General features: G+C 34.7%; 5 protein-coding genes, 3 long non-coding RNA genes and 1 pseudogene across 9 annotated transcripts; 4 read left to right on the top strand and 5 right to left on the bottom strand.

Annotated features, from left to right (window-relative positions):
* Positions 1-1,433: 1,433 nt before the first annotated feature.
* On the bottom strand, positions 1,434-2,531 carry LOC132281974 (uncharacterized). The gene has a single exon (XM_059783619.1). It carries the CDS (start codon positions 2,529-2,531, stop codon positions 1,434-1,436), a length of 1,098 nt encoding a protein of 365 aa, XP_059639602.1.
* Positions 2,532-3,062: 531 nt separating this feature from the next.
* Positions 3,063-7,717, bottom strand: LOC132283208 (uncharacterized). Its single transcript, XR_009471970.1, has 3 exons — positions 7,487-7,717; positions 6,518-6,650; positions 3,063-3,289 (listed from the first exon to the last, which is right to left on the bottom strand). It is a non-coding gene; the product is annotated as an uncharacterized LOC132283208 (long non-coding RNA).
* Positions 7,718-12,115: 4,398 nt separating this feature from the next.
* On the bottom strand, positions 12,116-14,566 carry LOC132286293 (G-type lectin S-receptor-like serine/threonine-protein kinase LECRK4). Its single transcript, XM_059788609.1, has one exon. It carries the CDS (start codon positions 14,542-14,544, stop codon positions 12,160-12,162), a length of 2,385 nt encoding a protein of 794 aa, XP_059644592.1. The 5' UTR covers positions 14,545-14,566; the 3' UTR covers positions 12,116-12,159.
* A 5,252-nt stretch (positions 14,567-19,818) lies between these two features.
* Positions 19,819-22,165, bottom strand: LOC132281973 (G-type lectin S-receptor-like serine/threonine-protein kinase LECRK1; annotated as a pseudogene).
* Positions 22,166-49,355: 27,190 nt separating this feature from the next.
* On the top strand, positions 49,356-71,547 carry LOC132281972 (carbamoyl-phosphate synthase small chain, chloroplastic-like). The gene is made up of 9 exons (XM_059783618.1): positions 49,356-49,674; positions 50,326-50,387; positions 65,003-65,142; positions 70,204-70,292; positions 70,375-70,438; positions 70,544-70,611; positions 70,738-70,866; positions 70,958-71,067; positions 71,158-71,547. Exons 1-9 carry the CDS (start codon positions 49,356-49,358, stop codon positions 71,530-71,532), a joined length of 1,356 nt encoding a protein of 451 aa, XP_059639601.1. The 3' UTR covers positions 71,533-71,547.
* Positions 71,548-71,937: 390 nt separating this feature from the next.
* Positions 71,938-75,334, top strand: LOC132285496 (uncharacterized). 2 transcript variants are annotated; one of them, XR_009472560.1, is made up of 4 exons: positions 71,938-72,184; positions 73,040-73,096; positions 73,846-74,011; positions 74,898-75,334. It is a non-coding gene; the product is annotated as an uncharacterized LOC132285496 (long non-coding RNA). The 2 variants fall into 2 exon arrangements; XR_009472561.1 differs by lacking the exon at positions 73,040-73,096 and having other exon boundaries at positions 71,939-72,184.
* Positions 75,335-94,536: 19,202 nt separating this feature from the next.
* On the top strand, positions 94,537-97,446 carry LOC132283943 (G-type lectin S-receptor-like serine/threonine-protein kinase LECRK1). Its single transcript, XM_059785991.1, has one exon. It carries the CDS (start codon positions 94,853-94,855, stop codon positions 97,274-97,276), a length of 2,424 nt encoding a protein of 807 aa, XP_059641974.1. The 5' UTR covers positions 94,537-94,852; the 3' UTR covers positions 97,277-97,446.
* Positions 97,447-104,639: 7,193 nt separating this feature from the next.
* On the bottom strand, positions 104,640-105,499 carry LOC132283193 (uncharacterized). Its single transcript, XR_009471965.1, has 2 exons — positions 105,210-105,499; positions 104,640-105,038 (listed from the first exon to the last, which is right to left on the bottom strand). It is a non-coding gene; the product is annotated as an uncharacterized LOC132283193 (long non-coding RNA).
* A 3,401-nt stretch (positions 105,500-108,900) lies between these two features.
* Positions 108,901-111,721, top strand: LOC132283179 (G-type lectin S-receptor-like serine/threonine-protein kinase LECRK1). The gene has a single exon (XM_059785104.1). It carries the CDS (start codon positions 109,085-109,087, stop codon positions 111,512-111,514), a length of 2,430 nt encoding a protein of 809 aa, XP_059641087.1. The 5' UTR covers positions 108,901-109,084; the 3' UTR covers positions 111,515-111,721.
* The last annotated feature ends 32,458 nt before the right edge of the window (positions 111,722-144,179 follow it).

Raw genomic sequence — 144,179 nt, 5'->3', positions numbered from 1 at the left:
GCCCCAAAAACTTCACCTCTTATAGCCAAAACTCACACTTCTCATATTTGACATATAATCGGTGCTCTCGCAAAATCTGCAATACAATACTCAAATGGATCTCGTGCTCCTCCGAAGATCGTGAATACACAAGAATGTCATCCACAAAAACTACCACAAATTAGTCCAAGTAATCGTGAAAGACGCGGTTCATCAAATCCATAAATGCCGCTGACGCATTAGTCAAGCCAAAGGGCATAACAAGGAACTCATAATGTCCATACCGAGTATGGAATGCCGTCTTTGGGATATCCTCATCCCTAACCCGTAACTAATAGTAGCCTGACCTCAAGTCAATTTTTGAAAAATAATTGGCTCCCCTCAACTGATCAAACAAATCATCTATCCTTAGCAAATGATACTTGTTCTTGATAGTATCATGATTCAACTTCCGGTAATCAATGCACAACCTCAAAGAACCATCTTTCTTCTTAGTAAACAAGATCGGTGCGCCCCACGGTGACACACTAGGTCGAATGAAACCTTTCATCCTCAAATCATCAAGTTGTCTTTTCAATTCTTCCAACTCAACTGGTGTTATACGATACGGTGCCATAGAAATCGGCACGGTACCGGGTATCAAATCAATAGTAAACTCCACTTCTCGGTGTGGAGGCAACCTTGTCAAGTCCTCTGGAAAAACATCTAAGAAATCACGAAAATCCTCTTCCACAATTATGAAGACTATTACTTCTTCGGCTAAAAGACTAGCCAAGAAGTAATCACCAAGACTCCGTCCATGAATTCCATACAATTATGAAGGTTGGGAATCACTTCGATCTCCCACGAAAAAGAAGCAATCTCCATCGGGAGTGCAAACTGTAACTCTTCCTCTGAAACAATTGATCGTAGCACGAAATGAAGCTAACCAATCCATCCCGAGAATAACATCAAAGTTAGTCATTTCCAGGAGGATAAGGTCAAACACAAAAGTCCGCCTGGCTATCACGATGGAGCAATCCCTCACAATTCTGCTTAAAGACACTGAAACCCCAACTGGAGTATCAACACATAACGCCCGATCCATGAAACTAACCTCTAAACCCCGATGCAAGTGCAAATGATGATTAAATGAAAGAATAAGATGCACCAGAGTCAAACAAAACACGGGCCCAAGAACCAAACACTGGAAATATACCTCGGAGAACTGATAGACCCAAAGATGTATCGGCTTGAGCAAGTGTAAAGACACATCCCTGTGGTGTCTGTGCCTGAAAACTACCAACCTAAACACCTGACTGCCGCACCGACACAGTAGGAGTATCCCTCCTAGCTGGTCGTGAACCTTGAGAAGACATGGCAGGCTATGGTGGTGGTGGTTTAAAACCTGACTGAATTGTAGCCAACTGTAACGGCCTCTGTTTTGACCCTCTACCATTACCGGTGCCTGCTCCCTAATTCAGACAATCCCGAATCATATGGCCTTGCTGGTTACACCCATAACAAGCTCTAGACAAGTTCATAGGACATTTGGACTTGTAATGTCCAGGCTGCTGACACTGATAACAAATAACCCCACTCTTATCTGACCCAGCTGGCACAGGAGTAGTAGGAGCAGATCGTGCAGACTGCTGCCCCTGAAACTGAGATGAACTACCCCTGTTCCTCTTCCATGAAGGTCTCTCTGAAGATGGTCCTGCATTCCTCTTTTGTTTCCACTGTTCCTTTCCTGCATTTCTGTCTTTAGCTTCCGCCTCAAACATCAATGCCCTTTCAATTGCCTCCAAATAAACTTTGAAGTACTGTGCCATTATCAACGGCCTCATTTTGTAATCAAGATCGAAAATAAACTTTCGAGTCTTATTAACCTCATTTCTCACTAACTCAGGAGCAAAGCAAAAAAGAGAAATGAACTTGTTCTCGTATTCCGTCACTGACATATTGCCTTGGATAAGGCCATTAAACTGTTCCCTTAGCTCCCACCTCTTGGTAACCCAAAAATACTTCTTATAAAATAGCTCTTTAAACATTTCCCAACTCATCTCTTCAATCTTGTGCTGATTAGTGACTGATTTCCACCAAAGCTTAGCATCCTTTGAAAACTTGTAAGTGGCTAGGATGATTTTCAAGTGATCATCCGTCACTTCCATAGAAGTCAAGTGGGTTTCCGCTTGGTCCATGTAGTCGTCCGCTACCATTGGATCTGCACCACCCTCAAACATCACAGGCATCAACTTAGAAAACCCTGTAATCAACTTGAGACGCTTCTGTGCTGGCGTCTCCTTTACCTGAACTACCGCTTGTGGTATCGGTTGCGGAAGAGTAGCAATTGTAGCCCTAAAGGCACTCTGTAGCAAACAGTTCAATGCCAGCTCAGCTGAGCCTTCACCCGCTTCAACAGGTGCTTCAACATTGTCCCTTAGTGTGAAGACACCTTTAGGGGGAATCAAGTCCCTAAGAAATGTATCCTCTTCAACTTGCTCCGCGGGATTGGAGATAGAACTCTCACCAACATCTCCTCCAACTTCCCTTGGTTCCTTTCGCGGTGGCATTGTGCTATAAAGCAAGAAAATGGTTCAATAATGATAACACTAAGGTCTAACCGTGAACAACTCAACACAAAAGGATGTTGCACAACATGCAAGACCGCAATGAATACATTAATATAAGCATATAAGCACATAAGCAAGGAAACAGTTAAACATATTTTTTCATATAGCAAAACACTTTAACAAATAATCACATAAACTATGAAAATGACTTCCCATACAACCTTATGTAGGCCTCTACCCGTCGTCTTAATGGTTTTCGAACCATCGCTCTAATACCAAATTTGTAACGACCCTAAAATGATACCAACTATAAAAAAAAAAAAATCGACATGACCTCTGCGAAAAAGAATCCTACAACAACCTACTTAAATGCAAAAAAATGCAATGGCCTCTCTTGGACCTTCAAAACTTATCTAACCTGTCCCAACACACAATGCAAATAATATAAAATATTCCCAAAACAATAACATCAACAACCTCCTCAAAATAGCCCATCATCATCATCCCATTCATCCAGAACAAAGGAGTACCTATCTTCTACATAGTCCTATGCTCACATACTAGAATTTTACTCTAATTACATCAGCTTACAGTCCATGAAGCAAAATTACAATAACAAGAGTTCACAAGTCTCTATACCGAATATAACAAACTAAGGTTTTACAAAAACATGATGGGACTTAGATACAAAAATAGCAAAATGATCTTCTAATCCAAAAATATTAGAAGAACGTCATCCGCCACTTCTTTCCCGTGTCCTGAAAAATATTAATATAAGGGATGAGCAAATTGCTCAGTAGGTAGTGCTTAAGGCACACCTCTTGAAATCCCGTGAATCCACACCATGAATAGCAATAAAAGAACTGGGATCATACTATGCCAGGAAAATAACCACACAATCACACCAATAAACCAAGTCATGAAAGAAGATGCCATGAAATGAAATGCCATGTCGTGCTATGTCTCTCCCCATTTTCCAAAACCATATCCGTCATCATTTCCAAACCGTTAGTGAAACTCGTCCCATGGTGACCCTTGGCGACACGAGAGGAGGATTGGCTACTGTCCCTGACCCATGGTAACCATGTGGCATCATTTGGGACCCAGATAGCTCAACCACACTAAGAAGAATTTCCCTAGTCCCCTCTAGGCCTCACTAACACCACGGCCCTTTGATAACCCCTAGGCGACCGGATTTTTCATAAAACCGTATTCGAAAACTTCTCCCCGAAAATTCCGTTTCATTTTTTTTTTTTTTCCCTCAAAATATAATTCCCCATTTATTCCCAATAAGGTGCATTAATGCATCATGTCATGTCAATACTCATGACTACACATTTAATTCCATTCAAAATTACATAGCATACAACACATGAAATTTCAAGATATTATGCTCTCATTTAACAACAATATAAGCACAACAAGCATATCATACATACATTGATTTCATATAAGCATGCTTTCTCATAACACTTCCATCAACACATACTCTCACATTTGCATATATATCATTTAAACAATTATTGTAAGAATTCATCCAAAATAGGCATGCTAAAACACAATATGCACAAAATAATTCACAAAATTTCAAGAAAACGTGAAAATTCAATTCAAGGAGCCACCAAAGCTGAAATTGCTTATATCTATGTGAAGATCTCGCCGCGCTCTTTGTTTTGCCGCAAACGGCACCCAAAATTTCCCACAAATGAGTGAGTAATTGTAGTTTGAAGTTGAAGAAAGAAAAAAGAAAAAAGAGAGAAAGAGAGAGAGATGTATACTAGTGGGGAGAGAAGAAAGTTTTGAGGCCAAAATAATGGCCTCTTGGCCTTTAGAAGAGTGAGTGGGGAGTGAACCTCACCACTAAGCATTAAACCCATTTTTTACATTATATATATATATATATATAATTCATAAACATTACAATAGATCTAACCAGATGCTGAAAATGAACAGATTTTATAGGAATTCGAAAGGAAATGTTTTCTTAGTCATCTTCCCCTTATTAAAAGATCGAAATATAATATTTTATCATATTCAAAACTAGCTCCTGGTATAACTAGACTAAAAGGCTCAGTGTGTCCTAAATATTGAAGGGAGACATGGAAATCATTTTTACTGTGATAATAAAATAAGTGGTCAATACTCTTCAACATTCATTTCAGTTTCTAAACATAGAATCATAAAGAATTATGGTGTTTTCAGGCAAAAACCAATGTGAAACAATTACGCCATAGGGCCGGTGGTTAGTTAGATACAATTATTAATCACTTCCCCGTCAATGATCAATTGGTCATCCAATTCATAGAGTACACTTGGCAAAAAGAATAGAAGCACACACATTATTTAAGTTTGTTCACTTCACTTTCACTGGGAATTTCCCAAGTCATTCATCCACATATTTATCTACAACCATGTCCGTCAATTGTTGTCACTCGTGCTGTTCTTAAATGCACCTTTCCAACATTTTATAGTATACATCTTATGTCTGGATATTGTCTCAAAAAGTTTATTCTCTCCTCCCCAAACTCTTCCTACAGAGTTACAATCACCTTTCCTAGTTATTCCTTTCGTAGCCATATATATACATATATGTTACTAATCATTTACTCCGTATACCATTTGAAAAACTTCAAAATTTTCCAATCGAACCAAAATTAAACTTACTCCACATGTTCAGCAAGGGCTTTACTAAATGGAAAATTACATAAAAGGATGACCTGCTGAACAATTAGCTTAGAATTTCAACTACAATGTATTAAATATTTTTGATCAAGTAATATTTTTATTTATAAATATATTATAACAAAATACAAAGGCACGATCTCAAATGTCTCATCAAAAGTGATTCTGTAGCTAATTTATTACATTATTAACCAATATTCATTCTATAAATATGAATAACTCCTTAAAAGTTTTCATGGTCCCGGAATCATTCTAATGTCATAGGTACCCCCTATGCCTTACATGGTAACAGGTGTGAGCCAAGGTTCTTGAGAAGCCCATCTCCAGCCACCAACTGGTTTCCCAAGAATTTGGCATCAACAATATAGGGTTAATGTATAAATGTCATGTCAAGAGCCAATCATGTAACAATTTCAAAACTTGATATATCATACTACGATATGTGAAACAGAAAAAAATAGTTGACATTGAGGCTTCTCCTTTCATTTCTTTGTTCATGAATGACCTGCGGCACCATCTGCTCAGAATTTCATTTACAATATTTTATATATTTCTTGACCAAGTAATCTATGTATGATATAAAGCAAAATGTAATCGAACAATTTTATATAACTATGACAATAAATCCATAACTAGCACACTATTAACCAAATATATATCATAAATGTGAATGATAACCTATTGATTTCAAGGTCAACATATCATTCCAAGAGCTACCCTGGTATATGGGTCAGCCAAGATACAATGCAAATCTAACTCCTACAATAAACCGGCTTTATCAAGTATTTGGCATCAACCATAGAGGCTTCATGTATTATAATCAATTCAAAAGTCAATCTTACCAACTTGAGACATTTGAGCGTCTAACACCTCACTTCCATGTCCTATTGCAATAATCATGCCCAACTCCTCATATCATATGCAACGTGTCACTCTAGCTGTAAGCAATCATGGGTGAAGGTAGGCTCAAGCTCACTCTCGGGTTAAGGGCACAGGAGAAGGATTTGGTAATGACTTAGCCTCACAGATGGTACCATAACTTATTTCAGATCAAAACATTACCACAAATGACTGCTAGATTGTAGAGGCAATTTTCTGGAGGGACCTCAATATATTAATTACATATTCAGAACAAAATATGTCAAGATTGTCTAAAGATCCCAATTAGCACTGCAAGTCAATTGGCAATATCCTAGCTCCGCCCTTTTTGGTGTTACATGGAGAATAGAACACACCATTATGATATGAAGAGAAGAATTTAAGTTCACGAATTACACATATGAAAGAAACTAAAATCATCTCACCCCGTTAAAGATGTATTGAAAACCACTTCACCAACTTGGGTTCCTGAAACACCAAATGACTTTGCCCTCTAAATAGAACCATCTTCCAGGACAAGTCTGGCATCTGCTACCTTCCAAGGTCTTTCTCCCAAGCCTAAGGCTCATCCAGAAAACTTTGCATTACACTCAAAGATATAGAGAGCGCCAAGGAGATCAACAAGTACTGCTATTTCTAGATAATTAATTGACAGCAAGAAGTTTAAAAACAAAAAATTGCCAAAAAGAACATGTATTTGCAAGGAGAAGCAAACATTGCACTTCCCCCCATATCTTATAAGAAAAATAAAGAGACAAAACCAAGAAGTAATGAACAACTAAACTAGTTTTCTCTGAAATGGAGTGGCATAAAGCTGATGAGTAAGGATGCAATTTCCATGCACATCATGCCCAAGCTAATTTGGGGCGGAGGCCACATTTCAGTCCTTAAAGAAAACCCTAATTATAATCAATTATTATCAACTGTCCAAAAGAATGGAGAGGTCATATAGCTGAAATATGCTCTGCTGAACCAAATCACCTGAGTTTGATGAATCAGATAGTACAAGAATTCAATGAACGCAAGACATACAATAGAGCTACGGAAATGTGACTCCCATTAATCTGATTCCAGTGGCACATGAATTTAGTTTTCATCCAAAAGCAATAATATGCAGATTAAAAATCCCTAATCTGTTCTACATAGATCTCAACTATAAAGGCACACACAACAACAAAAAATAACTAACTAGAATTAGAAGTAAGCATTTTTACTGAGAAAATTATGGAGAAAAAATTAATATTTCTTCAAACTATTGCTCTATAAACACAAACAACGACACGAGCGAAGATAAATGGAAAGAGTTGTTATGAAATATAAATTTCAAGACAAGGAGAAAAAAGGTGTCACAAATATATACAGACATTCATAGAAATTAACAAATGTATACATACATTCGTTTACAGGCATATACACGGGTGTGTTACCAAGGGCAGCACCGTCCATGTAGAGAGAAGCAGAGGAGCATCTGACGGTGGAAACCCTAAATTTGGGTGATTTCAAAGCGAAGCCAGTTGATAATGGAAGACTTCTCACACTGTACTCTCTCTCTCTCTCAACTCGGCTTCTGGCGGTTTGGTTTATGAGACGATGGGCTTAACGTTTATACAATTATACATATATAATTATATATATACCGGCTAGGAATGTTAATACACGATCTTGATGGTTCTAATAATAAGGTAAAAGATCACTGACCTTTTCTGAGCTTTGGTGAAATTACAGTGAGCGAAAATTTTTTAGTACAACAAAAAAGTTCAACAACTTATTATCTTATATAACAATTTACCACTTATGGCTGTCAGAGATTAAGATGGAATTACTATTATATATTCTGATTGTTTAGTAATAAAAAGAATGAAGAAATCTGGTATTGTAAAATGAAGTACTTTTTTTAGTTGAATTATAAAATGAAATACTTGCTTATGTATAATTAACACTAGACTCATGGAATATAATAAACATTATTTTAACAATATATATATATATATATATATATATATATGTATAATTAACACTAGACTCATGGAATATAATAAACATTATTTTAACAAATTATATATATATATATATATATATATATATTGTGGTGATGTTAGCTAATTAGAATGACATCTGTGACTATAATTTTTAATTTTTAATTTTTAATTTTTATATCTTCATCATATGACATCGACTCGTTAAGTAATGAGAACGAATGTTGCAAATCAGAGTTTGAGCTTAAATATATTCAGACTTAGCTTATTTATTTGTGGGTTAGGTTTGAGATTGTAACGTGTTCTGACTCATTTTATTTTTTGTGGGTTTGGCTCGGGATCGTAACAAGTTTTGATTTAGCTCGTCATTATTTTAAAAAATTTGATTTAAACTTGTATTCAAGATCGTTTAGCTTGTTCATGAACATAAACAAGCTTATATAAATTTATGTAAGCATATTCGTGAGTTTACTTCCATGAACTTATACAAGTGTTTGTTTATGAACGTATTTACGAACATATAAGAGCCTACACAAGTCGAACCCAATATTGTTTAGAATCGATTTGTTTACTAAACAATTCTAAAAAACGAACTTGAATTTAACTCGTTTGCTTAACAAACCAATCCAAATTAAACTTTAAACCAGCCAAACTTAAAAACTATTAATAAACAACTTGATTCATTTGACTATTTATGAACTTAGGTATAATAAAATATAGTTTAATTTTATTTTATTCTTCTTTTGTCAATTATGAGCCTATATTTTTTAAATGATAATTCATTTGTCCCATTAAAAGTGTTATATTTAAAGGATTCCTTAAACATAACACTTTTATAAGAAAAAAAGTACAAAATAATGTGTGGGGTCAAGTCACATGAAATGCACATGCAAGTTACACTCCAAAGTCAAAACTGCCCAAATGCAGTGTTGCAGTTGTAAACTTGCAAGTTACCATGAAGTGCGCTTTCAGTCACTCTAGAGTTGATGTTAGTTCACACGGAGTATTATTACAGCATTATTATTTATTTTATTTATCTATTTATTTACCCAGATCATTTTATTCACTTTTCAAATGCACTTTTGGGTCCCTCGAGTTGGAGCCTAATGATATTCCTCCACTTTACAAAGTAAAGGATTGGGGTCCAAATCCCCCTAACAAATACTTGTTCAAGTAGGGATGACAATTTCCTTTATTTCGACGGGTTTTTGTCCTGTCTCATTTCTAATGGACAGATTTGATAGTCCTAAAAAAGAATTTAGGATGAATATTGTAAAATAATTAAAAACTCGGAGCGGATTTAGGGTGGGAGCGGATTTGGTGATGACTTCGCCCCGATTATATATGTATCTTTAAATTTTTTTTTTTATATATATATTTAATTATTTTACGAATCTTGTTACTTTGTTGGAAGTATTAGTTAATATATTAATATTTATTGCGTAATAATTTAAAAGTTTGGTTAACTTATTTATAAGTCTAATTTGAGTACATTGGACAAGTTTTTTTTTTAGAAAAAAACATAATAAAAGTGACATAACACATCCCGTAATTAAATGGAATATGCGAGATGGAGTCAGTACTTTGTTTACTAGAGTAGGGGTGGAGATGGTATACCAATTATAAACTCATCCCGAAGTTGGGGTGGAGTTGGTATGACTGATTTTCTAACGGAACGGAGTAGAGTTTAGCCAAACCCGCCTCAACTCTGCCCCGTAGCCATCCCTATGTTTAAGTGTGTTTTTGCCAAAAATAAAAAAACATGCACTTTGTAATTTTATTCATTTGTGAGTGTAACTCAAACTTAAAAAGTAACCAATGAAGCAAATTCTATCCAATCACAGTCCAAATAAAACCATTTTTCATTACCAACACACGAGAAACATACAAACACCACTAATTTGGTCGTTGCTCCGGTAGTTTTTTGTTGACTTGTTTGAGCTGTCGGTGTGTTGGATAGCATTGTTTTATGTCTTCTTTCTTCTTTCTTCATTATTCACACTTGTTACTTGTTGTCTCAATGGCAAATTGGGCATCTATGCTCCAACTAAGGTGGAGTATTGAAGATTTAATAGAAGGAATCAGTGGAGGAAAATGATTAATTAATGTTGTTTCCTATTATGTTTCCTATTATTGAAGATTTGGTATTACTAGAGGAATAGAAAAAAAAAATTCCTTGTTTCCTATTTTCTAATTTTTTCTATTATCATAACTTCTTTTTCGAGTCTTCACCATTATATTGTATATGAATTGAGAGAGTATTATAAAAGTGATGTAGCCCTTAGAATTTTTTATGTCGTGAATGTAGACCCTAATAACTTAATGTTACAAGTGAAACTTGTCCCACATCGGATTTGGATGGGGGTTGAAGTGTGTATAAATGGGTGGGTATGCCGTACTACCCAATAGTTCGAGTTTTTGAGTAAATGGGCAAGCGTCCACCCGTTACAGTTGGTATCAGAGCCAGACCCAGTCCTTAATCCGATGTCACGCTAAGCGCCCGACCCGGAAGGCGTCCAGGTCTGCCTCCGGGTAGGCAGGGTAGTCCGACCGCAACGAGGATGTTACGTGGGTTCGGGTGAGGGAGAATGTTACAAGTGAAACTTGTCCCACATCGGATTTGGATGGGGGTTGAAGTGTGTATAAATGGGTGGGTATGCAGCACTACTCAATAGTTCGAGCTTTTGGATAAATGGGCAAGCGTCCACCCGTTACACTTAACCACTTGTTTAATTTCATTTCGCTTTCATTTTATACTTTACAATTGGGAGAGATGGAGAGACCTTCCGTGTTAGTATTAATATATTGATTTTTTACTGGAACTACAAGAAATATACTCATAATCTGGGAATTCATCCACCCTTATTTCTGTGCGAATAAAGCTCATTGCATATGATTTCGGAATCAAGCATAATATACTATTTCTTGAATCGAACCCCTCCAATATTTAGAGACTGCTTCAACAATTTTTTTTTTTTTTTTTTTTTTTTTCTTTTTAAATTTCCAACAATACCCCCATATCCTATTATAAGTTTATAACATAGTTAACTGGTAATTACCAAGAAAAAAATTGTATGTCAAATTAAATCAGAAGAAATTTAAATATAATGCTACAATTTTCTGTTAAGTTGTCAATATGTTGCCAATTTTCTGTTAAGTCGTCAATTTGTTGCATTAGTTTATAACCAATTAGCATATGACTGAAAGGCTTGCCAGATGTCTTTCTGGCTCTTTAAGAGAGAGAACATATATAAACAGTTGCTTCTACTTGATCTGATTAATAAAACAATTTAGGAAATTTTTAAGTATGAAATATTCTATCAGCTGAGTGTTCCAATAATTTTCATAGAAGCTTAATAATTTAACTGTGGTTTCACTCTAGTGAGAATGAAATAAAACTAAACCAAAGCCCTTAAATCCTACTGTATTTTCGCAGAATCAAATCTAGTTTGGTTCTCGCCTCTATTGGATTGTAGTCAATGTTCAACTTGTATTAGCATTTAAAATTATATGTTGGATTAAGACAACAAATATACCTGTCATATTTTTAAAATCATTTAGTAAGAATAAAAGAACTATGGAAACAATTGACTTAATTGGTTGTCACGGTTGGATTAAAGAAAATTTAGAATAAATATCAATTTGGTACTTCCCGGGAAGGAAGGAAAAAAAAAAAAAAAAAAAAAAAAATCAATTTGTGATTGATTATAATAATTAAATCCATGCTACAGTTTTTATAACTTTTCACACCTATTTGCCCTTATCCCCATAACTCTATCTGTGACGCATAAGATTCGCACCATCCCGCTTCAAACAAGTAAAAAAGCTTGCTAGCTCACTAGTTCTCAAGGATATAGACTTCCCGTGTCAAACTAAAAAAAAGTTTTGATTTCCAACAGATAGTACTAATGCATGCATATACGTCTGTCTGTCCGTATATATATGTGTGTGTGTGTGAGCGAGTCCAGCAAGATGTTTAGTTACAATCATAATAGCACTTGCATTATACGCTTTTATAAGCATTACATGACAGAAGCAAATAACATAAAACAACGGACAACGGCTACAGTGAATTCTGATACTAGTATAAGTTACATGGAGCTATTAGTTGGGCACGGAGGAGTGGCAATGTCAGTAATCCCCTCCAGCATCAGCACTACACTCTTCATTGAAGGACGAAGAACCGGTTCATCCTGAATACACCATAGTCCCACTTTTACCATCTTCTCCAATTTCTTCTTGTCAACTTCTCCACCGCCCACGAGCTTGTTCAATTCCCTATCAACAAAACACTTGTACACCCAATTGGAAAGAACAACCTCCTCTGCTTCTGATACATGGACTTCTATGTTCCTTCTGCAACATACAATTTCTAGCAGCACTATTCCATAGCTGTAGATATCAACCTTCACCGTTATTGGGATGTTCTTTTGCCATTCAGGTGCCAAGTAGCCTCTAGTCCCTCTGACCTGCGTGAAGGTCCTTGTTTGATCTGGCATCAGTAACTTTGCCAACCCGAAATCAGAGATTTTAGCAGTCCAGAAATCATCCATCAAAATGTTGTGAGGCTTTATATCGCAATGCACGGTGGGGGCCTCACACTCTTCATGTAGATAAAGGATCCCTCTAGCAATATTCAGCGCAATCCTCACTCTCTCATTCCAATCCGGGCGCCTTGGAGCCCGAAACAGAAGATCTGCAAGTGACCCGTTGCTCATAAATTCATAAACCAGAAGCCTATTTGATCCCTCTGCGCAGTAGCCAAGCAACCGGACTAGATTCTTGTGGTGAGTTCTCCCAATTGCTCGCATTTCTGCTCTTAACTCCTGTTCGCCCTCTTCCGCAATCTTCTCTAGCCTCTTCACTGCAATTAGTTTCTTACCTTTGTACAGAGCTCCTTTGTAAACTGTTCCAAAAGGGCCTTGGCCCAACTTCTCTCTGAAGCCATTGGTAGCCTTTCGAAGCTCATTGTAAGAATATAAACTCGGGGTGAACAACTCAATTAAGCCAGAACTTCCAGTTTCCAACAACCTTCTATACTTTAAAATGCGGTATTTGAAAAAGAAAAGGCCTGAGAATGCAAGGGCAAAGCATGAATAGGTAACCAAGCTCAAACATAGAACAAGAATTATCATCAGTGCTTTCTTGCTTGTGGTCACCAGACTCACCACCACTTGTGGATTTGGAGGGTTGCTGCTTCTAATGGGTTTTGTAGCAACCATGAAAAATATAGTGCTCGTATCTTCATTACGACTACCTGATTGCCTTCTAATATTTCTCAGTGGAAGAGTGAACTTCATGCAATTACCCGATTGAAACATCGATGCGTCACAAAGACAGTCCTCCAAACAGGACTCGCTGCAGTCGTCCTCGGTCATTTCTGCTTTATTGTAAGGACGGTCATAAGATATAAGATTATCCATAGAAATAATTTCGTAAAATTCATTTCTTTCTCCTTCTTTGCACCTTAATCCTTTGGTAAAATTCCTTTCGCAGTCAGTAGACTTGTGATTGGGATCAAGAAAATCAGCACCCGGAATACAACTGCAGTAAGGTTTATCGTCATTTAAGGTACAGTAGCTGTTGAAACCACAGAAGCTCTTCACATCACATATGCTCATACTGTCAATTGCTTCCCACTCGAACACCGGTTTAGAGTTGGCACTGGGATGAGAATACAATCGGAAATTTCCGTCAGCATCAAGGGTTGCTCGGTGGACAATTGTGTTGTTGACAAGAGATGAATCTTTCAATGTTTTGATTGTGGTGGAATCAGTGGTGCCGTTGATGAGTAGCAGTGAACCACTACTATTTAGATAAAGATGATACTGCGGGTTGTTGGGGCTCCAACTATCCAACTGCCAGTAAGCATCTGACGGTAATAGAACGTTAACACAACTCTTGCCTACCGTAGGCGCTAAATATGCAACCAGATTCCCATCATACTGCATCACGAGACAAAACTTTCCAATGGAGTGGTCTGTTTCAGAGAAACTAGAATACAACTGTTGCCCAGTAGAAAGATCTTGGCCACCTACAACGAAATCCTTGCTGTATAGCACAAAATTTCCAGAGTCGAGCATGGAAGCAAAGGAAGCAGAGTGTGGTGAATTGGCAGTGATTGATCTATCTTCACTTTGGGCAGTACTTCTCAAGAGAAGCTTACCGGTGGTAGTGAATTCCAGTGTAGCATTTGAGGACACTGGTGGATCATCACGATTGGCAGTCCATACCGTAGTATTTTGTGAGCCTGCCCCACCCACCAACCAAATTCCCACTTTAAAGCCACCGCCTTGCTGGTAAAATCCAAATGCAAAACGGCCGGAAGGTGACTGCCATGAATTGGGTTGAGTGACTGGGGTGAGAGAAGTGCCCGGGCTTATCGAATTGGACTGCTTTTGCTGGTCGGCACCAACAACCGCTTCAAAGCATACAAAGATATGGAGTAAGAGAACAGCAGAAGTAAAAGAAGCCATATACGAGAGGGAATATGGAGAAATTGACATTCCTACTAGTTTTTGCTTACTATTATTATTTAAGCTACTTGTATTAAAGAAGTGAGTATATGCATATACAAGAAGCTACCTGTGAAGTAATAATTATCACCGACTTATGTTATCACATGTTTTCTTTTAAAACGCGCTGTTATTTATGTGCACATTTTTCTTCCTTGACTATCAGTTTTTCACGCTCTTGACTTTCACTGCACATACTCTCTTTTTGGCGTGTTAGGGCAATATGGTACATTCAGATACGTGTGGAAATTGTAATATGTTTTCTTATTGGACACGTCCAAAACACTATGGGGGAGACCAAAAATTTAATAGCAATGATAATTAATAATTTAATAGTCCGCGCTCTGCAAATTATACTAATAACTAATAAGCTTTACTATTAAATTATTAATTAGAGGAATGTTAATCACAGTCATTTCATAGTCATTTTTAGGATTGGTTAGTTTTAAATGTATTAATTACTTAAATTTCTATTTTAATGGAACCCTATAAACATTACTTTTTTAAACAAACATACCATTTTCAATTATCTAACATTTTTTCTTCTCTCCCCTTTTAATCTATACATATAGAAATGTGTGCCTGTATATATATATATATATATAATAACTACCGTTGTAAATGAATTCTGAGAAAAAAAAAAAAAAAAAAACTATAGATAGGATAATCCATTTTCAAGAAAAAAAAAAAAAAAAAAGAGCTAGAACAAAATTTGAAAAGAAAAAAAAAATATAATAATAAAAATAAAATAAAAAAGAACGCGAAAAGAATCTATATACATTGTATAAGATAGATTTGAGATTTTTTTGAACACCCCTAATATATAAGATAGATTTGAGATTTTTTTTTAAAAAAAAAAACAAAATTAGTTATATATATATACACATATATATTTCTTTTTACAACTATCTTGGTGAATGAATTATTTGTTTTTTTTTTTTTTTTTTTTAAAATCCGTTTAAACAAGGATAGTTGTAAAAATAAAAAAATAAAAACAAAAATAAACATATATATATAGGGGCTAAAAAAAAAAAAGAGAGAGAGAGAGGAAAGAATTCGTTCACTCAAGGATAATTGTAAGAAGAAATATATAATCGATTTCAGAATCCATCTTCTACGTGGATTCTTTTCTCATTTTTTTCACCTTTCTTTTTATTCTTTTTCAGGATTTTTTTCTAGCTCTTTTTTTTTTGCTTCCTTTTATTTCTATATTTTTTTCAAAATCCATCCATCTCTTATAAATGGATTATATTGTCTATATATATATATTTTTTAACCATTTTCAGTATCCATTCACATAACACTAGTTATTACATATATATATATATATATATATATATATATACACGCGCGCACACACACACATTTTTATATGGATAGATTAAAAGGAGAGAGAAGAAGAAATGTTAGATAATTTAAAATGGTATATTTGTCTAAAAAAGTAATGTTTGTAGAATCCCATTGAATAAAAACTTAAGTAATTAATGCATTTAAAACTAATCAATTCTAAAGCGATTAATGCATTTAAAACTAACCAATTCTAAAGCGACTGTAAAATAACAGTCGCTTGCACGACTGCAATTAACATTTCTCTATTAAATATCATTGACTGATGTCTTTTTCCAACTAATCCTTCTAGATCTCTAGTCAATCAGTTGACTCAAATAATTAAGACGAGATCCTTAAAGCGACTTACAATGATCTTTTAACGGTTATAAGTATTAGTACTAAAAATTTAAGTATTTAGTTGTTCTCCAACTTCAAGCATGTATATACGCGCATATTATACTATAAATTTTCATTGACACATATTCAAGGCCGGATCCAATATTTCTGAACGGGGTGCATTAACTTTGGATTGGGCTAACTTTGGGGTAGCTACCATTACTATTTTTTTTTTGATGGGCTTCAGCCCACCTTCGCCCACCCCTGAATCCGCTTTTGCACATACCCTCTAATTTATTTATTTATTTTTTATTTTTATTCTAAATACCCCTTCCAACCTAAGTCACAAAAAGAGGAAACGAGAGTAAGAGCGAATTCGAGAGTAGGAGCGTGAAAACGGCATAATTAATTCATAAATAATGAGAATTTGAGCCAAAGCGCACACGAAACGTGAGAACGGGGGCATGTTCGGAGCCTAAAAACGACATTCGTTGAGAAATATTGAGAAATATACGGTAAATTACCTTAATCTCCCCTTAAGTTTGTAAAATATTATGGTCAATCTTTCCAAAAGTTTCATTGACTTAACTATGACCAACCCTCAAAACAATCATAAATTCTTAATGCCCAAACTACCCTCATTAATAGCACATTTACTAAATTAATCTTATTAATCAAATGAAATCAATATTAGCACTATTAATAATTGGACCAAACTACCCCCACTAACAGCACTTTAAAAAGATAAATTTAATTTACTTATCATTTGATTATATTTATATAATATATTTATAGAATTGTATAAATAAATAAAAAATTAAAGCTAGTTGATCAATATGTAATGTAAAATATAAATATAATTTTTTAAACTTTAGAATTTAGAATTTACAGAATTTCCAGGTTATATATTAAATATATAAACAAAGATTTTTTTTAATAAATTGGGAATTAAATATATGTATCAAATACATATTACATATCATATATAATATATATATATGTGTGTGTGTGTTGTATACAATCAAAGCCACAGCCACTTGCCTTCGCCACAATCTCCACCGTATTGCGGCATCAACCTCCTTTTTAGGGTACATTTGTCATTTAATTTCATGGCTTATATTAGCAAGAAGACTTTACACTCATATATTAAAAATAGGGATATTTTGGTAGTTGTACATCAAAAAATAATATTCTCAAGGTGTGAGAGTTGTGCAAAACTTTAAACAAAAATCTTAGAGGAGGTCACCAAAGGCCTTTGGCCTAATAGTATAACCTTTTTATTTTTTTTTTAAGAAGAGGGGAAAAGTTCAGAGTCTGGAAAGAAAAAGTAAAAAATAAAAAAATAATAATCTCTGCGGAGGTCGGTAATTTACCCATATATAAATAAATAACTTTTTATTGTATTATTATTATTATTTTTAACTGAATAAAAAAATTTTATATTATTTTTATCATGACAAGAAACAACAAATTCAATACTGGTGTTTTTTTTTTTTTTTTTAATAAAAATTGCTTATTTGGAATCGTCATCGTCACTAGTGACTCAGTTTCTCTCTCTTTTCTCTGCTCAAGGTAGAACAGGTACACTTCTCACTCTTATCTTTGCTCGATTAGGATGTCTCTCCCTCTCCCCTTCTACGTCAAAGTACATTGAATATATATGTATTATATAGATATAGACTGTATATATAAGAATGTGCATGTGTATATATGTGATTATGTTAATAAATATAAAACAAAATATTTTGTTCTTTAAGACCCCTTCAATTAGGCTTTGAAGTTCTTTAAATCAGAAAATATGGAGCGTGTTTCATGTTTCTATCTAATGATCTTGTAATTTGAACAGGAAAAGGGAGAATCATAGAAAGCGGCATGGACACACACATACAGTTGTATGGAACGTGATACATGTTTCTATCTAATGATCTTGTAATTTGAACAAGAAAAGGGAGAATCATAGAAAGCGGCATGGACACACACATACTGTTGTATGGAACGTGTTTCATGTTAACCTAGACAGTTATTTTCTGGGGAAAATTGGATTCCGGCACACTCTTTCCACACACCTCTCTCACACGCACTGGTGTTTGTCACCCATCCTCTCGTTTTCGATTCTTGGGTTTAGTATATTTGGAATATTCAAGGCTTTCAAGTTCCAAGAGCATTGATGAGAATTTTTTTTCTGGAAAAAAAAAGGTTAAATAAAATCTTTGGGCCAAATATGTTAAGATAATTCAATTGGTGTAAATGTTATCTTTGACTAAACTTTTTATTGTTCTTGTCATACTATAGTGCTCTCATCCTGTTCATGAAAATTAGACAATAGCTAGCAGATGGTATAGAATGTGGACATTAAAACCACTCATTGACTTCATATATGGCTTTGAAATGACCTGGGTGTGAGTGGAGTTGGGAGTTTGAGAGGTGGTGGGAGTGCGGTAAGATTTGTGGGTAAGGTTTCAAATTAGTCTAGCCGAGCTTGAATTTGTTTGAATTCGGTGAATTCATTTGTGGACTCGGCTCAGACTCGTAACAAGTCCTTCATTTGCAGCCCGCTTATATATATAATTTATCCCAGTAGCACATGCATCACTAAATTATTGTAGAATGATAGACATCATAATTGACCATTCATTACCGAAAGTGTATTACCTATGAGGACGCTGGATCCATTCCCTCCGTTTATGCCCTTCTCCTTAACCTTCTCTTATCTATTACTCCCACCATCCCAAAAAGAGTTTGGGACGGAAGGAGTACTGCGGATGTCTTTTTTGATAATCCATTACATTGTTGAATAGCTTAACTAGAACTCGAAGAGCATTGGCAAATGATGAATTGGTTTGGTTATGCAATGGTAACCATGCTGATGACCAACTATTTTCCTGCTCTTTCCAAGGAATAGTTTGAACTCTTGGCAATGAGGTCCATTTTGAGTCAAACGGCCTTAAGTAGTTTTGCCTGGTCTATCCCGTAAAGGATGGGAAAAAAAGGAAATTAACATAAAGCTCGATATGCGCAATTTAACATATCTTATTAAGTATATGCATGGTTGAAGTATAAGAACTTGCCCTTTCACATTCCAGGCACACTTCATTCTATTTAATAAAAGTCGTATATCAAACCATCACAAGTTATATGAGGAGGTTGGATCTATTTGGTAATTCATGACATTGCTGCATAGCTTACCTGGAACTAGAAGAAATGATGAACTGGTTTGGGTATGCAATGCTCACTGTGCTAATGGCCGGCTAAGTATTTTCCCGCTTTTTCCTAGCAATAGTTAGAACTCTTGGTGATCAAATCCATTTTTAGCCTAATGGCTAAGTGCTGTGACATTGATCCCAAATCTGTTCAGAAGATACCAGTGGCTTAAGTGGTTTTGCCTAGTCTATCCTGTTAAGAATGCTAGGAAAGAAAAAGAAATGAACATATCTTTATTAACATATCTTAAGCTCGATATGCATCAATTTTAACATATCTTTAATTAAGTACATGGTTCCATTGAAGACCAAGAAACATAAAAACTTTCCCTTAGGACTACACTTTATTCTATGTAATAAAAGTTATACATCAAACCATCACAGGGGAAGGAGTTGGTGATGGAGAGACCGGTATATCCATAGTGCCTTCTAACATGAGGATCACATTCTTCATTGAGGGACGCAGACTTGGATCATCTTGAATACACAGCAATCCAATCTTCACCATCCTTTCCAGGGTCTTCATGTCTACTTCTTCTTCTCCCACAAGCTTTTCCAACTCTCTCGCCACAAAGCAATTATATACCCAGTCAATAAGAAGTATCTCATCTGCTGTAGATACATTAACCTCCATGTTACTTCTGCAACATATGATCTCCAACAGCACAACTCCAAAGCTGTATATGTCTGCCTTCTCTGATATCAGGGTGTTTCTGTGCCATTCGGGTGCCAAATATCCTCTTGTCCCTCTGATCCCTGTGAGGGTTCCAGTTTGATTTGGCCTCAAAAGTTTTGCTAATCCATAATCAGATATCTTAGCTGTCCAAGAATCATCCATGAGTATATTTTGAGGTTTTATGTTGCAGTGGATTATACGGGTCTCACACTCTTCATGTAGATATAAAATCCCTCTTGCTATTTCCATTGCAATTTTAACTCTTTCTTTCCAACTCGGGTGAATTTCAAGCTTGAAGAGAAGATTTGCCAGCGAGCCATTCTTCATGAATTCATAAACAAGAAGCTTTCTAGCACCTTGTATGCAAAAACCAAGCAATCGAACCAAGTTCCTGTGATGAGTCCGCCCAATTGCAGTCATTTCTGCTCTGAACTCCCTTTCGCCTTCTTCCACAACTCTTTCCAGTCTTTTTACAGCAACGATCTTTTTACCCTCGGCATCAGATATAGCTCCTTTGTACACTGCTCCAAAAGAATTCCTACCCAATTCTTCCTTGAACCCATCTGTAGCTTTCACAAGCTCACTATAAGAAAATGATCGCAGAGTAAACTCTCCCTTTAGGCCCAAACTTGCATTTTCGAACAGTCTTTTGTATCTATTAGCTCGACGTCTATAGATAAAAAAAACTATAGATTGCAATGACAGAACACAAGAATGCAAGGCAACCCAAACTCACAGCTAGAATCAGAATAAGTGTTTTCTTTTTTTCAGCCACAACCTTCTGATTCCTTGAATTTGAAGGATGGCTCTGTGGAACTGATGGGTTATAGGCTGCGATTTGGGCAGTTTCACTCTTGATGAAGGCCGTGATTGAGTTATTTGGTTTTGAAACTCCAAATAACAGTGGAAGCTTATGTTTTTTGCAAGTATGATTCAGATACAGAGCTGCCCAACAATTACAATCTTCCAGGCAAGACCGACCACAATCTTCTTCCTTATTTGTCAAGATCGCATGCGAATAAGGATAGCCAACCCACTCCATATGTTTTAAAACAGTGATGTTGTAGATCGATGTTAGGTCTTCCCTTCGGCAACCTTGTTGATCGATGAAGCTCTGGTAGCAGCCCAGGAACTTGTTATCGTGGTCGAGAAAAGTGAAACCAGGAAAGCAAGAACAATTGGCTATGGAGTGATCAGTGCTAAAGCAGAAGCTGTTAATACCACAGATGCCTTTGACATCACATTGGTTTTGCAATGCCGACCACTGTATCAACCCGGTGGAGTTATCACTGATTCCAAAGCTATGTGAGTAGAGCCTTAAAATTCCATCAGCATCAAGCGTTGTGCGGTAAATAATCGTCTTGTTATTGCCAGAGTTTGAGCTGTTAACTAGAGCTGTTAACAATGCATGATAAAAATCTGCATTTGTGCCCCAATAAGAGTATTCAGGTAGATTAGGACTGTTTACAGGGTATGCAAACAGACCGTCAGATTGCATTATGAGATGAAACCGTCCACTTGACCGGTCTGTTGTCGATACACTAGAGAGCAGCAACTCACCGCCAACCTTCAGATATTGACGGCCGCCTAATTTCAATAGAGTATCTGTTGGGTGATTGAAGCTTTGCCAGGTAATGCCAGATTTATTGTTGTAGATCACAAAATTACCAGAATCAAGCATAGAAGCTGCATCCTCTTCAAGATAATCTGTGAAGACTGTGATGGATTTTCCTTCCCTTTTCCGGGTCCAAACGAAAAGTCCATGGTCTCTGGTGAACTCAAGTGTGGTGTCAGAGGAGAGTGGTGGGTCATCTCGATTTGCAGTCCAGACAACAGTGGTTGTAGGCTTACTAGCCAACCATATTCCAACTGCAAAACCTTTGCCTTTTGGGTAGAAACCAAATGCAAAGAGGCCGGAAGGTGAGAGCCATGAGTTGCGCGTAGTGTTGGGAGAGAGTGAAGAACCCAAGCTTATCCTATTGGAGTAATTGTGTTGAGCTCCTCCTAGAGCTGTTGAAAGTAGAAACATCAGTAAGAACATTATTAATGTAGGTACATTGGCCATGAGAGAGAGTGTGCTTGTATTTGTAGAGAGTTCCTATTGTTATAAAAGCCTAGCTATTTCCAAGGACTTTTTTATTTTTTTTGCTGCTTGGTTTTCTCTGTTTCTCGTTTTTGTAGTTTGGAATTTATTGAAGGATTTTTTATAGTACTATAAGGCAAATCAATAGATGTACAAATTGCCCGCGTACTCTACTGTCAATTTCTCAAATATAGGCGGCATAAGGCATGTTATGTTCACACCAAGGATTTAGAGTCTTCACGTTGGGTGAAGAAGAAAATGCGCAGCCCTGCAATAAGTTGCTCTCTCTCTCTCTCTCTCTCTCTCTCTATATATATATATATATATATATGTGTGTGTGTGTGTGTGTGTGTGTGTGTGTGTGTGGGGTATATAACTAGGATAAATTAAGCCAATCTTGACTTAGGGTATGTTTGTTAGGATGGGTGTAACGACCCAAATGGATACCAAAATAATAATAAAAATCTATAAAAATTTCGGCATGACCTCCGCAGAAAATGTCTCTAAACAACCTGCTGAAATACAAAAAAAAATAAATACAGTGGCCTCACTGGGCCTTAAATCTAACATATCATGTCCCAACGCAAAATACGTATATTATATCACATCTCCAAAGTGACTACATACATACAAAATCCCATTCCTCCATCTCATCCAACAAGAAACATACTTTGGTTACATCAAGTTACAGTCCAAAAAGCGTAGTTAGAATTTAAAAGTCCATGGCTTACAATATTATACTAATTAAACTAAAGTTTTACCGAGTTAGTTAATATTACATTTACAAAATATTAGAGAGTTTTAGTACAAAAGATAGCAAAAAAAAATAAAATAAAATAGGTCTCCGTGCTCGTCTAAAATCGTGGTGGATCGTCGTCCGCCACCTCTTTTCCATGTCCTGAAAAATGTTAGAAATAATGGGGTGAGCATAAGCTCAGTAGGAAGTGTCTAAGACACACTTCTTATATCCCCGTGAATCCATACAATGAATAGATAAAAAGTGAAAGGGATCATGCTATAAGGAAACACACACTCTCAAATACAATAACAAGTGTGTAACAAATACCACCCAATCACAAGTTTACCACAATGTCATGAAGTGCAATATGCAAATGTTACTCCCCATTTTCCGAAACATTTCCGTTTCAACTTCCAAAACCGTTATTGTAATCCGACCCAAGGCACCTCCAAGGCGTCACGAATGGAGGGTTGACTAACTATCCACGACCACAAGGCACCTCCAAGGCGTCGCATCCGGCCTAGTTAGCTCAACCATGATCCCTTCTAGACTACACTAACACCACGGACCACTAGGCGCCTCCTAGGCGTCCGATTTTCGCAAACTCCTTTAAAAAAAAATATTTTCCCCAAAATAATTTCGTTTGTTCAAAAAAAACATTTTTTTTTCCCCCTTTCTCTTTCCCAATGAATGCATGAATGCGCATGCTTCAATTTATCAATTCAACTATAGGCTTTCATACATTCTATTTACATCATCATCATAATTTAATAGAAATTTATAAGCATTCATTTCTTTTATTTATTTATTTATTTATTGACCATAGCATCATTTTCTTTCAAAGCAATAAATAAATAAATAATTAAATACATAATCTTAAGACATACAACATGTCAACACCAAACATGCTCAATCACCGTAATAAATCTAGTCATATATATGAATTCAAATAATACATGGAACACATTTAGCATTTTAGTTAAACATGCTTCAATCACAAACTAGATAATCAAAATTAGCATGCTTAGGATCAAATTTAAGGGGCAAAATTCACAAAAAAGAGCTAAGAAGTTGTAGATTAGAACACCCCTACCTCAAATTGATGAAAACCCCCAATTTGAGCCCAAGAACCCTATAATTTTGAACTCCCTAGAGTGCACCAAATGATGATTGGCTCCTATCAAATTAACGGGCTCGACGAACTCAACAACTTTATTTCACAATGGTCTACCAAAATCCAATTGGTAAAGATGAGATCAAAGCTTAAAATTACAAAAAGAGAAAAAGAAAAGAGATGCCGAGAGAAGACCGGAAGCAGAGAGAGAGAGAGAAATATATGTCTGCATAATGGCCTTATGGCCTTTAGTCATGTTTTTAAGTTATTGGTGGGGCCCACCTACTTTTAAAAAAAAAAATCTTAACTTTAATATATATACATACACATATATATAAGCATAACTATTACATTCTCCCTAACTTTAAAAGATTTCGTCCCCGAAATCAAGTCATACCTGAGGAAGAAAACAACTCTGGATACTTGGAGCGAACCTCCTGTTCAAGCTCCCAAGTAGCCTCATCAACTCCATGATGCCTCCAAAGAACCTTTACCAATGGTATCGTCTTTTTCCTCAACACCTTCTGCTGTGTGTCAAGGATCTGAACTGGTCCCTCCTCGTAAGAAACATCCTCATCAATGTCTACATCAACCCAACTCAAAATGTGAGACGGATCCGGCTCGTACTTCCGTAGCATTGATACATAAAAGACATTATGAACTTTGTCCATCTGCGGTGGCAAAGCAAGTCTGTAGGTAACCTCTCCTACACGGTCCAAGATCTCAAAAGGCCCAATGAATCGTGGCGACAACTTGCCACTCTTTCTGAACCTCATCAACCCTTTCCGTGGAGAAACCCGAAGAAAAACATGATCTCCCACCTCAAAGGATAACGGTCGCCTCCGCCTATCTGCATAGCTCTTTTGTCGGCTCTGAGCCGTGAGCAGCCTCTGTCTAATCAACTTAATTTTCTCGGTAGTCTCGAGTACAATGTCGGGTCCTAAGGCGGCTGTCTCGCCCACCTCAGTCCAACAGACAGGAGACCTACAAGGTCTACCATACAACGCCTCAAATGGAGCCATCTGAATACTTGCCTGATAACTGTTGTTGTAGGCAAACTCAATAAGTGGAAGGTGATCCTCCCAACTACCACCCAAATCAAGTACACAGGCCCGAAGCATATCCTCCAAGATCTGGATAGTACGCTCCGACTGGCCGTCCGTCTGTGGATGGAATGCCGTGCTAAGGTGCAACGCTGAGCCAAACGCTGCTTAAAGTCCTTCCTAGAACTTCGAGGTGAACTTGGCATCTCTATCCGACACAATAGTCACTGGAACTCCGTGCAATCTCACAATCTCCTTCACATAAAGTACATCAAGTGCCTCTGCATCATTTGTTGCCTTAATAGGCAAAAAGTGAGCAGTCTTGGTCAACCTATCAATAATGACCCATACGGCTTCATTTCCCCTCCGTGACCTAGAAAGACCTGTCACAAAATCCATGGCAATCTCCTCCCATTTCCACTGCGCTACCGGCAATGGTTGCAATAAACCAGCTGGTCTCTGGTGCTCGGCCTTCACCTGCTGACAGGTAAGGCACTTAGCCACAAATTGTGCAACATCCTTCTTCATTCCACTCCACCAATACTGACGTCTTAGATTGTGATACATTTTGGTACCACCCGGATGAATTGCAAAGCGGGAAGTATGAAACTCCCGTAAGACGTCCTCACGACAAACTGTAGGAACAACTAACAAACCCCTAAACCGTAGACCTCCATCTGCATGTAAGGTCCAATCCTTCACGATCTCGCCACTGGAGATCAAAGTGTAAATGGCATCCAAATCTGAATCCTGCCTCTGTGACTCAATCACCCATCTAACAAGAGTGGGTTGAGCCACGAGACTAAACAAGAATGCTGACTCACTGCCATCATCATCATCATCAAAACAATACAATCCCATTTCAGCCAAATTTTCCAGCATTTTCCATTTCCGAATGGCTAAACTTGCCAAAGTCCTACGAGATTTCCGGCTTAAAGCATCAGCTACCACATTTGCCTTGCCAGGATGATACTGCAAATCAAAGTTATAGTCTTCTAAGAATTCAACCCATCGCCTCTGTCTGTTGTTCAAGTCCTTTTGGGAGAAAAGGTACTTGAGACTCTTGTGGTCCGAGAACACCTCAAATCTCTCACCATACAAATAGTGTCTCCAACACTTCAAAGCAAATACAATTGCCGCTAACTCTAAGTCATGAGTAGGGTAGTTAAGCTCGTGAGTCTTCAACTGTCGAGACTCATAAGCCACTACTCTATCATCTTGCATCAGTACACAACCCAAACCATCACGTGAGGCGTCGCAATAGATCACATAACCCAAGCCACGCTCAGGTATCACCAACACCGGAGCCGTAGTCAACCTTGTTTTCAACTCTTGAAAGGATGACTCACAGGCCTCATTCCATGCAAACTTGATCCCTTTCCTGGTCAATCTGGTCATAGGAGCTGCCAAACGGGAAAAATCCTTCGCAAATCTCCGATAATAACCCGCTAGGCCAAGGAAACTCCGGATCTCAAAGACATTCTTGGGTTACTCCCAACTCAAAACTACCTCTATTTTTGAAGGATCAACTGAAACCCCACCTTCCGAGACAACATGTCCCAAAAATTTCACCTCTTGTAGCCAAAACTCACACTTTTCATACTTGGCGTACAAACGGTGCTCCAGTAGAATCTGCAACACTATACCCAAATGGACCTCGTGCTCTTCCCGAGTCCGTGAATACACAAGAATATCATCCACAAAAACTACCACAAACTGATCCAAGTAATCGTGGAAGACACGGTTCATTAAATCCATGAATGCCGCCGGCGCATTAGTTAAACCAAAAGGCATAACAAGAAACTCGTAATATCCATACCGCGTACGAAACGCGGTCTTTGGAATATCCTCCTCTCTAACTCGTAACTAATAATAGCCTGATCTCAAGTCAATCTTCAAAAAACAACTGGCTCCCCTCAACTGATCAAATAAATCATCTATCCTTGGTAAAGGATACTTGTTCTTGATGGTGGCATGATTCAACTTTCGGTAATCAATGCACAACCTCAAAGAACCATCTTTCTTCTTAGCGAACAAGACTGGTGCACCCCACGGTGACACACTCGGTCGGATAAAGCCTTTCATCCTCAAATCATCAAGTTGCTTCTTCAATTCTTCTAATTCAATCGGTGCCATACGATACGGTGCCATATAGATTGGTGCGGTACCAGGCATCAAATCAATAGCAAATTCCACCTCTCGGTGTGGAGGCAACTTAGTCAAGTCCTCCGGAAACACATCCAGAAAATCACGCACAACTGCTGGATAATCAACCCCATAAAACTCAACGTCATCATCGGCGAAAAGACTAGCCAAGAAGAATGTCTGCCGATCTCGACCCCTAACACCATAAAATGAATGAGTGAGAGGATCACACCGATCTCCCACAAAACAGAAACAATCCCCATCCGGGGTACACACTGAAACTCTGCCCCTGAAACAATCAATGACAGCTCTGAAGGATGACAACCAGTCCATCCCAAGAATGACATCAAATCCCGTCATCTTGAGAAGGATGAGATCGAACTCAAGAACACGTCCGGCAATTGTGATGGAACAACTCCTACAAACTCTACTAAGAGCAACTGAACCCCCGATAGGCGTGTCAACACAAAGTGGTCTGTCTAACTGACTGACCTCTAAACCCAATGCCCGTGCAAATGATGAAGCAATGAATGAATAAGAAGCACCAAAATCAAACAATACACGAGCCCAAGAATGGGATACAAGAAACATACCCCTAACAACTGAAGGACTGGATGGTGACTCGACTGGAGTGAGTGCAAACACGCGACCCTGGGTCCTCTGCCCCTGGGAACTGCCTGCCTGATAGCCAGACTGCTGAGTAGGTGCACTCGAAGAAGCTCCCCTACCAGGTCGAGAACTCTGGGCTGACATAGCTGGCTGAGACGGCTGAGGTGGTGGTGGTGGTCGAAACCCTGACTGAACTGTGGTAGACTGCATCTTCCTCTACTGTGAACCTCCACCTCTGCCCAAACCACTGCCCCGCTGTGGACAATCTTTCACCCTATGGCCCTGCTGGCCACACCCGAAACATCCACCAGACGCCACCTGAATCTGAGTACACTGGGACTTGTGATGCCCTGGCTGCCCACATTTGAAACAAATAATCCAAGCTACCTGTGTCTGAGTGCATTGGGACTTGTAATGTCCCAACTGCCCGCATCTGAAACAAGTAACATTCGGTCTAGAAGACCCCATGGACACTGAAACTGTGGGTGCAGATCTAACTGGCTGTTGTCCCCTGAACCCTGACTGCTCATGTTTCTGCTTCTTACTTGATTGACCTTCGGAGAAAGTACTCATACCCCTGTTGTGCTTGTAGGACTCCCTGATAGCCTTGTTGTCCTTACTCTCAGCCTCAACCACTAAAGCCTTTCGCACTGCTTTTGCATACTCTGTCGGTTCTGAAGCAGCTACAATTGGCCTAATGGTAAGATCAAGGCCATCAACAAATTTCTCTATCTTTCCTTCTTCATCATTAGCAATTCCCGGTGCAAATCTCAAAAGTGATGTAAACTTGTTTTCATACTCTGTAACTGTCATACTTCCTTGCTTTAACCCATCAAACTCCTTCTTTAGTTCCCTCCGCTTAGGCGCTGGAAAGTACTTCTCATAATACAACTTCTTGAATGTAGCATATGTCATAGTATCCAGATTATGGGTGTGAGAAACGGTCTTCCACCAAATCTCAGCATCACCCACAAAATTGTAAGTCGCCAATGTAATCTTCAACTTGTCCGTTGCCAAATTCATGGCATTAATATGCTTCTCCACCCTATCCAGGAAACTGTCCGCAACAAGCAGATCTGAACCACCCTCAAACAAGGTTGGCATCAACTTCACGAAACTGGCAATGTGAGAAAGAGTATCATCTAGCTCATTTGTCTTCGGAGGTGGTGGTGGTAGAGCCGGTGGTGGCACAAACTGTGACGATGACGCACCTGTCGGTCGATATGCATCAAAATTTAGCCTCTTGAATGGCTAACCTAATTTGTTCCCTATTCATCTGAAAAGGTGGATCAACAGTCCCCCTCGCTTGTCCCCCTCTTGGTGGGACCAAATCGCGTAACAAGATATCTTCCTCAACTTGCTCCTGATCCCTTTCCACGGGATTGGAGCTAGAACTTATCCCGGGATCCCTTCGTGTTGCCATGACGCTATAAGAAAAAGGAAACAGATCAAAAACGATGACACTAAAATACGCAAGAGAACGAAGTCCTCACACGAATGACTTGACAAGAATGGAAACACATAAGCACATTTCATAGTCCCAGAATACCCAACTAATGATAAACATGATCATACTAATCATATACAACAACATTAAGCACTTAGCACGTAGTCATATAAGCAGTTAAACGAATAAGCACGTCTTTCAAATAATTAAGCACCTTAACACATAAGCATATAAGCATGCCATCACGTAAACAATTAAGCAAGTAAGCAAATAACTCAACTCCCCATGCAATCCTAGGTAAGCCTCTACCCGTCGTCCTAATGGTATTCGAACCGTGACTCTGATACCAAATTTGTAACGACCCAAATGGATACCAAAATAATAATAAAAATCTATAAAAATTTCGGCATGACCTCCGCAGAAAATGTCTCTAAACAACCTATTGAAATACAAAAAAAATAAATACAGTGCTCTCACTGGGCCTTAAATCTAACATATCCTGTCCCAACGCAATATACATATATTATATCACATCTCCAAAGTGACTACATACATACAAAATCCCATTCCTCTATCTCATCCAACAAGAAACATACTTTGGTTACATCAAGTTGCAGTCCAAAAAGCGTAGTTAGAATTTAAAAGTCCATGGCTTACAACATTATACTAATTAAACTAAAGTTTTACCGAGTTAGTTAATATTACATTTACAAAATATTAGAGAGTTTTAGTACAAAAGATAGCAAAAAAAATAAAATAAAATAGGTCTCCGTGCTCGTCTGAAATCGTGGTGGATCGTCGTCCGCCACCTCTTTTCCATGTCCTGAAAAATGTTAGAAATAATGGGGTGAGCATAAGCTCAGTAGGAAGTGTCTAAGACACACTTCTTATATCCCCGTGAATCCATACAATGAATAGATAAAAAGTGAAAGGGATCATGCTATAAGGAAACACACACTCTCAAATACAATAACAAGTGTGTAACAAATACCACCCAATCACAAGTTTACCACAATGTCATGAAGTGCAATATGCAAATGTTACTCCCCATTTTCCGAAACATTTCCGTTTCAACTTCCAAAACCGTTAGTGTAATCCGACCCAAGGCACCTCCAAGGCGTCACGAATGGAGGGTTGACTAAATATCCACGACCACAAGGCACCTCCAAGGCGTCGCATCCGGCCTAGTTAGCTCAACCATGATCCCTTCTAGACTACACTAACACCACAGACCACTAGGCGCCTCCTAGGCGTCCGGTTTTCGCAAACTCCTTTAAAAAAAAATATTTTCCCCAAAATAATTTCGTTTGTTCAAAAAAAACATTTTTTTCCCCCTTTCTCTTTCCCAATGAATGCATGAATGCGCATGCTTCAATTTATCAATTCAACCATAGGCTTTCATACATTCTATTTACATCATCATCACAATTTAATAGAAATTTATAAGCATTCATTTCTTTTATTTATTTATTTATTTATTGACCATAACATCATTTTCTTTCAAAGCAATAAATAAATAAATAATTAAATACATAATCTTAGGACATACAACATGTCAATACCAAACATGCTCAATCACCGTAATAAATCTAGTCATATATATGAATTCAAATAATACATGGAACACATTTAGCATTTTAGTTAAACATGCTTCAACCACAAACTAGATAATCAAAATTAGCATGCTTAGGATCAAATTTAAGGGGCAAAATTCACAAAAAGAGCTAAGAAGTTGTAGATTAGAACACCCCTACCTCAAATTGATGAAAACCCCCAATTTAAGCCCAAGAACCCTATAATTTTGAACTCCCTAGAGTGCACCAAATGATGATTGGCTCCTATCAAATTAACGGGCTCGACGAACTCAACAACTTTGCTTCACAATGATCTACCAAAATCCAATTGGTGAAGATGAGATCAAAGCTGAAAATTACAAAAAGAGAAAAAGAAAAAAGATGCCAAGAGAAGACCGGAAGCACAGAGAGAGAGAGAAATATATGTCTGCATAATGGCCTTATGGCCTTTAGTCATGTTTTTAAGTTATTGGTGGGGCCCACCTACTTTTTAAAAAAAAATCTTAACTTTAATATATATACATACACATATATATAAGCATAACTATTACAGTGGGTTTGAAGGAGAAGGATAATATTAGTTATGAGGGAAAGAGAAAAGAAGGAAAGGGAAGGATAATTTTATATTCGTATTGTGTTTTGTTGATTAATGAAGGAAAAAAGAAAGGGAAGGGTAATAATCATGTTTGAGAAAAAGAAGGGAAAGAAAGGAAAGAGAATTATTTAATAAATTAACTATTATACCCTTTTATACTTTAACATATATATATATATATATATATATATATATATATAGTCTCCTATGGCCACAAGAAAAGAAAAAAAAAAAATAGGGTAAATCATTTCAGCCTCATCTCGCCTCCATCTCTATTATATATATATAGTTTTATAGTCTCCTATGGCCACGAGAAAAAATAAATAAAAATAAATAATAAAAAAATGGCAAATCATTTCAGCCTCATCTCGCTCCATCTGTATTCTCGTTCTCAACTTAGAACTTGCCCTCTCTCTCTCTCCGCGAAAGCATCAAAAGTTCAAAACCCACATTTGTCTGCAAGAATCAAAAGTTCAAAACCCAGTTCGGGTTCTATCACCGTTGTTCAGAAAATTTCAGATTGTTCAGAAAATCAAAACCTCAAGCTTGCCCCCCTCTCTCTCTGCAACAACTAACTTGTAGGTATGGGTTTTGTGTGTAATCAAGGGCAAATTTGGCATTAGAAATCACTAACCAAGCCTCTCCTTCCCTTTCCTTCCGTTTCCGCTCATTTTTGGAAGGTTAAAAAATCTACTGTTAAAGCCTTGTGTTAACCCTCCAAACCCTTCCCTCTCATTTCCTTTCCTTCTACCAATTTTACCCAAACACAATTTTTTAATCACCCTCCATCACTTTCCCTTCCCTTTCCTCCCATTTCCACTTTACCAAACTGAGCCTTAGGTTTTGGAAAATTACGCACTGATTTAATTTTTGCATTTGATTATACGAACATTTCATATATATATATATATGTGTGTGTGTGATATGATATACGTAGTATATACTATGGGTGGCAAAATGGTTCACAATCCATCAACCTACTCATATTGGTCCGTTTTTTAATGGTTTTGGGTAAATCATATTTAAGATGAGTTAAAAATGAGTTAGGTAATTTTTAACCATTTAATTTAAGGGTCAAGATAAGCTGAATATAGTTACTCATATTCAACTTAAATTTCACCCATCACATAATAGACGCACAATACACATTTATTCTATATTGCACTCAACTCATTTCTCTCTCTAAAATTCTCTCTCACGAAGGGCTGCAAGTTGGGCTAGCCAACCCGCCTAGTCCCAACCCAATCTCAACCAGAAATCGGGTTGGGTTAGACAAAAAGAAATTCTACCCAAAATGGGTTATGTCTATAACCTAGTCCGAATATTTTGAGTAGGTCGGGCGAGTTTCAAGGTTCAATTTATTATTATTTTATTCCCCCAAATATGCAAATTACATTTTCCTTTGTCATGTTTATAAACATTAAAATTTTTAAGAAAATTTTATTTTTAAAACATCAATATTTTGGGTCGGTCGGTCGGGCTTCATGGGTCAATTTTTTTTTTTTAATATGCAAATTACATTTTCCTTTTCCATATTTGTAAACATTAAAATTTTTAAGAAATTTTTATTTTTAAAGATCATTATTTTGGACGGTCGTGGGTTTCACAGGTCATTTTTATTATTATTATTATTTTTTTTTATACACATTAAATTTTCCTTTTCCATGCTTATAAACATCAAAATTTTTAAGAAAATATTATTTTTTAAACTTCAATATTTTGGGCGGGTTTCATGTGTCAATTTTTTTTACACATTACATTTTCCTTTTCCATGTACAAACATCATCAAATTTTTAAGAAAAATTTATTTTTTAAACTTCAATATTTTGGGTGGGTCGGTCGGGTTTCACGGTTCTTTTTTTTTTTTTTTTTTTTTCCAAATATGTAAATTACATTTTTCTTTTCCATGTTCTTAAACATCAAAATTTTTAAGAAAATTTTATTTTTAGAAGATCAATATTTTGGGCGGGTTGTACGGGTTTCACAGGTCAATTTTTTTATTTTTATTTTTCAAATATGCAAATTACATTTTCCTTTTCCATTTTTTTAAAGATCAAAATTTTTAAGAAAATCTTATTTTTAAAAGATCAATATTTTGGGCGGGTGGTGAGGGTTTCAAGTGTCAAAATTTTTTTTTTTTTCAAATATGCAAATTACATTTTCCTTTTCCGTGTTTATAAACATCAAAATTTTTAAGAAAATTTTATTTTTAAAAGATCAATATTTTGGGTTGGTCGGTCAGGTTTTACAGGTCAAATTTTTTTTTTTTAAACATCAATATGGGTCTTAACGGGTTGACCCTATACATTTTTAAAATATAATTTTAAAAAAATAATTAAATATAATAATAATTAATCAATTCACGGGTCATAACAGGTTGACCCTATACCTTTTTTGACCCGTCCATTTTCGACCTGTTTACCTTAGATAAATTAAGCCAACCTTGACTTAGGTTTTGGAACATCACGCACTAATTTAATTTTTGCATGGTTTATATGAACATTTCATATTAGATTTACTGTTACGAGATGGGAGGGTAGGGCTGCAAGTTGGGTTGGCCTAACCCAGCCCAGCCCCAACCCAACTTCAACCTGAATCGGGTTGGGTTAGGCTAGCCCGAATTATACCCAATATGGGTTGTGGTCATAACCCGGACCGAATATTTTCGGGCGAGTTAGGTCGGGTTGACGGGTTGAGTTTTTTTTTTTTATATATAATTTTTTTTCCCAAAAATTTATATATATTATATATATTTAATTATATTATTATTAAAAAACAAATTATATATATATATATGTTATATATTTGATTATTTTTAGGGCAAATCATTTTAGCCTCCCCAATCGCCTCTATCTCTATTCTCTCTTAACTTGCCCCCTCTCTTTCTCTGCAACTGCAATTGTAAACTACAAAATCTACAAGAATCAGAAGTTCAAAACCCATATATTTCAGTTTTATCTATCTGTCTGCAAGAATCAAAAGTTCAAAACCCATATTAGCATATCATTTCAGATTGCTTAAAAAAATCAAAACCTAGATCTTTCAGTTTCCATCGTCCGTTGTTCTAGTTCAGGTTCGCCGTTCGCAAGCTTCAGTCGGTGTCTCTCAACTCTCAAGCTTGCCCCCTTCTCTTTTTCAGCAACTGCTAACTTGTATGTATGGGGACGGCGGCAGAGACAGAGAGAGAAAGGAGAAAAAAAAACATGAATTTTTCTTTTTATTTTTTTTATTTTGGATTTTGGGTTAGATTCGGGTTGAGTTCGAGCCCAACTCGAATATGTCTGGATTTTGACAAAACCCAACCTGAACATGAGCCTGATATGTAAACTTAAAGCCCAAATTTCAAAATTTCGGATTGGGCTTAGGTTAGGCTGGTTAGCCCGCCCAAGTTGTTGTCCTAAGGGAGGGACCCATAAATATATCATAATCAAGAAAGAATAAAGAAAACTAAACAAAAGCACCCCATCTTCATGCCCAGCCACCTACACCAGACACAAGCTCCACCATTAAACTAAGTATAGCACGAGTGCTGATGGTTATGGACCAACGCATGTAGGGGCCGAGCTGGAAATATTGATTTGATGAGCCGTGGTGCAATTAAACTTTTTAAAAAATTATAGATCAATTATTTTCTTCATAATATTAGTCTTTAGGACATATATTAAGCAAAATATAAATCAAAATGTGAGAAAAAGACAATTTAATCAGATAGGGATTTTGGGATATGCACGTAACTTGTGGGACAGTTGCATGTGCTATGAGGTAGATTACTTTCACCGTTAATATGTAGGGGTACTTACTATATGGAAAAATAATAATAATAATAATAAAATATAAAAATAAAAGTAAAAATTAGATAGAGATGGAAAATGGATTTGGGAAAGAAAAAACATAAAGAAGATAAAATGATAAACCACATTATTAAAGAACTAATTTTTCTTTAGTAAGTGTTGTAATTTTTTTTAAAACAAAAAGTCTCAATTTTTTGAAAAAGAAAATTGAGTACTTTGATTCCACTCTTGATGAAAAATTGTACAAATTTAACTAAACAAAATATTCAAGCTATTACAAAACACAATTATCAAGAACAAAATAAAGTACTTTACTACGTTATACAATAAGTAGCTAAAAAAAATATTCATTTATCATGTGGAAACTAAAAGTATTAACACATGTAGTACTATTAAAAACAAATTTGGCATTTTTGTCATCTTAATCTCACAACACTTTTAGTTTTTCATTTTTTCAAATGCTTTCAGGATTCGTCGATATTAACGTATTATTCTAAATATTTTTCTCATAAATATCATCTAACAAGAATGCATTACTAAAAAGGTTCCACGTCAGTGGCATCCCGAATTTGTGTTCAGCGATGCTCATTTTACTACTACTACGTTTTGGATCCAGGTATTGGATCTTCCTGTACAATATTTGACTGAAGAGGTTGCAGAAGAAATTGCTGCTGATGTGCGCAAAGGTTCGAAGGTGGAAATCCGAGATCAAGGGTCAGTTAGGAGACGAATACTCCGACTACGAGTTGAAATTGATACTTCGAAACCATTAAGAAGGGGTATTCCGCTCTACCCACACAATGAACCTACTTTTTGGGCGCCATTAAGGTATGAGAAACTTGCAGATTTTTGTTATAAATGTGGTTGCTTAGGGCATTCCAAACATTCTTGTGCTTCTCAGGCCGGTGACGGTTCGAGAAATGCAATGGTGATTCAATATGGACCATGGTTGCGTGCAGAAGGTGATATAGGGATTGATATTAGTAAAAAATCAAGTGGAAGATTTAGAGGAGTAACATGAGAAAACTTGGTTATCCAATTCGTCTAGATCGGTCGGCGAATCATCTGCATCGGCGACGTCCAAGATGGCCCTAGAATGGTCTCCGACGTCAAGTACACATAGCTCGAGGTCCGTGCAAGGACCGAAGCAGGTGGGAGGTGATGATGATACTGTCCCATCAAATCTCTTAGTTCCAGCAGGTAATCTAAGTACTGATTTGACCCGGTCACGTGCCAAGGGGATAATTTTTAATAAGTGTTTAGAATTTGCCTAAAGGAACAGTTGAGATCCAAGGCCGAGCCCAATGATTTGTAACTGCCTAAAATTTCAGTACGGACCTATGCTGAAAAAGTCTTACCATAACTTGCTGTAAAATTTATAAAAAATATACAATGGTCTCACTTGGATCTTATAATTTATTTATCCTGTCCCACAAAACCCTGTTATATAATATATTCTAATATTTTATTCATTCATTCATTATACCTCAACATAGTTCATTTCTTGATACATCAATTACATACCATCTAATCCAAATACATCATAATTACAGTCCCAAAACATGATTTAGAGTCTTAATATATACTGAGATATTTTACAAGAGTTATTCCATGCTCATCATTATAATTACAAGGTTTCCAAACACAAAATTATACCTAACATAATTACATCATTACAACGTAAAACTTTGGTTACAAAAACTAACAAAATGGTCTTCTAATCCAAACTAAACTTGTGGTGGAATATCGTCTGCCATGTCTTTTCCGTGTCCTAAAAAATATTAAAAATAATGGGGTGAGCATAAGCTTAATAGGAAGTGTCTAAGACACACTTTTTATGACCCCGTGAGTCCACGCAAAGAATAGGAAAAAGTAAACGGAATCATGCCAATTCCGGGAGAAATACAATCATAATATCAATAGCAATAATCCAAGTCACAAATAAGATATGTCATGCTATAGGATGCAATACCATGCAATGTCTCTCTCCAATTCCCAAAACAATTCTGTTTCACCATTCCAAAGTGTTAATGCAACCCGACCCATATCACCTCTATGGCGTCACGGGGTTGGCTAGCAATCCCCGACCACATGTGTGATACCCCTCGACTCCGAGACATGAGTTGATCATGCCCAAGCCAAAATCCGAAGGAATATCAAACAATTAATATATAAACAAGCAGGAATACAAAAAGATTTAAGAAATACAGAATAAAGCTGAAAGAATTAATTAATATAAATCCTCAAACCTTAAAGATTAAAATAATCCAACTCTCCAAAACCTCCAAGAGTACAACTCAGGAATCCATCTAGTGGATCTCTAAACCAAAATCCCAACTGAAAAGTAAACAACTGAAGATAAAAACCAAATCTAAAATGATGAGCACTGAAAAGTGCGTATTTAAGCCCCTTATGTTTAGGTATTTTAGAACCTTTATCTACTTTATTTTACCGTTTTGTATTGATTTTGTGTTATTTCCACTTTCAGGTACTTATTACCAAAATAAGCTAACTCAGCCAAATAAGAGCATAAGTGAAGCAATTCTGGGATTAATCAAAGAAAGGAGCAAAGTAGAGCAAAAGGAAGCAAATGGTGGAATTTTAGCAACTTTGATCGATCTCAAGAAAAGTTCGATCGATCCAACTTTCATCGATCTCAGCACTTCAAGATAGATCTGAGCCATGTTTGTCCCTGTTCAAAGATCTCAAAAGTTTGATCGATCCAACTTCCTTCTTCGATCAATCAAACATTCTTGTCCTTATCCAAATGATTAATCTTATCTAGTTGTACCACCCTACCAACCACTTTTGTCCTTTTCCCAAAAATATCTCCAAAATATCTCAGATTTGTTTTTATCTAAAAAGGCGCCTCCATTGAGGATCGATCCAACTTCAGTTCGATAGATCTCAGCCATGTTCGATCGATCCAAGTCCAAGGTTCGATCGATCGAACTTCCTCCAGTGCGAAAAAGTTCCAGCCCACAAAAATTGTCCTTTATCCAATCATTAGGGAATATTTGTTGTACGACCCCAGTTCATTTTGGGTGTCATTTGACCTACCTATATAAGGATAATGATTACTTTTTGTAACATAGAACATAGAGGATTATATTGTATTAACTCATATCATACCATACTTTAGAGAACTCTTAGGGAGGAAGCAAAGAAGATGAGGAGGTTAGAGACACCATTAGAGACTCTTCATCAACCAAGGAGCAGATTTCTTCCATGGAGCTTGCCCTTGAGGGTTGGAGGACATCATCCATGAGTGGCTAGACATCCTCTTGGGGCTAGAGTTAGCCCTAAGCATGCTTTCTATTTCTTGATTTATGTATTTTTGAGCGGATTTGTATTGTGATTCATGTCTTGACACTTTTATATATATAAATCTTGTTTCTTCAATGATTTATATGGTTTAATGCTTCCAATTAATCATTTCATTCTATCCATATGTCTATGTATGCGAGAATAGATGTTCATGTGTTTGTCTCTATTTCTTGTGTTATTGATGCATGTCTATGTGTGTTGACGCTATTGATCTAGAGATTGTCAAGACTTAGTGCTTAATGTCATATTCTTGTATTTTATTTGATGGTTCATACTCATTTCTTGATAGATTGTGCCTCTCCCTTAGTTTAATTAGTTTAATTTCATGTTAGTAGCTTAGTTGTAGTATAGTTGTTAAATGGGGGACAATCCATGTTTGTTGTTGATGTTCCATACTTATGAAAAGCAAGTAACATATATCTCTAACCTTGTGATGTGTTTGGATTGTGAGCTTAAAGAAATGATTAATGGCTTAATTTGATATGTTGTGCTATCCACCATGTTGTTTAGACAATATATGTCAAATATACATTCTCATGTATCATATTCAAACCTTAATCACATAGCATGCTTAACAAATAAATAAATAAATTCTAATAAAAATCATATCATGCTTTCTAATAACAAGTATTCGGCACTTTAGGCATATAAGACATGGAATAAATTACTTAAACATGCTTGTTCACATAATGTCAACAAAATCCAACACATACATATCACTCACAACATTGAAAATTTATGTTTCATAAAATTGCCACAAATTAAATATGCTATTCAACAAGAATTGAGAAGTAATTTACAAAAATCAAAGAATTTATGCCTTAGAAATCCCCTACCTCAAATGAGAGAAAAAGCCCCAATTTGAGCCCTAAATTTGAAATCCCTAGGCTTGGCCAAATGGTGATTGGCTCCTATCAAATCGAAGGCTTCAACGAGCTCTCCGACTTTTTTTCACAAGGTATTACCAAATTCCAATTGGTGTAAGAAGGATGAAGCCTTGAAAGCTTGATTGGAAGAAAAAGAAAAAGAAAACTAAGGGGGAGAAAGATACTTCCGGGAGTGAGAAGAAGAAAATGAGGCTATGAAATGGCCTCTTGGCCCAAAAAGGAAAGTGAGTAGGGAGTGGGTCCCACCACTAAAAAAAAAATCCAACCTTTTAATTATATATATATATATATATATAATAACTCACAACATTACATGATTATTATCGATGATGTAGGTATGGAAAAAAGCCAAACTGGTGGATCTACTAAAGCTCCTGTTTAATGTAATTTGGGCATTAAGGTAGGCTAGGCCCCAATGGAGGAGGAAAACATTATGTCGGGAAAGTCAAGTCCAAACGAGACTAGAGGGTTCTAAAGATAATGAATTGGGTGGGATAAAGGAAGTAAAAGACACAGAGCCAGTGGTACCAACAATTACTACTAGTGGCCCACAAATACGAAAGTTTCCCCAATGGGCATATGCATCTAAATCAGGCCTAAAAACTAAGTCGTTGCACACAATACGATCCTCGCCTATGGGGAAAAAGCGGAGATCATCTATAACAGAGAAACAAAGTGATATAAAATGTGGCAAGAAGAAATGGGCGGAGGTGATAGTTGATTTTCTTCTATGACAGAACTCTTAGGCTGAGACAGCTGATGACTTGCAGCGACCAATAAGAGAGTTAAAACAAAAGGTTGCAAAAGCGTTGCCCAACAAATCCAACGAAACGGTGCAGGAAGCTAGCCGGAAGTGGCCCCAACCGGATTAATGATGCTTCTTATATGGAATTGTCAGGGTGTGGGAAACCCCCTGACATTCCAATAGCTTGAGAAGCTGGTAAGGCTTCATTCCACAAATGTGGTTGCTCTTATGGAAACAAAAAAATGGTGGTCCAAGAATGAATCAAATTCAGAATGTAATATTTTCAATTTTTTTCATTTTCCATTTTTTAAGATTTTTCATCTTGTCTTGTTTTGCGTGCCGGACACCATAGGGTGTGCAAGGTGTGTTTGGGAGTTAGTTGGAGCATTTCCTTGAGTTAAGGACTCTTGGGAATGCATGGGTTTTCAGTTCGCTATTTTTTTCATTTTTGAGGCGGGGAGGTCCCAGGTGGGACTTGCTACCAGGATTGTTGTGTACGAGGGTTTTATTTCGGGTCCATTACATTATACACATTATTATTTTGTACATATTTACACGGTTATATATTGGTTTGTGTGGTGGTAATTTGAATTGTATGTATATATATATATATATATATATATATATATATATATAATGTTAATTTTTTTTATTATAAACGTGGGACCCACTGTCACATTTAAGTCATTACAAATGACTTATGGACTATCAAACAACCTCACATTCTCTCTTTCACGCTGAAGCTCTTTGTCTTCATAATTTTTTTTTTTTTTTTTCTTTTCATTTCTTCACAATTTCAAGGCTAAATCTCTCTCACTACATATAAAATTTGATCTTGCCACTTAAGACAAAGTTGACGAGCGCGTCGAGATCTTCATTTTGATCAGAGTAAAGTGTTGTTTGGCCACCACTTGGGACTTCAAATTTTGGGTTCAAATTGGGGCTTTTAATCTTTATTGAGGTAAGGGTGCTCTAATCCACATTATCTTTGGTTCTAGTGAAATTTTCCCTCTTGATTTGCCCTTAAGCATGTTTAATTTGGTTATTTAATTGATGTTACTAGAGGTTTTTTGTGATTATGTGGATAATATGAATAGTTGGTTCAATTACATGTTTCTTGTGATGATGTGATGAAGAGTATATTAAATTTATGCCATGGTATATTCTATATGGTAAGTTGTTTATTTGAAAGCATGATGTATAAGTATGTAGTTATTATTTGGTAACTTATGTGAAATTTTATTATTAGCATAATAGTTATGAAGCATGAAGCATTCATGCATTCATTGGGAAAGAAAATGGGAAAAAATATTTTTGAAAAACAAATGAAATTATTTTTGGGAAGGATTTTTGAAAAGTGTTTGAGAAAACCGGACGTCTAGGAGGCACATAGTGGTCCGGGGTGTTAATGTGATCTAGAGGGAGGTTGAACTACCTAAGCCCAGACGACGCCATGGAGGTGCCATGTGGTCGGGGAAAGCTAGCCAATCATTCCCTCGTAGCGCCATAGAGGTGCCGGATTGTATTAACGATTTAGAACCGTATGATGGAATTGTTTTGAAAAATGGAGAGCGACATTGGCATGACATTGCATCTCATTAGTATATTTGGTGTATAGGTGATTAGATGATATTTGGTTATATACTGGTTGTGGTGTTATTGATATATATATATATATATATATATATATATATATATATATATATTCCCTATGGCATGATCCTGTTTGCCTTTACCTATTCTTCGTATGGATTCACGGGGTCAGTAAGAAGTGTGTCTTAGACACTTCCTACGGAACTTATGTGTGATACCTTTCGATTCTAGAGCCACGGGTGATCAAGTCCGAGCACAGATCCGAGGGATACCAAACAATTAATATGTAATTGAATACGGAATACAAACATGAAATAAGAATAAAATAATAAGCTGAAAGAATTCTAAATTAAAAATCCTCAAAATAATATTATTAAAATCCAATAATCCAAAACCTCCATTAATTAAATAACTCGGGAATCCATTTAGTGGACCCCTAATAAAATCCCAACTGAAAAGGAAACAACTGAAACAAAATCTAAAGCTAAACATGGAAAGCAGTTCTACGTAGTCGGAGGAATGAGTGACTGTATCTGCTCTGCACGATCAAGCTCTAACTTTGGAACTGACAAACACTTGAAAAATAAGAGTGGGTCAGGCTCACATGCAAGTTCTATCCTACTACAACCCATACAGAAACTCGATATGCAGATACATCTTAGATAACTCAACAATAACTAGAATAGTTTATATATGTATAAATACACACTATAGGACGCTCACTAGCCCAATAAGTCTATCTCAACTTGAGTAGAGATACCATGCAAATCGCACATAACGTAGTCATGTGTACCTAGACCTACCAGGGAACAACAACTATGTTCAGTTATCCATCCTAGGCAATATACGCACCCTAACCATGATCCTGAGACTCAAACTCATATCACGACACCATAATCATAAATATATAGAGTCCGTATAAGCCTAATATAAAACATCATCCATCTGGCATAGTGGCCTGACATATGTATAAAATCCATCCAGAAACTAAAGTATGTCATTCAATTATTTATTGACCTGACACCGATATGAGTAGGACTTAACCTTTATAGTTAATCCATACCTCAATACAGAATAGGTAGGACTTAATTTTTATAGCTAACCCATCCCTAGTATGCCACCATCCCATACCGGTGCATACAATCCTCCAAATAGTATAATTAATAAAATGATACGAAGTACTCATCAACCATACTCCAAGATATGCATAAATAAAGTTGAATACATATATGATCATATTAGGCATTCATTATAAGACCTAAAAATCACGGTCCAAACCTTTAAATTGCTAAAATAAAGCTAAGCATTTAAATTATCCAAGTCCATAAATTGATACAGCTTACAACAAATTAATTATCAATTTAATCCAATCCAAGCATAGTTAATTGCAGATAATCCACTATACTTACAACAATGTTGAAATATGATTAAACATTATTAAATCATATACAAAAGATTTGCTAAGTTTCAGTAAGCAAATAAATCAACAAAATAATATTCGACATGCAGGCTTTTCTGTAACTTCATGTTGCTCCATCCCTTAATATATTAATATAATAATGCTTCCCAGTATTTTTATAGGTCTATAGTAGTTATTTAAAACAGTTAATGCAATTTAAACAACCTAGGAATACCCTGTACAGCCCAAACAGAGCCCTAAAATCAATTTCTAGACATTTCAGGCGAGAGCAGGCTCTCAAAAGTTGAAAGCCTGCTCCAAACACATGGGAGCAGGCTCCCCACCCTTGGGAGCCAGCTCTAAGGAGTTGGGAGCCGGCTCCACACTCTTGGGAGCCGGCTCCACACTCCTGGAAGCCGGCTCTATCATTGAGGGAGCTGGTTCCCTCATTCAGGAAGCCGTCTCTCTCTCCCTACGAGTCGTTTTACCTATTCTGAACATCTTTTTTGCCTCCGGCAATAACCAAACCCTCTGTACTACTTATATTTATGTAATTAGGGTTCAATCTCAGTCCCAGATTAATCATAAAACATTATTATACATCAATGACATGAATTAAACACAAGCTTTAAACCAACAGCAGCAAGATTTAATTAAAACTTCAATCAACCCCAAACTAGTTTAGTTCAACGAAATCAAATACAGTTTAAACATGCATAAAAGATATGTTTTACCATTAATTCAAACCCTGGAGTCTACCTAGGCATGCACAGAACATAGGTTTAAGAAAAGGAGTTAGAATAGAGACTTGCCTTCAGTTTCAGTTTTGAAACTCTAAACCACCATCTCTGAGTTTTTCAATAACTTCCTAGACTGCCGTTCTACACCTCTGTTACTCTTAGTTTAACCCAGAAGCAATCCGTTCCTTCCTACTTGAACCTCTCTGTAAATCCCTCAAGTCCCTCTCTCTGTTTCTCTCTGCCTCTCACTACGTGAATAGGGTTTTTGTTCTACCCTAGTTTACATAAACAGAAAATATATGTATAGGCATCTCAACCTTAATTCTGATATAACAGTATATATAAACCTTAGATTATAACCTCATTCCAACCCCCAATTAAATTATAAGTCAACGACTACACACAAAATATAAAACCCTACACTGTAAAGATACACAATCAATTATAATCAATTTAATTAAAATGCCACATAGACATAAAAATAAAAAATAAATAGACAACTTAATTAAATAATTACACAAATTAGCAAATAAATAATTAATGAAAAAAAACAACTAATTACACAATCTAAACAATTAGTTCAAATAAATAACCAAGTAAACAATTAAGTCAAAGAAATAAACAATCAAATAAATAAACAATTAAGCAAATAACAAGTAATCAAATAAAATGCAATAAAACCATTAATTTAATATCAAGTCTATCATTTTAAGATTAGGGGTATTACATTATACTCATCCCTTTATTATTAACATTTTTTCAGGATACGGAAGGGAAGTAGCGAATGACGCTCCCCCATAGGGTTTGATGGGTTAGTGGACTGCTTTGACATATTTTGTGGCTATAATCTCATTTTATTGTTATTGCTATTACTATTTGTTTTTAAACCTTAGGATGACACGTATATTATGTATTGACGTAAGAAAGGACAGTAGTGTCCTTAGTTGACCTCGAGTTCGGATAAAGACCCGGTTAATGATTCGAACCTTCGGGTTCGGGTCGTTACACATAGTAAGTTGGGTTTTTCTAATAGTAGTGTGATTGAGGCCCGTGGTCATGTCGGGGGATTTTTTTATGGTGGGTGGATGATATTGCCATACAGGTTATTAACCAAAATGTTTTTTAGATTACAGGGTTGGTTGGTGGTCCTTCTTCTTCTATTTGGGTGCTTACAATAATTTATGCAAGTACGGATGATTGTGTTCGAGCTTAGCAATGGTATTACCTACAACATCACTTATCTTTATTGAATGATAATTGGGTGATCATCGGCGATTTCAACGATATTCTTTAGTCTACAGAGAAAAGAGGTGGTAGGGTAAAACCAGCTTGGGTTTTGAGAAATTTTAAACAATTGGTAGAGAATTGTAATCTTTGGGACCTAGGGTGCATAGTGTCACGGACTTGAACCTTTTCAAGCTCCCGTGCGGCCTTAGACACTTTCAAGCCCCCTTGAAGCGCTAAGTCAGCCTACCAGAGTGTGCTAGCTTAGTGAAGACTAAGGCTAGACAAGTGTTTTGCTTACTTGGGTGTGTAGGAAGAGGTTAGGCAAGTGAGCAAGAGAGTTTGGGAATATATAGAACTTGTATTGCTTGAGAGGAAAGATTACAACTTGGTTGCTTGGTGAGGAGCAAATGAACTCCTACCTCCTATTTATAGGCCTTTGGCCTTACAAGAACATTCCTTCACATAGTCCCGAATCGACCCAACCTGTTTTAGTTTTCGGAGTCTGCCCCTAGCTTCTTCCTCGACATTCTCAGGATAGAAATGCTTCTTAATTTCCCTAGTGAAATCAGCCCAAGTATCAATAGAGACCGTACCTTTGCCTATGTCACCATACTTTTTCCTCCACCAAAGCATGGCATGGTCGGTGAGGTAGTGGGTCGCCGTGCGTATCTTGATGGTCTCATCGGTCATGCCCGTAGCCTCAAAGTATTGCTCCATGCTGAAGAGGAAGTTCTCCAACTCCCTCGCTACCCGGTTCCCACCATAGCACATAGGCTTGGGAATATCAACCCGGGGTGCTACTACCCCCGTAATAGCTGTGCCGGACGCCACTGCCCGTTTGCACAATGTCCAGTTCGCTCGCATTTCCTCCATTTGCTCGCGGAAAGTGCCAAGCTCCTGATCAACGTAACCACGTAGGGTGGCAAACTCCCCCAACATAAGTTCTCGAAGTGCTTGGAGCTCCTGCCGAAAGTCACCACTTAGGGCATTGAGTGACCCTTTGACAGCATTTTGGACCTCAGCATCCTCCGACTCCAGCCCATCCATGCGCTGGTGAGCATCCTCAAGCTGCTCCAACACGTTGGCTATGGACCCCTCCATGTTTGCCATACGTGCCTCTAAGCCCGCCATAATGTCCTTCGACATAGCCCTCGTCCTCACTCCGCCTGGAGGGGGATTTGTTTCCCTTCCACGTAGAGTCTCCTCTTGGGTGCCAGTCACGTCTGATAGCTCCGCCATAGCTTCCTCCACACAAGGTGTGACTCCTCACGACCTTAGCTCTGATACCAACTGTCACGGACTTGAACCTCTTTAAGCTTCCGTGCGGCCTTAGACACTTTCAAGCCCCCTTGAAGCGCTAAGTCAGCCTACCCGAGTGTGCTAGCTTAGTGAAGACTAAGGCTAGACAAGTGTTTTGCTTACTTAGGTGTGTAGGAAGAGGTTAGGCAAGTGAGCAAGAGAGTTTGGGAATATATAGAACTTGTATTGCTTGAGAGGAGAGATTACAACTTGGTTGCTTGGTGAGGAGCAAATGAACTCCCACCTCCTATTTATAGGCCTTTGGCCTTACAAGAACATTCTAGATGTGTACAAATGTGTGGCCTAGATTTAGTATCTAGAATCCTCCAGAAATATCTACACAACTCTAGAACTATCTACTATGTACAAGACAAGTCTAGAGAATTCTAGAGAATTCTATACAACTCTGGACAAGTCTGGAAAAGGCTAGACAACTCCACACTAATCTAGAGAATTCCGGAAAGTTCCATACTTGTGTAGAGAAGTCTAGAAAGCTCCAGTCCATGCAGGCTCCATGTCATCGTCTGCTGGGCGTCTGCGTGGCGCCTGCGTGGCATAGCCTCTTGGTAGCGGGGTGTGACAATAGGCTATCCATTTACCTGGAACAATCAATGTAATGCGGAGGCTAACATTCAGGAACGGCTTGACCGAGCGCTGGTAATAGGATCATGATGTGAAAATTTTTCAAAGGCAATAATATCCAATATCATGGTTGTGGGATTAGATCACTATGTTATTTTGTTGGATACTACTCCGAATATTTCTAAAAGGAAACGTCAATTCCATTTTGATGCAAGATGGATATTGGAGGATGACTGTTAACGAATTATTGCTACCTGTTGGAAAGTCCCAGTTCAACGATCTAAACAATTTATCTGGTCGTCTAAAGTGAAAGCATGTAAGAAGGCTCTTGTTCAATGGGTCAAAACTGAGCTTGTAATTCAAAAAGGAAAATTGAAGAGGCTAAACAAGTGCTTAAATAGGTAAAGGAAAATCAATCATTGTATTGTCGTGATCAGGTGGTGCAAGCTGAGCAAAACCTTCATGATTACTGGTTAGAGGAGTAATTGTTTTGGAAGCAAAAATCTAGAAATCAGTGGTTGCAATTAGGTGATAAAAATACCAAATTTTTCCATGCATCCACAATTAGAAGAAGGGCGATGCATTTTATTGCAGGGGTGGAAGACCTGGAGGAGGTTTGGCAAAAGGGGAGTCTCAGGTGCAAAATATTTTCTTGGATTACTTTTGAAATCTTTTTCAGTCCAAAGATCCTTCAGGTGTGAACCAATTTTTACAGCATGTTCCTTGTAAAGTCTCACTGGAAATGAATGATGAGCTGCTAGTTCCTCCATCTGAAGATCAAATTCATCATGCTGTGTTTAGAAATTCCTTTTCTTTTCAAGTACCTAATTGAACAAGAGGGATTTGTAAGAAAATAGTAATTTAAAAAAAACAATCAAATTTGTAATGTGGCCTATAAAATTATTTCTAAAGTGCTGGCTAGCAGACTTAAAAGGATCGTTATTGTTATTATTAGCGAGTCTCAATGTGCTTTTGTTACAGGACAACATATATCCAATAATATTCTTGTTACACATGAGATCTTGCATTACCTAAAAAATAAAAGGACATGCAAAAAGGCATTCATGGCTTGCAAACTAGATATGAGCAAGGCCTATGATTGGTCTGAGTGGTCTTTCTTGCAAGCTATGCTCTTAAAATTGGGTTTGAACTCTCACTAGGTTAAGCTCATCATGGCTTGTGTTTCCACAGTTTCTTTTTCGGTTGTGGTAAATGGTAAGTGTAACAAGGGTCATTTGTCCCACATCGGAATCGGATGGAAAAGTGATTGGGTATAAATGGATGGGTATGCAGTACTACCCAATAGTTTGAGCTTTTGGGTAGATGGACAAGTGCCCACCTGTTACACTAAGCCAGTAGAGTTTTTTAAACCAACTAGAGGACTGCATCAAGGGGATCCCCTTTCACCTTATCTTTTCATTTTCTGTTCCGAGGCTCTATCGTTAGCCTTGCAAAAAGCAGTGCAAGCCCAACTTTTGACAGGTGTAAAATTTTGCAGAGGAGCTCTTTCCATCTCATATCTTTTTTTCACTGACGATTCTATTTTTTTTTGCCGAGCCAAGGAGAAGGAAGTCAGATTAGTGAAGAGAATTCTCAATAATTATGAACGAGCATCTGGGCAACAGGTTAATTTTACAAAATCTTCAGTGTTTTTCTCTAAAAATGCTCGTTGGGATTTGAGAGAGGTGTTGGCTGCAATCTTGGGTATTAATGAGGAGGGGTTCCAGACGAGGTACTTGGGCCTTCCTGTCATTGTGGGGTGATCCAAAAGATATGTATTTAATTTTATCCTTGAGAAGGTGCAAGGCAGATTAGCTTCATGGAAAAAGGGTTGTCTATCAGTTGGTGGGAAAAAGATTCTAATTAAGGCGGTGTTGCGTGGCATCCCTACCTATGTGATGTCATGTTTTAAGCTCACAAAATCCTTGTGTTTGGAATTAGAAGAAGTTTCGAGCCTTCTGGTGGGGAAAAGCTGGATCGCGAGGTGTTTATTGGAATTCCCGGGACTCCCTTTGTTATGGTAAAAGAAATGGTGGTCTGGGATTTCAAAACCTTGAAGCCTTTAATGATGCATTGTTAGCAAAACATGCTTGGAATTTTTAAGTTGGTCGGGCTGGTTTTGCTTTCAAGTTGTTTAAGGCAAAATATTTTCCACATTGTGCTTATCTTGATGCGGGGCTTGGATTTAATCCGCCCTGGGCATGGAGAAGCATTTGGTCAGTCCAAAAAATTGTTCGGCGAGGTTTGCGGTAGTCAATTGGTGATGGGAAGTCTATAGATATATGGAAGGATATGTGGGTGACAGATTTACCGTATAAGCTGATGCCCAAAGTTAAAGCCCAGGGATTTAAAGTTGTTGCTGATTCATTGAATCATGAAGATGGTACATGGAAATTGGAGGTTCTTGAACAACTTTTCTCACCATCTGAAGTGGCAGCTATACGTAGTTGTTCTTTTAGTCAATATGGGGGAGAAGATAAAGCAATATGGGGCTATGGGTCTTCTAGAATTTTTCTGTCAAATCAGCTTACTATGTGGCGATTTAAGACCATATTGATTTGCCACAATCGAAAGCCGAATCCGGCTCTCATCAAGGTGATGCTGAGCTCTGGTATCTTATTTGGGGTTGTTGCACACTCCCTAAAATTAAACATTTTTTATGGAAATGTTGTTTGGAAGTGCTTCCAACAAACAATGCTCTAAAAATCCGTAGAATTATGGAGTGTGAATTATGTCCTCGTTATGGAATGGAGGAGGAAACGGTGGTGTATCTATTATTTAGGTGCCCATTGGCGATTCAGGTTTGGAAAAATTCTCCCATTCGTTTGGATTTTTGTGGTGTGAATGTTCCATCCTTTGCAGGATGGTGGAAGAGTTTGGCTTCTGGATCGATATCGAAAGAACTGCGTGTTCAATGAATGGGCTTAGCCTCTTTCGGTGCCTGGGCATTGTGGAAAGAGTGTAATTCTTTTTGTTTTGAGCAGAGAAAAAAAATTCCTTTGGCAAGTGGCAGAGATTGCTTGATCCCGCTTTTCAGAATTTATGGAGGCTCAAAATCGGAAAAGACGATTAGATACTGATTTTCAATTTTTGCAACCTCATAAGTTATGGAAGCCTCCGAAAGATGATTGGATCTAGTGTAATGTCGATGTCTGGTTTTGTAAAAGGTCATAGGCCGCGGGTGGTGGAGTTGTGTTCAAGGATTCAGCCGGGTCTATAAGTGATGTGGTTACTTTGAAATCATTTTTTGCTGTATCTGCAGCTTGTGCTGAGGCTCATTGTGTGCATCGGGTTTTATGGTGGGCCAATTATCTGGGTTCCAATGTATTTGGGTGGAATGTGATGCAAAATTGGTGGTTAATGCAATTTTGGGTGTAGTGACTCCTTCGAAAGAGCTCTCAGCTTCGATTTTTGATATCAAAGAAGCACTGAGTTAGTTTAAGGAGTCGAGCTAAATGTTCACATTGGGCTGGCTAGCTATGAAGCTGTAAACTAGCATTTGCCAACCCCATACCATATCATTGATGGCTACGCTGACCCACCAGCTACCAATATGTGCGCCATACCGCTTGTCCTAAGTAAGGGAGAACTGAATGTCCAGCTGTATAAAGATGTTTTTTTATTTTTTTATGGCAAATTAGCAAATTATTGGATCGGGCCTCGAATACAGACACACTCGCTGGAGGAGTTTAATACTCTATCAATTAAACTACTAGATCAAGATACAACACCATTATTTTAAAGAATTTTTTCTGATAAATTATAAGATCGAGGACTTGAACACAGGTTCGTTACACTTGTTCGGGGAGTTAAATGCTCTACAAATTATGCCACTAAGTAGTCCCCCTTATTTTAAGGCTTGAACTAGTGCTATTCCACCTCAATTTCATTTGTTTCAAACAGAACTATTTTGAGGCCTCAAAACTATTATTTCAAGCCAGTTGTGCATGTGCACGGTAATAAAAAAAATTGTACAATAGGCAGGCACGGATTTGTGAAGCGCTCAATGGGAGCATGCGTCCCCACTAAAATTTTTTATTACTACATTTTATACTCAAAAATTTATATTTTTTTGCATTTATATCCAAAAAAAATTTAAAATTGACTCCACTAAAATTTTGAAAAAATTCCTCTATATAAATTTGTTCTCCTTATAGAATTTTTAGATTCATCCCTGATAAGGAGGAATCTAGATCCAATTAAGGAGATTATTATAGAAACGTGCTACGCATTACACGCTTGAAATAATGCACAATTTTTTATTACCGTGCACATACACAACTGGCTTGAAATAATGGTGTTGACAAAAAACAATGTGTTTTGTGCGTATAGCTAATTGCTACGCATTTCACGCTTGCTACACAATAGTGACAGTACACGCCCAAAACAAATATATATGATGATGATGACAGAAAAGTTTCTAATGAGGATGACCTATTGATTAGTGTATTTAGGAAAATCATCGATCGATTCTAACGGGAGAGAATATATTATATATGTAATATATGCCGTAATTGGAGGAAACATATGGGATCCAGGTGGGATTTGAAATCGTGAAAGGTGAAACAGTGTGTGAAAATTTGAAGCGTGAGACTGGGAGAGTAAATTTGAAGTGAAGTATTACTCTTTTGTCCTTATTGCATTATAAAATTTGATTACACCATATAAAAAAAACTATTCTCATGCCATTTCACACTAATATTATAACCGAATATTGAATGTTTGAGTGTAACTTTAATCTCTAGGGAATAATTCAGTCCTCGGGATGTTCTTTCTCCAATCAGGAGTGATTAGAGTTGTTGACTCATTAATTTCCAGCAACACTGATATTTTTAGCACAAATACGTTGGTTTATTTAGTAAATTACAAGTGTGAGTTATATGAATGCAATCAAACCAATCGAGTTAACCTCCATTTTAGCTTAAAGTGGTTTTCCTAATTTTCTTTCTTGGGGCTCCCAACAAGACAAAAGTCATAAAATTGAGAATTTTGTTAGGAATTTCTTAAATTTTTGGTAGCTTTTTGAGTTGTCATGAAATCCACACATTGGATTTAGAATTGTGGATCATGCTAGCTCAAACTATTGATTAGATATACATTATTATTACTAATAGATGTGGTCTTTGTTTATTTAAACACTTTGAAAAGAGAGAGGCATGTTCTTATTCATCACTAATTAAGAGTCGTCGTTAGACACTGGCGATTGAAATATGTCCTTATCCATCACTAATTAAGAATCGTTGTTGAACATAAAATAGCAAAAAAACAATTGATCGTCAAAGGTACCAAAACTCATTTCCAAAGTGTGAATTGCCGATTTCCAAACAAAGCATTAATTTCAAACATACTAAGGGGCTATTTTCAAAGGTCGTTACAATCCACCACACGGAGGTTGCACACACCTTGCACCCGCCCACGAGGTGGCTACAATCCACCCCCTTAAGAGTCTTGACGTACCGTGAGCACAATTCTAATTAGGTCAAGTTCTGATACCATTTTGTCAAGACCGTTTTGTTCCAAAGCCTTAGCCCAAAACATGTATCATGGAGGGTACGAATCCTACATATATATATATATATATATATACATAGTACCATTTAAAAAAAAAAAAAAAATCGTTCATATATATTACTTCTTCTTTCCATACCATACCCAGGCAATGTAGGATCGTGCATCCATAAACTGTTAGTGTTTTGCACCCACCCGCAAGGTCGCTATAATCACATGTATATTTGAAAGATACAAGTATATAGATATATTCTCTTCAATTTTCTTCAGTTTCACGTTTTCACTAACCTATTTGAATTAAAATTTTACGTTTTTCAATGTAGAGAAATGAACTTTGTAGAATTTGTGGCATATTCAAGGTTGGGGTTGTATACCTAGTGCCCTGGAGTTCTATTGATTCCTCCCGCCATACCTTCAGGTATTTCTGTAGTGTTGCTGTTTGTCCTTGTGCCTTCTGTTCTTTTCTTGTTCTTAGGGTGTTTGTTGTTAGGCGTGGCCTGTTTTTTGTGCCTTCAATTTGGGCTGGACTGTTTCTTGTTTTTTGACCTTTTTTCTTTTTCTTTAGCAGGGCTATGCCCATTTGTATCCTGTAAAATTTTATGCTTTTCTATACTTATAAAACTTATAAAGATCTTCTGCTTCTACTCATACTAATGCAAGTGACAATAAGGCATAATTTTTCATCCTCTCCAATAAGCCATGTTGGCTTGGCAAGAGAGCAGTAGTAAGAATAGTTGGATTGAAGGATAATTATGAGAAACTTCTATTGTACTTGTCAAAGAAATATGTGTCAATTCTTTGGATGGTGCGAAGTGAGAACCTCATCTCTACCTATAGTAATCCAAGACAAAAATGTTGCCGGAGCTAGTGGAATGGGTGGAGGTACTGGAGCTCGTGCACTGAACCGTGGTGTTGGACCTGGTGGCAAAATATTTATAATTGAAAAAGGGGTTCCATTATATTCATATATAGGGAAGTGCTACCCTTGGGTGCATTGGCAGCAATGTCCAACTTAGTGATGTTTGCGAGTTCTTCATGTGTTTAGTAATGAAAAATAGTTTATTTCGGATTGTAATAGGATGGAATTTGCTTCATTGGTACCTTTTAAGTTAAGCTGTACTTACATTCGAATAAAATTGGTGCATAAGTTTTTTTCTTTTTTTTAACCTTTAGTGATGTAAAGTGCATTTGAAAAGTTAATAAAATGAACTTCGCAAATAAATAGATAAATAAAATAAATAATATGAACTAAGGCAACCTTTTGAGTTATATTATATATGCCCTTTTAAGTGCGACTCATTTTGGCAGTTTTGAGTGCAGTTTGCATGTGCACTTCATGCCTCTTGACAACACACATTATATATCAGTTAGAAAATATACATGCACAATTAAGTTGCACCCAAAAATAAATTTAAAAAATCATTAACTGATCAGTAAACAGTACCTAAGTTCCTAAATAGCATTGCAAATGAACCAAGTTCTCATTTAAAGTTTAATTTGGACTCATTCGTTAAACAAACGAGTTCAACTTAAGCAATCGAGCCGAGCCGAGCCGAGCCATGGTGTGCTTGAGCTCGGCTCAGCTCAAGTGATATAATGCTCAAGCTCAGCTCGAGCTCGAGCCGAGCCGAGAAATTTTGGTTCAAGCGCGGCTCGGCTCTGTTCGACGAGCCTCGAGTTGAGCTCGAGCCATTTTTTTTTTTTTTTTTTTTTTTTTTTTTTTTGTATTTCGCATCTAACAAATCTAAAACAAAAAATAAAAAATAATAATAATTTTTTTTTTTAAGAGAAATAGATTTGCAGCAATAAAAAGAGAGAAGTTTGAGAGAAAAAAAAAAGAAAGTGATAAATTTGATCAAAAATTAAATTTAACAGAGTTAATTTTGATGGAAGAAGTTGAGAGATGCACAGATCAATAGTAAATCCCAAAATTTATACCAAAAATTAGTTTGAATGAAAAACAATTAATACATAAAAATCAAATATAAGAAAAGAAAGAGAGAGAAGTAAGATTTCCTGACAGAAAGCAAATTGTTGAGTGTGTAGCCGCTGCTGCTTGGGCTACTGATAATTTTAGAAAAAGGAAGATGATTAGGGTTATGGTTAGACATGAGACATGGGTTTGGGTTTGATTGTACAGATGGGCTTGGGTTTGATTGTACAGATGGGTTTGGGTTTGGGTTTGGTTTAAAATGAATAAATGATAAAATTGGGTCTAAAACATAACTAAAAAATTTAATGGGCTTGTGTTTGATTGTACAGATGGGCTTGGTTTTTGTTTTAAAATGAATAAATGATAAAATTGGGTCTAAAATATAACTAAAAAATTTAATAGCCTGTGGACTAAGCCTTCATAACATAAAATTATATATTATAATTGGATATGTATATATATATATTGTTGGTAAAATATATGCTTCATGTGACATTTAAGATATAACAAATCTTATACTAATATGTCATGAGATAATTAACAATATGCTAAGAAATCATTAATTAAATATGCAACTTTTATATTTAATTAAATATGCAAGATAAATTAATAAAATAATAATAATAAATAAAGAACCTGGACCGAGGCTAGTATTGGATACTATATCCTGAAGACAGATTCGTCCCGCTATGGTGCTAACGGACTCAGTGACGTCTATCTCCCAGGATACAACGGTTTACATCCACCAGTAGCAGCACTACAACTCGTGGATTCGGCGAATCTCCTCCGTGTAATACTCTCTCTGACTCAAAAAATGCATCTATACTATATAAATACTGAATTTGGTGTAATCAGAACCAAATGGTTCGGACTAATCTTAATATGGCTCGATAAAATTGGATTAGGGTCTAAGTGGTTCGGATCACTTAACCTATGGTTTGAACCCACTTGGGTTGGGTTCAAGTCTAGAGAAGGAGAAAGAAGAAAATGAAAATGAACCACTTGCAAATGATCCAGAGGGGGGTATTTATAGAAACAGAAATGCCTTTCCGGATTAGGTGTATCTCTTCATTATTGGACACAACCATTGCAATAGGTTGCAATGGTTCACATGGTGTCTGTTCACCACTAGACACATCTAGTCCAATATGTTGCAATGGTTCACATGGTGTCTATTCACCAATAGACACGTCCATTCCAATAGGTTGTAATGTGTCTTTTCGAGTGGGTGCAACCATGGGTTATGATGGTTCGGAAAAAGGTGTAACCCTTTAAAAAAACTAAAAAGTGGTTTTTAATTTAAAAGGTGTAACCTTTTAGAAAAACTAAAATATGGTTTTTTAATTTAAAAGGTGTAACCTTTTAGAAAAAAACTAAAAAGTAGTTTTTTTAATTCAAAAAACCAACCACCCAAAAAACCCACCCATTTGTGAAACCCATTTAAATAAGTCCAGCCCAAAATTAGGCCCAATCCAAAATTCCAAAAAAGAATAATCTGAACTTTACAATTAGGCCCAAGCCCAAGCCCAAGCCCAAATCCTAAACTCAGCTTATTTAAATTTCAATTTGTTTCAATATTTTTTTCCATATGGGACAAACACTTCCCACATTTTGCATACCCATTTAGGCTTATCCAAACACCATACTTTGGAGTTAATTTCTCATTCACCCGGAAACAAATTTGAGAAAGTAAATATACCACGTTCATCTCTTTGTAGAAAGAAACGAGCTCGTCTATAGATCCGTAAAAAATTATTAGCGGAATCTATTCCAAATCTCATCCAAAGTTTATGTTTTTAATGCCTCGTTTCCAACAATCCCCCACATGAATGAAAATTTGCATAAAATGTAAAAGATGATCATGCAGACACTAGAGAGAGTATAGTAAAAAATTTACTGCATCAGGATAGGTAGCTTTTGGCTTTGAACCTTCCCTAGTGTATTGCTATCGGATTTACTGGTTAACCAGTGAACGCGATGTCTTGAACTGTTCAGCCGTTTGTGTAAACCAAGACAATAACAAACACACAGTACCTTTCCTCACAAAGTTGGTTCTCATTGTTGTGTTCATTTTGGCCCTGAACAAGTCTTGGTATTCAATGAGTGCTCCAGAAAACTTAGCCTTTATAGTTCTCATAGAAGCGGCCCCACTTCACACTCATATAGGTGATTTCTTATTAAGAGTATCCTACCATACCCCACTTGAATTTTTAAGGTATAAGAGTTATTAAAAGCGTAGCTTATCCTAATCCTCGCTGTAGGTAGCACTGTCTCATCATAGAAATGGGCAGAAGATTTATATCTTCCTAGTGCTTCTGGTGAGTTACTCAGAATTTTTGTTGTCCCTTTGAACCTAGATCTTGGGATCTCCAGTAAGCTAGGTTGGGTTTCCATTAAGGTGACTCGTTAGCTTTCGGCTTTAAACCCCATTCCCTTCGATGAACTGTACAATTGCTCTTTAGTACAACCTCAATTTTATATGTGGCCATAAGGTTGTGCTTAGAAATATTACACTCTGCAGAGATTTCTCCAGGTGAGAGCAACTATATACTTTGTGCCCTAAAATTGCTTATTGTTAGTAATATCATTTTCCTTAGTGGCACAGGTGTAGACTTACTTTGAATTGTCCTCTAGGTGAAGTCTATTGACTTCCCTATTTGATTTATTCAAAGTTTCTAACTTTGAGTTATATTAAGAACATAGAACTACACCTTTAATATAAAAGACATATCCACTATTGGATTTGAAGTCTTTAATATCCCATATCCAGATTGCATCACTGTTACACCTCCAATTTAGTTAGATACCTCGATCTATGCAATATTGGATTTAGGGTGTATCTCAACTACCCAATTTATTGTTTTTCAGTGATCCGATCCTGGATTGAAAATGTGCAATTAAACACAGTTATTAAGATGCCTTAAAATCTCAACCGATGATATACTTTGGCTAGTATTTATATTTGAGATTTACATCTACAAAAGTTAGCTAGGCTTTTGTTATCATAACTAGTATTATCTCAATCTCACTCTATTGAGAATATACTATGTTATTAGATGTTAAATCTTTCATATCAAATATACTGATTAGTATATCATTAATTTTTTTTAAGGCATACAATGACTTATACATCACATTTATGTCATTGTCTTGGTACTAGCTTTAATCCACTCAAGGACTTATAAGCTTGCACACTTTACTCTTCAACTAGAACAAATAACTCAGCTCTTCCACTAGAAAAAGAACTTTTCTAGTTGTTCCATAATATTTTCCTCATAGGAAATAACATGCACTATTGTTATAATACTATAAATGATTTTTGGTTCTATCCAAAATTTCTTACGATTAAGAACCCTACATTTATAAGTATTTCTTATTTAGTGAGGTAACTCATAGCAAATTTTATCTATGGACAATATCCCCCCACAACTTTGAGATAATCCTTAAATTTTATATATGATATATTTCTTATGGTTTTCCAACTCTTGAAATACCATATATTAAATATTTCACCTCATCTACCTTTTCAAGGTTCTATATTCGTTTTTCAACAAGCATGTCTAACAGTCTCTAGTGCATATGTATTCACTTTATCTCTAACTTGTTTTTATAATATGTCACTGACGTTACTGTGAATTAATGCTAGAGATATGGGCTTTAATTAATATTTACTTCTACATCTTTTGTATTTATGAATTGAGTTATTCATGTTAAGTTAGTCATATTAACATGTCATAACCTTTCATGTGTCACACATCACATAACTCAATCATTTAAGCAAATAATTATCTTATTATTTAAGTTTTGGATACAATCACCACAGAGTGAGCACTCACTTCTCAAGTATTATTACACACTCTTCTCATATCTCACTACTAAGTTATGATGAGCACCCACTTTTCAGTTATTACTACTAGCTTAAAGTTAAGTTTGTTTAGCTAGCAATTCTAGTAGCTCATAGCTTTAGTACACACTTATCTAAGTGGTCTATCTTGGTAGTAGAGTAATTTGTTTTGAAGAATATTCTTCAAAAACTACTACTTTACAAGTAGTATTATTCCCTCCTATATGAGCAGATATGATGTATAGCTCAAATAACTTATGGCTAAAATGGTTACTCATCACCTTCATGTTTTTTACTATCAAGTTAAGAGCTAGAACCAACTAACAGTTTTTCATCTTCCTCTTAGGTTCTGTGCACCTCATTAATCATTTTAGCTTATACCTAAGCTAACTAGTTTGCAACTCAATAACATTTTAGCTTTTAGCTAAATTATATATTAGAGCTAACTAGCTTAATTTAGCTTGTCTAGGTGTACTTGCTTAGTGTATCCATAACATTTTCCATTAAATTCTTTCGAGTTATTGGAAAATTTTCTCTGATTCAGCCCCTTTACAGCTATACGTGTCTTAAACACTAGTATAGATCGTTTTCCTTTGACTATCAGAAGAGTTGACATAGTTGGACTAGTCCATTCATACAAAATTCAATAACATCACATATTAAATAAATTATGTTGTAAATTTGAATTACAATACACATTATGTAATTCAACTACATAGTTCAATATTATAGTATCAAATAAAAGTAAACATTTATAAAAATAATATTAAACTTGCATAACAATATAGTTTCATATTATATCACATGATTAATTATATCACATAATTAATATAAGAAATAATAATAATCAAAAGAAGAATTTGCTTCCTTAAAGCTTTGTGGCTTATTCTCCAATAAACATGTTAGAAAATCAGGAATAAAAGATTTAGACGTTCTAGCCTTTTTATTACCTCTAAGCTCATCTTTATTTTCATTATATGATTTATGCACAAGGAAATGATATGCAATACCGTTATGAGCATAACCTATCAAAGGTTTTATGTGTAGGGACTGTGCACTTGTAGCTCGCCTAGTGTGGTAGCCTGTTAGTGCCTCTTGTACCCGTCCACGACACACTCACCTACAAGGTTGTCACATTTTAGGTCCACTCTAACCTTTCATAGGAGTAGGATCTGCAACCTTAAATAGACACCCCCACACTTTTAAGAATTTATAGAAAGGTTTTCAACCTTTCCATAATTCATATGATGTCACATTTCTAAGGTTTCATCTTTGCTTCGTGACAAATACACATAACGGTATCTTGTGCAACCATTGATAAAAGTAACGAAGTACCTTTTTCCACCTCTAGTTGGTACAGGTTTAAGGTAATGTCATATACTTCATAATATCATATTACAAAATTAAATAATTCAACCAATATTGAATAATTCAATAAACTACTTATATAACATGCTTCAATTTCACATAATATTGAATGCATTAATATTTAACATATTATCATATAATAATGTATATAACATTATTTTATCGTATCTCAACTATAGTATAATATCTACTTGTTTATATCTTAAATAGAAACATATAATAAAATCTACGCAAGGAATTATTCTGTCTTAGGATTGTTGGTAAAATATATGCTTCATGTGACATTTAAGATATAACAAACCTTATACTAATATGTCATGGGATAATTAACAATATGCTAAGAAATCATTAATTAAATATGCAACTTTTATATTTAATTAAATATGCAAGATAAATTAATAAAATAATAATAATAAATAAAGAACCTGAACCGAGGCTAGTATTGGATACTATATCCTGAAGACAGATTCGCCCCGTTATGGTGCTAACGGACTCAGTGACGTTTATCTCCCAACGGTCTACATCCACCAATAGTAGCACTACAAACTCGTGGATACGGCGAACCTCTTCTGTGTAATACTCTCTCTGACTCAAAAAATGCATCTATAATATATAAATACTGAATTTGGTACAATTCGAACCAAATGGTTCGGACTAATCTTAATATGGCTCGATAAAATTGGATTAGGGTCTAAGTGGTTCGGACCACTTAACCTATGGTTTGAACCCACTTAGGTTGGGTTCAAGTCTAGAGAGGGAGAAAGAAGAAAATGAAAAATGAGCCACTTGCAAATGATCCAAAATGGGGTATTTATAGAAACAGAAATGCCTTTCCGGATTAGGTGTATCTCTTCATTATTGGACACAACCATTGCAATAGGTTGCAATGGTTCACATGGCGTCTGTTCACCACTAGACATATCTATTCCAATAGGTTGCAATGGTTCACATGGTGTCTGTTCACCAATAAACACATCCATTCCAATAGGTTGCAATGTGCCTTTTCGAGTGGGTGCAACCATGAGTTGTGATGGTTCAGAAAAAAGGTGTAACCCTTTGAAAAAACTAAAAAGTGGTTTTTTAATTTAAAAGGTGTAACCCTTTAGAAAAACTAAAATATGGTTTTTTAATTTAAAATGTGTAACATTTTAGAAAAAAAACTAAAAAGTAATTTTTTAATTCAAAAAACCAACCACCCAAAAAACCCACCCATTTGTGAAACCTATTTAAATAAGCCCAGCCCAAAATTAGGCCCAATCCAAAATTCCAAAAAAGAATAATCTGGACTTTACAATTAGGCCCAAGCCCAAGCCCAAATCCTAAACTCTGCTTATTTAAATTTCAATTTGTTTCAACATTTTTTTCCATATAGGACAAACACTTCCCACATTTTGCATACCCATTTAGGCTTATCAAAACACCATACTTTGGAGCTAATTTCCCATTCATCTGGAAACGAATTTGAGAAAGTAAATACCACGTTCATCTCCTTGTAGAAAGAAACGCGCTCATCTATAGATCCACAAAAAATTATTAGCGGAATCTATTCTAAATCTCATCCAAAGTTTATGTTTTTAATGCCTCGTTTCCAACATATATATATATATATATATATATATATATATATATATATATATATATATATATATTATAATCGAGTATGTTCGTGAACGCCTTATCAAGCTCAGTTCGCGAACGGTTCATGAACAAACGAGCCGAGCCTACTGATGTTCAGGCTCAACTCGTTTATGAATCGAGCCTCAGAATTATAAATGAACCGAACTCGAGCCGAGTAATTAACGAGCCGAGCCCGAGCAGTTCGCGAATGGCTCAGCTTATTCGCAGCCCTAAACTTAAGTTAGAATTCTAGGCTTGTTCAGTAAATGTATCGATCTTGAATAATATTTGGCTCAACTCGTACATAAACTCGTATATGCACGTTCATAAATTCAACTTTCAATTCCAAATGTGCTAGCATAAATACACAAACAAACTCAATAAATCATCTCCGTCCTCTTCTTTTCCCAAAGGTTTAACAAACTACAAAACCACGAAGCCAACTTGTATGAAAAAGGCAACTCAACTCTAAACTTGTATGGTTCACCGACGTAAGAATATGTTTTCATAAATTTATATAGGCTCGTTTATGTTCATGAACAAGTCAAGCGATCTTGAACATGAGTTTAAATGGAGTCCTGATGACTTTTGCTACCAAACAACTAGAACCCGACTAAACTCGAATTTTTTAAAATAATGACGAGCTGAATTTAATCTCATTACAATCCCGAGCTGAACCCACAAACAAATAAACTGAATCCAAATAGGCTTAGACTCAAACTTGGTTGATATGCAATCCTTTTCCTATCTACATAACCAACAAGATGGTTGTCGAAATATGGTGTCATACGAGTCAAGATATATATATATATATATATATATATATATAGATTCATTCTAATTAGCTAACATCACCAAAAGAAAAATAATAAAATAACTAATAATAATATAAAATAGGTAAAAAAATAAAATCCAATTGGTTAAAATACTGTTTATTACATTATATGAGTTGAGTGTTTGTTATATATGTATTTTATAATTCAACTAAAAAAAATAAAGGTATTTCATTCTGCAATACCAGATTTCTTCGTTCTTTTTATTATTAAAACAATCAGAATATAATTGTGGTAATTCCATCTTCTTCTCTTTTTTTTTTTTTTTTTTTTTTTTTTTTGGGAATTTTAAGCAAATATTATAAATGTAAAAGTAATTACATCGTAGGCCTTTGGCCAAACAGCTCGTAAGGGATTACAAGCCCAGTAAGGGCAAAACAAGAGGGACCAGGCCCAAATAATAACACCTAACCTTAAACAATAACTGAAAACCAAAATTAACTGCCTTGGTGCTGTTAATGGTGTTAATGGTGGTAATTCCATCTTAATCTTTGATAACCGTAAGTGGTGAATTGTTAAAAGAGGTGAGTTGAACTTTTTTATGTTGTACTAGAATATTTTCGGTCACTGTAATTTCACAAAGCTCAGAAAAGGTCAGTGGTCTTTAGACTCTTTACCTTATTATTAGAACGATCAAGATTATTAACATTCCTAGCTGGCGTGTGTATAATATATATATATATATATATATATATATATATATATATATATATTCATGTATAATTGTACTATAAACGTTAAGCCCTGGGTCTCATAAACCAAACCGCCAGAAGCCGAGTTGAGAGAGTGAGAGGGGGATACAGTGTGAAGAGAAGATGGCAACCCAAGCCATGGATTGTGCTGTGAGAAGTCATCCAAATCACCCAAATTTAGGGTTTCCACTGTCAGATGCTCCTCTGCTTCTCTCTACATGGACGGTGCTGTTCTTCGTAACACACCACCTCTTTCACTCTCTCTTATATAAGTGTGTATATGTAATGACCCTGTGGGCGGGTGTGCCGTGGGCGAGTGCGAGAGACACTGTCAGGCTACCACACTGGCGAGCTACGAGTGCACAGTCCCACATCGCCTGGGTAGAGGAAAGGTGAAGTGCTTATATGTAAGTGTGTCACCTCCAATTGGTATGAGGCCTTTTAGGGTGAAGCCCAAAAGCAAAACCGTGCGGGCTCAGGCCCAAAGTGGACAATATCATACCATGTGGTGGAGTGGGTCGTTACAGTTGGTATCAGAGCCTGACCCAGCCGGAAGTGTGCCGACGGGGACGTCGGGCCTCCAAGGGGGGTGGATTGTGATGACCTTATGGGCGGGTGTGCCGTGGGTAGGTGCGAGAGACACTGTTAGGCTACCACACTGGCAAGCTACGGGTGCACAGTCCCACATCGCCTGGGTAGAGGAAATGTGAAGTACTTATATGTAAGTGTGTCAACTCTAATTGGTATGACCCCTTTTGGGGTGAAGCCCAAGAGCAAAACCGTGTGGGCTCAGGCCCAAAGCGGACAATATCATACCATGTGGTGGAGTGGGTCTTTACAAATGGTATCAGAGCCTGACCCAACCGGAAGTGTGCCGACAAGGACGTCGGGCCTCCAAGGGGAGTGGATTGTGATGACCCTGTGGGCGGGTGTGCTGTGGGCGGGTGCGAGAGACACTGTCAGGCTACCACACTGGCGAGCTACGAGTGCACAGTCCCACATCGCCTGGGTAGAGGAAAGGTGAAGGCTTATATGTAAGTGTGTCACCTCCAATTGGTATGAGGCCTTTTGGGGTGAAGCCCAAGAGCAAAACCGTGCAGGCTCAGGTCCAAAGCGGACAATATCATACCATGTGATGAAGTGGGTCGTTACAGTGATTGTGATGACCTTGTGGGCGGGTGTGCCGTGGGCGGGTGCGAGAGACACTGTCAGGCTACCACACTGGCGAGTTACGGGTGCACAGTCCCACATCGCCTGGGTAGAGGAAAGGTGAAGTACTTATATGTAAGTGTGTCATCTCCAATTGGTATGAGGCCTTTTGGGGTGAAGCCCAAAAGCAAAACCGTGCGGGGTCAGGCCCAAAGCGGACAATATCATACCATGTGATGGAGTGGGTCGTTACAATATATATTATGCCTGTAAAAGAATGTATGTATACATTTGTTAATTTTTATGAATGTGGGCATATCTTTGTGCAATAGTTTGATGGAATATTCATTTCTTCTCCGTAATTTTTTTTCAGTAAAAATGCTTACTTATAATTCTACTTGATTATTTTTCGTTCTTGTGTGTGTATTTATAGTTAAGATTTATGTAGATCAGATAAGGGATTTTTAATCTGTATATTATTGCTTGTGGATGAAAACTAAATTCATCTGCCACTGGAATCAGATTAATGGGAGTCACATTTCCTTTATCTCTTGTATGTCTCAAGTTCACAGAACTTAGGTGACTTGGTCCAGCAGAGCATATTTCAGCTATATGGCCTTCTCTCCAACCTTTTGGACAGTTGATAATAATTGATTATAATTAGGGTTTCTTGAAGAACTGAAATAGGGCCTCCACCCCAAATTAGCTTGGGCATGCTGTGCATGGAAATTGCATCCTTACTCATCAGCTTTATGCCACTCCATTTCAGAGGAAACTAGTTTAGTTGTTCATTACTTCTTGGTTTTGTCTCTTTATTTTTCTTTTAAGATATGGGTATTGCAATGTTGGCTTCTCCTTGCAAATACATGTTCTTTTTTTGCAATTTTTTGTTTTGAAACTTCTTGCTGTCAATTAATTCTCTAGAAATAGCAGTACTTGTTGATCTCCTTGGCGCTCTCTATATCTTTGAGTGCAATGCAAAATTTTCTGGATAATCCTTAGGCTTGGGAGAAAGACCTTGGAAGGTAGCAGATGCCAGACTTGTCCTGGAAGATGGTTCTATTTGGAGGGCGAAGTCATTTGGTGCTTCAGGAACCCAAATTGGTGAAGTGGTTTTCAATACATCTTTAACGGGGTGAGATGATTTTAGTTTCTTTCATATGTGTAATTTGTGAACTTATATTCTTCTCTTCATATCATAATGGTGTGTTCTGGTCTCATGTAACACCAAAAAAAGGGTGGAGCTGGTATAATGCCATTCTCATTGTTTGAGTGTTTGATGCTCTGCTTATTTGTTTACTTTGGATTCAAAATTGTCCATAGAGTATTCTTCCATTGACTTGCAGTGTTAATTGGAATCTTTAGACGAACTTGGCATATTTTGTTCTGAATATATAATTAATATATTGGGATCCCTCCAGAAAATTGCCTCTATAATCTAGCAGTCATTTGTGGTTATGTTTTGATCTGAAATAAGTTGTGGTACCATCTGTGAGGCTATGTCATGTATTGCACATAGATGGAGACATGAACATAATTAAAGTGAAAAAATTTGGCCTTATCGCAAGAAAATAGAACTTGTATCTCTGGGCATTAATGCATCATAAGCGATCAAATTATAAATGGAGTGGTTAAATTTCTAGGATTACCATGTAATTTTTTTTGCATATTGCATGCATTCATTGCACACATTGACTAAAAAATAAAAGCCATGTGTATTAAGTGCCAAAGCTGCTATTGAGGGCATGCAGATGCATGGGTCGTGTAAACAAGTGTTTGATTTGTTAATCATTTACAGAGAAGTGCCCGCATGGATGATATTCAAATTATTATTATTTATTTTTTTGGTAAGAATACTTGTCAAAAAAAAAAAATTGGTAAGAATAAATTTCAAATTATTTAGCGTCATTAACACTGGAATTAGTTAGTTGGCAACAATGGCAGGTAAGGGATAAGTCATGAGAACAATAAATTTTACAAGGAAAGTAAGGGAAGTTGAGATGGAGACAGATGCACTGTCATTTTATTATTATCAAGTTACTGAAACCATAAACTTTTAACTCCAACTATTTCATTCGGCTTCAGATCATTTTATGGTCTGTCAAGATTTGAAATCCTATGTGATTGACTTTTGACATGATGATAATACACAAAGCCTCTATGATTGATGCCGAATACTAGATAAAGCCAGTTTATTGTAGGAGTTGGAATTACAATGAACCTTGGCTGACCCATATCCAGGGTAGTTCTTGGAATGATACTTGGACCTTGAAAACAATAGGTTATCATTCACATGTATGATATATTTGGTTAATAGTGTATTAGTTATGGATTTATTGTCATAATTATATATAAAAAAATCGATTACATTTTGCTTCATATCATACTTGGTCAAAGAAATATTGTACATATTGTAAATGAAATTCTGAACAGATGGTGCAGCAGGTCATTCATGAACACAGAAATGAAAGGAAAATCCTCAATGTCAACTATTTTTTCTGTTTCACAGATCGTAGTATGATCCATCAAGTTTTGAAATTGTTACATGACTGGCTCTTGACATGACATTAACAATGTATTGTTGATGCCAAATTCTTGGGAAACTAGTTGGTGGTAGAAGATGGGCTTCTGAAGAACCTTGGCTCACACCTGTTACCATGTTGGGTGTAAGTGTACCTATGACATTAGAATGATTCTGGGACCATGAAAACTATTAAGGAATTATTCATATTTGTAAGATATTGGTTAATGCTGTAATAAACAATTTACAAAATCACTTTGTAACGACCCACTCCACCACATGGTATGATATTACCTGCTTTGGGCCTGAACCCACACGATTTTGCTCTTGGGCTTCACCCCAAAAGGCCTCATACCAATTGGAGGTGACACACTTACATATAAACAGATGTGGGATTGTGCACCTGTAACTCGCGAGTGTGGTAACCTGACAGTGTCTCTCACACCCGCCCACAAGGTCATCACAATCCACCCCCCTTGGAGGCCCGACGTCCCCGTCGGTATAATTCCGGCTGGGTCAAGCTCTGATACCATTTGTAACGACCCACTCCACCACATAGTATGATATTGTCCGCTTTGGGCCTGAGCTCGCACGGTTTTGTTCTTGGATTTCACCTCAAAAGGCCTCATACCAATTGAAGATGATGCACTTACATATAAGCACTTCACCTTTCCTCTACCCAGGCGATGTGGGACTATACACCCGTAGCTCGCCAGTGTGGTAGCCTGACAGTGTCTCTCGCACCCGCCCACGGCACATCCGCCCACAAGGTCATCACAATCCACCCCCCTTGGGGGCCCGACGTCCTCGTCGGCACACTTCCGGCTGGGTCAAGTTCTGATACCATTTGTAACGACCCACTCCACCACATGGTATGATATTGTCCGCTTTGGGCCTGAGCCCGCACGGTTTTGCTCTTGGACTTCACCCCAAAGGCCTCATACCAATTGGAGGTTACACACTTACATATAAGCACTTCACCTTTCTTCTACCCAGGCAATGTGAGACTGTGTGGTATGATATTGTTCGCTTTGGGCCTGAGTCCGCACAATTTTGCTCTTGGGCTTCACCCCAAAAGGCCTCATACCAATTGGAGGTGACACACTTACATATAAGCACTTCACCTTTTCCTCTACCCAAGCGATGTGAGACTGTGCACCTATAGCTTGCGAGTGTGGTAGCCTGACAGTGTCTCTCGCACCCGCCCACGGCACATCCGCCCACAAGGTCATCACAATCCACCCCCCTTGGAGGCCCGACGTCCCTGTCGGCACACTTCTGGCTGGGTCAGACTCTGATACCATTTGTAACGACCCACTCCACCACATGGTATGATATTGTCCGCTTTGGGCCTGAGCCCGCATGGTTTTGCTCTTGGGCTTCACCCCAAAAGGCTTCATACCAATTGGAGATAATGCACTTACATATAAGCACTTTACCTTTCCTCTACCGAGGCGATGTGGGACTATACACCCGTAGCTTGCCAGTGTAGTAGCCTGACAGTGTTTCTCGCACCCGCCCACGGCACACCCGCCCACAAGAGCAAAACCGTGCAGGCTTAGGCCCAAAACGGACAATATCATACCATGTGGTGGAGTGGGTCGTTATAATTGGTATCAGAGTCTGACCCAGCCGGAAGTGTGCCGACGAGGACGTCGGGCCTCCAAGGGGGGTGGATTGTGATGACCCTGTGGGCGGGTGCGAGAGACACTGTCAGGCTACCACACTGGCGAGCTACGAGTGCACAGTCCCACATCGCTTGGGTAGAGGAAAGGTGAAGTGCTTATATGTAAGTGTGTCACCTCCAATTGGTATGAAGCTTTTTGGGGTGAAGCCCAAGAACAAAACCGTGCGGGCTCAGGCCCAAAGCGGACAATATCATACCATGTGGTGGAATGGGTTGTTACACACTTTGATGAGATATTTGAAACCGTGCCTTTGTATTTTGTTAGTATAATATATTTATATATATTGATAAAAAATACTTAATGCATTGTAGTTGAAATCCGGTGCAAATTGTTCAGCTTTTCATTTAGTAAAGCCCTTGCTAAACATGTGGAGTGAGTTTAATTTTGGTTTCATTGAAAATTTTGAAGTGTTTCAAATGGAAGTCGGAGTATAAGGTTAGTAACATATGTGTGTGTATATGGTTACCAAAGTAACAACTAGGAACGGTGATTTTAGCCCTCTAGGAAGAGTTTGGGGAGGAGAAAATAAACTTTTTGAGACAATATCCAGACATAAGATGTATACTATAAAATGTTGGATAGGTACATTTAAGAACAGCACGAGTGACAACAATTGACGAACATGGTTGTAGACAAATATGAGGAAGAATGACTTGGGAAATTCCCAGTGAAACTGAAGTGAATTAACTTAAATAATGTGTGTGCTTCTATTCTTTTTGTGAAGTTTACTCTATGAATTGGATGATCAATTGATATTCTACGGGGAAGTGAATAATAATTGTATCTAACCGACCACCTGCCCTCTGCCGTAATTGGTTCACATTGGTTTTTGTCTGAAAACAACATAATTCTTTATGATTCTATGTTGTTCTCACTTGCTAGATATTAGTCCTTTTAGAAAATGAAATGAATATTGAAGAATATTGATCACTTATTTTATCATCACAGTAAAAATTATTTCCATGTCTCCCTTCAATATTCAGAAGGACACACTGAGCTTTTTAGTCTAGTTATACCAGGAGCTAGTTTCAAATACGATAAAATATTATATTTCTTTTAATTAGGGGAAGATGACTTAGAAAACATTTCCTTACGAATTCCTATATAATCTGTTTATTTTCAGCATCTGGTTAGATCTATTCCCATACTAAAAAAAATGTAAGTTAATTTTAAATCTAAAAAGGTATGGGGTCACTATAAAGTTCCAGACTCCCAGATAATCTTCTTTTGTTGCTCTATAGAAGGGACAAACAAGGAGACTAGTAGGAAGAGATTATCTGGGTCACTAATATTGTAATGTGGAACGGAAGTGAAACATATTCCTAGTTGTGGATTCTGCTTGTGTTCACTTGGGTATCAACTATGTTATATAACTAGAAAGTTTAGACTTAAAATTAAAAAAAAAAATAAAAAATAATAAAAAAAAAAAGAAAGAAGAAGAACAAAAACTAAAACATGATCTAGCCTAGCTAGACAGTACAGTTCTATAGGTGTATTTTCAATATAAGTCATGAAACCTCTAGCAATTTCATATGGTTCCTTCCATGGGTGGCTGATATCTTGTAGAGTTATGTCATGTGTGTGTGTGTGTGTGTGTATTCTCAAGGCTAGAAACACACTCACTCACCTTTGCTCCTATTGAGATTTGAACTCTCCACTTTCTACTCTAGAAGGTGAGGAGATATCACTAGGCAACACAGCCCTTGGTAGTTAAGTCATATTAGGTTGCCCATAAATTTATGGGAACTAAACTGATCAGGGACTTTACTCGTTCAGTGGGAATTAAAATCAGCTTAGTGATTATTTTATTACTCTGTTTCTTTCTTCCAGTAGAAAGAAATGGCATTAATAATAAAGCCAAGAAAACAACCAGCTGTGTTCACCAAGAGTTTACATTCACCAAGAGAGGACGGAAAAAAAAACCCTGATGAGTTGACTGGTTTTGCCTGATCAGATATCATGTATGATTTATTGTGTCATATTGCAGGTATCGGGAGATTCTTACAGACCCTAGTTACGCTGGCCAGTTTGTCTTGATGACAAACCCTCATATTGGCAATACCGGTGTTAATTTTGGTGGGTAATATTTTTCATTCATAGTTTTACAAATTATCTTGGAAACTATGTGGAATCTGAATTAGGATGCCTTGCATGTCAGATGATGAAGAATCAAGACAGTGCTTCCTCGGTGGTTTGGTAATAAGAAGTTTAGTATCAGGTATGTTGACTTCTATCCATGTGGCTTGACTAATGTGCTTGTTTTCCACTTAAAACCTTTTTAGAATTGCGAACATATATATTTAGTTTTCTGACAAATGTTCTTTCAGTACTTCAAATTGGAGAAGCACAAAAACACTTGGTGATTATTTAGCAGAAAGGAACATTATGGGAATATTTAAGTTATATTTTGCATCATAGACTCTACTTTACTTAAAAAGAAATTGTTGGTGTATTTTTTAACTTTGGTTTTTGAACATTTTTTGACCTTCCCTTGGCTTGTTGCTCTTCCATTATGCAACAGATGATGTTGATACACGTGCAATTACCCGAAGATTGAGACAAGATGGAAGCCTTATAGGTGTACTCAGCACAGACGAAGTTAAATCAGATGAGGAACTTGTAGAAATGTCTCGTACTTGGGACATTGTTGGTAAGGATTTATTCCAGCTTTTTAGGGTGTTTGGAACTTTAGTACACTGCAGAGAATAGTCATCCTTGGTTTGCTTGCATTAATGTTACAGGTGTGGACTTAATAAGTGGTGTCTCCTGCAAAGCCCCTTATCATTGGAGTGATAATACAGATCCAGAGTGGGATTTTAATTCCAAGGGGAGAGATGGAGAGACCTTCCATGTTAGTATTTATCTAGTAATTTTTATGGAACTACAAGAAATATACTCATAATCTGGGAATTCATCCACCCTTATTTGTGTTTGAATAGAGGTCATTGCATATGATTTCGGTATCAAGCATAATATACTGAGGCGCTTGGCATCCTATGGATGTAAAATCACTGTTGTCCCTTCAACATGGCCATCGTCAGAGACTCTAAAGATGAAACCAGATGGAGTCATATTCAGCAATGGCCCAGGAGATCCATCTGCTGTTCCGTATGCTGTTGAAACAGTCAGGGATATAATTGGAAAGGTTCCTGTTTTTGGAATTTGCATGGGGCATCAGTTGCTTGGTCAGGCATTGGGTGGTAAAACCTTTAAAATGAAATTTGGTCACCATGAAGGAAATCATCCAGTCCGTAACCTTAGGAAAAACCTTGTTGAGATAAGTGCTCAAGTGTGTTTGCTTAAGAAACTCTATTGATACCATTGTACGATTTCACATATGCATGCACAACACCTAGATTTTTCCAAGCAGAGATCAATGGCATTTTGTTTGTGGGTGGGGTAGGTGTGGTGGGTTTGTTGGTTGGGGGTTGGGGTGGCTCCCTACCACCACCATCACCACCATGAAATCAGAAAAAATAAAAATAAAAAATAAAATGAGGTCGAAAAACTCTCCAGTTGTATTTCTTGAATCGAATCCCTGCAATATTTAGAGACTGCTTCAACAATATATTTTTTTCCTTTTAAATTTCCAACTTGTAATGTTTTTAACTTTATATATATATATATATATATATATATATATATATATATATGTTAAAGTTAAATAAAACTTTAATTCACCTGTGGGGCCCACATGATTTATAAGCCAATATAATGTCATATTTCTTCTTCTCTGCGTATCAGTCTCTCTCTCATTCCAGAAGCTCTCTGGGCTTTTTTTTTTCTTTTTATGGTTTCAAGCTTCAATCCTTGATTTTTCTCTCAATTCTTGGCGGATTTAGGTGCCGTTTGAGGCAAAACGACGAGCACGACGAGCTCTACGTGCTAGTACCAGAAATTCCAGCTTTTAGCCTCTCCTTGGAGTTCGAAATTCAAGACCCATTTTAAGGGTTTTGTGCAATCTTGAGGTAGGGGCCCTTAACTCATGATGTTCTTGCTCTTTTGTGAATTATACCTCTTAAATTGTTGAAAAGCATGCTTATTTTTGAATTAATTGTATTAAAGATGATGTAAGTGTTATATGTGAGGTTATGATTAAATGTGTTACTTGAGTTGTATGAGAACATGTTTATTTGACTAATTTCCTTGTCTGATAAATTGATTTACCATGCTTATATTGTTGTAAAACTTGCTAGAATGATATGGGATGGCATGTGTAATTTCCCTAGAGAACTTGTAATGTATGCACAATTGTATAATGTGAAAGCTTTCACTTCCATGGCATTAAGAATATGATGTACATGCATACCATGAGACATGATTGGGAAGATTGTTTTTGAAATGAAAATAGGGAGTTTTGGGGAAAAGTATTTTGATGAAAGTGTTTTTGGAAAACCCAGTCGCCGCAGGGGTACCAAAGGGCCGGAGTGTTAATATAGCCTAGAGGGGACTAGGGAGCCGCCCTAGCGTGGTTGAGCTAGCTAGGCCCCATAATGACGCCGCGGGGTTACTAAGGGTCAGGGACACTAGCCAATCGTCCTCTCGTGTCGCTGCGGGTCACCAAAGGGCGGGTTATATTAACAGTTTGAAAGAGATGGATTTTAAATGTGGAAACGGGGAGCGACATCGGCATGCATTCGCATTTCATGGCATTGCATTGTTTGTACTTGAGTTTGATTGGAATGTTGTATTATCCCGATATTGTATGATCCCCATTCCCATTGACCTATTCTATGTTTGGATTCACGGGGACAAAAGATGCGTGTCTTAAATGTCACCTACTGAGCATATAGCTCACCCTGCATACTTATTATTTTTTTCAGGTCATGGCAAAGCAACGGCGGATGACAATCCTCCGCAAACTTGAAAGTTGTTAAAAGGTTGTTTGCTATTTTGTATTTTGACCATTCTATGTATATTCATAGTTGTGGAAATGTAACTAAGTTAGTATCCATGGCCTTGTAATTTAAGAACGAACTTATCTTTTGTTTAATGTAAATGAAACTAATGGAATCATGGTATATATTTCCATGTAATTGTATCATGTAACGTTGTAAGACATGGACTTTAGATCTTAACCATGTATTTTGGGACTGTAATTATGATAATTTGGATTAATTGGTGTGTGCATGTTCTACCATGAGAGGAACTATGTTGAGGTGTAATGAATGGGATGCTGGAGTATATTTTTTTGTTTTGTGTATTGGGACAGGTTGTTGAAGGACCACTTTTAGGGGAGGTCATGCCGAAATTTTTGTATAAATGATTTTAGTTTAGGGTCGTTACACAACAATACCCCCATATTATAACATAGTTAACTGGTAATTACCAAGAAAAATTTGTGTCAAATTAAATCTGAAGAAATTCAAATATGATGCTACAATTTTCTCTCAAGTTGTCAATATGTTAGCGTATTTTAGTTTGGCTTCATTAATAATTGGGTAACAAAGAGTTGTCCACTAATCTGATACTTCCTTTGAGATTCTCCTTTTTTCTAACTTGCTATTGGGATAGATTTGTAGTAGAATCTTGATTGTACCATTTAGTTGATTTCTTGAAATTCAATGACATGCCCAACTATTCTTGTATTTGTATTCTATCTTCAATTTAAAAATTCACTTTGTGGCAGAATCATAACTATGCTGTTGACCCTGCATCACTTCCCGAGGGTGTGGAAGTGACTCAAGTCAATCTCAATGATGGAAGCTGTGATGGTCTTGCGTTTCCTCAACTAAAACTCATGTCTCTTCAGTACCACCCTGAAGCATCTCCAGGACCTAATGATTCAGATTCTGGTAATGGAACTCTTTTTACACGCACATAAATACATATGTGCCATCAAGTCTGTCTCGTATTATTGAGATGATGCACTCACCGATTAGAGTATTCTTAAGTCTTATAATGAAATCGAATGCGAAAAATGGAAATAACTTAAAGCTATGTTTGGGAGCGTTGAATCTGTGCATTGGAATGGAAATAATGTAGATCTCATGATTTTCTATGATCAAACAGCTAAAAAGGCAAGCTCTTGGGTGGAGAACCCCTTGTAGCTTTTCTAGGTGCCAAAGATGATGGCTTTCAGTGTTTGCTAAACACTCTTAACTATTAATAACTCAACAATTTCTAATACTATAATATGACATGTAGCTGTTATACAAAGTTGATGCAATTCTTAGGAGATTAGCGATTTTTTTTATAATAAAAAAACCCACCAAAACCACTTTGGTTTGATGATGGATAAATTTTACTTGTGTTACCTCCTAAATTATAATTGTTTTACGCTTTTACTTATAAAAATAATTATAATTATAATTATAATTTTTTGAAAAATCCTATTATATTTTTACTTATTACTTGTATTGTTACTTGTAGAATTCAAATACATGTACTAATATATAATGAATATGCAGACTTGTGTAAATTTATAGCTCCATCATATGCATACATGCACTCATATTTGTGAAAGGTTTGTATATATATATATTTCTCTCTTGGCCCTTCATGTGTGAAGGAACTCGCATATTTGTACCGAAACTTCTAACTAACATGAGTCAAACAAGAGAAATTTGATCCTATTTTGATTCTCAAATTGTGTTTTATGATTGTTCAATACTAGGTCACTGGAACTTTTTAAAATTTTCATTCTCCTTGGTGCTAACTCTTAAGGTATTTATTATGCAGCTTTTGGGGAATTTATATGACTTATGAAGCAAGAAAAACAAAATGCATGATAAAAATCTGCACCAACATACATGGTTTGATGTGGGCTCAGTGGAAATAGTTGCAATGTTGGTAGCAGGAATGTGACGATGATGAAGAAGGTGCTGAGGGAAACTTGTACTGAAATTCAAAGCAACTGCAACACATAAAGAGGTCAGTGGTGGAAGTTGCTTTTTGTTGTCAACATTGGCTAAAGCATGCCAAGAAATTTTGTAAAAGAGTAATAATCCGTCAAGTTTGTTAGTTTCTATGAAATAGGTTCAATATATATATATATATATATGTTGGTCTAATTTGCTACATTAACCAGTCCTTGAAGGTATGTATTATGATTGGACAATATAGTTTCTCGTAAGAACAGTCTTGATGGTTAAAGAGCATTCCTTCATGTGTTCACATTTGTTTGAGCTTTGAACTGATCCCTTTGTCCAGCAAGTGAAAATCTAGTCAATGAACAGATTTCCACAATTTGGAGTTAATAACATGAATTCATTTTTTTCATTTAACTTTATCAAAGGCAAGAAGGAAAAAATCATTGACACAAGGAAAGCTAATCTTTACGGTGATTAAGTTTAAAATGCAAGTGCTCTGTTGCCTGAGTGGTTGGATTATTCTCTATATGTGAATCCGTATTCGATCCTCCTCTCTAATCATTAACACCAAAAAAGAAATAAAAAAATTTGACCTCACACTGTGAATCAAATCTGTCTCTACCGTTCTCTTATTTCTAGAAACAGAATCAACAACCGAACTGTAATGTTAGCACAGTGAAAGTGACGCACCACCATTTTCACCCATTTCGAGTCTAACACTGAATTTCTCGATTGCTTCAAAGGGAGGCAAATATAAGTCGCCGGTCATTATTTGATCAAGTTTTTCATTCTCCAGCAATCATTCTAACTGCTGACATATTGTTACTCGAACCAACCGTTTTTAATTTCAATGTGAGTGACTTTTCTTTAACAACAAAAACTAACTTATTTACACTATTCACCTTTTTTCTTGCTCTGAACGCATCCCAAACCCATTCCAAAGCTACTTGACAAATCGCAATCCAAACTCAATATGTTTTTTTATATTCATTTTTATTATTATTATTATTTACTTTTTCTTAGAGATCCCCTTATTAGAGGTGCAAAATTTTACTTTATTATTAATTTTTTTTTTTTTTTGGGGGGGGGGGGGGAAAGGTAATATAATTGGTGATTGACAAAAGTGATAATAACGGTCCAATTGGAAGTTGGATGACCCTTTTGTTACAAATTAGAATGAATAGGTTCCTTCCTAAGTTTTACTAATAATGGTCCACAAAGCAAGTTAGATCACCTTTTGCGACAAATTAGAATCGATAGATTCCTTGCTAAGTTTAGCCACCCAAGTCAAACGTTTGGCAACAACCGAATTACTACATTTTGACCGTGTTTCTTGTTGGGAGTAAATTAATAAACATAAAAATTTTAAAAATAAAAAAATAAAGAAAAACCGATCAATCAGTGTTCCCATTTTCCTTCTTTTAACATTTTAAAGAGACAAGGTGGGGACTAAGCAAAGCCCATTAAAGTATGTTTGGTTAGTAAAATAAGATGGGGATGATGGGGCATGTGCACCACATCAATACAACCATTACCTTCCAACCTTTATACTATAATATTTATTGTCACATTCACATGCTAATAAATATCGTTTCACACTACACAACAAGAGCGCACTCAAATTCTTTGGCTTGCATTAGCAAGTACAGTTTTATGTCATTCCAACGCTGCCCACTAATTATCTATAGTTTTATACAGGTGCACATGCACAATTGGCTGAATTTCTAAACACAAGCTGATGAAATTGACGAAGCATTCAGTGTGAAGCTACGTAAATCGTATGATATGATATGAACACGATGATAATACAATAAATTTAAAAATTTATATTTTAAAATAGTAAATATTATTATTATACATCACAAATTATTATTTTTGCTTTCTTAAAATTTATATTATTATTTTAATTAACTCTTAATATATGCTAAATTATATTGAATCTCTTTCTTGTAAAAAAAAATAATTACAAAATCACCTCATCATGTCTTCAAAGAGCTCAAAATATGTCCCTGTCCAATCAAAAAATAAAAATATTTAAATTTCATTATATTTTTAATCGAGTCCAACTTGTCCTCTTGTTCGACGCTACCATAATACCCTAAATATCCTAAAAAAAAGTGTTCGTAGATCCTTTTTTTGTATTTATTAAGCACTCCGTGTTTCTTAAGTCCCGAATCTTTTTTATATGTCAACCAATAATGAGAATACGAATCATGATAAGCACACCCTTATCAAACACTTTATCTACGTAAATGTAAAAAGAATGAGGGGTCAAAATTGTACACTAATTATCTACCTTATAAAGTGAAACGTGGAAGGTTGGAGGTTGGTTAAGATAATAAAAAATAAAAAGGTTTGGGTTACTTTTTTGTTTTTGTTTTTTTTCAGTGAGTTACTTATCATGTAAAAAAATATCTACTGGACAATACAAAAATGAGAATATTTTTTCTTCCACGTGGTACGCCTTGATGTTTGTTGGACGTCTGCAACCGGCGCAATTGCAAAATAAATATGCAAGCCACCTTAACAAATTTGAAAGGAAGGACTCGAGTTTAGAAATATTAAATATATATATATATATATATAAATTACTTATTGAAATGGGTATGAAAGGTTTTTAATATTAAAATTCAAACATATATGCCTCTCCAATCAGCTTATACACATTTTAAACCATAAATCTAATGAAAAAAAAAAAAAACCATAAATCTAAATTATTCTCTAAATTAATGCTGTAACCCTTCAAATGATTGAATATATAAATCCATTCATTTCAATCTAAATGGAAGACCTAATGAGTTGGGCTAAGAAAGGGTTCTCATGTACTTTAAACTTGAACACTCATTCCGAAGTTCCGAACATGGACCAACACTTGCATCCACTTCATTACATCTAAATATCGAATCATACCTCAATCATGGGTAAACATTCCAAATCAGAACCCCAAGTTGCTAGGAACGTCTCATTCAAGTGGCAAGGAATTCTTTAAAACATTTTTGACCACCAATTTGACGAGTTCAAAGTTCAAACTCTTAAAAATTGGACATCCAAAAAAAGGATTAATTTATAGCCCACAATGCATTAATTTAAACTTCTGGGTAATGCGTTAAGTTCACTATATTACTAGTTTTTATATCCCTCACATCAGAGCCAGATAAACGTGAACCCTACAAGGACTGGTCCAAACCTTCGGCGTTGACGGGTTCATACATGTCATGTTTCAAAATTTGTAAAATGGTTAACTTAGACTAGCTTCTAATTAGGACTTCATTAGATTAATCACAACGCCAGTCCCACCTCTAACTTGAGCATTCAAATTAACATCCAAACTGAAATGACGAGACAAGTTTACCACAAGAACACGTGGTATTTAAATGGCTCCACAAGAAGCAAACAAGTTCAACTTAAAAACTGCAGTAACTAGGCCAGTTTCATACTTCAATATTGAAACGATCATACAAGGACTAGTTCACAATCTCATGGTTGAGGTTGAAAAATGCACAGAATATCGGAGAATGAGATAACAAACAAGGACTGAGAATGGGCACATTTATACCCAACTACGGCTCCTAAATGATTCAATCAAACTAGAAGAAATTCATTATATGAAAACCAACCCAATAAAAGGGTCAATTAGCAAGATTTGCTATCATATATCAACTTTCAGTTGAACATAATCTGAGGGGCATATACTTTTTTTAATTAGGCGCTCCAAATAATAAATCAACTGAGTTTGAGCTTAAACTTGTTCGAACTCAGCTTTTTTATTTGTGAGTTAGGCTCGAGATTGTAACGTGTTTTGACTCAGCTTATTTGCTTGTGGGTTCAACTCGGGATCGTAACAAGCTTGGATTTAGCTCGGCATTATTTTGAAAAACCTAAATTCGGTAAGGCTCTGGTTGTTGATAAAAAAAAGTCATTCAAGTTTGATTTAAATTCGTATTTAAGATTGTTTAGCTTGTTCATCAACATAAACAAGCCTATATGAATTTATGCAAACATATTCATGAGCTTACCTTCATAAACTTATACAAGTTGATGTTTATGAACTTATTAACGAACATATACGAGCCAACACGAGTCGAACCCAATATTGTTTAGAATTGACATGTTTACTAAATAAGCCAAAAAACCTAACTTGAATTTAGCTCGTTTGTTTAGGGAACGAATCCAAGTTAAACTTTAAACGAGCCAAACTTGAAAGCTGTTAATGAACAACTTGATTCATTTGGCTATCTATGAACTCGGGTATAAAAAAATATGGTTTATTAATTTTTTTTTTTTTTTGGGTCAATTATGAGTCAATATTTTCCAAATGATATATAATAATGTGTGTTGTCAAGTCACATGATGTGCACATGCAAGTTACACTCCAAAGTCAAAACTGCCAAAGTGCAGTGTTGCAGTTGTAAACTTGTAATTTACCATGAAGTGCGCTTTCAGTCACGCGAGAGTTGATGTTACTTCATACGGAATATTATTAAGTAGTATTATTACAGCATTGTTATTTATTTTAGGACCAATGGTAAAAAAACCTCCTTTAACTTTCACCTATTAGTAAAAAATTCTCTTTATAAATTGTTTGAACAAAAAAACACCCTCAACTATCATAAAGAGGTATATTAACTGATGTCTATTAAAAAAATTATATTTTGAACAAAAATACCCCTTAAACACTTGCCCTCAGTTTTTTTTCTACTCTCTCTCTAACGTCTCAATCTCCTTTATCCCTCAGTTTTTTTTTCTACTCTCTCTCTAACCTCTCAATCTCCCCACCACAACCCACCACATAACATTGAGACTTCGATTTTAATGAATTATGCTCCTAAACAGTTCATGAATGGCTCAAAGGTGGTTTCAATAGTTAATAAACCATATGATTTAAACTAAATAATTGGGAATTCAAATGAAATTTTCAATGGGCAAACTTAATACAGTCTCTCAGGACCTTCATGTTAAAACCTAGGGGAAAACAATCCATCAGTATTTCATCAAAAATCCCAAATCATCCTTAATTATGCCTCTACCTGTAATAAATCCAAGATTTTTGTTTCAAAGATCCAATTCGTCCAAACAATAATTCACCAAAATGGAGTTTATTCATTTTATTAATCCGCATAGCCAATCTAACATTATTCGCTAAAATAGACTTAACCCCAGATTCTCCAATTTCTCCATGCAGCATCGAATCATCCTCTTCCCCAACCAATTTAAGCAATCTAAGCCTCGATCGAACACCAATTTCATTTTGCAAACACAAACGACAATATATTCAAATCAACCTAATAATACAAACACATACATATATCTATATATATATATATATGCACAGAAAGATATTAACCCTAGAGAAGATGATGTGTCTGAAGAGGCCGGTCAAGAAGCAGAGGGAGCAAAAGAGGAAGACATAGGGTAACCCTAACTTCGACTTGAGGGCCGAAACTCTTTTTCCTTTGGATTTCATCCCATTTCTCTCTCCTTGCTTCAATTATCAATTATATATATAAACTGTGGAATATATATATATATATATATATATATATATATATATATATTTCATCCTGTTTAAGTTGGGTTCTGGTGGCGATGGTGGGATGGAGGAGATTGAGAGGTTAGAGAGAGAAAGTAGAAAAAACTATTTAAGGGGTATTTTCGTTCAAAACATAACTCCTTAAACAGACATCAGTTAAAATACCCCTCTCATGATAGTTAAGAAAGATTTTTTGCTAAAACAATTCATAAAGAGGGTTCCTGCTAACAAGTGAAAGTGGATAGGAGTTTTTTGCAATTCACCCTTTATTTTATTTATCTATTTATTTACCAAGATCATTTTATTCACTTTTCAAATACACTTTTGGGTCACTAGAGTTGTAGCCTATTAATATTTCCTTACTTTGCAAAGTAAAGGATTGGGGTTCAAATCCCCCAGACAAATACATATTTAGGTAGGGATGGCAATTTCCTTCAATCCGGCGAGTTTCCGCCCCGTCCCGCTCTTAATAGGCGAATTTGAGACGAATATATTAAAATAATTAAAAACTCGAAACAGGTTTGGGGCGAAAGTAGTTTTAGTGATGACCTTGCATCAATTATATATGTACCTTTAAATATATATATATATATATATATATATATATATATATATAATATTTTTAAGAATTTTGTTACTTTACTGGAAGTATTAGTTAATATATTAATATTTATTGCTTAGTAATTTAAAAAGCCAGTTTATTTATTAGTCAAATTTGAGTACATTGGACTAGTTTTTTTTTTATTATTTTTTATTTTAAACGTAATAAAAGTGGCATAACCCGCTGAGCAATTAAATACAGTACGCAGGGCGAAGTCGATACTTTGTTTATCGGAATAGGAGTAGAGATGATATACCAATTACAAATCTGTCCCAAAGTTAGAGTGGAGTTGGTATGATGAATTTTCTAACGAGGCGGAGTAGGATTTAGCCAAACACGCCCCAATTCCATCCCTATTTTTAACTGTGTTTTTGTCAAAAATAAAAAACACGCACTTTGCAATTTTATTCATTTGTAAGTGTAACTCGAACTTTAAAAGTATCCGATGAAGCAAATTATATCCGATAACAATCTAAATAAACCATTTTTCATTACCAACACGTGAAGAACTTGCAAACATCACTAATTTGGTCGTGGCTACCAATGCATCCAAGCCACAGCAGGTCCAACACCACGATTCAGTCCACGAGCTCCCACATCTCCACCCATTCCACTAGCTCCGGCAACATTTTTGTCGAGGAGGTTCTCACTTCTTAGTGTTCTCACCGTCTAAAGAATTGCCACATATTTCTTTGACAAGTATAATGGAAGTTTCTCAGAATTATCATTCAATTTTACTATTCTTACCACTGCTCTAATAATTTGGTGTTTGATTGTAGTAAAATATTTACAGAAAAAAATATTAAAAATTAACAAAATAGTTTACACACCAATTTTCGACAAGTTATTTGACAGGTCTTGCCCGACGAACTCGACTTAAACTTTTGCCAAAAATTGAAAAATAAAAAATAAAAAAATAATATACCTAAAAAAGAAAAGTCTTTTTCAAACAAAATATTTTAAATCCAAACAAACGAATATATATAGAAAAGAGAAAAAATTTACAGGGATACAAAGGGGTCCTAAAGAAAAAGGACAAAGATAAAAAAAAACACAAGAAACAACTCAGCCCAAATTAAAGGCACAAAAAACAGCCCAGGCCTAACAAGCAAACACCCGATGAACAAAGGAAGAACAAAAGGCCCAAAATATACAAACAGTAACAGAAATACCTGAAGGTATGGCGGGAGGAATCAGCTCCAAGGTATACAATTACACCCTTGAACATGATGACAAAATCGATATGAGTTCATTTCCCTACATTAAAAAACATGAATTTAATTCAAATAGGTTAGTTTTTTTTTTTTTTAGAGGTACTACATATATATATATATATATATATATATATATATATATATATATGATTGATACTCTCCGTGGTACAACGTGTTTTGGGCCAAGGCCCAGGAACAAAACTTTGGGCCAAGGTTAAGGAACAAAATTATACAGTCTTGACAAAATAGTATCAGAGCCTATCCTAACAAGAGCCTATCCTAACAAGTGTACCGACAAGGATGTTGTGCCTTAAACTCTTAAGGGGTGGATTGTAGTCACCTTATGGGAGGATGCGAGGCGTGTGCAGGCTTTGTGTGAAAAAGGTGAAATGTAACAACCTTTGAAATACCACGTGTTTTGGGCCAAGGCCCAGGAACAAAACTTTGGGCCAAGGTTAAGGAACAAAATTATACAATCTTGACAAAATAGTATGAGCCTATCCTAACAAGAAGTGTACCGACAAAGATGTTGTGCCTTAAACTCTTAATGGGTGGATTGTAGTCACCTTACGGGATGATGCGAGGCGCGTGCAGGCTTTGTGTGAAAAAGGTGAATTCACTGAATTGTAACAACCTTTGAAAATAGCACGCAGTATATATGTATACAATTAATGTGTTGTTTGGAAGCAAGGAATCCACACTTTGGAAATGACTATTGCTACATTTGATGATCTATTTTTTTATTTTTTATTTTGTTATTTCAATTACTAGTGTCCAACAATAATTCTTAATTAGTGATGGATAAAAACACCTCTCTCTTTTCAAAGTGTACAAATCAACAATGAACACATAAACTAATAATAATATTGATTCGAGACTTTTATTATTTTCCTTTGAAAATTGTGAAAATTGAATCTATAGTTTGAGCTAGCATGATCCACAATTCTAAATCCAATGTGTGAATTTCAAGACACCACAAGCAAGAAGCTGCCAAAGATTTAAGAAATTCCTAACAAAATTCTCAATTTTATGCAAATAAAAAAAAAAAAAAATTAATGAAAAAAAAATAAAAAATACTCCTAATAAGAAAAAAGGCATCGGGGACTAAATTATTCCCAAGAGACCAATGCTACTTAGACCAAAGACAAGACTTTTTAGATCAATGTCATAACTAAATAAATAAATAAAAATAACCAATTGATAAATTTCTTCAGTCAACATAATGTCAACTAATTAATCGTCGTCACTTTTCTTTTAGCTTCATTATTTGATTTAATTTTTTCATTTTAAAAAGTAGTGTTCAAACTTGACCAGACTATAATTTCAATCACCATCCGAATGGGCAAAAAGCAAAACCTAAGCAATTTAGACGTAGATGTTGGTGGTGAAAGATAGATTCAACTCCATTACGAATGAAATTATCTTATCTATTGTTGTTGGAATTTGTTAGTCAACTTGGGAGACCCATTATTGCACTGTTTTCTTTTATTTTTTCCTTTATTATTTACTATTATTATTATTTCTCAATGAAAGTAGGACTTGTTAATTGGCAAACTTTATTATACTCGAAAAGAAGCTTGTGGATATTCAATATATATTACCCTCGTATATTTTAAATTTGTGACACATTTAATAAAGTTTATGTAATAAATTGATAATACAATGAAGTTGTCTTCTTCATATTCTTTTTATTTTTTTATTTTTATTTTTATTTTTTGCCACCACGTAACTGCATCAAAAGGGAATAATTAGAGCCCCATCAAAAGTTAAAAAGAAAGTAGAGAAGTGACTAATTGAAGGAGAACTTTTACAAGTCAATGGAGATTAAAAATAATAATAATAATAAAAACAGTACATTTTTTTATTATTCCACTACTTACTAATATCAAGGTTGTCCTTGTGACATTAACAAAAAGTTAGAAAATAAAGAAAAAAGAGTCGCAATTGAAGCAGAATACATTTTAAAAAATGAAAAATAAAAAAAATAAAATAAAATAATAAAAAAAATCTAAAAGTCTCTCACATTCTCTAATATAATCTTAACAACAATAGAATGTATACCTCAAATTCAATATAATTTGTGGATCCACGTTTGTGCAACTTTGGGGCTCAATATGAACACAACCCGGTCTTTAAATTGGCTGGAATAGTTCTTCGCTGCTCGGATAAACTGCACTTGAATATTTTGCAAGGAGAATTATTTTTAAGGGTTAAATATAAAGGATATACCTTAGGTTTATTCTATTGACAACCATATATAAGTTAGTTCACTTTTGAACAATAACACATTTGCTGCCTTTGACAAAGACACCCAGTGAGAGCCTGACATGTGATCAAATGACCTCAATGCCCTTTAACTTGCAAAATGACACTTTTGAATAGCGAAATTACCAAGTTACCCATTCTAATAAATTTGAAATGTCCAAAGTAACCTCTCCCACATCTCTATATACAAATATTGTCAATATATACATAACCTAATATACATATGCATTCCATAGATATAATGTATTAGTAGGGTCGCCGGAGCCCTGGGTTGTGCACGTTCCATGGTTCTCCAACGTACCAGTTGGGTGGTCACCGGAGCTCTGCCCTGGAATCGACGAAGCCCTAGGTCTATTGGAGAAAGACGAAGCAACAGTGCTCGAAAATCGCCCAAATCGTGCCAAGCTTTTGTGTCAATAACACACCAAAGCAGAATTTCTTTTATCAGTAATAAGTATATGCGTATATACCTCGCTTTACGATCTGGGTCTCTGCCAGTATCCAATATATATCTATATATATATATATATATATATATATATATATATATATATATATATCGACTCACATATACCGACATGTGGCCAAAAGATAGTGCCTTTCGAAACGACATCGTCGTCGGCTAACAATCCTTTGACTTCTCCGATCCTTTTGCTTCCTGGTGTAGATTCAAGTGAGGTTTAAGATTGTGCAAAGGAATCAAATCAATTTATGAATCCGATTCAGTTTATTCAGGTGATGCCACCACCACCTCCGTCGCAATCTCCGATCACGGTCTGATGATGCAAATGGATCTAAATTGATCTGTGGGTTACTCCTCTGTTTGTTTTCTTCGAATTTGGGTCGGCGAAGGTTTCCCGGTGAGAATTATGGTGGTTTTACAAAAATAGGATCCATGGCGATAGAGAGTGATGGTGGTAGGGTGCTGCTTGTTTGGTGGAGGTTGTGGTGGTGAGTGGAGAGAGGGGGAAAGAAGGGGTAGGCGGTGGTGACGATTCAGGGCGATAGTGGGGGAGGCTGTCTCTTTTCTTGTGGGGAAGGTTGTCTTGCTTGTGGGTGATACAGGGGATGGTGGTGGTGGCAATTGTGGGTGATGGGGGTGGCGATTGGGGGTGAGCCGAACTTGATGCAAAAGATAGAGAGAAATTAAACATTGGGAGATTGGTAGAAGGGCAAAAGTGTAATTTTAAAATTATGATATTTTACAATTAAAACTAGTTAAATATTGATGAGCAATTTGTCTTTTCAAATATTTTAAGGGTCTGTTTGGATCAAACTTTTGTTAGGGATGTCATCGTTCAAAAAACATCCAACTTGTATATAGGTGTCATTAGGCCAAATCTCAAAAGGTGTCGTTCTAATTAACCTTATTTTTAATAGACTTATGGTGAGGCGTGGGACAACACGATTCGATGTTGTTTAATAAAATTAAAAATTAAGTATTAAAAATTTTAATAACTAAATTTTAGGTGCTATTTTTTAAGTGGTTATAAAAAATAAATTTTAATTAGCTCCATTTATTTAGATGTAAAATATTTTTTAGAAAATATTTTTGTTTTTTGATATTTGGTTGTCGTAAACTATTTATAAAAAAAAAATATATTAAAACCTAACAAAAATAACTTACCTGTCAATATTTGATAAGTTATTTTACACGTCTCACCCAATGAAGTCGACCTAAACCTTTGTTAAAACGTCGAAAATAAATAAATAAATAAATAAATATATATATATATATATATATATATACATATACATATTAGGAAAAGGCACGTGCGATGCACGTGGTGAATGTTTTGTAACTTATAGAATTTTTGTTTTCATATTTTTTTTTCTTCTAATTGATGATTTAAAGCTTGTAATAATAAACTTACAAATAAATTACAATTTTTTGTAACTCTTTTTATATTGATTAATAAATATTTATTTTATATTAATAAATAAATATTGAAGTATTTTGAAATTGGTGATAGAGTTTAAGTTTAGTAAATTAATAAATTCTTTTACGTTTTTATATTAATTAATAAGTTTTTATTTTAATAGTGAAATATTTGAGTTTTGCAAAGTAACAAATTCTTTTAGGTAATTTGAATTTTATTAGGTAATTTGTAATTTGAATTTTATTAGGTAATTTGAAATTTAGTATAATTTTTAATTTACATTAGAAATTAAATTATATTAATTTTTAATTGAATTGTAAAATATAAATTCAATTATACTAATCATACATTAGATTGAAATTGATATAAAAATTTATTATATGGAGTTTGTGGTTTTTGGAAGACCCTAAGTTATATTTTAATTTCTTTAAATAGATAATTTGTGGTAGAATTTTATAGAAATTATTTTATTTTATTTAGATATATCTTTGTAAAATGAGATTTTCTTTTATTAAAAAACTCATAATAAATAGATAAATACAATGGTTATATACTTATATGTGATAGAGTTATCTTTTTATATTAATTAATAAATATTTTTTATATTAAAAAATAAATACTGAAATGTTCAAATTCTTTAACATTTATATTTTATTTATATGTATTATTATATTATTATATATTTTCTTTAAATATATCCTTATTTAATTAGATTTCCTTTTATTAGAAAACTCATAATAAATAGATAAATACAGGTTATATGTGATACTATTTTAAAGAAAATAAAATAGTTAATTTGTGATAAAATTTTGGTAATTTGTGTTAGAGTTTTATAAAAACTCTTTAAATATATCATTGTCTAATATGATAGAGTTTCATTGCATATAAAATAGGTAATTTGTGATACAATTTTATATAAATTATTTATTTTCTTTAAATATATATATCCTTGTCTAATTAAAAAAACTTAAGATAATTTGTAGTAGAGTTTTAGAAAAATTATTTTATTTTTTATATCAATTATTAAATATTTTTTATATTAATAATTCTTGTCTAGTTATATTATATTTTATTAAAAAAAAACTCATAATAAATACATAAATAGGTAATTTGAAGTAGAGTTTTATATAAACTCTTTTAAAAAAATATTTTATTTTCTTTAAATATATAGTTGTCTAATTAGCTATCCTTCATTAAAAATCTCTTAATAAACAGATAAAAACAAGTTATGTGTGATAGAATTTTAAAGAAAATAAAATAGATAATTTGTGATAGAGTTTTATAGAAATTATTTTATTTTCTGGAAATCTATTTATAATAAATAAATAAATAAGTAATTTGTGTTACAGTTTAATAGAAACTCTTTAAAAAACACTTTTTATATCAATTAATATTTTTTTTATATTAATAATTCTTGTCTAATTACATTACCTTTTATTTAAAAACTCATAATAAATAGATAAATAGGTAATTTGTGTTAGAGTTTTATAGAAACTCTTTTCAACCTCTTTTTATATCAATTAATAAATAATTTTTTATCTTAATAATGCTTGTCTAATTAGATTTCCTTTTATTAAAAAAAACTCATAATAAATAGATAAATAGGTAATTTGTGTTAGAGTTGTATAGAAATTCTTTTAAAATCTCTTTTTATATCAATTAATAAATAATTTTTTTATATTAATAATACTTGTCTAATTAGATTTTCTTTTATTAAAAAACGATTAATAAATATATAAATAGGAAACTTGTGTTAAAATTTTATAGAAACTTTTTAAATATTATATCTTTATATAGTGTGATAGAATTTTATTGAAAATAAAATATGTGATTTGTGATAGAATTTTATAAAAATTATTTTATTTTCTTGAAAGATATCCTTATCTAATTAGATTTAATTTTATTAAGAAACTCATAATAAAAGTTAATTTGTGGTATAATTTTAGAAAAATTATTTTATTTTATATATCAATTAATAAATATTTTTTATATTAATAATTCTTGTCTAATTAGATTTTCTTTTGTTAAAAAATTCATAATAATAAATAGATAAATAGGTTAACTTAAATTTTATTAGATAGATTTTAAAGTTTGACATAATTTTTTTTTTTTTATTTAGAAAAAAAAAAAAAAAAGAACTCTTGGCATAACAATTAATAAATATATTTTTTTATATAAATAGATACTTAAATACGGAAACTCTTTGCACATGTAATAATACTATAGATAAAAAAAAAATTTTATATCAATTAATAAATATTTTTTTATATAAATAAATAAATAGTGAAACACCTTGGCAGAGCTTCTATATTTTACTCTAAAAATTAGATTTTATTTTATTAAAAAATTCATAATAATAAATAGGTTAATTTGAATTTTATTAGGTAGATTTTAGAGTTTTATAGATTTTTTATTTATTTATTTATAAAAACTCTTTTCATATCGATTAATAAATATTTTTTATATATAAACAAATAAATACAAAAATACTGAAATTCTTTCCACATTTAATAATACTATAGATTTTTTAAATAAATAAATAAATACTGAAACTTTAGATTTGCTTTTATTAAAAAAATTCATAATAATAAATAGATAAATAGGGTAATTTGAATTTTATTAGGTAGATTTTAGAGTTTTATAGAGTTTTTTTTTTCTTTTATTTATTTTATTTTATAAAAATTCTTGTCATATCAATTAATAAATATTTTTTATATAAATAAATAAATACTGAAATACTGAAACTCTTTGCACATTAAATATTTTATTTTCTTTAAATATATCCTTGTCTAATTAAATTTAATTTTATTAGGAAACTTATCATAAAAGTTAATTTGTGGTAGAGTTTTAGAAAAATTATTTTATTTTATATGTCAATTAATAAATATTATTTATATTAATAATTCTTATCTAATTCGATTTTCTTTTATTAAAAAATACATAATAATAAATAGATAAATAGGTTAATTTAAATTTTATTAGATAGATTTTGGAGTTTGAAAGAGTTTTTTTATTTTATTTTATATATAAATTAATAAATATATTTTTATATAAATAGATACTTAAATATAGAAACTCTTTGCACATTTAAAAGTAGTATAGATAAAAAAAAATTATATCAATTAATAAATATTTTTTTATATAAATAAATAAATACTGAAACACTTTGGTAGAGCTTCTGTATTTTACTCTAAAAATTATATTTTATTTTATTAAAAAATTGTAATATGTAATACGTGTTAGAGTGTTATAGAAAATATTTTAAAACTCTTTTTATTTGAATTAATAAATGTTTTTAAATTTTAATAATTACTATCTAATTAGATTAGGTTTTATTAAAAAAAAAACTCATAATTAAAGGTAATTTGTGGTAAAGTTTTAGAAAAATTATTTTATTGTTTATATCAATTAAAAATATTTTTTATATTTATTATTCTTGACTAATTAGATTTTATTTTATTAAAAAACTTATAATATAAAAATAAGTAATTTGTGTTAGAGTTTAATATAAAATCTTTTAAAAACTCTTTTTATATCAATTAATAAATATTTTTTATTTTAATAATTGTTGTCTAATTAGATTTAGTTTTATTAAAAAAAACTCATAATAAATAGATAAAAAGGTAATTTGTGTTAGAGTTTTTTAAAAACTCTTTTGAAACCTCTTTTTGTATTAGTTAATAAATAATTTTTTTATATTAATAATACTTGTCTAATTAGGTTTCCTTTTATTAAAAAACTCATAATAATAATAATACTTGTCTAATTAGGTTTCCTTTTATTAAAAAACTTATAATAAATAGATAAATTGGTAATTTATTTTAGAGTTTAATAGAAAGTCTGTTGAGTTTTATTGAAAATAAAATAGGTAATTTGTAATAGGGTTTTATATAAATTATTTTATTTTCTTTAAATATAATATAAACTTATCTAATTAGATTAAATTTTATTATGAAACGCATAATAAAAACTAATTTGTGGTAGAGTTTTATAAAAATTATTTTATTTTATATATCAATTAATAAATAATTTTTATATTAATAATTTTTGTCTAATTAGATTTTCATTTTTAAAAAAATTGATAATAATAAATAGATAAATAGGTTAATTTAAATTTTATTATGTATGTTTTAGTGTATTATAATATCATTTAATAAATATTTTTTTTATATAAATAAATAAATACTGAAACTCTTTGACAGAGTTTCTGTATTTTACTCTAGAATTCAACTCTTTTTACTCTGAAACTCTGAATTTTTAGAATTCTCAATTTCTGTACCCCTTCATATTTCCTCCATGCCTCTATTTATAGGCTTCTTAGATGAATAGGATGATGACATGTGTCCTTTTCTGGTAATGACATAATCATAACTGGGCCGGGCCAGTTATATTGTGATAATTATTCATAAAAAAAAAAAAACTAAAAATAAGATTTTTATATGGAATGTGATTGATTTTATTAGGTAATTTTTAGAGTTTTATAGAAACTATAATTATTCATAAAAAATATCTAAAAATAAGAGTTTTATATAGAATGCGATTGATTTTATTAGGTAAATTAGATTTTCTTTTATTAAAAAACTTTTAGTAAATAAATAAATAGGTAATTTGTGTTAGAGTTTAATAAAAACTCTTTTAAAAACTCTTTTTATATCAATTAATAAATATTTTTTATTTTTATAATTCTTGTCTAATTGGATTTAATTTTATTAAGAAACTCATAATAAATAGATAAATAGGTAATTTGTGTTAGAGTTTTTTAAAAACTCTTTTAAAACCTCTTTCTGTATCAATTAATAAATAATTTTTTATATTAATAATAATTGTCTAATTAGGTTTCCTTTTATTTGAAAACTCATAATAAATTGATAAATATGTAATTTGTGTTAGAGTTTTATAGAAACTTTTTAAATATATATTTGTTGATAGAGTTTTATTGATAATAGAATAGGTAATTTGTAATAGAGTTTTATAGAAATTATTTTATTTTCATATCATTTAATAAATATTTTTTTATATAAATAAATAAATACTAAAACTCTTTGACAGAGTTTCTGGATTTTACTCTAGAATTCAACTCTTTTTAGATTAATTAATAAATATTGTTTTATATAAATAAATAAATATTGAAACTTTTTGGCAGAACTTCTGTATTTTACCCTGAAATTCTAGATTTCTAGAATTCTCAATTTTTGTACCCCTTCCTCCTTCCTCCATGACTTTATTTATAGACTTTTGGATGAATAAGATGATAACATGTGTCATTTTCTGATAATGATATAATCATAACTGGGCCAGGCCGGTTATACTGTGATAATTATACATAAAAAAAATAAGTAAAGATAAGAGTTTTATATAAAATGTGATTGATTTTATTAGGTAATTTTTAGAGTTTTATAGAAACTATAATTATCCATAAAAAATAACTAAAAATAAGAGTTTTATATAGAATGTAATTGATTTTATTTGGTAATTTTTAAAGTTTTATAGAAATTATTTGTACCAAAATTATTTTTATATCAATTAATAAATATTTTTTATTTTTATAATTCTTGTCTAATTTGTGATAGATAAACAGGTAATTTGTGTTAGAGTTTTTAAAAAACTTTAGGTTTCCTTTTATTAGAAAACTCATAATGAATTGATAAATAGGTAATTTGTGTTAGAGTTTTATAGAAACTCTTTAAATATATCTTTGTTGATAAAGTTTTATTGATAATAGAATAGCTAATTTGTAATAGAGTTTTATAGAAATTATTTTATTTTATTTTCATATCATTTAATAAATATTTTTATATATAAATAAATAAATACTGAAACTCTTTACACATCGTATAAATAAAAACTCTTTGACAGAGCTTCTGTATTTTACTCTGGAATTCAACTATTTTTATATCAATTAATAAATATTGTTTTATATAAATAAATAAATAAATACTGAAACTCTTTGGCAGAATTTCTGTATTTTAGTCTGGAATTCTGAATTTCTAGAATTCTCAATTTCTATACCCCTTCCTCCTTTCTCCATGCCTTTATTTATAGGCTTCTTGGATGAATAGGATGATGACATGTGTCATTTTCTGATGATGACATGTGACTGGGCCGGGCCGGTTATATTGTGATAATTATCCATAAAAATAAGTAAAGATAAGAGTTTTATATAGAATGTGATTGATTTTATTAGGTAATTTTTAGAGTTTTATAGAAACTATAATTATCCATAAAAAAATAACTAAAAATAAGAGTTTTATATAGAATGTGATTGATTTTGTTTGGTAATTTTTATTACAAACACTATTTTTATATCAATTAATAAATATTTTTTTATATAAATACTGAAATACTGAAACACTTTGCACATTTAATAATAAATATTTTTTTATATAAATACTGAAATAGAAACACTGAAACACTTTGCACATTTAATAATAGTATAGATATAGATATATATATTACCTAAAAGAAAAATATTTTCCCAAAAATATCACGGTAGAAACAAACGGAGCTTGTGTTGAATGTAGTGTTTGTCACTTAAACTCTATTTGTTTGGATGTAAAATAGTAAAATATTTTCTAAACACTCTCCCTGTTACTTTCTCTCTCTACACTGAACCATTCATCCCTCTCATCGTTACTTTCTCTCTCCACCCTCTCTTTATCAATACATGCTCTCGACCTAAATTTGTTTCTCAGCCAACCCACTCTATATATACATATAGAGTGAGAAGACCGAAGATAAGAATACAGATGACTAGATGAACCAAGATAACTTGTGAAAAATAACTTAAATAAATTTTTTTGATAAATCATTTTCAGTCATTTAAGTGTAAAATAATTTACACAAAAAATAATTTTCTAACTTTAGAGTCTCTCCCAAACTCTGAAAAATGAAAAAAAAAAAAAAAATTCTGTCAAATAGTTTATGTTGAAACAATCAAACCTTAATCCATTGAGAAATAATTGCTTAATTAGATTATTAAAATGACAATCTAAGAAAATGGGTGATGGAGATCAAAGATTCCATTTTGGTTACGGTAAAAGATTGATGTTTTGCTTTTCGCTATGAATTATTTTCTCCAACTTTGATGTATCATGGCTCACACTTTTTTAAAGGTCAGCCTTTTGGTAAAGCATGTCTGAATTCTTTTCTCCAACTTTGATGTATCATGGCTCTCACTTTTTTAAAGCTCACCCTTTCGGTAAACCTTGTCTGAATTATTTTCTCCAACTTCGATGTATCATGGCTCACACTTTTTTAAAGTTCTGCCTTTTGGTAAAGCATGTCTAAAGCTTTACTTTTGGTAAAGAACTCTAATGACTTTTGAAAGTTTCCGTCAACTTTCTCTATCTTGAATTTGATTAGGAAGACTACGCGGTTTGGGAACCGCTTTTATTTTGTGCTTTTATTGTGTTCTAGAATGTATTTAATATTATTTTGAAATTTATTTGGTAATGTAAATTTATTATAAAAATTTTAAAAATAAAAATATAAAAACATATTTAGTAAAACAATGTTATTAGTTTGAAAATTAAATAATTAGTTAAAAATATCATTTTAGAGATTTTTTATTATTATTATTATTTTAAACAGTGACTGCAATGTGGAAGCAACCAAAACTATCAATTTTATACTTTTGGTTGGTTTCTTTTTCATAAGCACTTAGGCAGTATTTAAATGACAGCAAACATTATTAAATATACTTTATATTTTTGCTTCGCTAATGTACACAAAGACAAAAAATACGAAACAAAAACAGTTGTCAAACAGATGCCATGTATATTAATATTAATAAAATTCTTGCTATTTTTTAAATTACCCAATTCAACGTGAGTTCAACTCGAGTCTATCCCTAGCCTAAACCAAGCTGAGAAGAATTTATATGGATTATGCTTGGTTTGAGTTGAGGATCTTATTCACCAGTCATGTTGCATCCCTAATCAAACATGTAATGAATTTTATTTAAGAAAAATACAATAGAGCCATTTTTTATTTTTATTTTTAAATGTGTGCCTAAGGTAATTCCTTTAATTCGATCTCATTCTTGATCCCCTGTTGTACATTTTCTAGTACTGTCCACATGCACGAGGTGTTGAAGCCTCTAAATAATCGTCTTGCAGGTCCGTTGTACATTTATAATATTGGCTTGTCTGTAGGTACTATCAATCTTTTAATTAATTCCAAACTTCTCTTCCCTTATGCAAAATCAGATAAAATATTAGTAGAAAAAGCAAAACCAAGCCCAAAAAAGAAAAAATAAAAAATAAATGTTTTTCTTAGAAATAGGGGTTTTATAAACAATAGGATCTGTATGCAACTAATTTCTGTCCCTCTCTCATGGCCGATGCACCTGGAGTAAGGTTTTTACTTCTGTTTCTACTTTCAACAGCTCTAGAAGCTGGGCAGAATCCCTCTAATACGATAAGCTTGGGTTCTTCACTCTCTCCCAACGCTTCGCACAAATCGTGGCTCTCACCATCTGGCCTCTTCGCATTTGGTTTCTACCCAAAAGGCAAAGGATTTGCAGTTGGAATATGGCTGGCTAGTAAGCCTGCAACCACTGTTGTCTGGACTGCAAACCGAGACGACCCACCACTCTCCTCAAACACCACACTTGAGTTCACCAAATACAGTGGGCTTTTCCTTTGGACCCGGAAAGGGGAAGGAAAATCAATTACATATGATCTCGATGAGGATGCAGTTTCAGCTTCTATGCTTGATACTGGTAATTTTGTGATCTACAACAATCAATCCAACGTTACCTGGCAAAGCTTCGATTACCCAACAGATACTCTATTAGGCAGTCAGTATCTGGATTATGGCGAAGAGTTGCTTTCCAGTGTATCGACAACAGATCAGTCAAGTGGACGGTTTCATCTCAGAATGCAAAGTGACGGAAATCTTGTTGCGTTCCCTGTCAACAGTTCTGAGGAAACTAGAGACTCTTATTGGCAAACACACACGGAGACTTTTGGTAGAGATTATTCTGAATACATTGTGTTAGATCTCAACAGTAGAGGCCTTCTATGTTTACGCAATTCTTCTGGTGGTATTTGTGTGCACACTCTAGTTAACAGCTCATATTCTGGCAATAACAAGACGATAATTTACCGTGCAACACTTGATGCTGATGGAAATTTTAGGCTATACTCCCATAGCTTTGGGATCGGTAATAACTCTACCGGGTTGAAACAGTGGTCGGCATTGCAAAACCAATGTGATGTTAAAGGAATCTGTGGTGTTAACAGCTTCTGCTCGAGCACTGATCATTCCATAGCCAATTGTTCTTGCTTTCCTGGTTTCACTTTTCTCAACCACGATAAGATGTTCCTGGGCTGCTACCAGAGTTTCATCGATGATGAAGGTTGCACAAGGAAAGACCCAACATCGATCTACAACATCACTGTTTTAAGAAATGGGGAGTGGGCTGGCTATCCTTATTCTGTGATCTTGACAAATAAGGAAGAAGATTGTGGTCGGTCTTGCCTGGAAGATTGTAATTGTTGGGCAGCTCTGTATCTGAATCATACTTGCAAAAAGCATAAGCTTCCATTGTTATATGGAGTTTCAAAACCAAATGAGTCAATCACGGGCTTCATCAAGATTGGAACTGCCCAAATTGCAGGCCATAACCCCTCAGTTCCAGGGAGCCATCCTTCAAATTCAAGGAATCTGAAGGTTGTGGCTGAAAAAAAGAAAGCACTTATTCTGATTCTAGCTGTGAGTTTGGGTTGCCTTGCATTATTGTGTTCTGTCATTGCAATCTATAGTTTTTTAATCTATATACGTCGAGTTCATAGATACAGAAGACTGTCTGGAAATTCAAGTTTGGGCTTAAATGGAGAGTTTACTCTACGATCGTTTTCTTATAGTGAGCTTGAGAAAGCTACAAATGGGTTTAAGGAAGAGTTGGGTAGGAATTCTTTTGGGGCAGTGTATAAAGGGGCTGTATTTGATGCCGAGGGTAAAAAGATCGTTGTTGTAAAGAGACTGGAAAGAGTTGTGGAAGAAAGCGAAAGAGAGTTTCAAGCAGAAATGACCGCAATTGGGCAGACTCATCACAGGAACTTGGTTCGATTACTTGGTTTTTGCATAGAAGGCGCTAGCAAGCTTCTTGTTTATGAATTCATGAACAATGGCTCGCTGGCAAATCTTCTCTTCAAGGTTGAAAGGCGCCCGAGTTGGAAAGAAAGAGTGAAAATTGCAATGGACGTAGCAAGAGGGATTTTATATCTACATGAAGAGTGTGAGACCCGTATAATCCACTGCAACATAAAGCCTCAAAATATACTTATGGACGATTCTTGGACAGCCAAGATATCTGATTTTGGATTAGCAAAAGTTTTGATGCCAAATCAAACTGGAACCCTCACTGGGGTCAGAGGGACAAGAGGATATTTGGCACCCGAATGGCACAGAAACACCCTGATATCAGAGAAGGCAGACGTTTATAGCTTCGGAGTTGTGCTGTTGGAGATCATATGTTGCAGAAGTAACATGGAGGTTAATGTGTCTACAGTGGACGAGGTACTTCTTATTGATTGGGTATATGATTGCTTTGCGGCTAGAGAGTTGGAAAAGCTTGTGGGAGAAGAAGAAGTAGACATGAAGACCCTGGAAAGGATGGTGAAGGTTGGATTGCGGTGTATTCAAGATAATCCAAGTCTGCGTCCCTCGATGAAGAATGTGATCCTCATGTTAGAAGGCACTATGGATATACCGGTCTCTCCATCACCAACTGCTTCCACTGTGATGGTTTGATATATAACTTCTATTACATAAAATAAAGTGTTCTCTGAATGTGAAATAGAAAGTTGTTATATATCTAGGTCATCAATGGAACCATATACTAAATAAAGATATGTTAAATTGCTGCATATCGAGCTTAAGATACGTTAGTAAAGATATGTTCATTTCCTTTTCTTTCCTCACATCCTTGACAGGATAGACTAGGCAAAACCACTTGAGGCACTAGTATATTCTTAACAAAGATAGGATAAAACTGATAAATGTCACAGCACTTGGCCATTAGACTCAAAATAGATCTCATCACCAAGAGTTCTAACTATTGCTAGGAAAGAGCGGGAAAATACTTAGCCATCAGCATAGTGAGCATTGAATAACCAAAACAGTTCATCATTTTCCAATGCTCTTCTAGTTCCAGGTAAGCTATGCAGAAATGTAATGAATGTAACGACCCTAACTGATGTCAAAATTTTAAAAAAAATTCAGCATAACCTCCCCTAAAAATGGGCCTTCAACAACCTGTCCCAATACACAAAGCACATAAAATCATCCAGCATCCCATTCATCCGTTCATTATACCTCAACATAGTTCCTCTCATGGTGGAACATCCACACACCAATTAATCTAAATTATCATAATTACAGTCCCAAAATACATGGTTAAGATTTAAAATCCCTGTCTTACAATGTTACATGATACAATTACATGAAAACATATACCATAATTTCATTAGTTTCATTTATATCAAACAAAAGATAAGTTCGTTCTTAAGTTACAAGGCCATGAATACTAACTTAGTTACATTTCCACAACTACGAATATACATAGAACGGTCAAAATACAAAATAGCAAACAACCTTCTAACAACTTTCAAGCTTGAGGTGGATTGTCGTCCACCAGTTCATTTCCAAGACCTGAAAAAAATAATATAAATAGTAGGGTGAGCATAAAGCTCAGCAGGTGACACTTAAGACACACATCTTGTGTCCTTATGAATCCAAACAAAGCATAGGCCAATGGGAAATGGGGATCATACAATGTCGGGAAATAATACAGCATAACGATTCAATCTCAAGTATATCCAATGCAATGGTATGAGATGCAATGCATGCTAGTGTCGCTCCCCATTTTCATAATCCAAAACATTGTTTCCAAACTGTTAATACAGTCCGCCCTTTGGTAGCCTCGCCGCGACACGAGAGGAGGATTGGCTAGTGTCCCTGACCCTTGGTAACCCCGCGGCGTCATTATGGGGCCCAGCTAGCTCAACCACGCTAGGGCGACTTCCTAGTCCCTTCTAGGCTATATTAACCTCCGGCCCGTTGGTAATCCCGCAGCGACCGGGTTTCGCATAAAACCATTTCATCAAAAACACTTCCCTGAAATTCCCCATATTTATTTCAAGAACAATTTCTCCCATTTCATGCAAACCCAATGATATGTGCATGTATATATGTTCCATACATTCAATATCATGGCATTTAAAATTCTACACCATAAAATTAAACATTTAACATGTTCAACATCTCCCAAGTAATTATTAACACATTAAGATATAACAAAATACATTTAAGCATGCTTTACACATAAAACAACTCACATTCAAATACATTAATTTCTCTAGACAACATTTAAAATAATCATTAATACAATTAACTTCTAATTAAGCATGTTTGGCACAACAAATGATTATAACTCACAATAGAACAAGAAAGTAGTGGATTAAGTTGTCTCTACCTCAAAAGTGAGCCAAAAACCTTAAAATGGGTCTCTAAATTCGAGCTCCCAAAGAGGACCAAAAGCTGGAATTTCTGGTACTAGCACGTAGAGCTCGTCGTGCTCGTCATTTTGCCTCAAACGGCACCTTAATCCGATAAGAGATGAGGGAGAAATTAAGAGTGAAAGCTTGCAAAAGAAAAAGAAAAAAAGAAATACAAAGAGGCAGAGAGCTGCGAGACAGAAGAAACAACAGAGAACAAAAAAAAAAAAGGAAAAAAAACGTGATCTTATGACCACTTAGACTTGTGGGTCCCAAACATTTTTTTTTCTTTTCTTTTATCTTTTTCTTTTGCCTTTTTAAGTTACAGACATTACAATGAATTACCAAAAAAATCATAACCAAGAGAAGGGCAAAAATGGAGGGAATGGATCCAACCTCCACATAGGCAATGAATAATCAATGGTGACCGTCTATCATTCAACAATGCATGTAGGGGCGCGGCCAGTTCCACCCTCTATAATATATATGATTTTTATTTTATTTTTTTACATATAAAATGTTATATTATGGCCCCCTAAAATTATTAGTTTTCAAATTTCTCTCAAGTTTTTTTCTTTTTTTTCTCTTTTACTCTCTAAATGTTTTTAATTACTTTTTAAAAAAGGTTAAATTTCCCAAATTCAATCATGCTCTAATTGGTTTCCTTCAAATTTTGTCATTTTTCTTTCTCAATTTTTTATTTTTTTATTTTTATTATTTTTTTTTTAATGCCTCCGAATTGAAATTTTGGCTCCGCCCCTGGACACATGTACCAGGGATAATTATACATACATATATATATATATATATATTTGTCCATGTAAAAGTATGATGTATTTGCATCTGAGCCAACGCACAGATCTTACCCTAGTCCCACCACCCACTCAAACTCCCAACTCCACTCAATCCCCAGGTCATTTCAAAGCTATATGAAGCCAAAGAGTTGTTTTGAAGTCCACATTCTATACCATTTGCTAGCTATTGTCTAATTTGTAGTAACAGAGCACGACTAAAGAAATATATACTTAAAACCCAAGAATAAAATGAGCAGATGGTTACAAACCCTAGGGTGTGGCCAACCCCGTTTGTATGGGTCCTATAGGATAACGAAAGGATGATGACGACGATGGTTACAAATCCCAAAAAGTGCGTGTGTGTGTGTGTGTGAGAGAGAGAGAGAGAGGTGGGGAAAGAGTGCGCTGGAATCCACTTTCTTTTTCCAGAAAATACAACAGTTTGGGGCATCTTATCCTGAGTGAGTGCCGCTTTCTATGATTCTCCTTTTTCTGTTCCACTGGGGATTAAATCAGTGGGAACTCAGATTACAACATCATTAGAGAGAAACATGAAACACGTTCCATATTTTCTGATTTAGAGAACTTCAGAGCCTAATTGAAGATGTGTTAAGAACAAAATTACATTGTTTTATATCAATTAATCATGGTATAGAAAACCTAATCACATACACAAATTCATAAATAAACCCTAATTGAACTACTTGCGGATTTGCAATTATACACATACACACTTATTCTTACAAATACATTTAATGTACTTTGAGGAAGAAGGAGAGAGGGAGAGACATCCTAATCGAGCAAAGATAAGAGTGAGAAGTGAAACTGATTTACCGTGAGAAAGAAACTGAACAGCGAACAGATTGTCAACAAACCGATGAACTTGAGGACGGCCATGAGGTCTGGTTTAAATTAGGAGATAAAACAAAAGACTTGGATTCCCAAAGTTCAAACTAGTGTCATAAGTTGAATCTTTTACAAAATAAATTATGTCAGTTAAGATATACTTATGATTTATGTTAAATCAATTCAAGTAATTTAATAAAAGTTAAGAAACTATACCGTGTTAATATTAAAAAATCTTTAAAATATATTAATCACATTAATTTTTTCTTTCTCTCTCCTCTTCTCTACAATAAGATCCATTGGTGACTTTTTTTTTTTTTATTTGTTATTTTATTTTTATTTTTTAAAAGTAACTTGTTATCAGGCCTTAAAATTATTTTTTTACCCTAAATAAAAAAATGTCTTCAATGTTTCACTTAATTATGAATTTAAAATATTTACCGTATGAGTTGATTCTTCATTACAAAATAATAATAATAAAAATAAATTTATTTTATTATTATTCTTATTATAAATTACTAAAATAAATAGAGCTTATTATAAATTACTAAAATAAATAGAGTTACTAAGCAATCTTATTGTAAAGAAGAGGAGTGAGAAGAGGAGTGAGAGAAAGTTAACTTCCTTAAAGTATTCTAAAGATTTTCCTATCTTAAAAATGTGTAGTTTCCTAATTTTTGTTAAATTACTTTGAATTGATTTAATATAAGCCATAAATATGTCTTTAAATGACACAAATCCTAAAACTAAACCTATTCCGTTTAAAATTTATTTGTTTGAGTGTGAAAAATTACAAGACGAATTTTCAATTTGCTTAACGCTTACTCTGTATAACTTTTGTCCTCAAATATTATATTTTAGGTTCCAATACTTATCTATACTCTCCTAAAAAAAAATAATACACTGTTTATTCAAATTTATAATCAATAGTCATGCAACCCCTTTGACCATTGTTATGATGCAAAAACTACACTCCCTCCCTACCAAAATAAGTGTCGTACTTTCTTTTTTTGTTTTTTTTTCAAACAAACATTTTTTAATATATGTCGTTTGAGTTTAAAATTTCAAACTTGAATATTTAAATCTTAAAAGGTCAAGTTAGTAATTTTTCAATCAGACAATGCATGTCTTACGTATTTCCTTAGAAATTACTACTCCATAAGCAACACTTAAATTAAAATGGAGAGAGTATATAAATAAAAAGGTTAAGTGCAAAAAACACCCCGTTAGATATAAAAGGTGCCAAAAAAACCTTACTAATTTTTTTGGTGCAAAAAAACTGGGCTGATTTTTTTTTTTGTGTGGTGCAAATTGCCCCCTAATTAGCCATTTTGACCAAATTAATCTTTTTAAATTCCAAAATGCCCTCTTGCTGATGTAAGCAATAATTTTATTTTATTTTTCATTCTCTATCTAATTATCACAATAATTGAAGTTTTAGTATCTTCTTTAATTGCATAAGCCAATTTTCTATTTGTGAAATCTCCTGTTGGAGCATATGCCTCAATAGTCGTGGTTAGTATCTCCGGTAGATTTTGGGAGTGTCAGACTTCTAACCTTTCTTGCCTTGTAAAAAAAAAAATTTCTCCCTTTGGAGTTAAAAAAAAAAAAAAAAAAATCTCCCATTGGAGTTGGGTTCTCCTACACCAACAAATCCTTTGATCTAAATAAATTCGATGATGGGTTTGTGGGTAATTCAATAATTAATCATATTTTTAAATTCCAATCTGGATGATGGGTTTGTGGGTAATTCAATAACTAATCATTTTATCAATAATTAATCATTTTTTCTTATTTGTTATTTATATATTTATATATATAGCTGAGGATGCCTACAATTTATTTTTCTTATATATATATAGCTGAGGATGCCTACAATTTTATGGTGAATTGGTTGAAAAGATTTTCACAGTTCAAAACCCATGATTTCTTCGTATCAGGAGAGAGTTATGAGGTAATTGATTAATATAGCCTAACGGCCCTAACCTCAAGAGTCCATTGACCAAACAAATTTTCGACAAAAAAAATTGGGTGCCTTTTTTACAACGCCAGTGAGGACCAAGAGCCAAAGTGGCGACGGAAAAAGTCGGCCGGAAGTTTCAACGAGGGCAATGACCAGCAGATGTTCCGGCGACGGCGAGAGAAGGCTCCAACGATGAAGATCCGACGGCGAAGTGATTTATCAATTATTCTCTTGCATATATCCAGGATCATCCTCACCCTTGATTTATCAACAATAATAAGAACGAGATCAAAGAACCCATGAAAGAAAGGAGAATCCTTGCTTGAACATATAAGGACAAGATGAGCAACTTGGTTGCATAGGTGATTGAGAAGTACGGTCACACTCCCTTATATTTGGCAAAAGGACTTACATCTTGAAAGTTCAAAAATAAAATTGATCAAATTACCATTTAACTGTTTAGGAGATTTTTTTAACTTTATAATTTAATAAATTGGACCAATTTACACTCATCAACAATTTATACATAAAAAAAAAAAAATTTATATTATTGACTTTTTTATTTTATTTATTTGTTATTTACTTTATAAATGTCCTAATTTTTAAAAAATGTAGACGTCTAAAATAATTTTTTGATCCAATACATATATTTCAAATAAATTATATTTTGTTATTACTTTTTTTCTTTTTATTTTTTATTTTTAAATTAAGATGCTTAATTCTTTCATCTAAAAAAAATTAAACTAATCTATTTTACTTAAAAATAAAAAATATGGCACCAGTATAACTTTATGCATCGTAAATTATATATCAAACATTATGCATTTCACAATATAAAAAGGAAAAAATAATAATAAAACAAAAGGAATAAAATAATAAAACAAAAGCATGCATAAAGTTAAGAGGCATAAAATTATACTGGTACCTATTTTCTTTTATCTTGGAAAATGCATAATATTTGATATATAATTTAAGATGCATAAAGTTATACTAGTACCATATTTTTTATTTTTAAGGAAAAGAGATTGGTTTAATTTTTTTTGATGAAAGATTAAGCATCTTAATTTAAAAATACAAAAGAAAAAAAAAAAAGTAATAACAAAATATAATTTATTTGAAATATATGTATTGAATCAAAAAATCATTTTAGATGTCTACATTTTTAAGAAGTTAGGACATTTTTATAAAAAATAAAAAAAAGTGAACAATATAAAGTTTTTTTTTTTTTTTAATGCATAAATTATTCATGAGGATAAATTGGTCCAATTTATTAAATTGTAAAGTAAAAAAAGTCTCATAAATGGTCAAAGGGTAATTTGATCAATTTTTCATGTAAAAGGGGTGCCCCACACCCTTTTTTTTTTTAGTGGATTTTGCCAAGAAGATTTGAAGAAATGGAGGAAGGATAGATATTGAAGAATAAAATAAAGGGTTAATTTCACTCACATCCCTTCAAGTTTGGCCAAATATCACTCTCAAATATCTTTCAAAAATTACTAGGATCCCAAATCTCTTTTCCCTCATTTGGAAGCTTACCTTATTCTGATTTTTTAAATAGAGACACCATTAAAAAAAAAAAAAAAAAAAAAAAAAAAAAAAAAAAAAAAATGGACTTAAACAAAGTAAGTTTGCTATTCTAATCTGAAACAATGACTTCCTAGTACTATTGCATTAATAAATAAAGCTATCTATTGTCAAATTTTCTTTCATTTTCTCGGTGTTTGGCCGGTAAAAAAGCAGTGTTGGTTCCGATAGAACAGGATGGGCGTGCTAAGAATTGCAGTAGTTCCAAAGAAAGATCCAAACAATATTCTAGAAGAAAGATTGCGAGACTAGGCGATTGTGAAGAGGTCTGGAATGAACACCTCTGGGTTCTTTTTGCTTTTGATAAAGGACTTCGGGATGGTTAACTAGTTAGGAAGGAACAAATTACTTGAGAAAGTAATCGACTGGAAAGTAAAATTATCTAATGTAAAGTAAAATGCAGGACTTAGACTAAACATAATGAAATTGCATTGCAATGTAAATAAGAATTTGTATTGAAATGCTGTGTTTCGTTTGGCGTTGAGCCAGCCTGCTAAGTTACAATATCATGCCCTATTTATAGAATTTAGTAATGGTAACTTGCATATAACCGCTTATTTCTTAGGCTGCCATGTGTCCCATGACTTTGCGTGTAACCACTTGTAACCGCTTGCTTCCTTAATGTCACGCCCCGACAATTCCAATAAAATCCTCGATTTATTCAAAATCAGATACATCAAAATATACCCAGGATCATAAAAATTGCCCCATCTTTTATACAAAATCAATTTCCTCAAATAGACAAAAAACTCTCCAAAATAAATCCTCCACGCTGACTCTTCATCCGAAGCCTGTCTCTAGCAATCCCCGTTCGTCCTCGGTACTTGAAACTGGAAGGTGGTGAGACAAAAGTCTCAGTAGAAAAAACCATAACAAGAATCTCATGGAGGTTTAATAAAACAGTTTCAAAACATAAACATATACAGATGAGTATAAACAAAATAAATCAAAACATTTCATCAAAACATTTCATAAAACATTTAATCAAAACATCCCCATACCATTCAAAGTATAGAGAACCCTACATTGAAATATATTAATTCCCCACTGGATCATCAATCCTCAAACTCCGGCCTCCTCTGCAACTCTCAGCTCCTCTGTCCCTCTTTCAACTCACTCTGTTTCTCTCTCTCTAACTCTCGGCTCTCACTGTCTCTCTCTAATTTTTTCTCTCTTCTGTCTCTGCTTACTCTCTGTATTCTTACGTAGTAGTGCACCCAACACACAATTAAATAGGCCAATTCACCGACTCATCAACAAATGCTAACCACACACAAATATCAAAAGACAATCATTAATTAATGGACCCCGCAACCCATAATTTCTTTCCTCATAATTTTCTTCCTTATCACATCATATCTGTCAATACACCAATATCACACTCCACTCCAACAGACTAACCTACGTGAAGAAAACAAAGACCAGAAACTTTTTGGTCACAAAAATACATTAGTGGGACCCAAAAAAAAAAGATCATCACAATCCTATTTCCCACCTTTTTCAATTCTTTTCATTTCACAAAAAACATGGAACACAATCTCTCACCCAATAAGCCCACGTGAAGCCAAAGACTTTTGGTAACAAATGGGACCCGCCATCACCACCTTTTCCTTTTCTTCTTCTCTTTCCAAATTTCAGCACCCATTTCAACTCTTCAGCAAACAAAACATATATATATATATAACAAAACCGAAATCCCATCCAATATCTTTTAGTGGCCCCAACAAATACCATCACAATTACAAACCTCTTTTCCCACACTTCGACTTTCCTTTACACAGCACGCACACCAAATATTTACTATATAAAAAACCACCACACCACACCTCCACAAACTATAAATGAATGATTAAATAAATAATAATAAAATCTAGACTAAAAATTAAAATATTAATAACCCAAAATCACCAATAAAAATAAATAAATAAAAAATCAAACTTAACCAAAAATCATAAAATTTAAAATCCTAAAAATCCATGTTGTCACACTTAGCTGCCATGTGTCTTGCTTCCATGGCTGCCGTGTGTCCTAAGACTTTCTAATGGAATGTCGTAGTACCTTTCCATTGGAATCGACTAACTTCCTAGGCTGCCATGTGTCCTATGACTTTGCGTGTAACCGCTCACTTCCTAGGCTGTCATGCGTCACATGGCTTTGCATGTAACCACTCACTTCCTAAGCTGCCATGTATCTCATGACTTTGCATGTAACCACTTGTAAACGCTTGTTTCCTTGGTTACCATGTGTCCCAAGACTTTCCACTGGAATGTCGTAGCACCTTTCCATTGGAATTGACCAGAACAATCTTCCTTTGGAAAGTGGAAAAATAGGGTGTAAACATTGCCCCCCAAATTTGATGTGTCTGATATTCTTTGAAGAATTGTAAGGCATATCAAATTTTAGATGTGAGTGAGAATTTGCCATATGATATTCCTATTGTTAAGGAATTGAACAATTAAAACTTTTCAGCCGGAATGTACCATTGGGCCAAAAACTTTAAACAGCTTTAACTAAGACGAATATTTGAAGCTTCACATCCAATTTCGTTGCCCCCCGGGGTCTGGAGGTTTATGAGGAGGACAAATTTGTATATCTTCAGGCCAAATACATAGTTGATTGGCCAAGTTTTGCCCCCATAAATCACAATATGTGAATTTGGGACAAATAAAGTAATAGCATTTTTTTTCCAAATTTGGAAGAAAAATACTATGACATTTATATTCTTCAGGTGGAAGAATATACAATGATTGAGAAGCTTATGCCGTTTCCGAAGGAAAATCTAGCTGTGGAAAATCTTCTTCCAATGGAATTTAATTGTTTTATTTTATTATTTTTTGGTGCTTATGTGGCTATGTGTTTAGATAGTTTCATGTTTTAAATTTAATTGAATTAAGTGGGTGCTTAGGTGTGTTGTTTAAATTAAGTGTTGTGTAAAATTATTTGTTATTTGATTTTGATGATGTATTTGTTAAATAAAAAATATGTATTTTATTTTATTTAGTTTTGGATTTTGTATCAGTTGTTTCCTTCCAGTTTGGGATTTTACTAAGGATCCACTAGGATGGATTACCGAGTTGCATTAGAAATGGAGAAGTTGGATGTATCAGAATAGTTTTTTATTTATAAAATTTTATTCTGAGGATTAAGTTTTGGTTTATCGTTTTAGTTTTCTTTCAGCAATTTTATTTATTCCTATTTATCATAATTGTATTCTGTGTTCATTTATTGTTACTTGTTTTGATATCCTCGGGAATTCGGGCGTGGGCCTGACCAACCCACATCAAGATATCCGGGGGTATCACATGCTTACATTGGCAGCGAGGGCATTTTGGAATTTTTAAAAAATAATTTGGTCAAAATGGCTAATTAGAGGGTAATTTGCACCCAAAAAAAATTAGAACAGTTTTTTGCACCTCGTGTATTTAATGAGGTGTTTTTTGAACTTAACCCTAAATAAAAATATAATGATTTGTGCGTGAAAAATGTAATCTCCTTTTCATAAATATTTCATTTTCATAAGTTATTTATTTTGGAATTTTTTTCATAAGTTTTGACATTAATATTCATTGTTAAATTAATATATTTCTTCGGTGAAATTTAGTATTTTATATATGTGTTTCTATTTTAATATAATATATTCTATAATAATATTATGTGTAAAAGATATTCAAGGCAAAAATATAATATATATTACGTTCAAATTTCACCTTTTACATTTAACAACAGTCTTAATAAATTTAGTACTTAAAATTACTACAATATCAAACAAGTTTTAAGATTAATACATTCTAACACTTACAAATCCAAAGCTTAAAATTTAGTACTTGAAATTTTCGATACTTAATTTTTAGTTTTATCAAACAGCACCTAAGTGAATAGTATTTAGGTAACACTAGAAAACATATATGAAAAGTGAGTAAATACATGAATATGTTGTCGTGAACAAGAGTTCAAAGTGGATGTGTAGTATATTTCTTGTTAATAATAATAATAAAAAGAATTTGTTGTCGCGACAAAAAATAATAATAATTAAATATAAAAATTATTTACTTAGAGAACAACTATATGTTTGTACTACAGTAATAATTTCTTATAACATTAAAAAAATTCTTTTCCTTTAAAATATGATAAAGTTTAAACAAATTATACAGTTTATAAAGTTTAAACAAATTATAAAGTTTAAACAAATTATACACTCTTGAGGTTTGACTTGTGTGCTCAATAACCGTGATTTCACTCATTAGAACCGTGAACAAAATTTTATAAAGTGACCATATTATCCAGATAATAATAACCTTATGAGTTGTAAGTAAATGCGGAATAAATCCATCGGATGATACATACTGTAGTATTCCAATGAGGGGTGCACTTTTACGGTTGTGGTGGAGGTCGGCCATGGTGGAGCAAGTGAGTTTCAAAAAAAATAATAATAATAATAGATGAAAATGTGAGGAGAAAAATAATAATATATAGTTATATTATTTTTTGACATATCCCTAAGGTATTAATTTCTTGTTTCTTTAATAACATTTTGAATGGTGAGGAGGAAGTAGTACTGACTACGCTATGGCTTTCGGTTAATTTTTCAATAATTAGAGATTAATTTTAGTTCACGGATAGTCTTCAATTAGTAGTATATTTCGTAAAACATTGAAGTTATAATTATTGCACATGCAACCAAGTTGTAACCTGTTTAAAAAGACCAATCACAACCACAAGCTTTATGTGGAAAACATATCATAACTTGGATATAATTGAGAGGCATTGAGCTTCTTGTATCATGCATATACCCTCTTCTTTAATAGCTTAAATATATACTACTACTGCAGTAAGCACAAATTAGGAAATACCAATTTCTTCATATTCCATCTTGATCATGGCTTCTTTTTCTGCCGCTGTTCTCTTACTCCAGATCTTTGTATGTTTTGAAGCGGTTGTTGGTGCTGCTCTGCAAAAGCACTCCAATTCGATAAGCCCGGGCACTTCTCTCACCCCCATCACTCAACCCAATTCATGGCAATCACCTTCCCGCCGTTTCGCCCTTGGATTTTACCAGCAAGGCAGTGGGTTTTTAGTGGGAATTTGGTTGGTGGGTGCCTCACAAAATATTACAGTATGGACTGCTAATCGTGATTACCCACCGGTATCCTCAAATGCTATGCTGGAATTCACTACCAAAGGTAAGCTTCTCCTGAGAACAGGGCAAAGTGAAGATAGATCAATCAGTACTACTGCCTCTGCTTCGTTTGCTTCCATGCTCGACTCTGGAAATTTTGTGCTATACAGCAAGGATTTCGTTGTCATCTGGCAGAGTTTTGACTTTCCTACCGATACCATTTTAGGAGGCCAAATTCTTCCAAATGGGCATTCGTTGTTTTCTAGTTTTTCTGAAACAAACCACTCCACTGGAAAGTTTCGCCTCAAGATGCAGTATGATGGGAATCTGGTTGCATATCCTGCAAGTACAGAAGATATATCGGTAGATGCTTACTGGACTACGACTTTGAGCTACCGGCGAGGTTGTACTGCTTATACAAGGTGTCGTGATACTTTGAACCCCCAGTCTCATCTTGATCTAAATAGTAGCATTTATCTAAATAGTAACGGTTCACTGCTGCTCATCAACAACACTGATTCCACCACAATCCAATCATTGAGTCATTCATCTCATAGCAACAATACAGTGGTCCACCGTGCAACCCTTGATATTGATGGAAATTTCCGATTGTATTCTCATCCCAGTGTCAACTCTGAACCAGTGATAGAGTGGAAAGCAATTGACAACATGTGTGATGTGAAGAGTTTCTGTGGTTTCAACAGCTATTGTACCTTGAATGACAATAAACCTTACTGCAGTTGTATTCCAGGTGCTGATTTTCTTGATCACGATCAGCAGTCTACTGGCTGCGAGAGGAATTTTACCAAATTAACAAGGTGCAAAGACGGGAAAAAAAATGAATTTTACGACATTATTACCATGGATAATCTTAAATCGGAAGACCGTCCTTACTATGAAGCAGAAATGACCAAGGATGACTGCAGCAAGTCCTGTTTGGAGGACTGTCTTTGTGACGCATCAATTTCTAAATCGGGTTACTGCATGAAATTCATGCTTCCACTGAGATATATTATGAGGCAATCAAGTGGTGCTGAATACTCAAGCAGTACTATATTCTTCAAGGTGGGTACAAAAAGTATTAGAAGCAACAACCATATTCCTCCGTATCCACAATTGGTGGTGACCACAAGCAAGAAGGCATTGATGATAATTCTTGTTCTATGTTTGAGCTTGGTTACCTATTCATGCTTTGCCCTTGCATTCTCAGGCCTTTTCATTTTTAAACACCGTGTTTTAAAGTACAGAATGCTGTTGGAAACTGGAAGTTCTGGCTTAATTGAGGAGTTCACCCTGAGGTTATATTCTTACAATGAGCTTCGAAAGGCTACCAATGGCTTCAAAGAGAAGTTGGGCCAAGGCTCTTTTGGAACAGTTTACAGAGGAGCTTTGTACAAAGGTAAAAAACTAATTGCAGTGAAGAGGCTAGAGAAGGTTGTGGAAGAGGGCGAAAAGGAGTTCAGAGCAGAAATGCGAGCAATTGGGAGAACTCGTCACAAGAATCTAGTCCGGTTGCTTGGCTACTGCGCAGAGGGATCAAAGAGGCTTCTGGTCTATGAATTTATGAGCAATGGGTCACTTGCAGATCTTCTGTTTCGGGCTCAAAGGCGCCCAGATTGGACTGAGAGAGTGAGGATTGGACTGGATGTTGCTAGAGGGATCCTTTATCTACATGAAGAGTGTGAGGCCCCCACCCTGCATTGCGATATAAAGCCTCACAACATTTTGCTGGATGAATTCTGGACTGCTAAGATCTCTGATTTCGGGTTGGCAAAGTTATTGATGCCAGATCAAACAAGGACTTTCACGCAGGTCAGAGGGACTAGGGGCTACTTGGCACCCGAATGGCAAAAGAACATCCCAATAACGGTGAAGGTTGATGTCTATAGCTATGGAATAGTGTTGCTAGAAATTGTATGTTGCAGAAGGAACATAGAAGTCAATGTATTAGAACCAGAGGAGGTTGTTCTTTCCAATTGGGTGTACAAGTGCTTTGTCGCTAGGGAATTGAACAAGCTCGTGGGCGGTGAAGAAGTTGACAAGAAGATATTGGAGAACATGGTAAAAGTGGGACTATGGTGTATTCAGGATGAACCGGTTCTTCGTCCTTCAATGAAGAGCGTAGTGCTGATGCTGGAGGGGATTACTGACATTGCCACCCCTCCGTGCCCAACTAATAGCTCCATGTAATTAATATCAGAATTCACTGTAGTAGTTTATGTATGTTATTTTGCTGCTTTCATGTAACGCCTATATTGTTATTCTGTACTTCTATTTTCCCTTATGATGTAAAAGCGTATAATGCAAGTGCTATTATAATTGTAACTAAACATTTTGTTCGACTCACTCATATATATATGTATACAGACTTGTATATGTATGCATTAGTACTATGTGTTGGAAATCAAAACTCCGTTGGAAATCAAAACTTCTTTTGGTTTGACACAGGAAGCCCATATCCTTGAGAACATAGTGCGAAGGAGCTAGCAAGCTTTTTCACTTGTTTGAAGGGGGATGTTGCGAATCTTATATGCCACAGGGGTAAGGGTAAATAGACTTATGGGGGATAAGGGTAAATAGGTCTGAAAATATATGATAATCCTTGCATGCATTAAATATTACAATCAATCACACATTGAAATTTTTTTTTTTCCCTTCCCGGAGAGTACTAAATTGATATTTATTCTAATTATTATCATGCTATATTTATATGCAAATTACATAAAAGTGGCGGTGGGGGATTGGTAGTGGCCACTTCTTTTATCCAATCGTGACAATGTATTAAGTCAATTGTTTCCTTAGTTCTTTTATTCTTACTAATTGATTTTAAAATTTTGACCTCTTACCCAAAAAGAATAAAAGCTGACAGGTATATTTGTTTCTTTTACTCTCTTAACTAGGTTTAAGTCTTAATCCGTATATGGTTTTAACTGTTAATATCATTAGGACAAATTGAACTGTTGAATCCAATCCAATCCAATAGGGAAGAGAACCAAACTAGATTTGATTCTGCAAAAATACAGTAGGATTTAGGGGCTTTTGGTTTAGTTTTATTTCTTTCTCACTAGAGTGAAACCAGAGTTAAATTGTTAAGCTGCTATGAAAATTATTGGAACACTCAGCTGATAGAATATTTCACACATAAAAATTTCCTAAATTGTTTTATTAATCAGATTAAGTCCAAATAGAAGCAACCGTTTATATAGGTTCTCCATCTCACATAGACAGAAAGACAAAGACGCAAGGGAAAACATTGACTATAACCAAACAGATCTGGCTAGCCTTTCAGTCATATGCTAATGGTTATAAACTTATAATATAACCCAACAATGACTAAACCAAATTACAGGGTGAGACTCGGGAGTTCTTTTTCAAGAATCTACTAAACTTATACAAAGTAATTTTAGTAGAACAACAATATTAATCAAAATCAGTTTTGTCCTAGCAGTTGATTGTTGGGATCATATGCCCAGTTGTAAACTACTAAAAAAACAAATGTACATCAGCTCACGAATTATATATATATATATATATATATAGTTTCACGATAGCTAAAATAATATCAGTTTCAGATTTTGTGTACTGCTGAGATTATTGCTCCTTTGGATGTTACCTTGCCAATTTTTTTTGTCCTTCAATTTTTGGACTGACATGCATGCACTTCTAATTAACCAAAATATCCCTATATGACTCATTTTAGTTGACCAAAATATCCTTTTTGCTAATGTTACACAACTGCTACAGAACTAGCAGATGCTAGTTAGGTTTTAATTAATTCATATAAAGTACTGTACAAAAAATCAAGTTGCCAACCATAATTTCCCATAATATGAAAAGGCTTTCATCATATTCTCAACATGAATTCTTTGATAATATAAATTATAATGTAATGAACAAAACCAGATTTATCCTTGTAACTTAAAGTTCTAAAACCCCAAAAATTAAATCAAATGTTATGATAAATATAAGAACTGAAGCAGACAGATTATGAAATTATCCTGAATTCACCTTATAGCCAGTATATAAGTAAATTTGAAGGATCTTACTAACAAAGGAGAAAGAAACAGAACCAAAAGAGCACTTTCTAAACAAAATGACATCATTCATCCAAACATAAGCTGAGAATCAAATTTATCATCAGAGTATCTCAATGAATATCTTGTATACATTATATATATATATATATATATATATAAAGAGATCGAAAATAAAGAAATAGTTACCTCAGATTTGGCAGCAACTTCCCTTCCGTTTGCTTCTTCAACATAGCAAAAGTTTGGCTACGAGAAAGAAACGAATTCGGACTCTGACTCGCCGCAAGTAACGATTCTACTCGTCTTCCCCAAACCTCTGCAATTCAACGATTCTCTCCTCACCGGTCTCAAAAATTGCAACCCTACACCTGAATCCACCAGGCCTAGACCTTGAGGTCCCCGTATTGAGGCTTGACGAGTGCATTTCCCTCCAGTCCCAGACTCTCTATCGTTTTCCAACGATTTTTCCAAGAAAATCTTGTTTGTGTTTGATCTATGAACTGATTAGTGTAATTGTAGAGAATGAAAAGTGAGGGGATTCGGACCGTAAAGAAAATAAAGTTCTTGCGGAATCGCAATGCTTTATATTCATTTCCAGATGTGAAGTTAGTGGATCGAGCCTGAGACTACCTTGCAACTATTGAGAAATTAGGGTATTTAGGAGATGGCATTTGGTAGACCTGAGAAAAAATGGACATTAGTTTCTGTGAGTAACGTACACAGAGGATATTACAGCTCCAAAAAAAAAAAAAAAAAAAAAAAACGCGCACAGAGGATCGCGTTTCCAACCAACCACGTACCCCCTCTTTCATCTCCCGCCAAAGACTCACAGAAACTAGGGACTCTTCTTGTAATTGAAATTCAACCAATTACAATAAATATTGTATATCTTTTTTTATTTTATTTCCCACTGGTTAAAAATTAATATTGTAAAGTCTCTCGGTGTGTTGTACATAGTTGCTCGGCGGGTGATTTTTACGCCGTTTTCGTTGTTTTGTTAGATCTGCTACTGTTAGGCTTGTTTCTGATTTGACGGGGTAGATCTGCTTTTTGTTTTCCGGCTAAATCTCTTATCTATGTCGGGTTTTTTTGCCCCGGCCTCTATGTGAGTTTTGTGGTCCCGGCCTTTGTGTGGGTTTTGTTTGTCCCTGCCTCTTGTGCGAGGTTTGGGGGTTTCTTCCTCGTCGGCGGCGCCTTGTAGATGCAGCCTTGGAGCAGTTGCCTTGACGATGGCCTAACTTGTGGTTCACTCCCTGCTTTCCTTTATTGGTGGTTTCCGCTGGTGTTTGTTCTCAGCAAATCTGGAACCCATACTTCAGTTTTATTCTTATACTTCATGATTTGTTTGTTGTTGTACGACCATTTATGACACTCATTGTAGATGCCGTATGGCTATTTTTCTTATTGCCAGGGTAAAAAAAAATCGATAATCACCAGAGAGCATTCCACAGTCCCTAACACTCTTTATAAGTCGTTTGTCATTTTTCTTTTCTTTTTCATTTTACTTAAAATTCTATTTTTTTTTTTAAACATGCATATTTAAATAATTTTTTCTTCTTGTTTTATATTTTACATTTATAATATTATTTATATATATATATATATATATATATATATGCATGTATATCACATTGTGCTCGACTTGAAATCCTGATCTAACTTGTAATAATAAAAAAATTCAATTTGATATTCAATACCATTTCATGTCATTTTGAATTATAATAAAATGTATATATTATCCCCACATGTAGTAATAAATAACAAAGTGTGAAAAAGGAGGGGATAAAAGTTCATATTGGAAAGTTGTTTTTCGTCGTTGGGGACTTTTTCAGAGGATGTTAAGAATGTCTTTCTCAATGGTGATTTACTTGAGGAAGTGTACATGCAGCTCCTCCAGATTATTCTCATCCTCCTAATAAGGTGTGCCGACTTATACGTGCTTTGTATGGTCTCAAACAGGCACCGCAAGCTTGGTTTACCAAATCTAGTCCGACTATCTGTAATGTTCTTGAATTTTTGCCATTTTCTAAATTTCTAAAATTTTCTAACTTACGCGGGTATTTTTGTCTTTTTTCGTTTTGCATGCCGAACACTGTGGGATGTGCTGGGGGGGGGCCTAAGAGTTGGTTGGGACGTTTCCTTGAGTTTAGAACTCTTGGAAATGCATCAGTTGCCATTTCGGCATTTTTCTGTTTTTTGAGCTGGAAAGTCCCGAGTGGGACCCGCTACTAGAATTTTCGTGTATGGGGGTTATGGTTGGGTCCACTTGCATCACATTCATTTTTATTTAATGTGTTTTATGTGGTTGTGAATTAATATGTGTATGTATATAGGTGTGTGGTGGGAAATTAAAGGTTAAAAGATTTGTTTTTGAAATAGGGCCCACATTTTTTTCATTTTAATGGCCTAAAGGCCATATCTACCATCAAATCTCTCACTCTCTCTCTCTCCCTCTCTCATGAAATCTCTCTCTTCTCTCAACTTTTCTTTTCTTTTTCATTACACACAATTAAAGCTTGATTTCTCTTTCATCTTTGAGAGATTTTTGATACCGTTTGCAGCAAATTGAAGAGCACAATGAGATCTATGATTTGATCGGAGCCAATCTACGTTTAGTCATCTTTGGAAAATTCAAAATTCTAGGGCTTGAGGTGGAAATTGGGGCTTTTCATCAAATTGAGGTAGGGGTTTCTAATACACAATTTCTTGTGCTTTTGTGGATTTTTACTTCTTAATTTGTTGACTAACATGCTTAATTTGTGAGAATTCATGCTAAATGGTTTAAATATTGTATAAGAAGTTTGTGACTATGTGATAGTTGAAGTATTATGAATAAGCATGTTTACATGAGATTAAATTCTTATTTCATATGCTTATTATGTTGAATCAATGATGATTGAAAAGCATGAGTTCTATGTTTTAGCAATTTGTCTTAAGTAGCATGTATGAAATTTCATGGTTACATTAATGAATAGAAGCATGAAACACTCATGCATCCATTGAGGAAGAAAGAGGGGAAAATGTGTTTTAAAACAAATGGAATTATCTCGGGAAAAGTGTTTTCTAAAAATGTTTACGAAAATCGGACGCCTAGGAGGCGCTTAGTGGTCTGTGGTGTTAATGTGGTCAAGAGGGGAGTATGGTTGAGCTAGTAGGTTGGATGCGACGCCTTGGAAATGCTTTGTGGTCATGGATAGTTAGCCAACTCTTTTTTCATGACGCCTTGGAGGTGCCTTGGGTTGGACTGCACTAACAGTTTGGAAGTTAAAACGGAAATGTTTCGGAAATGAGGAGCGACATTTGCATGGCATCGCACTTCATTGGCATATATGGTGTATTTGTGATTTTGATTATATTTGTCTATATATTTGACATGTGCTTATGGATGTGCATCCCCGGTTTAGCATGATCCCGTTACTCCTTTTTACCTATTCTTAGGCGTGGATTCACGGAGTCATAAGAAGTGTGACTTAGATACTTCCTACTGAGCTTAAGCTCACCCTTTTATTATTAACATTTTTCAGGGCTCGGGAAAAAAAGTGGCGGATGACGGCCCACCACAAATTTAGTTTGAGGACTTGAAGTTTATTTTGTTACCTTCTGTACACTTGAGCCTATTCTTTTGTAGAGCTGTATTTGGAAAAATGTATTCATTTTATATAGCACGGCCATGTATTGTAAATATAACACTAAAATGTATTTTGATGTAAATGTAGAACTATGTTAGCACTTTGGTAATGAATGGGAATTGCTAGTATATTCTGTGATTGATTATGGATGCTTTTAGCTGTATGTCATTGTGCATTATTGCCATGAATTCGGGATTGAATTGACTGTTAGGTTTGGCCTACAAAAAGCCCAGATATTTGGACTGTCAGGCTGCACATAGCAGCATGCCAGGTCTCATTAGTCGGCTGACAAGGCATGTCAGCCGACTGACAAGCTATTTCGTAATATTCCAGAGAGCATAGTGATGGAAAATCTTGTTTCGGCCGACCGAACTTCACCATCTGTCGACCAAAATTCTAGCATCAGCCGGCCGACACCACACCATCAGCCGGCCGATAGTTCATTTTGGAAAGTCCTGAGAGCATGCATATTGGAAAATCGTTTCAGCCGGCCGACCCTATTGATCAACTGGCCGAACCTCACTTTCAATCGGCCGATGAGTTATTTTAGTTAAATCCTGAGAGTTTGCAAATTTAAGATCGTTTCGGTCGACTCACCATCTCAGTCAGCTGGTTGATCATGTATTTTCAGCCGATTGACGAAGGGCCATCAGTCGACTGACTTTTCCATTAACCTGGGTGACTTTTCCATTGACTCGGCTAGTCCCACCTCATGATTCATACCTTAACTCTCTCATTTCTAACTGCATTTGGAGTTCCTTGACCATTAGGACGGACTGAGTGTTACCTATGAGCATGGGAAATGACGATTGTACCCCTGGTTGACCCGAGCCGGGTAAGGACCAGGTTAATGGTTCGAACCAACAGGTTCAAGTCGTTACACTATCTCTCGACTTAGCTACTCTGCTAGTTCTTATGACTCTACTTTATTTGTTCGACGCATCAATTGGGTATAATTCTCCTTTTACTTTATGTTGATGATCATTGGAAATGATTTGACGGGAATTCAGGAGCTCAAACAGTTTCCCAATCATTAGTTTGAGATGAAGGATCTTGGATCCCTTGGTTACTTTCTTGGTCTTGAGATAACTACATCTACAGATGGTAATGTTGGAAACGGGACATGCAAAACAAAAACTTTAGATAAAATTTGGAATAAATTCCGTTAAGAATTTTTTGTGGATATATAGACATACGCGTTGATTCAAATAATTAAGAAAAGATTCTTAAATTGTCTTACAAAGATCTTTCAACAGTTGTAATTATTAGTACTAAAAATTTAAATATTTAGTTGTTTTCCAACTTCAAGTATGTATGTGTTTGTGTATATATATATACACACTATATATTTTCATTGAAACATACCCCTCTAATTTATTTATTTATTTTTTATTTTTATCTTGAACACCCCTCCCTTCCAACTTCAAGTAATAGTATATACGGTAAATTACCTTAATCTCCCCTTAAGTTTTGATTTATTAATTACATATTAAAGTTTTTAAAATAAACACTTTAAAAAGATAAATTTAATATACTTATCGTTTGATTATATTTATATAATTTATGTAATTGTATAAAAATAAAAAGGGTTAATTCCACCTACACCCCCTGATGTTTGCCTATATTCCACTTACACTCCTCTACGTTTAATAATTCCACCTACCTCTGACCGTTAACTATACTAACAGAGTTGTGTAATTTTACAATTTTGCCCATCAATGATATATTACTAATATTTATAAAAATTTAGAGTTGAATGAAAAAGACTAAAACACCCTACTCATAGACAAATATATACACATTACATACACATATACAAATATATACACATATACAGCAAGTACAGGTGATGCAGTTGCGGTGAGCATACCATGGACAGACTGAACTTCGTGTATAGGTAATGCTGGTCAGATCCATTCGCTGAAGCTCAACGCCGATTGGGTCATGTTGGCTCAGAGCTTCTTCACAGACGAAGGAGCGTCACCGCCGTATAGAAGCTCAGAGAGCAGCGGCTTCTGCCTCATATGACGAAGAGGAATTCACTCACCGGAGCACCCGCCAGAAGCCGGTCACACCCCAAATGGCCACCGCAGGTGATATTAACAGACCCACAGCGCAACAGAGACGGTGAGCAGCGATTCAAACCCCCAATTCGATTCTCTAGCGCATCTATCATCTGAACCCCCAATTCGATTCTCAAACCCTTTCTTTTTTAATCCGGCGAGCAATGATTCAGTCATACGAAACCCAGTTCAGCGATTCAGTCATACGAAACCCAGTTCAGCGATTCAATCGTTCTCAAAGCTAGAAAAAACTAAGTTTGACCAAACCCAATTCAGTCCGGCGAGCAGCGATTCCTCAACCCACCTCGGTGAAACCCAATTCAAAACTGCAAGCTTCGCCGGCCTTGTCATAATTCGCCTCATGCCGGTCATTTCATTCTGCCAAACAGTCTCATCGGTGTCTTTCATTGAAGCATGCCCGCTCCTCTTCACGCCGTTGATCGCGAAGAATAAAAAACAAAGTCAATTCCTCCGCCACCACCACTGCCGAAATGGACGTCGATGGTGAAGAATCGAAGGTGAAGTTGATTGTGGAAGACGACGCTGAAGCCCAAGTTGATGTCGGCGGCAGGTGTCGGATTACAACCTCTACAGTATGGCAATCAATGTCCCCCGGCGGCGAGACGTCGGATTACAGACTTGACGGCGTCTTAATCGGCAGAGAAAATCAGCGTCTCGTGCTCCAACGGGAGGGCTGGACCTAGCCCTTGTAACCTCTCCAACATTGCACTGTTGATCTGTTGGGATTTATATGCCCTGGCATAGCAAATTCCTGTTTGGATTAAAGTGACATATGTTCCTGACGTTTCTGAAATATTTATGTTTTATACAATTGGTGAATTCAATGTATTATATTTCGATTCATTATAGAATTGATAGTGTCCATTTGATTACAAGAGATATTTATATATATGTATGTAATGGCAATCAATGCATGATATATAAATAGTAATCATAAATGGTTCATAGTCGGTAATTATGGATGGACTCATAATTAATTAAGATTTGAACTGGATCCGCATTAGGTTGAGATATATTGCGAGAGCCGTCGTATGCAATTGCTCCCTATCACCGTCATGGCATTTGACTCTTAAGCATGAGAAAATTATAGACTCTTTTATTAATTAATAATTACTTTGATTTGTTCGGCGGATTCTTCGGGATCCTTAGACCGACACTTTGGATAGTTATGTAATTAATAATTAGAGGGTTATATTTTCAATATTTGCATCATTGCTACTTGTATTTATTTTGTATTGATTATGGTTGATCACAAAGTAAATTCGAAAGCCTTCGTGTGTTTTTAGACAAAATGATTTATTATATATTTATTTATTTAAATTATTATTTTGTCAAACAAATGTTTTATTGTGATCGAGCCAGAAATAATCAAAGGTATCAAAATAAATATATTAATTAAGTAGTCGGATTGATGGCTTTATTTATCCGATAACTAATTATGCATAGAGGGGTCAAAGTGTAATATTGACTTAGAGGTTATTTATTATTTAATTGGAGTTCAATTCATTTCTTTTATTGGAGTAGAAATTAATTTATGAATTAATTGAATTAGGTCCGTGGACCAGGCCAATTATTAATTCATTGTAGCCAATAAAATAATAGGCCCAATGGATTCTCACTCATAGCCCAACTTGATATTGGAATCATATTAGATTTGAGACATGTAAATTAGAGATTGAGAAGGATTCGTTGTTTCCTTTTCTTTACCTTTATGTTGCCTATAAATATACATGGTCTATGTATATTTTAGGGGTGATTTTTAGAAGAAGGAAAAATGAATTTATTTTCTCTCTCTAGAAAATTAGGGTTTATGTTCTCATCTAATGGAGGCTCCCACAAGCCTAGTTTTTCAAGGTCATTCATGGAGGCTTATGAGTGATTCCTAAAGGTAAGACCATTACCAAGAAGATGGAGATCATTGGAAAAGGTGTCTAGCAAAAGGGATCTACAATAAGTGAGAACAGTCACTTTAGAGGAGAGATCTAAGGTTTACTCAAACCTTGATGTAAGTATTCAATCTTTTAATTGAATGATACATCATGTTTTATTTTTGCATAAAACTTGTCTCTATGTAATGAATCAAAATCTATGAATTAAAATCCCTCGAAAAGTTTTTAAAACTAGCACGTTTCCCAACAGTGGTATCAGAGCATGGTTTGATTCATTATTAGAGATCATGATTTTATGAAAATTCATCATTCATGGATCCAATTTTGATATGCATATATTTATTTATTGATGTATGTTGATGTATAAATTAATATATTGATATATATTGATACATAATGATGTATGTATAATTGTGAATGGATGATGATATGTGTTTTGGGCCATGGATGAAGCTTATAGGAATATTGAATGTAATTTTATCTTTGGATGAATGTAATTAAGGCTTTGATTTAGCCGTTTGAAAGTTTAATGATGTAATTTAATTTTTTTCATTATATTTCAAAGTGTAAATATTTTTTAAAGCCATGTAATATTCATCAAAGGGTGCTATGAAGCTTCAAGGAGGTTCAAGAGGGTTAAATTAGGCTTCTGGAATTTTCTGGAATTTTTTAGAATTTTTCTGGGATTTTTCTGAATTTTTAAAGGGCCTAATTTAATTTATGGAATTTTTCCGGCGTTTTCCCGGCGACCGGAGCGTCGCCGACGGCGAAGGCAGCACCGGAAGTGGGAGGCTAATCAGGTGAGGCACAGTACATATGCGCTTGGATCAACAGCCATTGGATTACAATTAGAGGCTAAGAAATAATCAGGTGCTTCGCGGCTGGAATGCACCACCAATGGACTGGCGCGTGAGAACCACGCGCCAGAGGCAAGTTAGAGCCACATAGCGCGTGCCAGAGCGTGGAACGCGCTGGCAACTTCCCCACGTGCGTGGAGGTGCGTGGGAGCGCGTGACACGCGCCCTGACCTCCTCCCAGCACGTGCAGGCGCGTGGGAGCGCGTGACACGCGCTGGAAACCTCCTAGAGTGCTTGCAGGTGGTGCAGATGGGTTTTGAGGCGTCCAATTGTGTCTGGTGGCACGTGGGATCGAGTTACAGCCTCCTGCAGGTATATACAAGCATTTGGAAGACCCTCGTGCAGTGATTAGAGCAATTAAATGTTAAAAGCTAAATCCATTGGCCATTTAAATTGCTTCTATCTGTCATTTATTTATTTAACTGATGCATGGAATAATTAATTGTTTATTATTATTATTCATGCATTGGATCCATGATATTTAATTAAATGACTTGATTTATATTAATTAAATTATGAAAATTAATTGGATTTGATTACTAATTAATTTGAGTGCACTTATTGGGAAACGAAAAATTATTTTTGTAAATTATTTTTAAAGTGTGTCTCAAATTAAATATTAGTAAATCGTTTAAAGTCCAAATATTTTCTAAATTTAATTGGATTAAAATCAAGACGTTTTGCATGCATCATATCATGTATTTGAATAAATTGAAAACCCTAATTATTAATGATTAAAAATTGAGTGGGAGCAGGGATTTTTATACATTGCCCCATGGCCTTCGTTATTAACACCATTGTAATTAGATCTTCAAAAATAAGGCCCCACGCATGATTTGAAGAGTCTTAATATTACAAGAATGGCTGTCTCATGAAAATTAAAATATTAAATGTTCATTATAATTAGATCTTTAAAAATAAGGCCCTACGCATGATTTAAAGAGTCTAGATTATAATGACAAGATATTTAATGTTTTATTTTTCATTAGAGTTTTAATAACGTTATACACTCAATCTAAAATCAATAGTGTTAGCTCCCCAACGGAGTGGTCTATATTAGGTGATTTTAGAAAGGCTAAACATAATCAGGAATCATTTCATATAGATAGATAAGGCATTGTCTGAAGAGATATGGAGATGATGGGATTTGTCCGCCAATAGTAATAATGAACTTCGCCAACCGAATAAGTTATTGGCGTATTGGTTATACGATTTTTCATGTCGTGGTTAAGGGACCCACATATTATTATTTTAATGGAAGTGTTCACCTAATAGCAGATGAATCTCTACAATAATAATAATGAACTCCTCCAACATGATAAGTTATTGACATATTGATTGGTTGATTTATTATGCTACAGAGTTGAGGGACCCGCATTAATTAAAAGGGATTGTTCACCAATAATGATAATGATCTCTTGTTCGATTAAGATTTAATATATTATGTGGTAAACAAACTCATTTTAATTTTAAATATGCATGACAGTATTAATAATTCACCTTGCATATTGTATGAATGCATTTATATTCAATTTAATTATGTCTAATCCAGTTTATCTGCTTGCTTACATATTCAATGTAACTGGACCTCATTAATATTGACTGGGAAAGGAATTTAGATATTTTATTCACAACGTAAGGGTACAAACGTATTTACTACTCCTAAACCTAATCCTTTTACTTTAAGATACCCAAGAGAATATTAATACTTTGAATAAGTGAAATAAGGCAAATGAGATGACTTGGTGCAATATTCTAGAGTTTACCTCGAATACGCTCCAAAGCTAACATTTACATTATTTTATTTTCTTCAAGCATCATGTTAAATGTCAATATGATGTTTTGGTGAGATTAGATAGGGCGTATGCCTACGTATTATGTCAGACTTGAACACCATCAAGATACCCTAAGGAACTCCAGTATGAAATCGAATTTTGGAAAATGATTGTTTATTATTTAAAAATTACCTGGAGATCAATAGAGCTGACTTGGGTGGTAAGTTTCAAGTTGACATGATTATTGCCTTGTTACCAAACTCGTTCAACTCTTTTAGAGTGAACTAAATAAGGAATCAGTTTGAGTTCATACTCGCTGATATTCTTATAGAATTGGTAACAAATGAAAGGATAATCAAATAGTATAAGTATTCCTATCAATCTAACCTAGTCTATATCATCTTCTTCTAGGCCCAAGTGGAAGGGCAAAGTAAAGAAGAAGGATGATAATAGGACTAGGCTAGCACAAAACATGGATATCCAAAAGGTTAAAGGGAATAAGGTAGTGTATGTTGAGGGCAAATTAAATTGTTTCTTTTGCTGCTAACGAAGACACTAAAGGACGAACTGTCTAAGCAATGACGTGGCATAGGAAAATATATATTTAATCATTGAGCCATGTTATGTGGTTGTATCTATTAATTCATGATGGATAGATTCTGGAGCCACTAAACATTTTTGCAATTCATTACAAGGATTTTAGGAATCCAGAAGCCTCGATGATATGGAATATATTTGTACCTGACCTGATGTCAAGGTTGTAGCTAAGTCAGTGGGAGTTTTACATCTGAAATTAGAGAGTATAAGGATATTAGTATTAGAGAACTATCTTTATGCACAGAAGTTAGACGCTATCTTATTCTTATTTCACTTGTGGTTTATAAAAAACTGTGTTATTATTTTGTAAAATTGGTTTTATAAAATTGAATAGATATGCGATTGCTTCTGGTGCATTGAAAGATGATTAATATACTATAATCACAAACTCTTAAGATTTGCAGGATATAGAAACTAATGTTGCATCTCTAGATTGAATGTTAAGAAAAAATTTGTTATTCCTGACTCATTGTATTTTTTGGTGTCAATTTTTGGGTTGTAATCAATCAAAATGAGATTCAAAGATTGGTCAAAGAAGGTTTATTACCTAGTGAGGCAGAGGAGCCTAAACCAAACTTGTGAATCCTGTTTTGAAGGATAGATAACTCTAAGGGATTAATCAGCCAAATAAAATAGACATAAGGAACAATTGGAGTCGGTACACACAGACACGTATGGTCTTGTGAACATCCAAGCAAGATTACTCACGTTTTGGATAAATTTACCTGTTGCGACACAAGTCTTATACTTTTGGTATATTCCGAGAGGGTCAAGACTGATGTGGAGCACAGATTAGGTAAACTTATCAAGACATTTCAATCTGATCGAGAATATGAGTATTTCTTGGGATAGTGCAAAGACTATATGGTCAATGAGGGTGTTGTGTACTAGTTTTCCGCAATTGACGCTAAATGCATTTAGGTGTCAAATAGGAATAACAGAATTCCACTTAACATGGTTAAATCTATGATCAGTTATGCCACATTATCTCTTTCATTTAAGAGTTTAGCGTTAATGACATCGATGCGCATTATGAACTGCATTCCATCTTAGTCTGTCTCAAGGATACCGTTGAGCTGTGTTTTTGACTAAATCTTAGTTTGAATCATATGCACATATGGGGTAGTCTTGCACATGTGCACTTGATATGGACAAGTAAGTTGGAAACAGATCATACGCATGATAGATTTGATAGCTACTCTAAAAGTCACTAGGATGGATTATTTTATGATCTCAATGATAAAAGTTGATTGTTTACACTCACTGTTTATCTATAGGAGATCATATTATGAATTACATACCTAATAGCATAATGTTAGAGAATATGGTATGAGTACCAGATGTACCACATGTGAACACACTTATTATAGAGATTGAGAATAATAAATGAATTCCCTATTGATGTGTCAGCATCATCTAGTACACAGATTCCTGCATCGGTACATTAATGTAGTGGGAGGATTATCATCCAATCCGACAGAATCATGTTTTTAGGTGAGACCATTATGGATATCCCTGTTAAACAAGAGTTGGACCCAATAAGCTACACGGAAGTGTGAACCGATATGGATACAGATCGTTTTGGCGAGTTACTATGAAATCAGAGTTGGAATCTATGTATTCTAATAAATTTTGGGATCTTGTAGAACTTTCTAGTAGGGTGATTCCTATGGAAGGCAAGTTAATCTACAAAAAGTTACCAGAAGATTTTTTTAGTGAATAAATCATGAGTGTACAAGGGAATATCATTATTTTTCTGATTCTATATATATATATGACATCCTACTCATTTAGAATGATGTGGAAGTTTTGTCATCGATAAAGAGGTAGTTGTTCAATTACTTTTAAATGAATGATTTTCAAGATGTAAGCTTATTCCTAGGATCAAGCTTTTGCAAGATCAGGTTAAAAGGAAAATAGGTTTATCTTAATAATCCTACATTGGAAAAGTTTTTATCAAGTTTGGTATGCATAACTTAAAGAATGAGTTCTTACTTTATTGATATGAATTGCTCTCTCTAGTAAGTAGTTTTCCAAGACTGGTAGAGGAGATTGAGCAAATGAGACTGGAACTATATACTTTGGCATATGGGAGTCTCATATATGCCGTGGTCTATACCGAACAGGACATTCGCTACATTGTAGGGATAGTCAGATGATATCAGTCTAATCCTGAACTTGATAACTGGTCTGTTGTGAAAAATATCATTAAGTACCTAAGGAGAACCAATGATATCATACTTATTTACGGATGTGATGATATGGTCCTAGTCAGGTATGCTAGTTCTGATTTTCAATCAGAAGTAGATACTATGAGGTTCATGACTTAGTGTATGTTCACTTAATGGAAGGAAAATCAGTTGGTAGATTGTTAAGAAGATTTCAACTGCTGACTCAAACCTGCAGGTGGAATATATTGCAGCCTTAAAGGCGGCAAATGAAGCCTATTGGTTTGATCTCACTGATTTGGAGGTTGTGGAGTATACTAGCCTGCCTATTGAGCTATGTTGTGATAATAGTGCAAAAGTAGTCCAAACCAATGGCCCAAGGTTCTATAGAGGAACAAGATACACTGAGAGGAAGTATCATGTTCTACATGATATTGTCCGTCAAGAAAATGTAGTTGTAGCTAGAACATTGCATTGGAACACAACTTTGTTGATCCATTATCAAAGGTGTCATTGATCAATAATTTTGATCATCATCTGGATAACGTTGGAGTTAGGTGCAATTTGAATTGGCTATGAGGGCAAGTGGGAGCTGTTGGGATTTATATGCCCTGGCATAGCAAATTCCTGTTTGGATTAAAGTGACATATGTTCCTGACGTTTCTGAAATATTTATGTTTTATACAATTGGTGAATTCAATGTATTATATTTCGATTCATTATAGAATTGATAGTGTCCATTTGATTACAAGAGATATTTATATATATGTATGTAATGGTAATCAATGCATGATATATAAATAGTAATCATAAATGGTTCATAGTCGGTAATTATGGATGGACTCATAATTAATTAAGATTTGAACTGGATCCGCATTAGGTTGAGATATATTGCGAGAGCCGTCGTATGCAATTGCTCCCTATCACCGTCATGGCATTTGACTCTTAAGCATGAGAAAATTATAGACTCTTTTATTAATTAATAATTACTTTGATTTGTTTGGCGGATTCTTCGGGATCTTTAGACCGACACTTTGGGTAGTTATGTAATTAATAATTAGAGGGTTATATTTTCAATATTTGCATCATTGCTACTTGTATTTATTTTGTATTGATTATGGTTGATCACAAAGTAAATTCGAAGGCCTTCGTGTGTTTTTAGACAAAATGATTTATTATATATTTATTTATTTAAATTATTATTTTGTCAAACAAATGTTTTATTGTGATCGAGCCAGAAATAATCAAAGGTATCAAAATAAATATATTAATTAAGTAGTCGAATTGATGGCTTTATTTATCCGATAACTAATTATGCATAGAGGGGTCAAAGTGTAATATTGACTTAGAGGTTATTTATTATTTAATTGGAGTTCAATTAATTTCTTTTAGTGGAGTAGAAATTAATTTATGAATTAATTGAATTGGGTCCGTGGACCGGGCCAATTATTAATTCATTGTAGCCAATAAAATAATAGGCCCAATGGATTCTCACTCATAGCCCAACTTGATATTAGAATCATATTAGATTTGAGACATGTAAATTAGAGATTGAGAAGGATTCGTTGTTTCCTTTTCTTTACCTTTATGTTGCCTATAAATATACATGGTCTATGTATATTTTAGGTGTGATTTTTAGAAGAAAGAAAAATGAATTTATTTTCTCTCTCTAGAAAATTAGGGTTTATGTTCTCATCTAATGGAGGCTCCCACAAGCCTAGTTTTTTAAGGTCATTCATGGAGGCTTATGAGTGATTCCTAAAGGTAAGACCATTACCAAGAAGATGAAGATCCATGGAAAAGGTGTCTAACAAAAGGGATCTACAATAAGTGAGAACAGTCACTTTAGAGGAGAGATCTATGGTTTACTCAAACCTTGATGTAAGTATTCAATCTTTTAATTAAATGATACATCATATTTTATTTTTGCATAAAACTTGTCTCTATGTAATGAATCAAGATCTATGAATTAAAATCCCTCGAAAAGTTTTTAAAACTAGCACGTTTCCCAACATGATCACCACCGTCGGCGCCGAAACCCTTGACCGTGACTCTTTGGCTTACATAATCCTCGACCCTTAGGCAAACTGAAACTCTGGCCTCTCTTAGTCGACAAACCACTTTAAGAATACATCAATTGAGAGCTTGAAGCCAGCAAAATGAAGGACCAATTTGGGCTCCACAATTACTTCAATGGTAGAGAGAAAACGATGATATAACCAATCTCTGACCCTATAATAGAATTACATGGGCCTGTGTGTGGAAGGAAGAAGATGATATATATTTCTGGCCCTAGAATAGAATTATATGAGTCTGTGTGTGGTAGGAAGAAGATGATATATGAATGTATATATATATATATGGGCATAAATAGTTCAAAGGGTTACATCACTTTTATAAAAACTTTTTTAATTCATATGCAATACAATGGTGGAGGTTTGGAGAAGAAATTGTTAGAATGGAAAGAATTAGAAATAGGAAATAATGAGAATTTTTCTCCATTGATTCCTCTATTAAATCTTCAATACTACCCCTCAAGTTGGAGCATTAATGCCCAACTTCCCATTGAGATGACGAATAATAACAAGTGTGAATGGTGAAGAGAGAAGACGTAGAACAATGCTACCGAACACACTGACAGCTCAAACAAATCAACAAAAAAATTGCCGAAAACACGACAAATGCAAGGACAATGCTATCGAACACACCGATAGCTCAAACAAGTCAACAAAAAATTGCCGAAGACACTACAAAGGTAAGGATAATGCTACCGAACACACCGGCAATCCAAACAAGTCGATAAAAACTATTGAAAACACGGCAAAGATCAAGACAATGCTACTGAACACATCAAGAGCTCAAACAAGTCAACAAAAAATTGCCAGAGACACTATAAAGGCAAGGACAATGATACCGAACACACCAGTAGTCCAAACAAGTCATAAAAACTGTTAAAGACACGGTAAATACCAAGACAATACTACCGAACACACTGTCAGCCCAAATAAGTCAACAAAAAACTGTCGGAGACACGGCAAAGGCGAGGACAATGATACCGAACACACCGGCTGCCCAAACAAGTTGATAAAACTATCAAAAGACACAACAAAGGCAAAGAACATTACTTCTAAATAAACCGACAACCCAAACGAGTTACAAATAGTATCGAAAAACCATTAGCAACATTTCAAACGTTAAAGGAATACCCCAAAATAGAGGTATGAACCTAAAAAGATAAATTAGGCTATGATACCATGTTGTAAAGTATAAAATATATGTAAAGAAAAATTAAACGAGAAAAACAAAGATATTACGTGGTTCAACCATTAGGCCTACGTCAGATTTTAGAAAGAAAAAAATTTGGTGCTTTCTCTTTCCCCTCACAAATAGGAAACTAAAAACTCTCCAAAATTGGATATATACAAAACTTTTCTTCAAGTCTCATATTTTGTAAAATTACTCTCGACCCTTACTTTTTTTCTAAAAGACAAATACATTTTGTAGAACTTTAATAGGATGAATAAATTATAGATTAAAAATTCTTTAATATAAATTTTAAAACAATAAATTTTTGGTTTATACAGAGTATATATAATACTGTATTTGTATAGTTTTATAAATTTTTATTTTGTTAATTTAAATTTATGGAAACAAGTAACTTTCGATTTGTGATTATTTTCTTTTGTTATCTCCATCCAATTTTGAAAGTTTTTAGTTTCCTATTTGTGAGGGGAGTGAGAAAGCACCATGTTTTTTTTTTTTTTTTTTTTCTTTTCATTTATAACATGTAAAAGATGACTCTTTCTTTTTTAATTCTGACATGGCTTAGCCAAATCAGATTCGGGGAGAGATTGGATTTTGATTAGATTATTTTTGTAGAGAGGGGATATGGAAAAGGCGTCTATGTTTGTAGAGAGATAATGGAAGACCGGGTTTAGGAAAAGGGTGTTGGGTGACTTGTTATATTGTAATTGGTCTTTGAGATTACAGCTGTCACATCATATAAGTAAGTGTATAAGTGCCAAAACGACATAGTTTTAGTGAAGGGTACAATTGTCTTTTGATTTATCCGATCAATCCCCAACCGCCTAATTGTCCTGAATTACAATAAATTGATAATTTAAGGGAGATTTTTGTAGTTTAGGGGTTAGTTACAAAACGCCCATAGTTTAAGGGTTTTTTTGCTCTTTAGTACCCTAATAAATATTTTAAGATAGAAATAGAGTTACAAAGAAACTCTGTTCCATGTAACATTATTTTTTTAAAAAAAAAAAAAAAAATTATATGCAAAAGGAACTCTAGAATCTTTCAATACTGTGATATAGAAGTATGCATAATTGAAGATGAGAGACACTTGGACATGTGAGGAGAGAGAGTTCTAGCCTTCAAATATTTTATTTAACCAAAAGATTGGGCCAATATTAGGATGGTATCCAACCATTTTGATAATGATATATAAGTTTGAATTGATATATTTCAATCCACATCAAATTTCAGATGCCAACTTAACTTAAAATGGCTCTTCCATATAAAATTATATTGGACAAAAGTTATATGTAAAAGTAACTCTAGAATCTTTCAATAATGTGATATAAAAATTAGGGCCTGAGTTATAAATTAGGGCCGCAACTCAGGCGGGTTATACGTCATGGACACTCATTTCAGGCTCAGTCCATATAAAAAATCTTCAGCCCAAGCCTGCCTAAAAGAATTTATGTGTAAAAAATTCAACAATTTATGTGCAAAAATCTCAATCACACTACCAACTTGGCTATCAAACTCTAGTGCTTTAAGTCTAGTTATAACTTATAAATATATATAATACTTTCGGGCTCGGGTTAGGTTTCGGGTTTTATCTATATCAACCTAAGCCCAGACCAAATTGAATTCTGGCTTAAAATATATAACCCAGGCCCAAACCAAAATTTCAAGGCCTGGGTTATTTCGGGTTGGGCCCACCCGAGTTGTAGCCCTAATATAAATCTATATCTATACTATTATTAAAAGTGTAAAGAGTTTCAGTGTTTCAGTATTTATAAAAAAAAAAAAAAAAAAAAAAAAAAAAAAAAAAAAAAAAAAATTACTAATTGATATAAAATGAATTAAAATAAAAGAGTTTCTATAAATAAAATGAATTAAAATAAAAGAGTTTCAAATCATTATTAAAACAACTAAAAGTAATTATTTAATAAAATAATTTACCAAATAATAAATTAAATTACCAATTAAAACTAAATATGTAATTGTTTAATTGAAATTCAATCAAAATGTTAATTTCAAATCATAAAATATATTACCAATTAAAATTAAATAAGTAATTGTTCAATTGAAATTCAATCAAGATGTTTCAAATCATTTATAGATAAAATAAAAAATAATAATAATTTACCAAATAATAAAATAAGTTACCAATTAAATTAAATACGTAATTGTTTAATTAAAATTCAATCAAGATATTGAAATCATTTATAGATAAAATAAAATAAAATTTTAACAAATACTAAAATAAGTTACCAATTAAATTAAATAGGTGGTTGCTTAATTAAAATTCAATCAAGATGTTTCAAATCATTATTAAAACAACTAAAATAAGTTACGTATTAAAATAAAATAGGTAATTATTTAATAAAATAATTTACCAAATAATAAAATAAATTACCAATTAAAACTAAATATGTAATTGTTTAATTGAAATTCAATCAAGATATTTCAAATTATTAAATAAATTACCAATTAAAATTAAATAGATAATTGTTTAATTTAAATTCAATCAAGATGTTTCAAATCATTTATTTATAAAATAATAAAATAATTTACCAAATAATAAAATAAGTTACCAATTAAAATAAATCCTATAATTTTCCAATTAAAATAAAAAAGTTACAACTTGAAATAAAAAAGGTAACTATTTAATAAAATGAATTACTAATTAAAATTAAAAAGATAATTGTTTAATTTAAATTCAATCAAGATGTTTCAAATCATTAAATAATTTACCAGTTAAAATTAAATACATAATTATTTATTTGAAATTCAATCAAGAAATAAATTACCAATTAAATTTAAATAGGTAATTATTTAATTAAAATTCAATCAAGATGTTTCAAATCATTTATAAATAAAATAATTTACCAAATAATAAAATAAGTTAACAATCAAAATAAATACTATAAGTTACCAATTAAAATAAACCCTATTATGTTCGGATTTCTTCAAGGTTATTATTTGGTAATAAAATAAATTACCAATTAAAATTAAATAGGTAATTGTTTAATTAAAAGTCAATCAAGATGTTTCAAATCATTTAAAGATAAAATAATAAAATAAGTTAACCTTGAAGAATTCCGAGCATAATAGGGTTTATTTTAATTGGCAACTTATAGTATTTATTTTGATTGTTAACTTATTTTATTATTTGGTAAATTATTTTATTATTTTATCTACAAATGATTTGAAACATCTTGATTGAATTTCAATTAAACAATTCTATATTTAATTTTAATTAGTAATTTATTTTATTACCAAATAATACCTTTGAAGAATTCCGAGCATATAGGGTTTATTTTAATTGGTAACTTATAGTATTTATTTTTATTGTTAACTTATTTTATTATTTGGTAAATTTCTTTTATTATTTTTATCTATAAATGATTTGAAACATTTTGATTGAATTTCAATTAAACAATTACCTATTTAATTTTAATTAGTAAACGACCCAAAAAAAATTGAGATCCAAACCCATACATGTGGCCTTCAATTGAGCAACGGACAGAAGTGGACTGACTCCTCTAATATAGAAGAACCTAATCTGATAGAGTTCAAAATTGAAGAAAATTTCATTAAAATATCTTGAAATGAAGAATTAAGAAACAAATATTGTAACAATTTTAAGTTTAAGTTTTTACTTTGTCATTATGTTAGTGTGAGATAAATTTTCTGTCGCTTGGGCACACAATAAAAATGGCTCTATCGTGTTTTGTTTAAACAAAATACTCCACTAATAAGATTCTTAATCCAAATCCCACCATAATCCAAGTATATTTTTTCTAAGCTTGGGTTAAGCTCTAGTTATGTTCAAATTAGTTAATTTAGGCCCCGATTAGATTCGAATTAAACTCAAGTTGAATTGAGTAACTAAAAGATTTAGTAAGAATTTTATTAATATTAGGGAAAAGTGTATTAAACCCCTTTGAACTATTGGTCATTTGCAAGAAACCTCCATGAACTACAAAAAAAAACCCCTGAACTATGATTTTGTTGCAATTTACCCCCTTTAACTATTGGTTATTTGCAAGAAACCCCCTTGAATTACAAAAAAAACCCCCTGAACTATGATTTTGTTGCAATTTACCCCCATGACATTAGCTTCCGGCACCGAAAATTTGAAAGACCAGTTTGCCCTTATAACACACTGCGTCGTTTTAACTTATACACTTCTTATATTTTTTTTTCTGCCAAAAGATGTTTTTCACCCAACACAACCCAAAATAAAGAGTTAGAGAGAGAGAAAGAAGAGACCAAAGAAATCAAAGGTCAGCGGGATGGCTCGGTCTCGGATGATGGCAGCTTGTGAGCAGAGGACTCGGCTTTGATGAGAGCTCGGTTGACTCGACCGTAAATTGTGGAGGCGGCAGCGAGCTCAAGAGAGCTTGGCGGTAAATTGTGGACGGTTGTGTGCTCGAAACACAGACGACGGTGTGCTCGGCTATGGAGATGGCGGAATGGGCCGATGAGCTTGGAATGGATGATGGAATGGACCGGCGAGCAAGGTGAGCTGAACGGCGGGCAAGGCGGTGAAGGCGATGAGCTGACGCAATGGTGCAGAGAAGTGCGATATATATGGCCGACGGATCTGGCGGGTGGTGCAACAGCTATGATAGAGCTATGACAGGAGACCCACCGATCCCAGCAACAAATTCCTTGGCTTCATCGTCCCTTTCAATCAATCAATTCTCGCAGATGGGGTAAACTGCAAAAAAATATATAGTTCAGGGGGGTTTCTTGCACATATCCTAATAGTTTAGGGGTTTTTTTTGCAACTTTAATAATTTAGGGGTTTTTTTTGCAACTTTTATAGTTCAGAGGGCAATAGTTCAGGGGGGTTTAATGCATTTTTCCCTTAATATTATTATAGAAAATTATTTTTGGGCTTATTTGTCATGACAGTTTGTCTGAGTAGTCCAAATATTTTTAGTCTTATGAAAATGCATACTTAGTTTATCTGGTACATAAGCCTAACAATAATCATTCTGGGTAGAGCTTTAAAAAAGTGTGTCGGAAATCAAAATACAATCCCAACCCTGCTTAAGTTTATCTTAAATTGAGTTTCTCTTTAAAATTTTCAACTAAGGTTAACCCGAGCAACAAACAACCATTCAAGCAGATCCAAATAGTGGGTTGTGACATTGTGTTCATATTGGGCCTCTAAAGTTGCACCTATAGTTTAAACTCTCTCCAAGTCTTTATTGTGGATCCCCAAATTTATATTGAATTTAAAGTATTCATTCTATCTAATGTTGAGATTATGTAAGAAAATGTGACAAGTCTAATAGAATTTATTCGGAAAAAAAAAAAAAAAAAAGGAAGGAAGAAAGAAAAATAGAATTTATTCTTTTTAAATGCATTCTGCTTTATTCTCCACCCCCGCGCGCACAACAGCACAACCAATGACAATACCATCAACCATTAACATTACAATCAAGCGATACCAAATGAGCAATCTCATATAGTGTTGTGATTTTGTGGAGTCTGATTAGATAATTGTTTTTTAGGAAGATTTGATTATATGGAAACTTCAAGAGTGCTGAAATTTTTTCAGTTTCCTGATCTGATTTAACTTCCTTATTGGTTTAGGGACAATTTAGTTTCCTGATCTGATTTAGCTTCCTTATTAATTTTGGATTCTACAAAAGGCAAGTTCTTGTAGGACAAGTTTGAGACTCTATAAATATCACTCTAATCAGATTTTAGAGTGTGTGGGAGTTAGAGATAAATTTGTGCCAATACAAGATAAAGCAATTGAGAGAGACTGAGAGAGAATTCTCCATTGTAATTCTTCATCTTCTTCATAGTGAATTTGTTCGGTGTGCTCCATGGACGTAACCCTAAGATTTTGGTGAACCATGTATATCTTGTGTTCTTGTGTGTGATTTTTTTTTTTTTTTTTTCGTGATTGCTTGTTTATTCCTTTAACAACGTTGTTTATGTTTGTTATATTGGTTTTGCTCTTTCAATGTCAAAAGAACAAGTTATTCAATGTTCTATCTTCTTAGGGCTGTTTGGTAACCACAAGGACTCAAGGGGCAATTATGTCATTCTACATACGTGTAAGGTCAACCTATAATTGTCTGAGATAGTGCATTGTGTATTAGAGCTGAAATATAGAAATCTAAGGACTTAACAGGGGCTACAACTCAGTACATGACATGTGGTGGTCTAAAGGGCAGTGTTGGAAATTCAGCACTATGAACAGCTTGATGCCACGTGGAACAGTGGTCCTGCAGAGAGAAAGTAATACACTGTAATTTCATTGGAGAATGGTGGAAGGATCTTATCTATATTAGGGTTTTATGCGAGGACTATAAAGAGGCTGTTATAGCCTTCTTGTGGATTCTGCCTCTTTTGAAAAAGCCAAAGGGCTGAAAATGAGCTGAAATATGAAGAACTTTCGAGAGATCATATGAAGACATTTTTTGTGAGAGTTTAATCTGTCAAGAGAGCCTATTTAATCCTGAAAAGTTTACTAGCAAATGTATACAATTTGAAGATAAAGAATGATGCTGTTGGATGCTGAATTCATGATGCAAATTGAAGTATAAGAAGGCTCAAATCTGTTGTGGTTGATTCTTGAGCTGAAACAAGGTTTGAGCATATGTGCTTTATCATTTCACAACTTCTATAAGGGTCCTCAAGTGTATATCACTGCTGCTGTAAGTTTCAGTATCTCAAACCTGCTACATTCAGTTTTCTGCTGCTATAAAGTCTTGACTATGACCTGTGAATGTGATTGTCCTTCTGAGATTTAAGTTTACAATGTCTGAGCATACTTAAATTGTTGATTAGAGGTTGCTTAAGTTGAGTAGAAGTCAGAGAATTGACATATAGTAATTCTGATATGGTGAACCACACAAGGTTGAGTTGAAAAAGTTTACAAGGCTGTTTTGAGAATTGAAATTGCAATATTTGTGTATGGTTGATATGTTATTCATCTAAGAACATCTATACTGATAATATACACTTGAGAGGGTCGAAATCCAGTGCTTTGTAGTGGTGAAATACTAAGTTTGCCCTTGAAATAGTGTTATTACAGAATTTGTTTAGTAAAGCCTACATTAAACTGTTTTGTGCTGAAAGTTATTGTTAACCTGATGTAAACTGTGAAGTGTGGCTGTGAGCAAGTTTTATATGATGAAATAAAGCTGTCCTTAAAGCAGAAAGTTACGGTGCTGAAAATACACCTGCTGTGAGCCTCTAATTTGGTGCTGGCTGAGCTTCATTACTTTGTCCTTGAGTGTATATCATGTCCCAACTTTAAATCATATGTGATATATCATTCTTAAGCTGAGGGAGCCCTTGTTGAAGAAAATTTGAATTATCCCATGGTGGTGTTTGATAAAGACTGAAAACAGGTTTTTAGATTATGAAGAGATTGTTGTAAGCTTATACAAGTCTATATCTTGGTTGTTAATTTGTTCAATACATTTGAGCAAGTATATTTGACCTATTGAAGACTGGGGGAGTGAATTTGAGTTGGTTGTGAAGCTTAGTTACTGATTTACCCTTTTGAAGCTTGAAAGCTAGGGTTTGTTGAGGTTAAGCCCACTTATGTGTGTTAATTGTTGTAACTTGCTACTTAAATTGTTCTTTACAATTAAGCAAGTTTATTTTGATGATACAAGGCTGTGGAAGTCATTTACAGGCCTTAACAGAAGCTACATTGTGAAGAGACCTTTCTACCCTTTAGATTGTGGTTGAAGCCTTTTATGAAATGACATTGTCTTACCTTGCTCCAATCACCGTCTTGTTGAGCAGAGGTTTATGAAGATATCAAGGCTGTGGGTGTCAAGTTCAGGTCAATTCTGAAGCTACAAAGTGAAGTTACTTCTCTACCCTTTGTTTTAGGGTTTATTTCATTGTGCACTAAATGTGATCTACCTTGCTGAGTTTATTGAAGAAGGCATTTGTGCAAGTGTTATTTGGCTATACAGAGCTGTGGAAGTCCATTGCAGGCCATCCTTGGAGCTATATTGTGAAGTTACTTCATTACCCTTGACTTTAGGGTTTTTGCCTTGTGGGAGCTGTTTTGTTCTACCTTGCTTATCTACTTGTGTATTCTATACAAGTAAGTGTATTTGACTTATCCAAGGCTGTGGAAACCTAGTTTGATCATCAAGTGAAGCTGCACTGTGAGTTGACAAATCTACCCCTCTATTGCAGAAAAGTAAAATTAGGGTTTCTTGTGTTGCTTAGGCTGTGTATTCATTCTTATCTTGTGTTGCTGCTTAAGTATTCTGTATTTGGTATGTTAACACCTTCTTTCATTGTTGATTTGCTCATGAGAGCTTTTGTGTCCAAGCATAGGGGCTGTGGACTGGGGGAGTGCCTGTGTGCACATTGTTGATCTTGTGTGTGTATAGAGGGAGTGAAAGTCAGTGTCCTAGTTAGTACAAGGTGGTTGGAAAATGGGGCAGCTGAGTGAGTAACTATTTGTATGCAGCAAATGAAGATGGTGGGTTAGTGTATGTGGATTGGTTGTGAAAGCTAGTGTCTATTCATGTACAAGGGTGTGTGCAGTAAGTGAGATAGCTGAGTGTGTAACAAGATTCATACTACTAGTGGAGGCATTTATTGGTTGAGGCCAAGAACCAAGGTTTTCCCTTTTAAAAGGGTTTCCTTGTATATCTTGTGTTATGTGCTTATTGTGTGTTTGATTGGTATTGTTGATTGAAAAGTAAAAGGTTTAGAAAGACCAATTCACCCCCCTCTTGGTCCAACAGTTTATTTTGCGTTTCCGCCACAACAACTGGTATTAAATCTAGTTGATTGCGCAGAACAACTCTAACAACTGGTATCAGAGCCTTTAGTTGAGAACCTAGGGCACAGAAGGTGTTTGACGAAATTCTGAAAGTCTTTCGATCAAATTTGTCTGTTCGAGTGGGAGTAATGGCATCAGAAGATAAGACATCCATATCCATGATCGAGAAGTTTGATGACACAAACTTCGGTTTCTGGAAGATACAAATAAAAGACCTCTTGTTTCAGAAAATTTTGTATCAACCTTTGGGAAAGAAGCCAGAGGATACAAATGATGCAGATTGGGAATTACTTGATAGGAAGGCTCTTGGCCAGTCAAATTGACGTTGTCAAAGTCATTCTCCTTCAACATCAAGAATGAAAAGACTACGAAGTCTCTCATAGCAGCCCTTTCTAGTATGTAGGAACAGCCTTCTGCAGTGAATAAGGTGCACTTGATCAAGAAGTTGTTCAACATGAAGATAGTCGAAGGTGGTAAGTTCAACGAACATCTAAATGCTTTCAATGAGATAGTTGGGCAATTAGAGTTTGTTGATATCAACTTCAAAAACAAGGTCCGAGCACTGCTAATTCTAGGGCAGTTACCCGAGAGTTGGAGTGGCACAGTTACAGCGATTAGTAGCTCTGCAGGGAAGACCAAGTTGAAGTTTGATGAAGTTGTGAGCATGATTTCGACTGAATAAATCAGAAGGCAAACAACAGGGGTTTCCACCAGTGGTTCGGCATTGAATGTTGAAAGTAGAGGCAAGGGTTTAAACAAGAAAAATGGCAACAGTAATAGAAACATAAGCATATCCAAGTCAAGGAATAGAAGGACACAGTCTCAAAATTTCAGGAATTCCACAAATCTCAGTAATGTTGAGTGTTGGAATTGTGGAAAGAAGGGACATTACCGTGTTAATTGCAGACTTCCAAAGAAGGGAACCGAAAGAAAAACTGAAGCACACGTTATCTCAGAAGAATCAGATGATGCATTGATATGCTCTTTGGAGAGCAAGGCGGAGTCATGGGTTTTAGATTCCGGCGCATCGTTTCATGGCACCTTAAGCAAAGAGCTATTTAATAGTTATGAACCGGGTAACCTTGGCAAGGCGTATCTTGGTGATGATCAGCCTTGCAGCGTTATTGGCAATGGTGAAGTGCAAATCAAGTTGAATGGGTCAGCTTGGAAGTTGAAGGATGTGAGACACATCCCTGACTTGAAGAAGAATCTAATTTCAGTGGGACAATTATTAGAGGAAGGTTTTGTTACAACCTTCAATAGAGACTCGTGGAAAGTTTCTAAAGGCGCAATGACTATTGCACGTGGTAAGAAATCTGGCATTCTCTTTTCAACTACCAGTGCTTGTGGGTCTATAGCAGTTGCAGAAAACAGAGATGATTATAACTTTTGGCACAAGAGACTAGGTCACATGAATGAAAGGGGGCTCAAGATTATGCACTCAAAGGGGAAACTACCAGGCATACAGGTAATTAATATTGACTTATGTGAGAGTTGCGTGATGCGTAAGCAAAAGAGGGCCAGTTTCAAGAAAAGTGGCAGAGATCTCAAAAAGGAGAAACTTAAGTTAATTCACACAGATGTTTAGGGGCCAGCCACTGTTTCATCTATTGGCAAAAAATCCTACTTCGTGACTTTCATTGATAATCACACGAGGAAGGTATGGGTTTATTTTTTGAAGCATAAATCTGATGTATTTGATATGTTCAAGAAGTGGAAAGCCATGGTGGAGAATGAGACAGGTTTGAAGATCAAGAGGTTGAGGTCAGACAATGGTGGTGAGTATGAAGATACTGGGTTCAAGAAGTTATGTTTTGATAATGGGATCAGATTAGAGAGGACTGTGCAAGAAACCTCACAGCAAAATGGGGTGGCAGAACGGATGAACCGAACATTGACAGAGAGAGCCAGAAGCATGCGCATACATTCTAGTCTACCAAAACAGTTTTGGGCAGAAGCGGTCAATACAGCATCCTACCTAATTAATCGTGGACCATCGGTGCCTTTGGAGCATTGAATACCATAAGAGGTATGGAGTGGCAAAGAGGTAAATCTTTCATGGTTGAAAGTTTTTAGTTGTATTGCATATGCGCATATTAGTGACCATGTCAGGAAAAAGCTCAACCCCAAGTCATAAAAATGCATCTTCGTTGGGTATGGCGGAGATGAGTTTGATTATCGACTTTGAGATAATCAGAACAAGAAAATCAGCAGAAGTAGAGATGTGATTTTCAACGAAAAAGTGATGTACAAGGATAGAGATGCAATACAGTTAACTAGTCTTGTACAGAGTAAGCCTGAGTTTATTGAGTTGGATGATGATCCAAATAGTATTGACGTGGAGCAGACAAATAATGGTTCTTGGCCAGAACTCACAGAACATAGTTCACCGTAAATTCCAACTCCTATGCCTGCACCCAAAAGGTCTACGCGACCTCAAGTACTGAATAGGAAATATTTGGATTATATGTTGCTCACAGATGATGGTGAGCCTAAATGCTATGATGAAACATGCCAGGTTGAAGATGCTAGCAAGTGGAAGCTTACAATGGAAGATGAGATGAATTCCCTAATCTCTAACAAAACATAGGAACTAACCAAATTGCACATGGAAAAGAAAGCTCTTCACAACAAATGGGTGTACAGGGTGAAAGAAGAACATGATGGTTCCAAGAGATACAAAGCGAGAATGGTGGTCAAAGGCTTTCAGCAAAAGTAAGGCATTGACTACACAGATATTTTTCCCCGGTTGTGAAATTGAGTACCATTCGCTCAGTCCTTAGCATTATTGCAGCAAAGGGGTTGCACCTTGAGCAGTTAGATGTCAAAACTGCTTTCCTCCATGGTGACCTAGAGAATGAGATTTACATGTAACAACCGGAGGGTTTCTTAGTCAAAGGGAAATAGAAACTAGTGTGCAAGTTGAAGAAAAACTTATATGGTTTGAAGCAAGCCCCGAGGTAGTGGTATAAGAAGTTTGATAGTTTTTTGAAGCGACATGGCTACAAGTGTAACGCTGACCATTGTTACTACTTCAAGAGGTTTAAGTCAAGTTTCATTATCCTTCTATTTTATGTTGATGACATGTTAGTGGAAGGTTCTAATTTTAAAGAAATCGGCAAATTGAAGAAGCAGTTATCTAATGAATTCGAGATAAAAGATCTTAGTGCAGCAAAACAAATTCTTGGGATGAGGATTAGCAGAGACAAATAAAAAGGTACTTTGCAGTTGTCTCAGGCTGAGTACGTTGAACGGGTTTTGAAAAAGTTCAACATGAATAATGCTAAGGTAGTGAGTACTCTCTTAACTAATCACTTCCGATTATCTCAAGATCGGTGTCCGAAGACAGAAGATGAGAAAAGTTTCATGGCTAAAATTCCATATGCCTCAACCATTGAAAGTTTGATGTATGCCTTGGTATGCAAAAGGCCAGACATTGCATATGCAGTGGGAGCAGTAATCGGGTTCATGAAGGATCCGGACAAGCTATACTGGGAAGCAGTAAAGTGGATATTGAGATATCTACGGGGTATCACAGACAGATGCCTATGTTTCAAAAGGAGTGAGGTGAAGCTACATGGTTATATAGATTCAGAATTTGCTGGTGAGGTGGACCATAGAAGAAGTATTACCGGGTATGTGTTCATGATGGGTATAACTGCAGTTAGTTGGGTTTCGCAAATACAAAGGATTGTAGCGTTACTTACTACAGATGCAGCGTATATGGCGATGACAGAGGCTAATAAGGAGATGATTTGGTTACAAGGTTTGTTGACAGAGTTGGGATTCGAACATGTGAATAATGTTTTGCACAGTGATAGTCAGAGTGCAATACATCTGGCAAAGAATTCAGCATTTCATTCAAGGACCAAGCATATAGGATTTCGGTATCACTTCATCAGATCTTTGTTAAAAGATGGGGTGTTGACACTTGAGAAAATACTTGGTACCAAGAATCCGGTTGATATATTGACCAAGACAGTGACCATGGAGAAACTGAAGTTGTGCGCAACTTCATTCGGTCTTCTAGCTTGAAGACGGAGAGAAATGCACTGACATGCATGGGACATGTATGAGAAGAAAATGGAATAGGTTTACAAGTGCTCCAGCCTCTAAGTGGGAGATTGTTGTGGTTTTATGGAGTTTGATTAGGTAATTATTTTTTAGGAAAATTTAATTATATGGAAACTTCAAGAGTACTGAATTTTTTCAGTTTCCTGATCTGGTTTAACTTCCTTATTGGTTTAGGGAAAATTCAGTTTCCTGATCTGATTTAACTTCCTTATTGGTTTAAGGAAAATTCAGTTTCCTGATCTGATTTAGCTTCCTTATTGATTTTGGATTCTACAAAAGGCAAGTTCTTGTAGGACAAGTTTGAAACTTTATAAATATCAACTATAATCAGATTTTAGAGTGTGTAAGAGTTAAAGATAAATTTGTGCCAATACAAGAAAGAGCAATTGAGAGAGAATTCTCCATTGTAATTATTCATTTTCTTCATAGTGAATTTGTTCGGTGTGCTCCATGGACGTAGCCCTAAGATTTGGGTGAACCATGTATATCTTGTGTTCTTGTGTGTGATTTTTTTTTTTTTTTTCGTGATTGCTTGTTTATTTCTTGAACAACGTTGTTTATTTTGCATTTCCGCCACAACAAACTGGTATCAAATCCGGTTGATTGTGCAAAGCAACTCTAACATGTAGTACATTGGTCAATAACAACATCATTCTCCATGCAACCATTATATAGGGAAGCAATGGAATTGGCAACTTGATTTATTTGACGACGAATATGGGGGACTCTAACCTAGGAGAAGTAATTCAATTCTGTTCTAATATAAAAAGTCAGAGATACAATTTGCACAGGACAATTCAGAGTAGTGAGCATAGACTCAACCACCACCTTCGCATCACTTTCAAACCAGATAGCCTAAAAAGACAATGTCCGCGCCCATATAATAGTATCTCTAAGCAAATACATTCAACCGTCAATAGGAAATGGCTTAAACAATGAAAGATAGCACCCTCTACCCCATACAATTACCTTAGGAGACCTATGCATCAACATTACATTTATGAGTACTCTCTATTGGATGTACCCAAACAGACCGAAAAAGGGATCTCCCAATGACTAATAACAATTTTGCAATAGCCCCCGGAGGCGGGGCAGTTGTAATACCCCTAATTTTAAAAATGATATTCCTGGTATTTAATGGTATTTAATTTATTATTTAAGTGCATTTTATTTGATTATATGTCATTATTTTTTTTTATTAGGTGCTTAATTGTTTTCTTTTGTGGTGATTTAATTTATTTAAATGATATTTATTGGTTTAGTTATTTGATTGGAATTACTTGTTAGTGTTTTAATTATTTAATTGGCATTAATGGTTTAAGTGTAATTGGTTTAATTATTTTATGTATGTCTTATTTGGTTTAATTGGGTTTACTAATTATTATTTTGTTCAATTAGATTATTTGTTAAGTATTTAATGGTGAATAGGGTAATTAGTTAATACATTTAACTAGGGTTTTAATTACAGTATAAATTAGGGTTTTATATTATAGCCGTCGTAGGTTTCTACGTTAATTGGATGGGCCGGTTAGGATTGTGAGTTGGACTTAAATGAACCTAGGGTTTAGAAAAACTCTATAAGTATAAGGTAGACGTCTGTGTAGGGTTTTTTTTAAAAAAAACACACGTTTTGTGGAAGTGGAGAAGGAAAAACGCAGTTTTTCACATTCTGCTAAGGTTTGATCAAAGCTCCGATCCCACTTCGTCCGTGGTC

This window comes from Cornus florida, unplaced genomic scaffold, assembly GCF_030987335.1.
Source record: "Cornus florida cultivar Cherokee Brave unplaced genomic scaffold, ASM3098733v1 CherokeeBrave_3.0.0_Hap2_Chr11, whole genome shotgun sequence".
In the NCBI taxonomy this organism is placed as follows: domain Eukaryota; kingdom Viridiplantae; phylum Streptophyta; class Magnoliopsida; order Cornales; family Cornaceae; genus Cornus; species Cornus florida.
Note: the sequence above shows the minus strand (reverse complement) of the source record. Positions and strands in the feature narration are given on the sequence as shown.

Coding starts and splice junctions, on each gene's coding strand:
- LOC132283179 (XM_059785104.1), top strand. CDS start 109,085: ATGGCTTCTTTTTCTGCCGCTGTTCTCTTACTCCAGATCTTTGTATGT.
- LOC132281974 (XM_059783619.1), bottom strand. CDS start 2,531: ATGCCACCGCGAAAGGAACCAAGGGAAGTTGGAGGAGATGTTGGTGAG.
- LOC132281972 (XM_059783618.1), top strand. CDS start 49,356: ATGTGGGTGACAGATTTACCGTATAAGCTGATGCCCAAAGTTAAAGCC. Junction 70,612..70,737: donor AAGGAACATTATGGGAATAT/TTAAGTTATATT, acceptor ATTATGCAACAG/ATGATGTTGATACACGTGCA. Junction 71,068..71,157: donor GAGATGGAGAGACCTTCCAT/GTTAGTATTTAT, acceptor GTTTGAATAGAG/GTCATTGCATATGATTTCGG.
- LOC132286293 (XM_059788609.1), bottom strand. CDS start 14,544: ATGGCTTCTTTTACTTCTGCTGTTCTCTTACTCCATATCTTTGTATGC.
- LOC132283943 (XM_059785991.1), top strand. CDS start 94,853: ATGGCCGATGCACCTGGAGTAAGGTTTTTACTTCTGTTTCTACTTTCA.